This window comes from Perissodus microlepis, chromosome 20, assembly GCF_051167445.1.
Source record: "Perissodus microlepis isolate ML-2025 ecotype Zambia chromosome 20, ASM5116744v1, whole genome shotgun sequence".
Classification (NCBI taxonomy): Eukaryota; Metazoa; Chordata; class Actinopteri; order Cichliformes; family Cichlidae; genus Perissodus; species Perissodus microlepis.
This window is the reverse complement of record NC_140480.1, coordinates 2620185-2764363: the sequence shown is the minus strand read 5'-3', so window position 1 is coordinate 2764363 and position 144179 is coordinate 2620185. Positions and strand designations below refer to the sequence as shown.

The following is a 144179-nucleotide window of genomic DNA, read 5'->3' as shown; positions in this document are numbered from 1 at the left end:
GTTTGTTGTTTCTACTGAGCTAAGAGAAAGAAAACCCCTAAAAACACCAGCGCAGTGACAGAGTAACGCCTTTTCTTTAAAAATCCATGAAAGTCTAAATAAAAATATTTTTCTTACCAATCTTTCTGGGAGAAATTTCTGTTATAGATGTGACCGGTAATGTTTCTGTAGGGCGGGCAGATGCATTTGCAGCGGACATCCTCAAAGCTCTGCAAGAATTAAGGAACTTTTGTGAAAGTGGCCCAAATTCAGCCCATCTTTCCCCTGAGACGTCTCTCTGTTATTAACACAAGCAGTTATACAAACAAACACTCTGACATATAATCCAGTTATTCTAAGTCAAATGGCACAAACACACAGATGAGGAAAAAATTTTGAGATCCTCTATGAAAACTTTATCTTTTGGAGCATTTAAGTGCTGTTTAACAGTGCAAGAAGTTTAAAAACACAGCTTTTCTTTTTGGATGCTTACATAATTTTAATTTGGGCACAGAAACAAAATTATTTCACATTAGCCAAAAACTACCAGAGCCAAAATTATCAGCCTACGATACTATACTTTTGCAGTTTCCAACGAGTCTCACACACACCTCCTGAGTGATCCCAGGACAATTTCTCAAACGCCTCCATATTCGATGGTGTTTTGGAGGCAGCTCTTCACAGGAGTGATGCATGTTTTGGGTGATTATCGTGTTGAAAAATAAAGCATAACCCAGACCCAGTTTTGCTGCTGACTGCTTGATGTTTTCTTTCAAACACTTCACATATCCATCTTTTATGATACCTTCTACCTTAATGAGATTCCCAGTGAGTTGTACACCTTTTCCCTTTTGTCTCACCTGACCAAAGGACTCACTTTCTATGCACACTCATTCTCCAGGTTGACCTTGGCATACTTCAGTCTGCTTTGAAGGCGTCTCTTCTGCAGAACTGGAGTTTGTCTTAGTCTGCAACCTCGCAGTGTATTCCTACTTCTAGTTGATTGTCTTCTTTAAGACCACAATTCCCAACTTGGCTAAGAAATTCACGAGTGTCCTGGCAGTGGTTCAGGGGTATTTAGACACATCTCTCACGAGTTTTCTTTCCAGAGTCTCTGAAATCTTTCAGAGGGCTAATAATATTTACCCTAATAATGTTTTTCTGTGCGCAAATAAAACTGATTTATAGTCTCTAAAGAAAATTCTTATGTTGTTTAGTTAAAAAAAAGCACGTGGGAAAATTCTGACAAAAACTTTAATCAAGATAATCATTATTTAGATAAAATAATGTAAGACTAACATAAACAGGTATTGTTTACGTAGATGTAATTGCATAATTGTGCTGACAATATCGCCCTTGAACTATTATTTTACATGTCGTTATTTAACTATACAATCTTTATATTTCACTGAATAAAACTGAGCACAGTTTACTGAACATCTTCCCATAAACAAAGCGACACTTGATGACATTTAATCCACAAACGCAGATCCTCTGTGTACCAGCGGGTCTTTTACCTTAGCTCGAGCAAAAACGACAACATCCAGCAGAAACACGGTCACCACTGCGGCTGCAGCAAACATCCAGGATCTTCCCCAACCACACGACATTTCCCCAAAGGCAAAACAACTGGCACGACGACTGAAGGATCAGCAGCAAGGCTCTGTCAAAATATAGCAGTTAGCTAGCACTGCAAGGCAGGAGATCCACGACACGAAATGTCGTCAGAACTGAAGAAACAAAGCTCGCAACGCGGTAACTTCCGCTGTGAGAGTGAGGAAAACGTCTGTTTCTGCTTTGCATTCAGGTTGAAAGTGTGCTCTCACTTTGTTTAGAACAAAGATCGCCAAATGAATTTTGTCCTTCCTTATTCCGGACTCGTCACACATGAAGAAAACAATCCGACAGCAAACATGCAGAGACGGCGCCACCTTCTGGACAAAATAAGAAGTACAATAAAAATAAATGCATATTTATCAAACAGGTTACATTATAACCACTTACTGTCCCTCTTTATGCGGGACTGCACAGCATTTTTACCCCCACATACAAACGCACACATATCTTTAGACAGTGTCTCACATTTTGACTGGTTCTGCAGGACATGCGCTTTTCTAAAGTCTGGCATTTGCATATGAAGGGAAGACTTTTTTTATTATAGACAGAAAAAGGAAAAAGGTCAGCCTGTCTGATGTCATACCCATCAAAGAAAGTTACCAAAAAAGTCACAAGCTTTGCACATTTTATTGAATATGATGGAAGCTACCAGAAAGAAAAAGAAGATGCAGCATATTTTGGAGAAACAGAGGGTTTTGTGTGGGTTTTTGGTTTGTTTTGTTTTAGTTTGGTTAGTTCTGCCCCCACACAGCGAGAAGGTCCTGGGTTTGAATCCAGTCTGGAGCCTTTTTGAGTGGCCTGTGCGTGGGGATCTGTCCGGGTACTTAAGCTTCCACCCACAGGCCAAAGACATGCATGGAGTTAGGTTCACTGGTAATTCTAACCTGCCTGTAGGTATTAATGCTTTTCTGTCTCTGTGTGCTGCACACTGGCAACTAAGGTGTACAAGGTGTACTCTGCCACTTGCCCTATGACAGATGGGAAAGGCTCCAGCTCCCCTCCGAGCGGAGGAAAGTATGGTGTGAAGTGACACGGTATATGTGTGGCCAAACTATGCACACTGAAACCCCAAAACCTTTACCAGATAGAAAAGCAGCTTAAGTAAAAGTGAAATGAAAGAGAATATGGGAGTATATAAAGACTATTGCATTAGACCATAACAACAAACTTAGTCCTCCCGCTTTATCATATTTACCTAGCAAGAGAGATGAAATAACAATCCAGTCACTTGCACAATTTACTGTATTATTGAGGTTTTGATCCCAGCATTGTTCTTGCATCCCAAACACAACATTTTCCCCACATTCAGTTTGTTAGGATCTGGTCAGCATACCTGCACTCTTTTATTAATTTAATCAAGCCATTACTTTTCTGTGAATTATTGCACATTTTAGTCCTCAGTGCTAATTGCTTTCCATATTTTACATTTACAGTAGTGAGTGGAATTGTGAAGCTACAACGCTTGGACCAAAGGTTTGCTTTCAACAGTTTCAACAACATTTTTTAAACATTTTTATCAGCATTAAACAAGCACTGTAGACTCCAAAGCCTCTCATCCACCTTTACTGTTGTCTTATCAGACATTAGTGATGTGATTAAAGTGTGTCATAGCTGAAGCTGTACATACACAGAGCTCAGATTTCCAGAACTGCAGATTATAGAATAAGCAATTCAACTATGAAATGTTTACATTTTGACCACCTACAACATTAAAATAATGCTTAAATATTAATGTGTCTAAAAATTAGATATATCAATAATGCATAATTCCAAATAGCAATCATATGAATAATATACACGAAGCAGCCTTTATTAATGTTTTTTTTAATGACCAGAATAATCAAGGATACTTTATATTGTTTCACTCAACACTGCTCTTGAGTCAAATCCGGTTTCCATTTTGGAATTTGAAATATGAGTCTTAGCTTCTTGACCCAATCAATACCCCTATTTCCTGGTAATCCTGCTTTCACATCTCTCTGTATAGTAAGCTACTCATACCTTTAATAAGCCACAGAAATCAATGACTCACAAATTCAGCCTGAACCTCTTGAGCTTTCGGTCATATAGATCAATCGAGACCGTGGTTGTTTCTCTAATAAGCTACGATATCAGCGTGAACAACAGAGCACCGTCTGTGTGTAAACACTGTCGTTCGTGTGACCTGTGATTCAACCACTTAAATCAGCTGCAATGCTGCCAAGAACTTGTTTATTCTATATATAGTATGGAGATTCGGAGTGCTGGGATTTCAGTTTCACAAAGGATGTGAACTCAGTCAGTTTATGTCTGACTACAAGGTTGTTGTTGAGCTATTTGTACGCCTAAAAAATATGAGTGATGGGAGACTTAATCATGTGAAACAAATACACAGACCACAGAAGCAATCCCTGAAATCCATATTTGTACTCATTTTTTAATGCTGTACAAATTACTTATTTTCAAATTCTTCCTTTAGAAAACAACACATTAAAAAAGATTTCCACTCTTTTACTGAAATATGCCAACCATGATGCTGTTTTGTTGGGTGGGAGTTAACAGGTGATATTTCACGGGCATTTATGTTTGTCAGAAATTTAAATTTTGCTGTTTTACTTTTATTTACAGTGAGCAGGTTTAGTTTTATGAAAAGACAAGAACTGGTCGGATTATGTGGAGAAAACCTTTCATCCAGACAATATTAGGCTGGTGATGTCTTTTATGCTGTCAATGACCTTTTGCTGTTGATATACTTGGCAAGTTAGTTCTGAATGCTTTAAGTGTGTTTTGGTTTTTAATTGATTCCTCAATTGATTACTTCATGAACTCATGCATGTACTTCTTCATTCGTGTAATGATCTCCGTCATAATTGGACTCATAAACGCTTTAGATGGTGATTTGTGCAAGCTCTCTGTAATATATTTCATTCTCTCACTTCTGTCATTGTAAGCCACTTAGTTCTCATCTTCTCTGATGCATGGCTGCCCTTTAATCCCCAGGCCAATTACAGCATAAATGACACTGACCAGAGCCTAGTGCCAGGTCTCATTATCAGTTCAGACTTTTTAAGAAAAAGAAAGGAAAAGATTCAGTTCTTCTTTGGGTAGACTTGGTAAAAGAAAATATTCATTTAGGAAAGAAAAATGAATCTAGTTGTTTATGTAAAGTGGTTTATTACCACTCAACTAAAAAAAAAAAAAGCGCTGTAATTGATGCGGGCAGATACAAATATTTTGACAAAGTCTTTAGCCAGTGAACTGCGAACGCAGCCTGACTATAAAACAGCAAAGGGAAATGATCCATAATGGAAAGACTGCAGAGAAATTCAACTCATAAACAACATCAGAGGGTGTCAAGTTCTCTTACTTGTCAAGGTACCTGAAAGTATTGACTGAATCACATTATTCAAAGCATTCATTTTCCAGGGACCTGAAAGCATCAGGCACTTTGCCCACTAGGAGATGCTATAAGGCCCAAGGCAAAGCAAACTCGACCAGCAGACGTTAGTCAAAGCAGACTTGGATCTGGAGCAATGTGGATACGATATAGGGCATATAAAATAAAACAAGAGAAAATATATTGTGAAATTCAAAGATAGAGCTACATAAAACCAATTAATTATTAGCTAAACAGCTGCAGCAGCACTGTAGATAAATACCTACCTTATATGACTCACCTATAGGATCTACAGGTTTTTGTCCTTAATCTAGCATTTTCAATACACCCCTCAACCTTTCAGTATGTTTCTTTTTGACCTTTATCACATCATCTGCAGTGTCTTTTTGCCCTCCTCTGTATCATGCTTTTGGAGAGAACACTGTTTGAATAACAAGACTATCTCTGAAGCGATATCTCTCCTCTCCTCTCCGCTGAGGTGATGCATTGTGGGCAGTAGGACTATTCTAATGGACACACGTGGTAATTACAGTAGTGGGAGGTAGCAGACAGTGGTGATCCAGGGACAGCGCGAAACTATAAATCACAACTCCTGGTTCCGCCCTCCTGAGCGTAGCCGATCACAGTCAACCAAAAAGCAATTCTGCCAACATGTGTTTGCACATTTGTCTTCATCAGCCACTGGCTTGTTTTGGGCCCCTGGAATTGAATTTTTCTTTCCCATGGTAATCAAACAAAGACTACTTCTTAGGTGTTTCACTCAAAGTCCCCTGCATTAGGTCTAAATATTGACCACATGTGAAATATACTTGTCATTTTTTGTGTTTAGTTTGATCCTGTTGAAGTTACAGGAAAAAAATATCAAAGGATTATTAAATTACAAGATGTTTTTTTAAAAAAAAAAAAATAAAATAAAAAAAGCTCTGTGTGATCTTCAGTCAGAGATAGAAGATAAAAATCGCCTGTTATCAGTTTCAGTGATGTTGCTTTTTTGGAGGTAGCGTGAGATGCTTGCTAGAGAAATGTTGTAACCAAAAGAGGTGTCAATAGCAAAGGTGTTACAGCAGTAAGCAGTGATGGTGACTCAGAGTACAGTGTGTGTCCTGCTCTGCTTTATCTGTACAGACAGCTGCCTGTCAGCCAGCTGAGCCCATGCAGGGGGAAAGGTGTCTGCTGAGGAGCTGGTGTCAGCAAGGTGAGAGCCGAGCCCGGCTACGCTGAGCTGAGCTGAAATGGATGCAGTGGAGGGAGTGTCTCCTGCCTCTGAGGGACACCGATTTTCAGCAAGGAAACAGAGACTGCTGGAGCAGGAAACTCAGCCAGACAGAACATGAAAGCCAAGAGCGGCCATGACACATGATGGACACAAATGGAGGAAGGGAAGCCGTCCCCACACTCACCCGCCCACCACTCGCTATTCCTCTCCTTCAGCAGTGCTGCACCCCTGCAGAAGGAGAAAAGAGAAACATGGCGATGATGCTTGAATTGCAGTGGCTCTCGGTTGAACTCTGCCCCTGTGTAATGTGTTGTCTTTGATGTTGCACAAGATGTTAGAGAGACTCAGGGAAACTTCAAAGAAAGCTTCATAGGCCAATTGCAGAATTGGTCAAAAAAGATAAATAAAACAGCAAGCTGCCAGAAATCCACACGCATCTTTCAAGGGAGACCAGGGGTCAGGCAAGAAGACAGCTGAAAACAATAGCAAGAAATGAAAGGTGACATGGATTGAAAGGTAGATAAATAGCTGCGGGGGAGGAAGGAAGTTTGTTGTTGGTATATAAGGATGCGATTTAGGTTGTAGTCTTGGAAAAACAGCCTGCTGGTTTAACAAATACAGGCAGGCCGGTCAATAAACTGTCAGCTATTAACGTCTACTTTAAGTGACAAGGTCCCCCAGACTGATTTATAGAACCAGCGATGCATAGAATCCTTACAGATAAAAAATGTTAGGCACCTGGCGATCAAGTCAGCGAGCAAAACACAACGCACACGTCAGTCAGCAAAAAGCACAGATATAGATATCAATGTGGATCTTCTTTCAGAGTAAGTGCTCTCAAAACAGAAGGAGGAAGGTAAACAGCCAAAAGTCACCAAGAGCCTTTTTTCCCCGACAAAGCGATTCCATGATCAGAAAACTTTGTCAGCTCCTTTGGAAGGAGACTCCATTCCTTCTAAAGGGTAGGGACAGAGGTTTCTGTGTGATAAGTTTTCCCTAATGAGGTGATACAGACATTGCCACACCCTTACTCCATCTCCTTGTGTCAGTCTGTGATCTACCTACCCCAGCTGCAGGCCACATCTGGAGGCATGATAGATTTCATCCACAGGGGCCTCCTTCGCCAAATGTCACTGTGAGTCATCTTCCTTTGTTTCGGCATTTGTTGCAATCTGACCTGGCAGCTCAGTGGTGCGCCACGACGGACTGCCACTGACACTTTCACATACACAAACAAAACTATTCTCGAGACATAAACGATATAAAGTAAAAATGTCTTCACAGGCGGTATGGTTGAGTAACACTTAACTATACTTGTTTGGTGCTTTCTGCCTGGAACAAATCAGACGTAAACCCTGTGATATAGAATCAAACTTGTCATCTCACAGCTTCTGAAATCAATAGAGCCCCACACTCTACCACTAATCTCAACACACATGGAGCAAGCTCAGGATGACTCGTCCAGAGACGGCGGCAGGAGCAGAGAGAGAGGAGTAAAGGAATAAGGTAAGATGGAGGAAGGTGACAGTAAGGAAAAATGAGACATGAGCTAAGTAAGTTACATTTAAAGCTATTTATGTTAAGTGTCTGCACATTGTTGAGCACATAGTTTTCTTTAATTTGCCTCAAATTTTATTAGTATAGACTGATTTGGTTTTAGATTTCTCCGTTCACACCAGGACATTAACAATTACAGAAATGCTTCTCATGTGACCCACAAAACTCACTGTTGAAGAAGAAACATTTCATGATATTGTGAAGCCTTTGACAGTGAGTTCTGCAGCTATAATCTAAAGATAGATTTACATAAACTGTGTTTTAGTTTTACTTTTCAGTGCCTTACTACATACAAAAATAAAATCCATTCATCTTGACTGTTGGAAATTTAGGATGGTGTAGGGTCAGTGTAGGAAATGACAGAAATCAATTAAATATTTCAAAAATAGGAAAGTAATGTAATGTGTTTCTTCATAATGTACAAATCCAATGTTTGATCAGCGTGATCTAGATTTGGAGCTCGATCTAGCTTTTAAAAGCCAAATAGACGCCTGGAGTCCCAACCTGAAATGTCTGCAATTAAGTTACAAACGCTGATCTGAAAATGTGGAGAAGCTCTGAACAATATAAATAAAAACAGAATGCAAGGATTCACAAATCTCACAAACCCATAGAAAACATATCAAATGTTTAAACTGAGAAAACATACCATTTTAAGAATGATATGACAAAGAAGACCCGCACTGTCGAGCAGCTAGAATCCTAATCAGGCAGGAATGGGGCAAAGGTACCCTGTCAAAATCCAGCAGCTGCTCTCATCAGTTCCCAGATGTTTATGGGCTGTTGTTAAAAGAAAAGGGGATGCTACACAGTGGCAAACACGACCCTGTCCCAACTTTTTTGAGATACGTTACTGCCGTCAAATTCAAAATGAGCTAAAAATTTTCATGAAATAGTAAAATAAACTTAATATGCTTAAAAAAATTCTGTTTATCAAGCACTAAAGGATTTCTACCATTTCTTTTCACATGTGCACTAGTACACTTACAAATGAAACCTGAAAAATAGATTCTCATGTGCAGAATTGATTGAGTGCGACTTAATTTGCAGTCAGGGCAGTAAAGGGCTCTACATCCAAAATTTCCTTAATGGGATTCCTTAATATTAAGCATAAAGTGATTGCTTTTAGTGTTTTTCTTTAACTCCTTTAGGTGAAACTGAGTTAGCCCACCCTATTTAACAGCCTCTGCCATATCTCATTCCCTTTCTGGTCTTTATAGACTTCATCGCAGGCCTTCTTTTAATGGAGGAGTAGAGAGGCAGTTTACCAGACGTGAGGAAAACAGAAAACAGGGGTGGTGAAAAGACAAGGGAAACGGGGTAAGCGAGAGGTGGAGGTTTATAGAGTGAGAGCGAAACTGCAAAAGAAAAGGGAAAAGACAGAGAACCAGGAGGAGGTGGGGTTAGAGGGAGACGCTCCACTGCCTGGCTGACAAACACAGGGTCCCTCCAGAGTCAGGCAGATGAGAAGGAGAGGAGGAGAAAGGGAGAGGGGTGAGAGAAAAGGAGGGGAGTTTGATGTGGGCAGTCAAGCCCACCACCCACCAGCAGCCTTCCTCTCATTCTCCACAACTCCACCCCCCCGCCCCCACTCCAGCAGAAAATCTATGCCTGCTCTCTTAGTATTCCTCCCATCTCTTGCGAAGGCTCGGCGGAGGGGAGAGCAGACAAGTGGACTACTAGTGAGGCCCTGGCCAGCCGTGTGTGATGCTATCTGGGAGCTTTTTTCCCTCCTTCCCTTTTAGGATGGGGTGTTTGCTCAGGGCTGACAGGACAGACAGAGCACCCAGCCACTTGAAAACCTCCACCAGGGACCTGAACTGGACACATCCTATCTGTACACCCCATTTTCCTCCCCTCCCCCCCGCAGAAAACCTGTAGATCAATGGGGTCAACTGTGCAGGTTGTCTATTCTCTGACTGAACCAGAGTGCACAGATGAACCAGGGAAGGTGTGGCGGACAAGCAACATAATTAAGATCTCTTCATGAAGAAGGCTGCAATGAAGATGCTTAATATTTATTCGAGATGTTTACTTAGATATAACCTGTGCCTGTTAATATAAGCTCTCATTGATTTCAGGGAATACAGGAGCACTGCTTGCATGTGAGTTTGTGTAATTTGTGGTCATCCCCTTTACTCTTCATCTAACACCAAGTTAGTGCAATACTATTACTGCTACCTGACAGTTCTTTGGTTTATGACCAAGCAGCCAACATAGAAAATGTCATCCTGCTTCAGCTGTTGGCACTTCTGCAGGTAACCAATGTTAGCAGGATAGCATGCTAAGCTAAAATGGTGAACATAATCAGATCTGCTTTGCAGTCATCATGAACTCTGTCATCATCAGCATTTTAGAATGCTAATAATGTATGAACAGCATAGCATGAAATGACATACTGGCTCCTTTGAAAAGATTAGAAACAAATCCAGATGGAACAGATGAAGCTAAAAATGAGTGTTTCCACAATCATAAAAATGTTGATGCAATGTTTGTATTTGTGCAGGAAAAAAGAAAAGGCAGAGAAGTTGCAGACATGTGTTGTATCCTAATTTTGAGTAGGTATTGTACGTATATTAAGTAAACTTTTGCTTTATGTATGTACCACACTGTTATTACATGATGTGGCTTGCAATAAAAGCATAAAATTGCTAAAATCACATAGTGTATAGGTGCTGTTTGCTTCAAAGTGCTGCTAGCATGACTGTAGACTACACAAATGCAAACACAGTGGGGTGAACATTTTTTTAGCTGATTTCTTAGTTTTTTGCACATTTGTCACACTTAAATGTTTCAGATTGTCAAACACATTTTATCATCAGACGTTAGAGTAAGTACAAAAGGAAAAAAATACAAAAAAAAGTTGCAAAGCAGTCCCAGACCACCACACTGCCACCTCCATGTCTGACTGCTGGTATGATCCTCATTTTATGAAATGCTGTGTTAGTTTTACGCCAGATGCAACGCGATGCAAACCTGACAAAAAGTTCAGATTTCTTTAGATGTTGTTCTGGGTTCTTTTGTGACATCCTGGAGAAGTCATCAATGTGTTCTTGGAGTAATTTTTGGTTGGGTGGCGACTCCTGGAAAAGTTCACCACTGTTCCAAGTTTTCTCCATTTGTGGATAATGGCCCTCACCATCATTCTCTGCAGTTCAAAGCCCTAGAAATGGCTTTGTAACCCTTTCCAAAGTGATAGGTCAGATGTTCCTGCTTGATCTCTCACAGAGGCATGATGTGCTGCTTTTTGAGATCTTATAGCCTACTTCACTTTGTCACATGTATTTTTTTATCTGTATTTATACTAGTTATCATTAAAACAACACGCATGGGTGTAGCTAGAGAAGGGGAACTAAGCTTTCCAAAAAAATATGCTTAATTCACGATTTAAGGGTGATTACATCTTCACACAGGGATACATTTGGATAGCTTGAAATCATTCAAAAAAATGCATTTTGTATTCACTCATGTTATCTTTGTCTAATATTAAAATGAGCAAAATCCTAAGAAATCAGAAGGGCGCAAATATAAAAATATAAAAAATACTTTTTCACAGCACTACACATGTCTACAGAATATTTAAAAGAGGGTTGATAAGTGGTCACCCTCTGACAAGTGGACTGGTTTCTTATGTTATGCAAATCTGAACTTTTTCTCTTTACATGCAGTGATATTTTTGGGGTGTCTTGAAAATGTTAATCCAGGTTTACATGAAAAAAAGGCAGACTTAAATGATCCTGAGGGGATTTGAGGGAAACTGAAGGCAGAACCTTCTCTTTTCTTTACCTTTCAGTAATTACCAAGCAAATTAGTGGCAAACAAAGTGTGTATGTTTCAGAGTGTGTATTTTGAGTAATACGAAGGAGCGTATGTGCACTGTCGGACTTTACTTGTATTGTATGTTTATTTTGCCTTTAAGTGCATTTACACACAGTTAGCCATGGTCCTCTGACAAAAATAACATGGCTATCGATCACCTGTGTAGCTATAATCTCCATTGCCACTGCTGGACCATGACTGCTCAACCACAAACACACAAAGCTTTGTTGTTCTTAATATCCCCCTCCAAAGTAGCCAGATCCTCTGTCACCTTGAGCCTGGTGCGTCATGCTTGTGTGATTGCGCTAAAGGTCACAGCTTGTAGCTACTGTCATTAGCTGTCACTCTTCTGCACTCCCTCCTGTTTCCCGCTTCTCTCCTCCTTCGAATCGCTCTCTGTCACGCGTTTCTTTCTTTGGCTCTGGAACACGGATCAAAGTGCCATCCTTAGTTGGACCTTGAAGGTTGAGGAAAGTGAGAAGCGACCCAGATGCACAATGAGTGTGCTTTGTGTGTTTGTGCATGATGTGCAGTGAAGCTGACGAGGGTAGCTCTGCCGGGAGCACAGTATCTTAAGTAAGTAAGTGTTAGACCGTATCAGACGGTTATGCCTATTGCAATTACACTTGTATTTGAGACAGAGTCTATTGCTATTTGAGGATTCACTGCCTGAGGGGGGAGGAGGAGAAAATATGTGTTTTTCAGCACTTCAGTGACTAATCAAGGTCTAATATTTGAGACTGCAGTGAGATGATTGCATTTTTTTTCATGAACACGTAACACACTGCTTTCTTTACAGAAACACAAGAAGAGGCAACTCAGCATATTGTTTGGAAATCTGGAGAAAATTGTGAAGACACAAGTAGTAAAGAATACTGGTGCATTCCAGCTCACAGAGCAGGACCACGTGTGGTTAATTGAAACATGTTTGAGCGAGAGGAGAGAAAGAAAGAGGAGAATTAGTAAAGAGACAGCAAACACAGATGTGGCGTTTTATCTGTTGGGGAGGTGAGGGGTAATCACTGCAAACTTTAATCAGTTCAGATCAATTATTCATGGTCAGGGGCCTATCGAGCTGATTTCTAAAATGCCCCTTCTCTCTCGCTTGCTCTCACTTTTTCTGACAGCCCCGTATGAATAATTCAGACTGCATTTACACAAAGAACTCCATCTCTGATACCTGATCAGTCAGTTAGAAACATTATGCAACTGGGAATGTCAATTAGAAATGGGAAAATGGGTCTCCTGGTATGTTCGCAATAAAAAGAAAAAGAAAACCACTCAAGGAGAAGCACAAATATAGCAAACGCCATGAAAGGTCTTGAAGAACGCCAAACTTTATTATTGAGAGAGAAGTTCTCAGCCTTAATGGGTTCAGCAAAAGTCAAGATTGTCCCTACACTGTGTCCACTCATCATCCATGAGTTTGTCTGTTTAGTAAGTGGACCCCACACACAGCTTGCACTGCGTCACACCAGCTCCATGTTGAAGCTCTGATCGTTTCCTTTGCGCCTCCTCTTGTTCTATCAAAAAGACTTCTTGCAGCTCCCAGTGCTTGTTCAGATTGATTTGGCTGCCTAATCGTTGTTACCCCCATCTTTTGCCATTTTTTTTCTTTTTTAAAGGCTGTCACATTTGTTTTGATTTTTTTGGAGTCTGATTAAATTCCTCACTACTTGGTGAGCTCTAGTGGGCAGGCTATATGCAAAAGTCCCTACCAGCCTTTGAGCTGTCCTTCCCCTGGCCTTATTTTGCCATCGAACTGCATTCTCTGCCTTTGAAGAGAGAATAACTTTCATACCCATCATTGTATATTGAAAACTACATTTAAAAGCTTCTCTAATGCACAGTTTCTTAACTGTGAAATTAAACAATATGGTCTAGAGTATTACTTCAATTGTAATTGTGAAAATCCACAAGAATTTTGATCTTTTTGATCTTATGTGATGATCAGTTGGACGCCACGATGGTGTGGTGGTTAGCACTGTGGCCTCACGTGTGTGCACGTTTTCTCCGAGTTTCTCTGGTTTCCTCCCACAGTTTCAAGACATGCATGTTAGCTTAATCTGTGCTTCTAAACTGTAGGCATAAATTTGACTATCTAACTGTTTCTATGTGTTAACTGTGCAACAGACTGGTGACCTGTCCAGGCTGTACCCCGCCTCTCTAACCGTGACCACTCAGAAAGGCTCCAGCCCCACTGCAAACCTGAGCTGTATGAGTGGAAGCAAAAGGACATATGATCATCAGTTAGATTTCCTAAACTGTAACACACTGGTGTGAATGAATGTATGAATGTGTATTGTAGCCACAGCCGCCCTGGGGCGCACTGACAGAGACCCGTTGCCCACTACCAGTAGGCAACGGGTGAAGTGTCTTGCCCAAGGACACAACGACCGAGACTGTCCAAGCCGGGGCTCGAACTGGCAACCTTCCGATTACAAGGCGAACTCCCAACTCTTGAGTCACAATCATGGCTAAGATAGTTCAGCCTAAACTAGTGCACCAACTAACCCACCATACTAATGGAAATTGCCATCTGCAGCCATGTTGCTATGCGTAAAAAACATGCCCACGCCTGAGAAAACCTTGCAGTTGTCATGCCGCCTTGCTTCAGGACTTTTGAGGACATGCCCTTAAAGTTGGTCTGAAAACTCACTAGTACAAGGACAGACAAGCTAGTAGGATAAGTGTTCAATAGCGGAAGGATGGTCAGGGAGAGAAAGGCAGATAAATAGACACTGCAGAAATGAGAAAGTGTAATTCTTGCTTGGCACAGTTTGTCATACCGTACCTGACAGCCACCAGCCATAAGTCACCAAATAATCACTCTCAATAATTCAGAGGGATCTCTCCTGTCCTCCCTTCCCCTGTGCCTGCCCTTGTAAAGCATTCCCATGACATGAGGTCAAACCACATGGCCACACAGACATTTTAAGCTGCCCGTAAATGCAGAACGTTTAACTTGACTGACTGTATTTCAACAGGGCAAGACAACAGATTTGGGGGTGGCAGTGGGGGTGGGGAGGGGTTTATGAAAAAGCAGGAAATGTTGTTCATGCCTCCCAGCAGTCCTGCATCTCAGCAACTGGACTAATAGGCTATCACAGTTGACATCTCCATGGGAACGTCCCACTGTATCACATTCCACTGCTGCTTCCTTTCACACCAATGATATCTTCCCGTGAAAGCATTAAGAGTTGATGATGTTTTGCTTTCCTTTGTCTTGCATTTCCAAATGTGTACTATTATAAACACAGTGGACCAATGCACAGTTTGTCAGTGGACAACAACAAAGACATGCTTATGGAAGGAAATGTTGCATACAGTCCACACAAAGCTATTAAGTTTTTATGGCTGAAAAGATAATTAAATAAAGGTTGTAAAGGGTATAAATGAAAGAAATAAATGGAGTGGGTAAATATATAATTTCCCTGACAGCAGGTATTTTGGTTGGAGTGACTGGACAGTCCATTCATCCTCGTCACAGGGCTGTCACAGTTCTGCTGCAGTCGAGTGATGACCACCCTTGTCAGACCGAGTGCTGTCTGTCTCCCTCTGAATGATAGAAATGTAGAATGTGTCCGTACAGATGGACGGATCAATTTCTTTCAACATGTCCTCTATTCCTCTGTTCTTTCTTCTGTCATACTTTGAAAATCACTGTAATCTCTCCTCTCCTGAAATAAAAGACTTGTGTGTGTTTTTGTGTGTGCTTTGTTTGACCATCTGAATCTTAATCCACACCTATACACCGGTAAGGTTTTTGCTCTGACATCTGTCCCTGCTGTGTGTCACTTCACGACCTTTTCTCTTTGTGTGTGTCCATCATCTCTTTTGTCTGCGACTGCTGGCTTGGGTGATCATGTGTGTGGCGTGTGTTTATTTCACAGTGTAGCACAGGAGGGGATCGCCTCCGACTTGGGGATGCTCTGAAAATGTCATTGTTTGGTTGCGCTCTGCTTTATGACACAGTTTATACAGCGCCAATGATTTTTCTTCCCCAGTGTGGCCCTTTTGCTTTGTCTGCCTGGAATCATGAACGGTAAATAAGTGGTAATGGGAGTGAATGGGAGGGGAAGTCAGCCAACGTCTTTCTGTCATCACTTTAGAAGGTTGCGACCCTAAAGCACGCTGGCACAGAGCTGTTAAATTATTCAGGCTGTGTCTCAAGCCCCGATCTCTGGAGAAGACGGGGCTGTGATTGCTGGGAGCTGACTGACTGACATTTGCACATGAAAATCACCTCTGTTTCCCCCAAACACCGGTTCTGCTCAAAGAAAACAGTAGAGGGACCTTGGTTCTGGAGGGTGTAGCGCTGAGCAGCGGAGGGCTGGTTTGGTTGCGGTGTAATTAGAAGAACCCATGCTGCACAGCAGTGGAGGCACTGCTTTTTAAATCTGCTGCAGTGAACAATCAGACCGATTTCAGACGTCTGTAACTCTTGGAGATACAAACTAGGAGAAAAGTTCTAATATGTGGTAAAATTGGACTTCAGTGTAAATGAATATCCTAAAAGTGTCAATATAATGAGCGTAACCTTACCCTGAAAATTGGAATGGCAGAGCAAGACCTAGGGGACCGGCTGACTCATAAATCATCTTTCTTTGTGGGGTCAAGGGCCATTTGAATGAGACATGAGCAGAAATGTGATTTTTAGTTATGAGGATATTTTCGCACCTATAATGCAATAATACTTTGTGCATATCTCCAGCATACATATTGATTAAATGCCAGCATTTGTGTAAATAGAAATTTCAGATGGCTGGGATTAATGCTAGAAAGAATCAATGTTTTCCAAAAGGCCATTGCACGCTATCTCACCGAATGGTTGAACGTCCATATAATGATGCATTGCACTGTACACGGTTTGGATGTGTTGCAAGTCCAGCAACATGCATCATAACTGCTCACTAATTGCAAATTGAGGTTTGTTTTATTGCAATTTATTATAATCTTCAGTAAATTGTTACTAAAACAATCCACACAATCCAAGTTGTTAACTGTTATTTGGCCAATTAAAACTGGAGAGCTTTTGATTAATCACACTCAATCCAGAGTGCAGTTAAAGTGAGTGGGAGAGTGTGTGTGAGTGGAGAGAGTGAGAACATCCCTCTGTATGCTGGACCATGTCTCTGAGTTGATGGCGAATGGAGCTGGTGTAGAGGGTGGGAGGAGGCGGAGGTGGAGAGGTGCAAGGGATAACTGGCCCTGTTGGGAGGGAGGCTGGAGGAGAACACAAATAAAGAGAGGGAGGGTATTTGGAAGGGAGAAGGAGAGGGTGGAGCATCGGACAGATGACAAATTGTGATTAATAAATGTGGTTCAGGACGGCAGTGTGGAGGGTTGTTATTAATAGAGAGAATTAGAGTGGCTGTGCAACTCAATCTGCACACTGTCACTCTGCATCAGGCCCCATAATCAGAGCCTAATGAAACAGCAGAGCACCAGGATGTAGGCACATCCACACTCATCCACGCTAAGCTTATAAGCCTACTCTTTCAATACAGTACAACACACACTCCCAGGTAAGAAATAAAGTAAATAACGCTTTCCAGATAGTTAGCCAAAAAATAAACAGACATCATATATTTTCAAATGCATTTTGTTCCATGTTTTTTGCATTACGCTTTTCTTTTACTCCAACATACATCCAACTGGAACCACATTTTCAACAGACAGACTAAATTAAAGCGTCCCTTTTATATTACTGATCTATGTTGCTTTTGATTTAAAGACAAGACTTGTCTCACTATACATTTTTTTTTCATCTATACAATTTAACACTTGTCCCGGACCACCTTTATGCCCCTAATGACCTCTAAAGTGATCCACTAGAGTACAATCTACATAGCAAAGAACAGGACCTTGATAGCTGAATAGCTGTCAGTGTTAACTATGGAAGATGTGCATGGTGGTTCCCCAGGGAGTAATAGTCCTCCTACAGCTATGCACCTCTTGGGGACATTATGGCATCATCCATGAAAGAACTGATGCTCAGTATGAGATGTTTGCACAAAACGTATCACGTGTCGTATGCAACGTATCTATTCCTGGTTGATTCCTAGTCTGCAAGCATTTTTGTAAATGTGAAACTATTTGACGATTGCTATGGATCGCTGCACTGAAGAATTAGTATGTCTTTAATAAACTATGCCGACAAAAGAGCAACAGCAGAAGAGAAACATAACGTGAGTAATGTGGCCATAAATACGTTTCTGCCTCGCTCTTACTTATTTACACAGAGGAGTCGAGAGAAAAACTGGTGCTCGGATTATGCAGGCGTGTGCACAAAAGACAGAGATTTATTCTTGGTGTATCATAATATATGAAATTAATTATTAAACAAACTAATAACTCAAAAAGCCCAGTACTTATTCTCCTATGGCCCTTTTGCTGCTGGTGTCAGTCAATTCTGTGTGAGTCACAGTGAAATCAGAACAGGTAACATGATAAAGCAATTGCACTGAATAAAAAGAAGACACACCTCATCAACATAATGCATAATATTGAAATTTTAGGTGAGCGCGAATAGTCAGAGGAATGAATCAAGAGGAGAATAGGGAGAGAGGGAACAGACAGCTGAAAGACATGCACATATTTCAATATTAATCACCTCAGTAATATTTTAACAGGCTTTAAAAATCCAATCCTAAGCATATTGCCTCTGACTGTTATCTTCCCCATGCTGCTTAGGAGCTCTGAGCACTGTTCTAGTGGGACAGACTGACTGACCTGCAAACTGGGACTGACACAGCATTTAACTCGTCCCGGTGCTGCCCAGCTGCACCAACATCTCCCAACAGAAATATTGCCTGATATCGCTCCCCAAACCTTTCCGACACTTTACCAATTCCCCACTAAGTCCAAACCATCCTTAGAAAGCCACCTTAAAACTTGGTGATTATTTATCTCTCCATGTCCGGTGGGATAAGGTGATGATCCCTACATTACCAGATAGTGGTCATCGTATTTGAGGAGATGGAGGTCGAGGGAGGTGGGGGTTGATGAAAAGGGAATCATCAATACTGAATGCAGACCTATTCCCCTTGCTGCCACTGCTTCGGCCATTAAACTTTAAACTCGCAGATGTGTGATTGTGCCTGTCAGACAGGTGACACAAGACTCCAAGGAACTGATGATATGAACTAAAAATCTGCCCAATGTGTTTCTGAAATGAAATGTGACCACCAGTGAAAGTGATGCCGTGGTAACTAAAACTGTAGGGAATGCTGATACAAGGATGCAAAACTTGTCTTTCCAGAATTAATGGTGTAAAATCTCTTTGTCTGTTTCCGTACATCCACTAGGATGCATGTGTATAAACACTGAAGTGGAGGTATTATATGTGCCTGTGTGTGAGTTTTTAGGTAAAAGAAAAAGAGCAGCACAATGTCTGGGGCAGGGTGTCTCACTAATGAGGCTTTATAGCAGTGGGATGCGAGTCACACACACAGACAATGGTCTGGGGAACATTTAGTGTCTCCTCTCCATTCCTCACACATCATGCCGAGGCAGCTTTTACTTAGTCACCATGCTCTGTCCTCCCTTGCCTGGCACACAGAAGATGAAAACATCTGCCTTCCTTTTGCAACACTCTATCAAACATTTTTCTTGCAAAGAGTTTGCCTCTAACAACAGGTGAATGTCAGGCTAGCGAGATACAGATGGAACAATATGTGTGGTTTAGTCCACATTTGTGTCAGTTTGAAGGTAAATAAATGCAGCATAATGACAATATGAACAACAGCAACATAATACAACAGCAATAATAATGAAATAATAATATTTGCTATTTTGAGTGTGTATAAAAAAGAATTTAGCAAAAAACATCCGTTTTAGCAAAAAAACAAACAAACCAAAAACCAAAAAAGAAAAAACAAAAAACAAAACGGGGATAGCGCAAGGGAGAGAGAGAAAGAGAGAGAGAGAGAGAGAGAGAGAGAAATCTAACAGGTGTAGACTAGGACTGCCCATGGACCAAGCGCTGCGAAAGGCGGTACAGTGGACAGACCCTCTGGATAGGAGCGTCAGACCGGCGTGCGCTTTCATTTGGAATTGCGTAAAAAAAGTGTTCAAGCAAATATTTGCAAGGTTTAAATTCCTCCGAAGTTTATATCGTTCAGACTTTTTTTCTACCTGGAAAGAAAGGAGGGGATTACGCTCTGATCGAGAAACTCACTTTCTTGGCATTTCCTGCGCGCCCGTCGGCTCTCCAGCTCTCCATTTGGCACGGTAGCGGTCCAAAGTCCTTCAGTCATTTGATGGGACGCGTGAAGTACACTGAGGCACACAGATTTTGTCCTTCAGAAATTAAGGGATTATAAAGAGCCGATGGTGAGTTTATAATTTTTCAGTTTTATTTAGCAATTTACTTTTAACCAAAGACTCGCTGCAGATATTTTGCATGAATAAATAATCACCTGTAAAAATATGTATATATGTTTGACATATTTCTACAAAAAATAAGTCCTATATTTATTTTAAACATTTTAATTCCATCACTTTATTTTAATTTCATTGTTTTACTTTTTTTCTTTTAATGCTGTGCTTCATTTAAATTGTGTACATGTGTGTAGTAAGTCAGACCAAATCAGTTATTGAGTGTCTCTGCTCTTTTTACCATCCTTTTTAGATCCAGCTATAGCCAGAAGAGGAACGTTTGAAAAGCACGCCCAAGTCAACAAAATCGCTTTTGGTTTCCTGAAAAACATCTTTTTAATGTGAACAGATAAAAGTGGGAGGTCATAGGATGATTGTGTCAGCCAGAGATCTTTGATGAACTTTTTTTAAACTTTCAGCCATGGCATTAAGTGAGATATGAAGTGAAATCCTCTGCTTTGGAGGGAGGACTTAAAAGAAGATTTTTCTGTGAAAAAAACAAAACAAAAAACACAAACTGTAGATTATTCTTCATCCAACAAAACAAACAAACCTCTACTCCCTCTTCAGTGAGATGAATTTGGCACCAGCTCTCATTTCAGCATACTTCTAATTAAGCTCTGGTTTCACAATCACCATCTCACTGCCAACTACCGTTTCTGCTTGATGCTGAAAATTGAACAGAACTCTAGGACTCCAGGAGAAGTCAGAAAAAGGCAAAGCAGACTTAATCAATTAAATTGTGTTTTTTGTACCATGTCACCACAAATCTGAGACATCGAGATTCTTGTGCTTACTTCTCTAAAAACTGTGGCGTGTGAAGTTTTTATTATTTCAGTCATATAGTCATAATATTTTGAACCCTGGACATTTAAATTTTCTCTTGGATTTTCTCCCTTGGTTGTTTCCTTCGTGGCTCTCTGCCATTTTGTCCTCTCATTCATAGTTGCTCTAGTGATACGCTGTTTCCCCCCCACCCCCAAGTCCTCCTCGTCTCTTTTGCAAATCATACTGGTTCTCTGAGAGGCTTCATCCTGGCCGGCACTATTCCAGCCAAGGGGGAAGAGGACTTCCTGACGCTGGCCGCTTCACGGCTCAGCCGCAGGAAACGCGTCATTGGAGCTGCTGTAGGTGTAGCAATGGTTCTAATACTCTTGGTTGCCATTCCCTTGCTGGTCCACACAACCAAAGGAGGGAATGCTGGAAATGCAGGGAGCCATTATGAAATGCTTGGAAGCTGCAGGATGGTATGTGATCCCTACACCACGTCTCAGCCAGGCCAAGAGCTGACAGCTGCGTCTCCACCCCCCCAGGATTACTCTGGAAAGAAGATAAAGTCTGGGCTTCGAGGGCCTCCAGGGATCCCTGGGCCTCCAGGAGAACGTGGACCCCCTGGAGAGCCAGGCAAACCAGGGCCACAGGGTCCCCAAGGTCCAGGCCCTGGTGGCTATTCTCCCTCACTCTACACTCCCAAAATTGCCTTTTACGCAGGGCTACGAAAGCAACACGAAGGCAATGAAATACTGAAGTTTGATGATGTGGTGACCAATGTTGGTAACTACTATGAGCCGAGCACCGGCAAATTCACCTGCCCACTGCCTGGCATCTATTTCTTCACCTACCATGTTCTAATGAGAGGTGGTGACGGGACGAGCATGTGGGCAGACCTGAAGAAGAACGGACTGGTGAGTACAAGTGTGTGCGTGTGTGTGTGAGGATGCGCATGCATGAAGACGCTGAAATAGAGAATGTATAAGTATGTATTTGTATGTATGCACACACATGACCATGCAGCAGATTTATTTATTTTTTATTTACTGCTGACCATCCTGTCTTACCATTGACTCATATTCACCTCTGTAACATTGAGCTCTTCAGATTCAGAGCACATTCCACTTAGCAGGTGGCAACATGACAGCCAAAGAATGAAACGGCAATCTTTCTCCTCATTAAGGCGAATTCATGCTATACAGTCTAAAACTGCGGCTACAGGTATTTGCATTCCCACATGTACTGTGGCTAAATGACAAGTGGCAGAATGCAGCCGCTGCCGCCGAAAGGAACAGTCTAATTAGTAAGTATCATACACAGAACTTGATTATCGCCTAAACAGAAGTGCAAAAGAGCACAAGAGAAATGTCTGTCAGAATGTGGACCAGCCAGTTTACACCTCAGCTAAATAAATAATGAATGTAAAATTGACAGTCCACTCATCCCCTCTTTCATTCCCCAGACACTAATTAAAGACAGAGGGGCTGACGGGGGGAGGGGAGAGGAGAGGTGTGATAAATCACAGGGATTTTATCAGAGAACTCCAAATTCAAGAAACATTCTTCAAGTTTCTTTTTACGCATTCATTCATTCATCAAGGACTCTGAATGCAAATGCACTCTGCTCTGAACTTACTCTCTAGACATGTAGTGTATCAAGGACTGTCGGTCAACATAGCTTAGTGCTGGTTCATGCGTACAGTTTACTTTATCATTGCAGCTGTGCTAAAGTAGGATGATTTAAACTTGGTTTTGAAGATGCAAAATTAATTGTTTAACATAATTCATCACCCAATGTTTGATATTTGATGCACTGTTATATATGCATGAGACCACAAAGGTGAATATGTGTTTAAGGCTGTCTGCCTAATGCTCCATATTGTCATTCAAGTCATTTTAGACTGCTAAATAATTTATACATCTTAGATGAGATCCCCTGAACACCCGCTATACTTTCCTCTCCTAACCCCTTCCCAGCTTGTTCATTGATTCTCCATTAATTATCTTTTCACTCAACTCAATTATTTAACCTCACCCAGGTCCATTTGACACCCGTGAGCTGGCCTCTTTAAACAGTTCTGTTAAATAGAGCACTACCCAAACAGAGCTGCCTGTAGATGGAAATGGAGTGTAAATGAAATTCTGCAGAATGCCTGATCATGTTTGGAGTTATTGAAGCCCTGAGGCAGGCGGGTATTGTGCCTGAGGCCAGTCAGTGGCTAGGGTTTACTAAAAGGGCACTGTGTTTGACAGGTTGCATTCCTGGCTATAGAATCAAACAGCCTGTTTTACCATTGCCGTAGGTGCTGAAGCTTTATTGGATATTTTTCTCTGCCTGCTGCTTTTTTTTTCTTCTTTTTTTCCTGTTTTTTATTCGATCGAATTGCCATTGCCACAAATTTGCCTTTCAACTTGTGTTGTTACCTATCTAACAGGTAAGGTCATTTTATATGTTGTGTTGCGGCAGCCAGGCCAGGAGAATAATCTCAGAAAGATTCAGCAAGAATGAATGAAACACGAGAGACCGGACATGGCAGGGACATGCTGAGACGTCCATTTAAAGACTCTGAAAAGGGAGAGCAAAACAAGACAAGTGAGTTGATGGCAAGATCAGGGGTGGAGCAGAGGAAGATAGATGACTTAATGGAGGTATGGAGACAGTGGGCTGGTAGACGATGCATCTGGGAGGCTGGTGGTGAAGGCCAGGATGAGATCAGGCATGATGACCAATGGACTCCCACTCAACATGTCTCGACTTGACAAGTGATCAAGGTCGACTAGAGAAAGAGAGAGCGAGCAAGAGAGAGAAAAACAGGTCTTACGAGCTCTGTTTATGCACTAGTTGAGCAAATGTAATGCTTGTTAGAGACACTTTAAGATGAGTGCATTAATTAATTCAGAATGCCGATAAATGCCTTCTGGAAACATTCGAGTTGTATAGCTTCAGTTTTATCTCAACCGATAATGTTTAAAACTAGCATGCTGCATGGAGTCTCCGAGTGTGTCATGTGACATGATCTCAGGAGGATGTGCTGACTGGGGCGAGGCTTCCATGGGATTCCTATAGATCCAATACCTATTACCTTCAATAAATCCCCTCCCTGTAAAGCCTACCTGCACACACCTCAATCTAACTTTCACAAATCATTGCAGCATGACACCGTTTCAGAGCCAAGGGATTTGTGATTGAAGGAGGGAGGTCACACTTCAGCTGCTTCCATGTTTGTAATCGACTTAGAGTTTAATTCTAAAGTACGACGTGGAAGTTTGATTAACACTTTTCTTGCCCAGCTGATTAACTGCCCTTTATATTATTTGCACTGAACACAAGAAATAAAAATGGGTAAATATGCTAGATATCTATTATATCATTAAGATACTTAACGATTCAATGCATCCAGCCTTGCTCTGCAGAAGACTGTCAACAAGCCCTTCTCATTGTTGACAGCGCTCTTATAAATGGCTTGAATCCCTACATCGTCAAATCACTGCCTAGAATATAAGAGTTAAATTCTAGTTAATATTCTAGATTGGTAACAAATGCTATTAGTACAGACCCTGCTAATGTTGGCATGCTTTATGCTGTGAAGGATGATAATACACCACTGAATGTCTCTCCTTTCCCCTCATTAACTGATATGCGAGCTGTTCACCTACACATTTACAATTCTATAACACTCCACTCTGTACATATCTATATATTAAACTTTCTTGGTGCAATATGCAATGTAGACAAATAGACACCGCTTCGACTCTCATTTTATCTCTCCCTTGTATTTTCATCTTACACAGGCTCTTTTAATAGCTCAGTTAAAGGTCAAGTTATTTCACACGGTAATGTTAAAATGTCATCACTTGCTGTAATGACTGGTACCTGAATTAACTCCCACAGAAGGAGGCGAAGAGGGAAAGACATTGATACACAGTAAGATTTGCTGTCTGAATTCTGATTTTTGTTTTTTGGGGTTTCTTTTTAATCTGCTTATATGCTCCTGATTAAACACAATAATTAAAAGAAGTCACAGTGCACACAGGTGCCACAGACCACTGGCTACAATGCAGAATGGCAGGTAACAGCAAGCTAAGGCACGGTTCAGTGCTTAAGTCGCTTGTCGCCATGTAATCCCTGGGCTCCCAGAGGAGAGGGAAAACCTATTCAATAAATAATCTATTTCCACAACATCGTGCCCCCCACCCCAACACCCCTGCCATGTGCAGGAGTCCCTTAGGTAAGTTTAACAGCTACTTTTCTATTGTCTCCGCTCTAAGAGGTCAGTATATCACAGTGAATGAATCCTGTCAGTTTTATTACCAGTGGAGCAAAGCACCACAGATAAAAACAAGACTTCATATACCCCCACATCTCCCTGGTCTCACAAAATAGCCTCGCTTGATCAGTCTGTTACTCTAGGCCCCCCTTCCTCAACTCTCTGGTCCTTGTTTTTCTCCACTCTCCCTTCATTTTGTCTATCCTTGCCTGTCTTTTGTGCTGCGGCTCCACTTGTATAGAAAATGACACTGCAGCTGCTCCTTACACCCCCCCTCCTTCTTTCTCGCCCGTGGCCCTCAGCTCCCAGGCGTGTTTACTGGAGGCCCTATAATGAAAGGGCTAGGCGGAGACAGAGACAGCCACAGGCAAGCCCCGGGGGCCCCTGCCTCACGGCTCACAACCCTTCCAACTCCAGGATCAGCACTGTATGCTGCCTGCTTCACAAGGATCAGTTTGTGTCCTCCAGCCGTATCCATCTCTTCTGCCGGCTTCCTGCCCTAATCCCACCACGTCTCCCTCATGCCTCTCTGTCTGGTATCTGCATCACTGGATGGGTTGTATTATTCCTTCAAGCACAGAAACACAAGCTGAAGTATCTATTCACATAATGTCATATACTATTTAAATTATATTTGCTGAGTGATCAATACTATTCTTATTTATAGATTTAATTTATTTATTTTTTTATTAAAGTCGTTAGAATATGAGATGGCCTGAGGGATGAACAGAGCTCCCCGCATCGCTTTCCATGACACTGTTTGGCCAAAATAATGAGCTGGATGACATATCCCTGGTATCAATAGGAAGTCACAACAACAGCATCACTGTCAGAAGCAGCCAGTGATGCAAATGTTTTATTGGCTGTCACTACACATGTCAAGCAGAACAATATAACCTTTATAGATGACAGTGTATTGGTTTTGTTGTTTGAGAGATGGTCTTCTGAGGGTCTAAGAAAGGGTAAATTACAACTAATGTTTAATTAAACTAATTGGTCAGGCCGGTTAGCACAAGGGTCTCCAAAATTAGAAAAAAAGTACGGGTCAAATCTTAACAAAAATTGTATTTGTTATTTGCTAAATGCCTAATATACATTTTCTAAATGATGTAAATGTTTTTCTTTTTAGGCATTTAAATGTGAATCAACTGGTGATGATGAAAAATACATGTGCGAAAAGTTGCTTTTGTTGATATTGCTTTGAATATAGAGAAGATAGCACTAACATGGACAGATAATGATTTAAAGAATGTAAGACACAGTTAGCTTTACAAGTAGCATGCAGTTGGTTGGTTATTAGGTCTTTTTGAGATAATCTTTCACAGATTTAGGAAAATGTAAACATTATAGGAGCAGGCTAACTGCTTAAATGACACAGACTGCTTTAAATAACACAGACTAAGAAATATGAATAGATCTAAAACAGTGAGAAAAAGCTATTCAGATAAAAGTCTTTTTAGGTCATCTTAATGTAAAAATCCCCCAATAAACTACATACTATATATGAAGCATTCCCTGGTGGACTGGAGAATATACCTGTATTCCATCAGGGCATCTAATGTAATGAAACAAGACTGTTGGAGTAGCCTAACAATAGCTGTGGTTAGTTTTACTGAGTGTCTTTTATGCTGCGAGCCCCCAGAGACTGACTTCTCAGCTCCTTAATCAATCTGGTTTAGAATGGACAGGGCCATGCTTAACAACTGGTCACCAACATGCAGTATCGTCTCATTTAGGACCACCTACAGATATTATTCCCGCAATACAATCCAACTCCAGGCTGGACAGATGGTTAACAGCATGTTCAGTTAAGGGAAAAACAGATTGGTGCAGTGGGAAACAAGCATATTTTTTCAGTTACAGTAATTCGAGCCGTGTTGCTCTGCGATTGACTGTTTTCGAATTGATGCATGCTCATTGGGGAGAAAGAGGCACCGGTGACGGGAATGACATGATGGTAGTTGAGTTGCAGATCATATTCTGTGGCTGTCATGGATATGTGCGTGGCTTGTCTGGCTGCTGACATAGATTGAGTGCTCCCACCGTAGATGGACACTGAGCCAGACATAAGGCCACTGATGGCTGACATGTGTCTGATGATTGGAGCCGCTACATCAGAATTATTGATACATCCTACTTAGAGGGCTTTCTTTCTTTTTTATTTTATTTTTTTTAAGGAGTGCTGATGTTCTGTGCATATTTAAACACTGAAACCACTGTAATATTGTTTAAATGAAACTCTGGAATGCCTGAAGATTATTTCATATTGCAAGGTATATACTTACTATCTGTCCCCCTTACATGTATATGCAAGTTTAAATAACACACTTAATACAAATCCTATTTCTTGTACAGCAGTAACTCAATCTAGGCATGTGTATTTGTCCACACACAGCAAATCCAATTAAATGTGTTAACAAACAAGTAAAGATCCACTGCTGCCTGCTCAATAATACCAAACTCAAGCACAGCATGCAAATGTGAAACTGTCTAGCTTAAGCATAGCCACTCAATATCATGCATATTGAGCTGGTCCAGCATCATAAGCAACAGGTCAATAGATGATGTGGATAGTGATGCTGTTTCTCGGCTGAACCACTTTCCCCATAGACAAAACGTTGTCTCCAGTGAGTCCGCTTGTCTCCACCACCATGCAGCTCTCCATCACCCAGCATTTTGCCCTCAAGTCCCACGAGCAGCTGATCAATAAAAGACATAGTAGCTGTGTTCACCTCTGAGGTTACAGGTCAGTGTTCCATCCATGTCTTTAAGCAGCATCATTGATGGAGGTTATGTCACAGCCATAACTCTGAGGTATAGGCTGTAATAATGAGTTACAACCCATCCTAAAATAAATAAATATTTTTTAAAAAATACAGTTTTAAAAATAAGCATAATGTGATGAATGTGGAGACTGATACGTGACACTTTTTGCTACAAGGAGCTCTCGTTGACTAGGAGGCAGCTGTTTGTGCAGTTTTGTCCGTGTTCTAATTGTCAATGTGTATGTCCTCTGTCGGTGACAGGTAAGAGCAAGCGCCATTGCTCAGGATGCTGATCAGAATTACGACTATGCCTCCAACAGTGTGATCCTGCATTTGGACGTAGGTGATGAGGTGTGTGTGCAGCTGGACGGAGGGAAGGTCCACGGAGGAAACACAAATAAGTACAGCACCTTCTCCGGCTTCCTCATCTACCCAGACTGAATTTAATCCCCGCAGAGTGCGAACAATAAAAAAAATAAAACAAAACACCAACATACATATAGACACACTGACACTTACACAGACATATACATATGCAAATTAATGCACAAACACAGAAATGCAGTGCACACACAAAAATATGCACATAGATGAATACAAGCAAGCACACACACACTCACACATATCTGCATAAAGACATTTTGAAATTGCAGCTTACAACAAAGGAATAAATGAAAATCAGAGATAAATGGAATAAGGTCAATCTGTGCCAATAGTCATTTATTGGTGCCCTTTGAATACAAATATGAATTTCAGAATATGTACAATATAGGTGCAAATTCAAATTCTACATTGTGGCTCTAAAATATCTAAAGAATTGTAATGTATTGTATATTAAATGATATTGTGCAAACTAGAATAAATGAAAGACCATAAGTCTGGCTGTCATGCTGCAATGATGGTGTTAAGGGTGCCATTAATTAACAAAGCTGAGACAAATGTGTTGCAATCTTTACCTGCACAGTATTTATTTACACATTTCTGCTCCGTTTTCCAACAATCTGTTTGAATGGCCTGCATACATTTTGCAACTCATCATTGTAAAATACTTTCCTCTAAGCTTCAAAGTGAATTACACCAATTGAAATGAATTAAATCCCTGTTGTGATTCAGCGAGCATTGGGACGATACTGATTAAAGCGAGGCCATTTGAATAAACAGATGTTTGACTCCTCTCTTCTCTTTGATTATGGCACCGAATGTCACTTGGCAGGACAAAACAAAGCATCTGAACATTGCAAGGAAACATATCGCAATGCATTTCATCGATGGCACTTTTGTGTACTGAAATTTTAATTGCCAAGTGCATTATATTGTGTGTGTTTGAGAGCACGTGCGTGTATGTGAGTAAGTGGGCATGTTAATATGTGTGAGTGGATATATAAATCATGTAAGATACTGGGGAGGTGAAACATTGACAAGTCCAGTGTTTTATTTTCATTAAATGTTGTACATTTCACACCTTACTAGAATTACACTGCCATGTCTGAGATACCTTGTCAAAGAATCACCATATGTAAAAGAGTCATTTTGGGATGGGCTATGAAATACATTGAAACGTTTGAGTTGACAGTTGCTATTAAAAATATCTATACCTACACTTTCTGTGTTCTTGCATGTTGTTTTGGCATGGTGAAGGTCAGTGCTAAATATAGGCACCTACACTCATAAACACGCACACGACCTTTTTATTTTTATTTGAATTGACCAGCTGGACTGACTTGAATTGAGTAGATGACATGACTCCGTGGACATATAGTCAAAATCGAAACAGCAGCCTGCTTCATTGTGGATTTCCAATATATGTTAAGATACTAAGACACAAACAAATATTTGACAATATTGACCTCAGCTTATAAAAGGCTCCACTACATGCAGGTAATGTATACATTTAAATGTAGAATCAGCTGTGCAAACAATCCAAACTGGTCTTGACAATTATCTATTATGCTTTTGACACAAAGCTCACCATTAACGAAAATATACAACTGTTTTCTTTGCAAATATTGGCTGAAATCTGAATTTACTTCTTATAGCTCAGTGATTTTATGGATGTCATACTCGGCTCTTTTGTTCTCTCTTTCCCTTCCTCCCTCCAAATCTCACTCTCTCACACAGACACTCTGTTCCTCACCTAACCCAAACCTTAACCTTTAAGTGTAAAACTTAATTATTTACATTTTGGACACTAGATTTTTGTCCCTGTAAGGAAGATAATAATTTTATTATGCAAACAATATTTGAGCCCATGCAAAATAAGCAATGCCAGTCCCACACACTTATACCCTTTGGTCTCTTTATGTGAGACTATCATGAAATATCAGGACACATTATTTATAATGAAGGTACAATGCTATTGTAAACATGTTTACCAAATTCCCTCACTCATTCACCTCAAATATTTGATAAATCAAACTCACGGTTATTTTCATTACTGTTTATATTCTCAACCCAAGAAAAAAACCATTGAAACCCATCGAAATTTCCTAAAGCCTAAAGACGCATCATTTCATGTCTTATTTTTGTCCAGCAGCAATGCACGCTCAAATTTGAAAAGCTGGAGCTAGTGCATTTTTGCCTCAGAAATTTTTCGAGTGATTAGTTTTGGAATTTTCTGTCTATTGATTGAAAGACTGAAAATCTCAGCCCTGGTGTTTTTTCTTACCTACAAGCACCAAAATCATATTAAAAAGAATATGCGATTTCTTTTTAATCACATAAAGAATTAAAGTAATTGGAATTCCAGGGCTTTTTTTTTTAAAGTTATCTAAGTGGATCAGTAGCTTTTAATTTCACCACAAAAATCTGTGCAAACTACTAACCACCTTTATGTTTATTAATAATCAATAAAGTCTGATATTACACATGAAATGATCAAGATTTAAAAAGGTGGGCAATATTTCAGATGATGCATAATTATTGGTGCATTGCACAAAATGTTTTTAAAGTTCATAAGAAGGCCCAAATGTGATGTAAAAATAAAGTTTGCACACAAATTCCCAAATCTTGCTTTCTGTGAATAATTTCCCCACATTCAGGACCAGTAGTTTTTTTTAGAGTAGGCACTTCATCACTTTTTAAACCAGTAAGAAAGAGACATCATCTCCACGTTGAAGAGAACGCATCTTGATTTTTCCTTAGATCACTGGCTGAAAGTGAAGTATCTAATTACAGTAGAGAGCTGAAGACAGTCTAGACGTAACGGATTCGGTGAATCTGTTGCTCCTGAGCAGAAAAAGGAGGATGTAGCCGCACCGCGCCTGGGCCCAGCCCCCGGCTCTCTCTCCTGGCAGATTCCAGTTGAAAGTTAATTGGATGGGGAGAGGTCTGAGACAGGCTGTGCTGAGGCCCATTAGTGATTCCCCTGTCGAATGCAGAGCCACGAGGATCACAGACTCACAAATAGGAGGATTAAAATAATCAATAGCCTTGACTTCCATCAACCACACACATACACACACACCGAGTAATTAGTGGACAACCTATTCAGCACTGGACTATGACACCCTCCTGAACCTTACCCCACACACACGAGCTCCACACTCCAATAGCTGTAGTGCCTAATGAGGGGAAATAGTTGTGGCTGCTTGTGAGGAAAGTGAAGAAAAGGTCAGGAAGCCACCAAACAGCCTTCTACTGCTCATGTCTGTGCTTTGTCATTTCCTCATTTCTCTGAAAATTTACAGCATAGCCAGAAGAAATATAAAAAACAAAACTTTTAATGTTTCTAAACAGCTGCTGCAAAAAGATGAGATCCTACATTAGAAACTAGTGTCACCGGAAACACAAACTCCTGTACAATAATTCTAATTTGGCTCAAGTCAGCAAAAAGGGCTTTTGAAGGCATGTCTTTGATATAAACCGTAAATTCTGACAGTCAACCAATGCAAGTGTAGTTGTTTACACACTTAAGAAGTGAAAGATCACTGGTTCGATTCTGGGAGGATACAAAAATCCCTTGGGGATTGCACCAGGAAGGGCATCTGGTGTAAAAATCAAAATCGAATGTGTGCAGCTATACGCTGTGGTGACCCCATGTGAATAAGGGAGCAGAATAGAGTAGCTTTCTGCACTGAAGGCTCAAGCAAGACAGATATCAGCAGTAATACTGCCCTCTTGTGTCAGCAGAAACCCCCCCCACAAATAAAGAAAATCAAAATATCTTTCACTGTATCATACTAAATCAAACAAAACAACCACATGGGTTCTCAGAAAACATTTATTTAAATGCAGCAACAAAATCTGTTTGAATTCTAAACACAGAAAACTTTTTTTCTGCCTTAGTATGGCTTTAAATACACTGGTTTACCGTACAGTCAGAAACACTTTTATTCAGCCGTAGCAAGTCTTAGCCAATGACACAGCAGGTTGGTGACAGTATATGTATTTTAAAGGTCTTATCTAAAAAATGTATAATAATCAGAAGTTATTGCATAATGATTTATGTTTTCTTACATGATGAAATGCTGCTGCAGGTAATATAAACCCAAATGAATAAAAGTTGGTCACACAGGTGAAAAGGCCTGGAAGCAAAACCTGGATCTTTTGTGAGGAATGTAAAGGCACTTCTTAAATTAAAGATGGAGTAATAACTCATGGAAAGAAGCTAAATGGAAAAAGGGGGTACATGAAAAAAAAGAAAAAAAAGAAAAAAGTGGGTTGCTCTTCGTCTTCACCCGCTCATAACCATTCTGACCAGTTCTGTAAAGGAGAAATAAAAGAGAAGTGTGAGTTTCATGGTATCAGTTTTTATAGAGACCCCCTCCAACTACAGCATGTGGAGGTAATGCCCCCTCCTCATCCGGCTTTGCTGAGCCTGGGTGGGAGATGCTGCATTTGGAGGCAGATCTCTCCACATTCTGCTCGCCCAGAGCAAAAGAAGGGTTGAAGAGGGGGGGATGAGAGAAAGAGGTGAAATCACCTCAACCTCCTATTGAGCCAAAGCAACTGGCATTCTAAGATCCAAAAAGAGCTGGTTAGAAAAGCCATCCTCGTTGTATGCTTTCCTCTAGCTGAGAAGAAGAGAAAAGCGAAGGAGGTCAAGGGAGCTACAGTCCAGTTGAGAGACGGCCAGCTACAAATTCAGTTTCCAGTAATACAGAGGAAAGAAACAGGAGCGACTCATTGCGATTCTCTTGTTAGTAGAAAAAGGGACTGGTCCACTCTCCCAAAGCTGGTGACTATACCATCTAAAAATGTAAAACATGACTATCTGAAAAGGTACATCTTATATGTGTGTTGCATCTGTGAAAAGACCAGTACCTCTGACACCAGTATAGTAAAGGCCTGTTTAATAGCACCAGTGACATGCAAACGAGATTAGAAGAGCTGCATCATAACCACACCACCACACCAGTCAGTTCGAATGCCTTCGCTTCATGGCCACCGGGCTTTTCCTGAATGAGACCAGTCTCTTCCCTGTGTGTCCACCATATCCCCATAAATATAGGGGGGAGTCATAGACACATGCAGAGGGCCATGCTGCAGGCCAGGGGCCAAGACAGAGGGCTGCAGGAGAGAGAGGGACAGAAGAGCAGGAGGCTACACATGGGTCAGAGCCTCAAGTAGAAGCGAGGAAGACCACCAGGCTTTCCCACATAAATCTATGGGTCAAATCTACTTAGCAACAGTGCATTGTCCCAATTTACCAATACAAACAGCGCAACTAAAGCTGATTAGCGTTAGGATGGCCTAATGCAGCTGGATTATCTGGAAACTAAAAGCAGGAAAGCCTGGAGGTGCTATCCAATGGTATACAATGCCCGTACCGGCCCTCAGCCTGACATGATGTGACGAACAAACGCTGTGGAAGAAGAACATTAACACACTGTCAGACGCTGACATTTAAACAAAGCCTCTTACAGAAGTCCATTAAACAGAAGAGGTAAGAACAGGTATTAGAAGACGCCAACATGAATGATACGGAGCCCCCTGAAGGGTCACAGGAAGGAATTTTGCAGGGTTACGTTTACGCTGAAGCACAGGAACGTTTGCATTCCTTCAGATCCATATGAACACTTGATATGTTTAATAGCACATTTATGTCTATGTGACACTTTACTTTTACCCCTTTCAAAAGGCTCAGTGAAATGGACGCCAAACTCACACATACATAACTTCAAGCTACATTCAATTGACTTTTCAGAAAATGCACAATAACTGAAGTCAGCATAGCCTACACACAATGTCATGCATGAATTTTGAGATGAGCTGAGAAGATGACATCCTGTTGCATTAGCTTAATTGTAGCCAGCATCCCATCTTGACCTTTTATATCATCAGCTCTCACCTTCGTAATTGATGCACCCATTTGCATCTTCGTGTCCTGCCAAGAGCGTCTCTACTTCCTCCTCTGTCATTTTCTCACCTGATAAATGGAACATAACAGAAGTAATTTAAAACTTACAAATTAAAATGTTGGAAAGATAAAAATACATTTGCAATTCCCTGGATATCAATTTGTATACCAATTTCAGGAACAATACGCTTCTGGAACTTGAAATCAATGTAAGTAGTGTGATCCCAACAGAGTCCAACATTTCCATTTGAATAGCTATTAAGAAATGATAACAATATAGCTTGCCTAACGTGGTGAGGACATGACGTAGTTCTGCTCCCATTACTGTGCCGTTGCCCTCCTTGTCAAAGACACGGAGTCCCTCCACGAAATCCTCCATTGTCCCCTGATCTTTATTCTTAGCAATGGCCTGGAACATGGGCAGGAACTGCTCAAAGTCGAGCATTTTGGTGTTCATCTCTGCAAAAAAGGAAAAATAAATAAGGCAGGCCTGTGTCAGAGAAGATTCCCTTTTGTCACTGCTGTATGTAACACCCAGTACGTTCAATCTTGTTCCCTCACCCTCAGCCTTGGGGTTGCCCAGGACTTTGAGCACCTCGGCGTTAACCGGATTTTGCCCCAGGGCCCGCATGACATCCCCACACTGGCTGTAGCTGATCTTCCCATCTCCTGTCCTGTCGAACAGCAGGAATGCCTCCTTAAACTCTGCAGGACACACAGACACGTGATAAATTAAAGTATGAACATGAATTATTCAAGACGAGATGTTCATGAGTATGAGCACAAATGATAAAGAGATAGGAAATGAACTGGAAATGAAAGCGGAAAAGCAACGGATTGGAAAAGAACATGAGAACAAGCAGACTAAAGAAAGATCCTGATTAAGACTAAATTGTAAACTTACAAGTTATCTGGCAAAACAGACAGGATGCAAAGCACCAAACTGACAAACCTGCCCAGCTTTTGCATGACACTCAACGCATGAAAATGTTAGCCAGTCTCGCTAAGATAACTGATCATTTTGCGAAAACTTACACTTTACACAAATGAATCTTTGGTAAAGTGTGGTGCAAAGTTCGAAAAAAAACAAACAAACAAACAACAAAAAACCAAAACACTATCTGCACACCATCTGATGATACTGCAACCATCACTTCCTCAAAAACTCTTTACTACAGTTACAGTCGATTTACTGCAGTTAATGCCTGCATTTTAAGGGTTTGTGCATTTCCCACCTAAACTATTTCATAAGTTGTGTTCATTCTTAAACAAAGGTTAAAAAGACTCAAACCTGTATTAATACAAGGCATCAAAAGCAGGCAAATCTCTCTAACAGGCAGTGACGTGCTTAGTAATTTTACTAGAAAACAAATGCAACAAAAACTCAATTCAGCCAACCGCTGCAAAAATGTTAATCAAATAACAGTTTCAGTTAAGCTTCATGCTGATTTGGTATCACCTCTAACAACCTCTAGTAACTTTTGGACACCCTTTTAGCTTTGATCAGACACAAAAGGCCATCTAGCACAATAGTCTTGGAGGTAGCTTTTGGAACATTTTCTTGCCAATGATCGGAGGAGCTTCATTTAACCCCATCACTGTTTGGCAACTCCACATATTAATATTGTATACTACTAATGAATAGTTAATAAACCTCTGAGGCACCTAAACCTTCTTAAGCCTTTATATTAAAAAGTATTGAGCATCTTTGTTGCTGCTCAAGTGGAGTCAGCTTTATCAACTGTCAATGATCTAAAATCAGCCATTCTACAGTGTCAAACAGTGAAATAAATGCTTGCCTAAGCTCCAGCAATCAGGGAGACACGGAGCATGATTACACAACATCCGGGCAGCAGGCAGTTCCTAATGTAATAGAAAAAAAATAGTCCCCCCCCCAAAAAAAACAAAACAAAAAAAAAAGGCGTAGGCACTGTTGTGGAGTTTTTTTTCCTGTTCTGAGGAATGTCTCTCTTCCTTTCTCGCCTGCGAGCACTTTTCCCAGCACCATATTTGGTTATTAGAGGAGTGGAGAGAAGGAGGAGGAGAGTGAGAGTCGCTCTGGCCTATTATGTCAGCTATGATTAAACAAACCAGCCCTAGGACAAAACCCATCCACCACTTTATCCAGCACCAAAAATGGGCAGAGTGGAGATGAGCTATTTGGAAGATAGCAGGCAAAGTTTATGGTACACTGACAAAAGCGGGAAAGCCTGCGCTCTAACAGAACAAGACTTGTGAGAGCAAATATGGACTCTGGCCATGATTGGCTTTTCAAAACTTCTTTCAAAATAAAATAAACCAAAACAAAACTGCAACACACATCAAGGCCGGTGAGTAGTACAACATTATGTGCAACTATGGCTGACTTTGACGTACCAAACACCAGTGCAAAGCGGCTATCGTACACATTTACGACAGACTTGGCTCCACAACCGACATGCAGATCACACCCTAAAACACTCCGAGATGGCCATCAGTTTAGTGTAAGGCGTCCCCTTTACAATGACTTACCATGAATCTGATCCAGGTTAAATTCAATCTGGAAAAGGACAAGCAGTTGCAAGTGGAAAAAAGTGATGAAACAGTACGAAAATATAAAAAAGGAGAAACAGAAGGAAAACTTAGGTCTAAGGCCACGACTGCTACTGCTGCTGTGGCGGACGGAGGACTTAGAGCAGGATGATAGTGGAGGTACAGGGCAAAGTGTCATCTGGAAAAAGCACGAGTGAAAGAACACCAAACAGGAGAAATACGATGGACATGCCACAACACAAAAGCAAGACTCACCGAGGATTTGATCTTCTGAGAAGTCAGACTGTTTAAAAAGAAATTAGGCTACATGAAAATGGTTCCTTAAAGCTGTGCAAAGCTCGCTCGCGTTTACATCAAAGGATCTGTGAAATACTTTACAGTTATTTAGATTGCCTGAACTTGCAGATAACATTTCCCACCGTTACCACATTCACTAATGCTTAACCTAAACCCAGTCATTACATTAGTCGACAAGTCGTATAATTGTTAACTTTATCCGCCATTCAAGCTAGTGCTAGCTTATCTAAAGTTGTACTTCCGCTTGCGCCCAGCGGTCCAATTCGGATATTCAAGTTCATCTTAACATCTCTGCAAAGTTCGGCCATTTTCTTAAAAGACTGAAAATAATACCTAACTGCATAACAACTGCGGTAATGCTAAGATGTGAATGAGGAGAAAAAACCCACCATGGCTGTGTCGGCTAAGGTGTGTCCGAGACGACGGCAAACCAAAGAATGTGACGGGTCGAGTGGAAGGTGGGGTGAGAAAAACCAAGCAGGCGTACGTCATCACGCACAGGACGCAGGAACTGACGTCTCGGCAGCTGCCGCGCTCCATATATAGAAACAAAGCTGAAGGTATGGTATGTGATTTACAATACATGGATATGGAGCCTTAGAACGTCTTTAAACCATTCGTTTTATGATTAAGGTGACAAGTAAATGGAATAAACGGCTTAGGCCTTAAACCTGATTTTAGGCTAAAAGTGGATTATGATGGTCGGCCTGTCCTTTCCTTTATGGTTATGGTAACGTTATTCACAAATGTCCATTAATTAAAATATAGATTAAAAAAAATGTTTTCACATTGGGAAGAATGATGCTATTGTGATGATGTAATGATGTAATGATGTCTGCTGCTGGGTTTGCAGGCTGGGTTTAAGCCACATTTTCTTCAAGCCATTTTGTGGCAGGCCCTCTGTCCCGCATGCACTGTAAAGTTGGACAAACCTTGTTTCAGCTATCTACTCTGCAAATTTTTACAGGATCAACATTTTGCATGATCATAGAATTGGAAAGATTCTGAATTTTTGACTGAGATTAAACTTAAAGGAGTTAATCATTTAAGTCGATCATTATGAGCCACTAGACCCCCTTTAAAAGAAATTATTTTAAAGATGTTATATAACAAAAAACACTTGCGTGATTGAGCTAAGGGACCTGCATTAGTGTTGTGGGTGTCTGGCCATCCAGGAAAGATGGATTTTTTGAGTATAGTGAGATCATGGACTGATGTCATATCACTTTATAGGCCAAAGACCTTTTTTTATTTCCTAGATGGCGGCCCGGCTTCTTGTCATGTCTGTGAAGTGGGTAACTTAACATGGCCCACATATCCTCACCAGCTAAATGGGACAGTCTCACTCTATAAAACAGTGCATGCAGTGGCAACACTTAAAGCATATGAGGATGGCAGCAAAAGCTGGGGCACAAACCAAGCTAAGCTATATTACTGCACATATAAATACATTTTTTAAATTAAGAATGATTGCGTATTCCTGCTTTTAACCTTTTAACATTACAAGCCCACATGATTTTGACTCGTAAAGTTCAAACGTTTTTAACAAGTGGTCAAGGTTAACTAAATTCCTATATCCACTGAGGTTTTTATATCAGCTCGCCCCTGAAAGGACTAAAATCCCCATAAAGCAATGACATTCAAAAGTATTCAAACATCCTGCTGCAATACTGGTTTATATTTGTTTAACAGATACAAACCCTTTTAACATTAATCTTGTAATGCCAGAAGGACACAACTGGTGGCTGGGTATTTTACAGCTGACAGTTAAAGTGTAGTGTTAAACACACACTGCAGCTGGTATACACTCACTGGCCGCTTTATTTGATACATCTCACAAGTCCTGGGTTAGACCCTCCTTTTTCTTCAGAGCAGCCTTAATTCTTTGTGACATAAATTCAGAAATGTGCTGGAAACATTCCTCATTTTGACACGTCAGCAGGCATTTGCTGGAAATTTATCAGCTTCACATCCATGATGCAAATTTTTCATTTCGCTACTTACCAAAGGTACTCTGTTAGAATGATATCTGGTGACAGTGGAGGCCATTTGATTGCAGTAAACTTACTGCCATGTCATGTCATCACTGTCTGAGATGTTCTGAGCTTTGTGATATAGTGTGTTATTCTGTTGGAATCAGCCATCAGAAGATGGATACCCTAAATAAAGGGATGATCATCTGTAATACTCAGGTAGGCTGTGGGATCCAGATTGCCAAGAAAATATCCCCCACACCATTATACCACCACCAGCAGCCTGAACTGTTGCTACAAAGCAGGACGGATCAGTGCTTTCACGTTATTCTGACCCTTACTGTTCAAATGTTGAGGCAGAAATCAAGACTCATCATACCAGGTAAAGTTTTTCCAATCTTGTGTTATCCAATGTTGGTGAACCTGTGTGAATGGTAACCTCAGTTCCCTGTTCTTCTCTGGTAGGAGTGGCCCTCGGTGCGGTCTTCTGCTGCTGTGGTGATCTACGTCAGGGTTCCATAGCTTTTGCATTCAGAGATGCTGTTCTACGTGCCTCGGTTGTAACAAAGGTTTGGGTAACAACCAGTCTTGCCGTCCTATTGCCTCAAAGCACATTAAAAGTCTATATACTAATACTAATCACCTTTCTTCCCCATTCTGATGCTCGGTTTGAAATTCAGCAGGTTGTGCTGACGATGTCTGTAAGCCTAAATGCCTTTAGTTGCTGCCATGTGCTTGCTGATTACACATTAGCAAATAATAAATCAATAAAGTGCTCAGTGAGTGTATGTCACTGTGCCAGAATAGTGGATGCAGATAATTGTGAACAATGAAATTAATGCAAAGTAAAATAATGTCACTTTCTAAATGATCTCATGATCTTTTGACAGAAGAACTTATTGCCTCATTTAACTTTTGAGGGTAAGCTAAGAAGTAAATGTTTAAAGATCTTTGGATACAATAACTGCAAAACATCAGAGAAGTATGAGAAGGTCTATTCTTTTGTTTTAATCTCATTACTTTATCTAGAAAGAAAATAAGAGTTTGCTCACTTTGAATTTCAGTGGTGTTAACTTTCTTTTTGTAGAAATCACTCTTGTGTGGGTGTTGAGATACAGGCAACGAATTTGAATTATCCTTCTGATGACAGAAATAGCACATGCGACAGGAAACTGTCTCTAAGGGGGCCACTCACTGACTGACAACCAGTGCTGCTTTTACTGTCCCATTTCTTTGATTAGCTTAGATTCTCTCTTGGTCTTTTTAATTAGCTGCACAATTAAAAGAAGCTACTTTGCAAATAATTAGAGATATTATTTGGAATAAATTATAAATTATAAATCATAAGAGACCACTATTATGTATCTTTCACTGAGCTTTAATCTGTTTTCTAAGAGGCATTAATGACATACCGGGTGTAAAACTAGACTGGCTAGATACAACTGCCATTGCTATAGTCATACTTTATGAATGCCCCACATAAGCTCTGTTACAAAAATATGTACTGCAGATGACCCACTCACCTCCAAAGTACTGGGATCAAACGGTGAATCAGAGGGACGGAGCATCCTAGGCTTTTGCTCCGGTTTTGGAGTTGCAGGAGCTGAAGGCATGCAGGGATACGGAGGACCGAGTCTGGGTTGGGTCACTGATGAGGGAGACTTCTTAATGGAGGGTTCTCTTTTTGGAGACATTCCTGATGTCCTGGTAGAGTTACACTCAGTGTCAGATCTCTGCACTAGCAGCCAGTATGGTGCTGAGAGAAAAAATTTCAAGCTATGAAGTAAGTTGGGTGTATCCTGTCGAGGAGAGGGGGGAGGAGATCAGATTTATGATGCTGATGTTGCTCAGGGACTGGCAGGTGGATGAGGCAGAGGTGAATTAGTGAAGCAAAGCGTAGGAGGAGTGGAGATGAAAGTGAGGGTGTAAAATAAAGAAGGGCCAAATATAGAAATCACCATCCTCCTCTGACTTCATTTATTTGGGTCAGAAGAGTGTGTGTGTGAGAGAGGGAGAGAAGAGAGAGAGGATTGGGTGCTAGTTTATGCTATAAATGCCTAGAAACAGATACAAAGCATTAAAAAGCTTACATTTCCTGAACCAAGCGTCTAGAATATGCATAGTTCAGTGAATTCTGACAAGTGCATAAGGTACTATGAATAGTCATTGATTGGGCTGTAGGGGTACTGAAGTATCTCCCAGACAGGCTGTACGCCAGACAGATCACCAGTCTATCACGGGTCCAGCACAGGAAGACACACACATTCACAGCCACAGCATTGTCTTTGGATTCTGGAGTTCCTGCAGGAAATTCACGCAGGTACAGCGAGAAGATGTAAACTTTACAAAGAAAGGCCCAGCTGGCAGGTCACCTTCTGGCTGTATCACTGTACCGCTGTGCTGCCCGAGATTGTAACAGTCATTCTAATTTTATGTTACGGATCACTCGAGGTTGCTAAATTTATTCTATCTTTTTATTTTAATATACATTTGGGGTTAATTCACAATAATATTCACTTAGTTGTATCTATTTTAAAGTGTAAATACCTTGTCTCGTGTCCAAAAACAGTTGTAGATTTTCTAGTGCAGACTCTGCCTATAAAATAACATTAAAGAATATCTAAAAGCACTCCTAAATCAAACATGCAACATACAACTTGCTTCCCCTTGTGACAAAGAATCAGCTAGAAGTAGCTTTATTTTTACATTCTGATGTTGTGGTTGTAACTCCTATAATATTACATGCACTACTGTATGTGTAAGCCTCTATAGTAAAGTGTTATAGCAAGCCATCATCAAACCTCAGACCACCATGGTCCAGTTTGAAATGTGACAATGTTCAGTAGTCAAAACAACCCTTTAATCACAGCTCTGATCATCACACAAGCAGAAATGTTTTAATTTATTTCCTTTGTGTTTTCTGTGTTTTCGTCAATTAATCATCTGCTGATGATTTACTGGTTGAGGCTTATTTTCAGTCAACAGCTTTGTTTTCAGATTAAGTTTTCCCCCCCTAAATAACAAGATATGAGTGTGTTTAGGATCAAAAAGAGATCAGGGGGGAAAAAAGAACAGCAGTATCTGTGGTTTCATTAGTTCAGTTTCTTCTTAAAATGAAACTATTTCATTGTCATTTTAAAAAAATTACGGAAGCTGATTTGAAAAATATTTTAGGATTTGATTTTTGGAACCAACCCCCCAAAATTTTACTTATACAATTAAACCAAATGATTATTATTTGATTCACCACATTTAAGTGCACATTATTCTATAAGTTTTTCCCACAGAATAAAGTTGCATAAAAATGTAAAAGATGTGGCCTTTAATACACTACTATCTATTCAAATTTAAATTTAAATCTTGAGAGAATTAAGAATTTTAGTTGAGAAACAAATAAGTAAACCCGATGTAAACGACCTCCTGCGGCCGCCCTGCAGTACCTTCACGGCCCACCAGTAGAGCGCAATCCATACTTTGGGAATCACTGAACAAACCCATCAGCCGTGAGGCACTCTCAAAATATATCACTAGATGTCACAATTGCACCACAGCACCATACGTACTCGACCCCATTAAACATTTGCCCTTAAATGATGATGAATGAATACAATACATCCGCTCACGCGTTTTAATGGACCTTTATGAGTGAAGTTTTTATAATAAATTATCGAACTTTCAGCTGTCGGTGTCGAAATTTTTTACAACTTCTGGTTTCGCTCATCCAACAGTTTTTGCTCTCCGCTAGTCAGTCACATTTGGGGACAATCCATCGCACGCTCAATGGGCCTTGAAATAATCATTTATGTGTCCAGTGCGTCTAAACAATAGCGACATAAGACCCTTGCTGTGCGCCCAACGGCACTTCTGGTGCTTTATAATAGCCGATCGAACATGCAAAACTAGGGTACGAAGGAACAAAATTATCAGCCTATTATCAAAATAAAACGAAACAAGAGAAAATATATAAATAAGGGAAATATTCAGATTTTTTTAAATTCACATTTTTTTTATATCCTTTAGTTTATTTTTCAGCGTTAATCCTATTAATGCTTTCAGGATGCAGACCATTCACTTGCCAGCTGATTGCTGATGAGTCTGCCGAGCAGATAGCTCAGTGTCAAATAGTTTAAGAAGATTACCAGGGCTTCACGTTTTCCTCATCATTTCCAACAATAATCCACCGCAAGAGGCTAATAACTCTGAGAATACCCTATACGTCTGCTTTGAAATAGATTATCAACCATATATGCTGTAATTAGCAAATTGAAATATTGTCCTTTTGTGTTTTGCAGGTGTCTGTGTATACTTATGAAATTAATTTTCTAAATAAAAAAAACACTACCATCATCGGTTTCTTTATTTTCCACTTTGTGTTGATTGTTGTGAAAGCAGATTCAATTACTTCAACTTAAAGGAAATGTTTCAACAGATCCTCTGAGCTGCCCCAATTGACTAATGAAATTATGGCACTTCTACCTAATGTCATTCAAAGTCCCCCGCCTGCTACAGCAAATCTCCACACCACCTGATTTATTTTTAATGATATTACACCCCTCGGTCGCCTGTGTCATGGTAATAATCGGGGCTGCTCCAGCTGCCTCTAGATCACATTAGCCAGGCTTAATATTGACAGTGCCGGGCCCACTGAACAATGAAGCTATGGGGATAGAGGGAGCTTAGAGGCTGCCTAGCCAGTGGGTATTCTGCAGGAGGTAGTGGAGATGCAGGCCAGGATGCTCCAGTTCCCTATGCCCCGGAGGACTGGCACCATCATTAGGCAGCATCTTCTATAGTCCTGTGGAGATTTAAACCCACCACTACCAAATCCAGACCCCACCCAGGCCCAAGACATCAAAACCATACTGACAGGGAACAATGAAACTAGTGGCAACTTGATTCCCTGCTATTTCTTCACTGGAAGGGGAGACCTGCCAGGACAGCAGCTCAGCAGCTGCACCTTGTAGGTTCCTGCTGTGACTGAGTATTTGGATAAGGTTCAAGGAGAAGCGATCTGCAGGGCTCACCTTATAACATCATAAAATAGGCTGTTAGAAGTTCACCCTAATGGACATACAAACCTTTTTTTATCTAAAAAAGAAGAAGAAGAAGAAGTAGTATAAATAATTACATAATATCATGGCTAATGCATATATATTATTTTGATTTATTAACTGATTTTTCTCTTTTTTTAACCAAATGTATTATAAGAAAAAGAAAAACCTTTTGCATCCAGATCTGATTAGAAAAGTGCTTTTATCCGTTAGACAAATTTATGTTGTAGGCTTGTCTAGTTGCTGTATTTGCATAATGGTCACACTGGGATTTCAGACTAGGCCACTTGTGGGACACTTGCACCTGATCACAGAGACACTATGGCTCTTTGCCAATCACACCTTCGCAGTTGATTCTCCCAATTAAAAAATCACCTGAATTTGTCATCACGTTTATCAGGTTGTTCAATGTCAGTTGAATGTCTGTATACTCAGATTTTATCGTCTATCCTAAATTGTTGTTTGGATCGAAAGGGGATTTTGTATTGGGGGCCCACAGATTACTGCCGTTGATTAGTGGTTGGGTGTAATCCTTTCAGACCCTCTCTCTCTCCAAAACACCCCTGGGATATGCCCATCTCCCAGAGGACCGGCAGCATGGCAGATGGACCCCCCCTCCCCTCCCTTCGGCCCCCTCTAACAGCACAACGAAAAACACTGTTGATGTCCTGGGACGGAGGTTGTAAAGTATCCTGAATATGAAACCACAGGCACCTTTGTTTAATGGCTCTCTCCCCACTTAGTGAGAATTGCCCTCAGGCCCGATTCCCATTCTGTAGGCACATTTCTGCTCGATTGGAATGTTTTCCAAATCCATTAGCCCAAAGGAAGAGGAATAAGCTGCAAACAATCTACTCATATTTTGGAGATGAAATGCTGCCTGATCTTATCTAAATGCCCTTTGTGATCCAGGAGACTCTAATTTATTGGCACCATATGGATATGACAAGGGATTTTCCAGAAAAAAAAAAGGTATCAAGTTGAACATGGAATTATGTTCAGACACAACAGGATAAATAAACCGTACACTTTTCTGTGGAGCATGACTGCACACACACCTTTATTCAGTCTGCCATGCTGAATGTCAGCAGTAGGACGTTCATGTAAATGGGCCGCAGTTGCAAAAGTGTGAAAACTTACAACTGAGCTCTGAGCTCTTTACATTTAGTTTGCACAATTTAATTTGGGAGAAACACTTCATTTAAAGATCTTTCCAGTTTCACCAAAAACAACTGAGCTTAAAAGTCTACAATAAAAAATTCTGAGAAGTCTGCTTTGTAATTGTATTCAGCCACGATGAACAGCAAATGGGAGGAAGACTAAGACGTCTTAACACGCAACATAAAATAACTTGAAATCAGATGCTGCCAGTCGTAGAGAGAAAACTGCATCATACATAGTACAAATGGGCTCAGGACACTAAACTCTGAACAGTGAAGTTGCATCTCTCTCTAGCCTAACCACCCTGTGCCACATCACCCCAACTCCTTAGCATGCCAGCTCCTCTCACAAATCCAAGCTTGCTGCATCTTTTATGCATACAAGGGGGCTCAGCTTTCAGGAGCGAGCCAGGGAGCATGTGTGTGGAGCTTTAATTCCTATTGTATTCGTGCAGTCTTGGTGTGTGTGAGTGTGTCTGTGTTTTAGCAAAAGAGGGAGCGGGAGATAGAGATGAAGAAAAAGACGGAACAAGGACCCATCTGTCAGCACAGTGCACCAATCCCTCCCATTCCACTCGGAGTCCCAGGGGACAAGAGCGCGAGACAACTCACTTGTGGCAGTGGTTTTTTGTAAGGAATGGGGTTGCCCCCATTAATACCAACAACAGCACTTAAAAAGCTAAAGTGGGGCTGGTACTCTTTTAGTCGTGAACATAAACTTGTCTTGGACAGCTCATGCCAAAGCTGACAATGCATTTCTTTTTTTGGCCAATCAATCAAATCAAAGCATACAGTAAAATCTGATTTATGTTCACAAAATCTTCATTATTAAAATGCATCTCGTTGAAAAACAGTACGTCAGTTCAGTAGACTGTGTAACTTTACTTGTCTACTTTAACTTTACTTGTAACTTTACTTGTTGCAAAGATAAATATGTAGAACTATCCCAAGTTCAAATCATGCAAACTCATCAAAAGTTGGTTCAGATCATCTGTGTTCACCATGACCTCTTCCGGAAGGTTGGTTTTCTATGTTATTGCTTAAATGGGAGCAGGGCAATTCCCTTTCCGTTAGTCAGTCAGTCATTTGGGAAACCGATGGGGATTGTCGGAGACTGCTAGGCTCCAATTCCCCACGCAGGCTGCAGGTGTGGCGTGGCCATACTCACACTCCTGGGACAGAAGGAGAGTGTATGTATTTGGGGGTGTAGAAGTGCATCCACCAGGGGAGCTTTGGGCACATCATATTAGCCACATACACAAAGGACAAGGCTTATCTTCCTGTCCACATACCTTTATGGCCAGTGCACTGACCAGGAGTGATTAGAGAGGTAGATAAATACTGTTTCAAGCACAAGACATCTACTCGCGAGTGACGCCTGAGCATCCAAGCAACAGATGCCCCCACTCCCCAGTTGCTCCCATATTCAGCCATCTGTTAGCTTGTGTCTAATAAATCGTTTGATAAGTGCCTGTTTTCAAGTGCTTCTTGTCGATTAATCGCGTGATTATATCTTTTCCCCCGGAAATACTGCTCTCAAAAACAAGGAAACTTCACCGGATAGTCGAAAAGGTTCAGTCACGAGCACAGCTGTGCGCAATCGCGCGCACAATTGGGATCAATGCGGGGGCACGTGCGACTCGCGAGACCCCGTCTGTCAGTGGCCGGTCGTAACAATAGACCCCCACTGAGCTGCGGCTCGCCACGCACGACGACTGGCGGGCGTTTCTCGTGCTTTGGCATTTGTAGTTAAAAGTGTGCTAAATGACCAATATTTACATAAGATTTGTGAAACCTAATAAAAGATCACGTGGACTTTGATTCAAAGGGTCTACTGAAAAGTTAGGTTGTACGTGTTTAAAGTTTAAACAAAAGACAAACAAACAAACAAAAAACGACATAGAAAGCAAAGCGTAAAAGCAATTAGTCATAAGCCAAATGTATCATTGATAATCTAGTAACTAGATGGTGTAGCTGATTACATTTCCAAATGGATTCTCATAAGCATAGCTGATCTAAATGTGTCTCGATCGCAGGACCAATCGACTCAGTAATCAGATTGCCAACTCCTTGGGGCCAAATATGACGCTAAAAATTGAAGGAAACAATTGAATGAGTGGTTGAACAGCGCACACACCTGCTCTCCGCACACCACGCTGTCAAAATCACTTAAATACGCACACAAGGAAGAGCGTCTCTTAACTCATTGAAGATCAAGCCCACACTGCGTTTAATGAAGTGGAAAATGTATAATCCAACCGACTAATGAAGAGATAGACAATCGATTACGATGGTTAACACACTCACGCAGTAGCAAACAGTCCAGTGAATTTTACGATTTCTGTGTTTTCAGATTTGAGGGCAACAACAAGAGATCTTCATTCAAGTCTGATCTGATTGGAAATCTAACAGTAAACTCCTGCGTAATACTGAAATCTGTGATGGGAAATTATTGAGTTTATTATTGAGTTTGAGTTATTTTTTCTTCTTTTATTAAAAAATAGCTTTAACATATATTTCAATTTGCGCGCAATCGTGGTACTTGTAGGCCTATAGGGGCATTAATTTTGCAACACAACTTAAAATTAGAAAAAAAAAGTAGGATAAGGCGGGATTAGCAGAAGATTGGAAAAATGATTAGTTTTGTTTTAGACATAAATATATTTTTAGATAGTGGTATAAGCAAAGTCACATTTGGGGAAAGAGTCTTATGAAATCTGACCACTGGAAGGGTGTGTATAGGCTATAAGATGCTAAATAACATTGCATGTGCTCCTTAAACTGCTACCAAGTGTTTTCAAGTTCCTCTTTGTTGGCCGCTGTGCATTTCTGACGTCCTATACACCCATCCTTTCGTAGTTCACGGACTTCATGATTTAAAAAAATTATGCATGTACCCTGTCGCACTCTCTCGCTCGCTGCACATTTGCCAAAACTTCTGGTCACGAGCACGCCACGCGCGTTTGGATAAGTTGACGGTGGGTGGGGCGGCAGAGGGAGGGACTTGCCCGGTTAAAGGCAAAAAGAATATCAGCCAGATCGTGTCATTTGGAGATGAAAGTTCCAAGCGTACTCATGGCCATCTGAGGGAGCAGAAGATTAAGGGACACTGGCCGGTGCGCGAAGAAAGAAACACAGCAGTTGTGGACTTATCACTCTTTTATTAGTCTGTTTAACATTTAAAAATCTGTTGTGAACGAAGCGAAAACGGATCCCAAACAGGTGAGTTGACATTTTATGTCCAAGTCTTGCGAAAGAAATAGAAAAAAACCCACATTGGTCACATTAGAGCTAATAAATTTAACACATGCAATTTTTGCAGAAAAAAACTCTTAAGCTTATTTACAGCTGTGAAAACCTTTCATATCACCCAAGCATCATCCTATTATTTACAGTTCTATCTTTTTTATGTTCAGTGGGATGTACAGTAAAGACAGAATTACGAGCCCAAAGTTCACTCTACAAGTTACTTTAAATTGTCTCACAAAGTAGGACTGTTTTGCACAACAATAACAAATATTCTTCGTTTCACTTAACATTAAAGTACAAAATAGCATTTAAAATATGATTTTGGGGTGATATAGATTGCTCTGCAAAAAGTATAATAATAATAATAATAATAATAATGAAGGTATTCTAACAGAGAAATGTGTGTATGTGTGTGTGTGTGTGTTGGGGGGTTGCATGTTTGTTGATTTGTATGTTGCCTGTTTAATCTTTGAGCTTTATATACTGAGTAAATCCCGTGGTGTCCCAGATTGACAGCGTCTCTGAAAGACTGGAGAATAACAGCAGGGAACCACTCATCCATCTCACTCTGAAAACAGCCATTTATTCATTAATATCCAAATTTCACAGTGATATTGATTTTAAATAATTACTGGATTTATTTCAGAACTGTTATGCGACAGAGGTGCTTGCACTTCATATAAGTGTCCATACTGCCCTGCTGAAATGAGAGCACTCTCAGTCAGTGTGTGCTTCTTCTGGTACCCATCAGTTATAAATAATAATACAATTTTATCACGTTATGGGGGAATAGCCTCAAGGATTTACATTCACAGACACTGAATCCCAAAGTATTGAATTTGTTGTGTGGGCTCTTTTTCTTTAGATCAAAATGATGACCAAATCATTTGGGAAAAGTGGGGATGTGAGTGAGCTGGTGAGCTCCCTCAGCTGGCTCGATGATGACGGCAGCTCACAGGATGGAGATGAAAGCCCAGAATTGACGGGGGGCAATGGCCTGACTGTAGGGGGCCGCCTCCGCTCCTGCACAGAACTGGGTAGTGAGGATATGGAGGAAGAGGAGGAAGAGGAAGAGGACGAAGAGGATGGACCAAATGGAGAAAATGCTCCCAAAAGGAGAGGCCCTAAAAAGAAGAAGATGACCAAAGCTAGACAGGAGAGGTTTCGTGCACGGCGATTAAAGGCCAATGCCAGAGAACGTTCTCGTATGCATGGGCTAAATGATGCTCTGGATAATCTGCGCAGAGTGATGCCTTGCTACTCTAAGACACAAAAGCTGTCGAAGATTGAGACTCTGCGGCTGGCCCGCAATTACATCTGGGCTCTATCGGAGGTGCTAGAAAGTGGCCAGTCCCCAGAGAGTCATGGATTTGTGGAGATGCTGTGTAAAGGTTTGTCCCAGCCTACCAGCAACCTTGTGGCTGGCTGCCTGCAGCTGGGACCCAGTCCGATGATTCTTAATAAGCTGGAAGACAAGTGTGGAGGTCCAGGAATGGGTAGTATGGTGGCTGGCCATCCCCTCAGCTACCCATCCCCAGGCCTTCCCAGCCCACCCTACGGCTCCCTCGAGGCATCGCACCTCCTCCAAATGAAAGGGTTCAAGGGGCCTGTATATGACAACCCCTCCCCTAACGAGTGCAGCAGCAGCACTCCTCCATATGATGGGCCCCTCACTCCCCCTCTCAGCATCAGTGGCAACTTTGCCCTGAAGCAGGAGCCATCTCCGCATGAGTCAGAGAGGAACTACACACCCCACCATGCTCACTACCTCTCATCCCACCATTACCCCACGTCCACGACAGGCAGCCTACCAGGGGGGCCTCAGGCCCACCCACTCTTACAGGCTTCTCGCTACGAGTTGCCCCTGGATGTGGCCTTTGACTCCTTTGCTCCCCCTCACCTCATCACCTCTCACATGGGTACCATCTGAAATGTGATAGTACCAGTGAATGAGTGACTGTTATGAATAGCCAGAGTAGAAGCACTGCTCCTGTATAAACTGCTGTAAAAAAGGATGACTGTGGTACTGAGTTTATAGAGAAAAATGTTTGCTTTTATGTTGTCTAGTACTCTGGGAGAGCACTGAATGCTCAGAGAGAAGACTCATCACCTCAACTCAATCTACCTGAAACATGCACCCATAACATTTATTATTGTATTTATTTCACTTTTGTTTATATGTTAATCTTCTTTCGAACACATTGCTCCGTCAGTTTTTAAAGAGTTGAAGTAAAAATTAGTTTACCAAATCAGATGTCCTTGCTGAAGCATTATTCAGATGCTTATGTTTGAACAAATACTTTATTATTTACACGTCTACGTATAAAAAGAAATTGATCAAAAAGTCACCCATTGTGCACTGAGGCCTACAGCCAGTTTCCTTCTGAATTTAAGAAAAGCAATGCATTTATTTATACCTGTATTTAATATTTATTTTGATAATGTCTTGTCTGTTTTATATTTTTCTCAGCACAGTTTCTGTTTCACTGTCTTGGGTTGATGCCAGCCACTGGTAGCTGTACTGTATTTAATTTATTTATTTTAAGTCTTTCAGGTACTTGTTCATTTGGTGTCACAATTTTTGTCATACTGTACTGTTAATATTTTGCTGTTTCGCACTTAATTAAATAAATATTCTTATATTATATGCTATTTCCATAGTAACACGTGTGCCATGTCTTTTTGTGATGTTATGCTGTCATCCATTTCTTACATTTTAGTTTAACAGAAAGACAAACGCATGCACTAACTGGCTGTAAACACAAGCTTGGTACAGTGATGTTTTCATTAATTTAGATTCCTTTTTGCATTTTAGTATTACACTTATATTATGAAGCACAGTAGATAATACAGAGATGACTCTTTTTGCTAAGCCCTCACATCAGAAGACAAATTATTTCCATCAGCTCGATTACAATTTCAGTTAAATTACAAGTTCCGGTTTTAAAAAAATAAATAAATGTGAGTCAGCGACAGCTGTTACATCACTCTCACTAGCTTTGTGCATCGTTTTAGATGCATCATTTTCAGAATATCCCTGTAATCTGGTCACGATTACCAGCAGGTGCAGTATTGGACATTTTTCTGTACTCATAAATGCATTTTTACATGTAAAATAAGTATTACACAAACAACACGAATAGCTAATTAGTATATTTAGATTTTTGTGGCTCTAAATCATTTTACGATAGAAGAGTGTGCCAACTAAAAAAAAAAAAGGGAAATCAGCAAGACTGGATGAAGGAGTACTTTGTGGCTGGGAAATAGAGATCTGTTGCATGATATGAGTGTGTGCATGTGTGTGTGAGAGAGAAAGAGTCTGTGCATGATGTCATTCAAAGGCTTGCTCCAGGGTTTCTATCAGGTCAGGCGGGAGGCTGTTGTGGGCCATGGGAAAACTGCTCCGGGGAACAGGTGAACCTGTCACAGCTCTGAGCTTCTATCGTTGGCTTTCTCTCCCATGTGTCCCATTTTCCCATGTAGCTCATGCCAAAACACTGAAGGGCAAGAACTCATTTTCCAATAATTCATCCAGTTTTACTGAATGGTAAACTAGCCTGGGTTTTCTTTGAGACACAGCACATGTGTATGAAGGATGCTATATAGTAGCTAAGAAGATTAGCTTTTATGAATATTAAAATAATGCAGTCTCTACATACTAATGCCATAAATGGGTAAAAGTTCAGCAAAGCAGAAATAAGGATACATCAATCCAGAGATAATGTAAAGCTGGCAAAGTTCCTAAAACATTTATATCACTCAACTAATGACCGGAGTATCAGTTTTGACTTTCATGATTGTGCTGAGGGACATGATGACTCTTGCAATAAACAAAGAACAGGGTGGCAGAGTGCAAAGATGAAGTGCATGAGTGTATTTATCCTTGTGGTCCTTTGGCCAATTGTAAAAAAAAAAAAAAAGGGGGAAAAAAAAGGGGGAAGGTGCTTTTGGATGCTGTTCTCTAAGAGGACTCCCCCTTCGTTTCCTTCAGCTACCCCTCCAAAGATTTGTCATTTCCAGTCCTGGCAACAGTGGAGAAGGGCTGGAAAAGAAAAGGGAATGATTGTTTTAGTGGGCGCCACTGGTCTATTGTGAACGCAGCCTGTTCTTTCTCTTGACCTGTGACCTGTATTGTTGTTGGGCTCCTCGTTTGGGGAGGTCAGACAGCTGGGGGAACGGTGGGGGGCTGATGGACAGCTGGGCCAATTTGGGAAGAAAGAGAGAAAGAGCAGAGAGTGAGAGCATAAAAGAGAGAAATGGGAGAGGCAAAGGGAAGTAAGTGTGTTGTGGAAGAGTGGAGAAGTGGAGAGAGGAGCAGAGGGCAGCAGAGGTGACCGAGGTCCTTGATCCTCAATTGCAAGTTTGTCCCCTCTGCTGCTGTGTGTCAGCCGTGGTGAAGGAATGACACATAGCTCTACACACAGGCAGACAGTGTGAGAAAGTACTCGTAGAGTAGCTGATGCATGCTCTTTGTGTCCTTGCTATTTGGCTACAGCAAAAACGGTGTGTGCGTGTGAGAGAGAGAGAGAATGTAGTGGTTCTTTTTTTTTGGTGGTGGTGGTGGTGGGGTGGGGGGGGTTGTTACGACTTATCCCCCATAGTCCAAATAATACATGAGTGGGTGGATATGGAAATAATCCCTATAAATTGACTTTGGATACAAGATTAGAAAACACAGGACAGTCTTGCGCGAGGAGCATGGCGGAGATTTTCAAGCAGCAATTTCAGAAGATAGAAATATTTATGTGCCATAAGCTTTTAAAATGTAATTTTTTCTTGCTAATTTGTGCAAAAAACCTAAATTATTTTAAAATGGAAAACCCCCCCAATAATTATTGTAATAAAATACTTAAAAAATAGTAGAAAGGTTCATAACTTTACAATACCATATATCACAGGCGTCACACACACATCAAGTGGCTCTTGTCTATAATAAGGGCATGATGATGAGGGTCTAGTAATGGGAAGGGAACATATGCTCTGTGATGCCATCTTGGCTGAGGCGACAGGCAAGGGAACACAACCTGTAGCTCAATCCCCTGGGAGAGTGAGGTCATGTCAGATATCAGCACACAGGGGTTATGGGTCCCATGCTTCAGCTAATGATTTCTCAACTTTAGTACTTTTTATTGATATATGAATATAGCCCAGTAGTTGCTGACAACATGAGCCTATGTATAGCTTTATGTCTATAAAAAGCACAATTATTCCTCTAATTCACTTCTCTGCTTATATTTTTTTTGTTTTCGTGTACAGCATGCCTAATCCGCTAGCTAAACAAGAGTTGCTCACAGTAAAATGAAAAGGTCCTGATCCATAGGAGGTAGATGGAGGGATAAAGCATTGTGATTAAGACTGTATTAATGGGGCCATAGGACGCTGGAAGGCTTTAATCAGTGTCTGTGTGCCGATAATCCCTCTGCCTTTAAGCTGAGGGTGAACACAGTGATTCTCCCTCCTCTTGGGCCTCAGCGCACATGCATAAACACACATGCTTACTTCTGTGGGGTGCATAAGGCAATGGGTGGCTTGGTTGAGATGTGGAGCACCCCCAAAACCAAAACACCCTACACTCAGGATCAGCTGGTAGGAGGACCAAGATGATGGCTGGAAAAAAAGGTGTGGGCAAAGACAGAAAGAGAAAATGGAGCACGGTCTGATTGAGTAAAATAATTAAAAAAAAATGTACTGAGCCAGAGGTTTAACTTCATTTATTAACTAAATTCTAAGTAAGGTGTTGTTAAAATGGCAGCTTTCAGTCATAAATAGTCAATGATGTTTTTTCCCTCTGATAAAACACTAAAACATCAACTGAAAGTTTAAATATTTATATTAATGTCAGGAAAAAACAAAATAGAATTTAAGGGCTCTTTTTAAAATATGAAACATGAACTCAGAAATGGAGGGGGAGGAGGAGAGGAGGAGGAGAAGAAAGAGGGTAGCTCCCAGGTTCATTACCTATGGAAGTGGGTGTAAAGGTGACATTGTGTGCAAGTGGATGAGGGGTGGACCTTCCCCTCCCAGACTTCTCTCAGAGCATTAGGGTGTTAGAGTTAAAGAGCTTCTAATGGGATCTGGATGCTGTCGTGTTTACCCTGGCCCCCCTGCACACGCCCACTACATTGTGGAAGTTTCTGGGCTTAGGGACACCACAATGGGCTGAGTGTAGGGACAGATGGAGGTCCCTTTGGAACAGGGCACAAAACACAGCCAAGGTAGACGGGCTGCGGTGTCTTAGAGGAGAAGCAGCCAGAAATGAGAGAATATTTGATGAAAAATGAAAATGAAGTGAATGTTTATCTCTCCCCCCCTTTGTAATACAATGAACAGTGCAACTCATTGTCCTTAATCTGGCCGTCTATCAGCAAATTCATCATTTAAACACACTCACAGACTGGTCCACAATCACAATGGAGTCTAAGCTTTGTGTCAGCTGGCTTCTTTACATGCCAGTCATTTATCCTTTTTATAATATTCCCATCAGAACTTTTCAGACGGAGACAAGAGCGTGAGACTTTAAAAGTTAGATTAACATCATCCTGCCTTTCTCAGTGTATCCATTGCGCTCATGACATCTTTTAATTTGCCCTTTGTTTATGAGGGGGTAAATGCTGATGTCATTCATTTTGGGCACTATGGAGAATGAGAGGAGAAGATTCAGTGATAGATGCTGATGAGAAGCGTTGGAGGAGGGTAGAGGGAGGCACTGGTTGCAGGAGCAACAGATGGGGCCGGACTGGAAAGCCCAGGTTGTAAAGTTTCTGTTAGTAACATCTGTCAACTTGTCCATCTGCTACACTTGCCGCTTACAGTTTATTAAAGAGAAACCTATTTCATGACCAATCCTTTCTCACAGTCATTAATAAGTTTTGAATTAGATCTGCATGTGTCATAGTGCTCTGTGGACTCCTGTTATTTTAAAGTGTGATTTGTTAGGTTTATTCAGGTCTTAAATAACAGGATGGGAAAAAGTGAAAGGGCATCTTCCCAGCTTAGTTATGATGCAGTAATTTAAAATATTTTACTCATTCCCACAGATAAGCTCATCTGTTACATCTGTGCCACTTGAGGACAGAAGTCATACCAAGCTATTCTCTTTGTTCATTTTCTGGAGCACACATAAATAAGTGGATTGACACAGGATGTGGGTATAAGCCCTGATTAGAGTTACATTAGCAATTACTGCACACATCCCCCTTATGATCCATGTATTCACGCAAAGCCACACCACTTACCCAAACACCTCATCAGTAAAAAGCCTGGATCTTTCCCCATACTCACTCACATACACCTTCATATCCTTTAACTTTTTTTAATGAATGCGTTTAGCTTAAAGAACAAAATATAGTTTGAGGAAATATTTTACAACAGCACTGCAAGAAAGAGACCAGAGGAAAAGATAAAAGCAGAACAGTTTATTAAAAATGTTACATCACCTATGGGCATTTTACTTTATTTTGTCTAAAAATATTCTCTTCAATTTGCTCTGCAGTGAGCGGATAAGAGAGAATTAAGCAGCTGATCTGGGCTCAGTGGCCAGAGTGTTACATTAGACATTAATCCAGAACAGTGGAAGGTTGGGGAAGGGATAGCATCTCTTAATCCTTCACATCATCCAACCAAGCCTTCCATAAAACACAGTGAGAAACAAACAGAGCCCTGCATCATGTTTCTCTTGCATAAAGACAGGAGAAAAAGTAAAATGATTTTAAGAGTTAAACCGTTGTTCTTTAAGTGCAAAACAAACCCAGTCAAGTGCTTATCATGCAACCATCGTTCCCACACCTTCTACTGTCAGCTGCAGCATCTCTTGAATTTCCGTCCCCCTCAGAGTTAGAGAAGTATCCTGGCAAGCCCTCAGTGCACTGTCCCCCTATATGTAACAGATGTTACTGGGGCAACAGTTGGTATTGAAAAGGAGGGGCTTCAGGCCATCTGTCCAGGGTCAAGGTTTGAAAAGGGGTGGTAGGGATGGTGGCACGTTCGGGGAAATGATAAGTAAGTGTTTGAAAAGAGGGAATATAGCCCGCATTGTAATCCAGCTCAATGTGCGCTTTCATTTCAGAGTGAGGTGCATTTGTTAAGGTTTTGATGAGAGATTGGGAATTTCAGAAAGTGTATCGGCGTTATAGCAAAACTGCAGCTTTAATGCAAAAGCACCATCTTGTGGTCAAAGACGGTACTGTAAAGAAAGTGTCGCATTCGCCTAAGGCTGAATTTTATGAACTGCTATCCAATCCGACCAGTGAGTCAGGCTGCGGGTTCTTGTTTAACACTTAAGACTGGTATTGAAATAAAATAAGATGCAATAAATAAATGCATAGAATCAGTCCAGCTGAGATTTAAGCGCCGCAACTGTATGGTCTATGGCATCCCTCAAAAAAGCCATCTTCTTGTGCCAGACCTTTTTCTAAAGGGAGAATGTTGGAAAAGGGGGGAAAAAAAAAAAAAAAAAAAAAAGTAAGAATTGAGGAAGAGTTAGTGTCTTTGCACACAGCCTACTGATGGGCACTTACGTAGTAAATCTTTAGCCTTTTTTTTTCCAGGTGACAGAATTCAGCCATTGTTAGCTTGGTGAAGTCTTTCTTCATGGTTAAGAAGTCACATTTAGAGCGTCTCTCATGTTCTGACCTTGTCAGATGTACATAATAAGCAAAAACACAATTAAAAACAAAAACATAATGCTGATTAGGCAATAATCAGGAGCCATGACTTATCAACTTCATGTAGCAGTCGGTCTTCTGCATATAGGTAACACGTCTGAGTAATGTAGATACAAATTAAATGTTTAACTGCTGCACCCCAGGTAGTATATTTTTTCTTACCAGGGATCATCATCTGGTTCCCAGCCCTCAAGCTCGAGCAGACAGAAGAAGCAGCAGGTAACATCTGGCTCATTCTCACTGGGGCAGTGGACAAACCCAGCTTTGGCCATCTGCAAATGTAAAAAGCAAGAGAGACCATATTGCCTGAACCCTTTTGTTGCCAGGCAGGCCAAGAATTAAGAAGTTTTTTTGCAAAGGAATAAGTTTCATTGAAAATGAAACCTGACGATGGTCTCCTTTTGACTTAAGAGGGTAACATGGCACATAGTGTTGCTCATAAAGCAAGATGTCAGCAGCCTGTTTATCATGACAAGACTAGAAGGTACCGGGACAAACCCGTGCACTGGACACTTGATGAAACTGAATCTGGTACCTCCCTAACCATAAATTGCACGCTGCCAGGCTTTCATAAAAATATGTAGTGGAATACCAATGATCATCATCAGTTACAATTATGATTCATGGAGATGAGTGTAAATACTCCTGTGTACAGTTTGAACCACCTACACTTAGACTTAATTACATGTTACCTTTAAATACTTGGTGTCAATACAAAATGTTAAGTCATATTTAGAAAGCGGTTCAACTATTTAAATAAAAATATTATTTTCCCAAGAAGTCCCAGTTAAACCAACCTGTTAGAAAATAGATTTGACCAAAGGTAACCGCTGTGTAAATCCATAACATACTGTAGATACAACAAATATGATGGAAACAAGCTAGCTAATCATGTTCCAAAGCATCAAGATTTCAGTTACTTGCAATGGGTGTCATACCTTTTCAGGCGTGCAGTTGCAGTCCTCTCTAAATGGCCAGTCTACAAAACTTTGCTCACGTAAATCATGACTGTACATTTTGCCAAATGAGTAAAACCTTTTTGCCAGCACATCAACGCTCGCCATAATGTTACCAAGAATGGACTCAGCCTGACATGTGCTTAAATCACTGCCATGCACACTTCTGCAGCTGTTTTCACTTTTCACTGATTAAATTCTCCCCAGGTTCAAGGCTGCGAGGATCTGTTTAGACTTGCTTTTGTTAATATGTTCTACAGTTTTTTGTTGTGAATATCTTTATTATATTAAGATTGAAAGTTGTTATACAAGTAAAGCTTTACTAACTTACAACTGTGGGCAAAATTAGGCCCTGCTAGTAAAGAAGAAGAAGAACCACTGCAGATATACATTGAGGGGAAAGCAGTGAATGGGAATGAGTCAAAAGTTCAATTAAAAATCATTTAGGTAAAGAAAACAAACAAACAAAACAAAGCCAAAATTTAACTTCTGAAGTGAGGTTTTCCACGCAGACATCTAACTGTTTGTGTTTATTGTTGAAATAAAATTGGCAACCTAACCCGCCTTGCCTTCTCTCCTTCCCTCTGGCTTTGAACCAGCTTACAGTATTAACCACAAATACGATCAAGCATTCTTACTGAGAAATTATTAATACGCTTGAGTTTTTTTCCCCCCACATGTGCATGTGTCAGAAACCTAACAGTAAATAGAGACACTATAGCCATTAATGGTTTTTGGTGCTACTTTTAATGGCATGTTTATTGCTGAGAGAGACGGGGGCAGTTTTTTGTCCGCAGTGAGTCTCTGTTACTCTGTAACGCTACCCCCGAGGCCCCTGGGTGCTAAAAAAAATGCTTACATCTATAAACTGCTGTCCTTTTCCCCTTCTAACCTTATCTTTCTGCAGAATGCATGGGGAGGTGGGGGTTGCAGTGCCTGCTTATTAGGCTGTGAGTGTGTGACTCTGTGTACACACACACACTCGCACACTAATCACTGGAGGCACTCTAGGAAGTGATGCTGTGTAAGGACATATCAAACAGTAGGCTTTGAATGAGTTGGACATTCACTGTACAGCTGATGTCACATTAAAGCTAGCTCCAGTTGGCCTATGTGGTGGATGACTGCTTACTGCAGAATAGAATTTACATTTAAATTTCTTCATGTGTTATGTTGTCACTCTGCTTTTATTTATATCTGAATTTTTGCTTTTTTTCATCAGCTTCTTTAGATTTTATTAAACACTGCTGTCGGTTTGAGGTACAGCAGCTGTGCTGTGATCCAGTGGGACCACAGGGTTTATTTAGAGGTTGAAGAATTTGCAGATGTAGAAAGGCTTGTGTGCTTAAGAGTGTTTTGCAAATGTTGGAGAATTCAATCCACATGCTGTACCAAAAATCCTTTCACGGGTGGGTAATTCTCATCTGTTGGTATTGGATCTGACTTCCTCACGCCTTCACTGACATTTGGCTCACCTTTCTGCCCTCTTTGCTGCTGATGAGTCCCCGCTACAGCATTCGGCAAACGGCTCGCTCCTTCCCCTGACACGACTGCTCTCACCAGGTCTGTCAAGATTAGCTGCTGTACTCTCCTGCTCTCGCTTTGTTTTCACACAGGGCGGACAGTAAGAGGGAGGGAGGAGGTATGATGTAGAGAGGTGGAGGGGAGGTGACAGAGGCAACGTGTATGTATGCGGTCTCTATGTCCACATGTCCTTCATATTACTCAAGTATATGCTGTTTCCTTTCACTGATCGTGGGAATCTTTTCAAAATAATGAGAATTTAATCGTTTTTCTTCTACTTGCAAAAACCCAGATCAGTTTAATTGTACAAGGATTCAACAAAGGAAGTAGTTGTTTCTCATTTTACCTAGCTAGTGTTAGAGACTGGACCCAGTCATTAAGAGCAGGAGTAGCTGAAGTCAATGTGGAGCACAGGTAAGAACTGAACCTAATATCATATCATCGTCTTCTGCAATGTGTCTTCTTCCGTATAATAATAGAGTATGCTTGACTTCTATTTTTCTTCAATTTTAATTCAATATTGCAGCTGTGTGGTGCAGTTTTTGGGTTTATAAATATGCCTTGGTTACCTCAAATTAGATTATATTTGACAAATATGTGAACAGGTGTGCTTGAAGGTCACTGCTTGAAGGTCTTTCCTTTTCTCAAGTATACATCTGTGGAGATGAGCGCTGTCCTGACAGCTCCACCTGTTTCCTGCTGCTCTCACATCCAGACTGAGCTCCACACGAGTTTGCTCAAATTTCACACAAACATTATTCAAGGAATACATATTTGAGTGAAACTTGTCCCTGTTAACGAGTACACCACTTGTGTTTAACTGTTAGAAAAAAGCTAAATAAAGAATAATTTGCACACTTTCTTGATGATGATGATTGATGATGTATGCATGAAGGGGGCTAAATTTTAGATGTTATCTGGTTGACCCATGTTGAGCTTTAATAATAGAGGACTGGCTGGAGAGATGATAATTAGTCTAAATAAAAATACACTACTTATAATGTGTTGGCTTAGAGCAGAATAATGTGAATCATCATAGTAAAATTTTAGTAAAAAAGGAGTTGTGATGCAAGTGTGTGATCTGAATATGGCCGGAAAGAGAGGCGCCCTGTGCTCCTGTGGTGCTGGTGTAAAAGTGTCAGGAAAGTGTGAGAGTGTGACAGTCAACAGCGACATTCTCCACCTCCGCAGGCAAGTGTGGATTCACAGGACAGGCACACCCACCTGTGTACACACATCCACATACAGTGTTCTCACAGACAGTAAGTCTCTCTTTCTCTTTCTGTAGGAGACAGTCATTGAAACTTTATTAACTTTCTTTCTGAAAAGAAATCATAACAATCATCTTGATAGTTTGATCAAAACATGTTGCTGAAAGGTAAAGAAATAAAGCTTTTAAAAACATGGCTACACGGTGAATTATTAAAATTAAAACAAGCTTAAAACATTTTTATATTTATACAAATACTCTAAAACACTTCATAGTTTAATTCAAAATTAAGGGAGAAAATCTGTACACAAGGGCACATTGAGTGCTTCTCTAATAGTGTGTCTCATCAACTGTTGGAGTAACGGGAAAAAAATGGATTTCATGCTGGTAAGTTATTTTTTTCATACTGTATCTGGAATGACAGGAAAACATTTTTCTGTTCGTCTGATCTGTGTTTTCTGAAGGGGGACAAAGACTTCAAGCAACATGTTATATGGCTGGCCACATTTCCTGCACACATCCACACCTGATCAATAGTCTAAATTTAGTGGGATGATTATCCCTCACATTTGGAAAGTGATATGCCTGTCAGACTTGCAGGCTCAGGCCGATTCAAGGGGAATGCAGAGGTCCTTGTGCTCCTGCTCAGCTCCACTTACTCACCAGACAGATTGGGTCCTATGACAAACTCATTATTTGGTTAAAAAGAGAAAGATTGCTGTTTTCCTTTGACATGGTGACTTATTTGTCACATTCTAAGGCAAAGCCAAAGTACGCTGATGGCACCTGCCTGGCCGGCTCACTTTTGACCTTCATAGGCAGTCTCTAAATTCACCACCGCAGTGACGAGAGGCACCCAAAGCCCAATATATGAGCGAGGTTGGGCCTGTACATCAGCATCACCATGCAAAAAAACAGACTTTAGAAGAAGAAAAGAGAAAACTAACATGTCTGGAGAGTCACATACTGTAGTGCCTGCAGGACTCGGAGATGAACTATGACTTGAATTTATGATCAAAAGAAGCTGCATTTTGACTGTGCTTGAGCTCTTGAAGAGAAGTGAGTTACAGTCACCATTGCAAATTTCAGTGAGCGTAGATTTATTGTGTGTTCCCCCAGTAGGATAGCAAGAGGAAGACTTATCTTGGCATTATTTGAAAGGTTGAGTTAGATGTGCACGCTCTTCCTCGGGTTTGATATACAGTATTTCTCACAGGCTGTTGCTGAACATCATTGGATGAGTATTTATAAGCCTTTCATACTCAGCAGTCATTCCTTTTGTATCTGACACTGGCCTCAACAGCTTTGTCTGTTCAACAAATCTGTTGTATATATTTTTCCACTTGAGTAAGGTGTATCTGTCTCAGTCTGACAGGCTTTAAGGCCATAACCAGTTGTGTCAGCTTTCTCTTTGGTTCCCTTATTTACTTCTATGTGTGGTGATGTGGCTCTGAGAACATATTAGCCTTTCAGTTTACATGAGATCATTTTACATTTTGGAAGTTTTCCAAATGCTTGTCTAGTACCAGAGCAGATAATCTGTACCCTGTATTAACAGGCTTACACCAATAGAGGGTAGCATAGATTAAACATTAGCTAGAATCCAGAATTACTTATGCACACTTTGGGACCTTCAGACTCACTTAAAAGTGATGATAAAGTTCAGTATTAGTCTATTCTGTGTTAGCACTTTAAAAAAGACTTACCACTTAAAAAAAATAGAGTTTTATATATAAAAGTCAAAGTTAGCCTACTTTAGATTCAACACAGCGTCCTCAGAGGTAAGTGAAAGCTAGCTGATAGAAACGGATCAAGAAACAGAGTAAAAGCAAAGTATGTTAAATATTTTGTAAACAAGTTGCAGGATTGTTGATATCATCCTTCAAAACATGGTATGTCAAAGTAAATGTTCGGTTAATCATAACAAATCTCAAGAGTAATAAAAATAATCTTAAGAAGAATTTCTATATTATATTAACCATCTTCGAGACTACTTAAATTATTGTACTCTTCTTTAATCCTGCCTTATCTCAGCTATTGCACTGACCTATGGGGTAAATTATACAAAATTCAACATACGACACATAACATATGTGTTATTATTATTTTGCATTACCTTATTATAAATTATTAGTTTGAACAAAAGGCGGGTGTACGACCTTTTAGTTCCCTTTGACCTATGTGTGAAAGTCATTGTGATTTTATAACTTTTGAAATAAAATCAGAAATAATGATAATTATTTTTTTAATCATTGAAGGTACAGATGCAGTTTTTACACTTACATTTTACACTTTCTTGCAATACTCTATGTAGTGTGACCTAAAGGTTTGTAGCAGTAAAGCACAACTTTCAAACTTGGGAAATCTGACAGTCTCAGGGACACATTTGAATGCAAACAAATTCCTTTAAATGCTTGCTAAAATGACTAGGCACTTTAAAGTTGAAAAACAAAAGCAGTATCTAGCAGTTAATACCCTGCCAATTAAATCATTATAATTAATTGCTTGTGTAGCGAACAGATGTTTCAGCTGAATGCAACATTGTGTCTGTTTACATACACAGAGCTAATTTTTAGGAAATTCCCGTCCTCTACGATTAGTTTCTGTAATCGGATCACATCGTTTAGAAAATAGTTTTGTAACTATAGACATGCAAATTAAATATGACCATACTTGTTATTTCCTCCACTGATTGTGAAGCAACATTAGTGAGTGAAACACCTCTAGAAACACAAGTGGATGGGAGGTGAAATGATGTCAGTTCATTATTCATTGTTATCATTCATTATAACAGGTCCCTGGTGGCATAAGTGTCTCTCTCATCGAGAGGTGACAGAGATTAGCTTTAGAAGGCTCTATGAACAAATAGAGGAACCAATTGTAGTAGAGCAGCTTCCTCCCTTCTTGCTCTCTTTACACAGTGTTTCTCTACATCACCTTTCTCCAAACATACCAGTCCAATAATACCACCTGTCCTCTCCCCAGTGGCCTTCACCTTATCCCTGAGCTTCTTACCCCTGTCCCCCTCTCCTGCCGTCTGCTTTGCCCTCCCTTCTTCTTCTTCTTCTTGTCTTTGGACGATACAGGATCTCCATGCTCCAATTTCACCCTCTCATCATGACATCCATTAAAGTGGTGCTGGGCCCTGGGCCCCTGTTGGCCCGACAGCACATTAGCTCTCGGCCCATTGAACAACAACAAGGACCGGCTCTGAATTATTGATACCAACACAACTAATGAGGAAACACTATCTCAGCTCTTTTGCTGACACACAAACACACACACACAAATGTTGACGGAACAACTTGCAAGCACAACTATATTAATAACAACTATTGTTCCAGCTGCTAGTGTCACATTTTCAAAAACTAATATTTTCTGTACTCAGTCCATTTCCTGCAGACGTAATGTATGTCTGCGTGGTTTGTCCAAGGAGCCAGAGGCTAAAATTCTTCTTCTAACCTGCCGGTTCTTTTGCACTTAAAAAAAAATGCTTGTTCCACATCAGTAAAGTCCATTATTTTCTCTGCTGGATGTGTCAGATCTTGCTTGCAGTTGTGAAATTTTCTGTGCGTCTTTAAGAGCTACCATATGTTCCATAATACCAGCAGTTTTTAGTCATTGGATTTTATCCAAACTTAAGAATTTGAGTGGGTGTTTGTGGCACCTAAGACTGCCAGTGTTTACATACAGTAGCCTAAACGTATGCAGTGGAGCTGCTGTAAAGAGAGGTATTGGAGGTGTCAGCCAGCCTCCTTAGTATTCACTCCAACACCCTGTGACTCACAGCCTCAGCCTGAGAGCGTGAGAAGGGTAGTGGTGGGGCTAGAGATAGAAGAGAAAGAGGGAAAGAGAGAGCAGGACAAGAGGAGGCACAATGAACATCAGGCAGCATTTTCTGTAGCCCCAGGCTCACGTGTTTATATCTGTATGTGTTTGCAAGCATGCCCGCCCAAGGGGATTAATTTTTTGACAGCTTTGTTAAGCCTTCTCTTAAGCGCTGAGCTTCTCAATAACATCGTGGCTGTGTGATTTTCCGAATGTCTCTCTGTGATTTCTCTTCACAAGGGAAGCTGGAGAGAGAGACAGAAAGAGAGAGGCAAAGACTAGTGCTCAACATGACAGCAGGCATTCTTTGAGTGGCTCCTCGGTGTGGAGGAAGTGGACCATAAGAAGCTGGCTGTGAAGCTCCTCTTCATTCACTGACTGCATTGCATTGGTCGATAGTTAAATTTTTCCGCAGCCCATTTTCTGTGTCCGACTCTGTCTGTCTTTGTCTCAATATTCAATCCTTCTGGTTGTCTCTTCTTGTCACTCAATGTCTCTTCATTCCTCTGTCAGTTTGTATTTAGTTTAATCTCTGCCCCTCCTTCTTCTGCTTCCTCCGCTCTGTCGCTTTCTATTTCATCTCTCCTTTTTGCTTGCTCCCCCCCAGTCCCACTCCCAGTCTCAAGTCTATCCCCTTTGATGAAACCACAGATGTTGATAAGAATGTGTAACTTTGTCTGGGTAGGTTGAAAAGATGGAGGGAGGAAAGGGAGAGAAACACAAACGAGCACAGCGTTAAGGTTAATCCCCTTACAAGTCCACACACACATGGAGTCAAAGGGTAGCGAGGCGGAGGTAATAAACAGCGAATGCAATAGACAGAAAACCAGGCTCACTGTGAGGGGGAGATGGGTGAGGAGAGTGTGGCAAAGAAAAGTGAGAAATTGGTTTTGGGAGACAGCATTTTCAGTCAAGCTCTGTCTCCCCTTCATGACTTCCACTCTGCATGATGACAAGTGCCTGCTGCTGTTCCCATTGGTCGAACCTGCCACCAATCAGAGCAGAGGCATGTAAGGTGCCTTTAGGTTATATCCAATCCCTAAAAAACAAGGAGCAGAGAGAGGGAGAGAAAGCCAGAATGGGAAAGGGAGTTGTGTGCTTCATAGAGAGAGACCATAGCAGATGTTGACTTTAAAGTAGATCGAACTGCTTTCCTTTTGAAGTGATACAGTAGAGAGGAAACTGGTTGTCAGCTGTTTGTTGGAGACCACACCACAATTCCTCCTGGCTGCTGTGGAGAAGAAGATCTTGGCTCTGTAGTCTCCCCCCCTGCCAGCGTGATTGGCTGTCACACTTTAGGCTCCCCCTTCTCTCTTTTTCTTCTTCACTCTCTCTCTCTCTCTCTCTCTCTCTGTCTCCTCTGTACTGTCCTGAGGCTTACCTGAGCCACCACTGCAGAAACAGAGGACCCCCCTCCTCACACACACACACACACACACACACTCGTGCTGTTTCTCTCTCACACTCAGTTTTTCACCTGGATAGGGCAGGCGCAAGGGACGGCATGTGCAGCAGCAGCAGCAGTCTCCAATCTCTCCTCACATCTAGCGCTACCTCTCTGAGTTGCCTCTTTCTGGAGAGTGGAGAGCAACTCTGAAAAGACATTTTGGAGCCATTGTACACTTGGAGAAAACAGGAGAGACGGGGGGCAGTGAGGGAACACTTGTCAACCCAGGGACACCAAAGGCAACGCACAGCAATGATTTTGGGTGAGTTGTTGCTTTTTGGTGCATCGGATTTTAGAAGACATCAGTCAGGCTGTTGTATCACTAATCCCTACTTAAACTTGGCCACCAGCAGCTCTGTTTTATTTATTTTTTTAGTAGTCTGCTGGGTTTTGATTGCACAGAGACATCTGTCAATACCAAGCGCCTGGGTCAACCTTTAAATTACAGATAGTGTTTGTAATTACGCTAATAGTGTGCCATTTATGTGGCAGGTGTGAGTGATGACATAGAAGGTCAAAGCATTTGCGCTGGACTGTATCATTATGGTCTGTTTGGTCACATGACCAGACTCCACCACTCTCATGTTCTGTCAGAAGGGGCTAAGTGACAAAGATGGTTTCAGCTGAACTTGGTGATAACTGATGTCATGCAGTTTTATACAAACAGTCAGTGCAGAATTCGTGACTTTCTTCTGATGATTTGTTGCTGTGGCACTCAATTTCTTTGCATTGCTGCCATCCTGATTAATGATAAGCATCCAAGTCATCAAACACATTTTAAAAAGAAGATTCATTCCTTAGCATGCAGGAGAGTATAGATTCCAGTTACTAGACATTGTTGTGTTGTGAGTCAGCCAGCACTTTCTTCTTTAGTATGCTGGTCTCATAGTGGCCATGTCTAGGCGAGGGGATTCTGTGTGGTCTGTGTGCGCTTTGCATTCGGCTTGTAGATTCATACAGAGGTTTTAAAAGGAAATTCAGCTTGTGAAAATGTTCTAGAGTCTTCTTATTTGTATATGGCCATGACTGTGAAGCCGTGTGTGCTTATTGCCCATGTATTACTTCGAAATGTGTGTGCGCGTTGCCGCACGCTCTCCCGGAGAGGCCACTTTGTTTTAACGCATGCCTGGGCTGATTCAGGCGCAGTTCTGCTTCTCTGCTCTCCCGGCAGGCATGTTTTTCAAGCAGATAACTTTAATGATTATGGGGAGTCATGCAGTCTGAGGTGTGGGAGCTCAAAGTGTGTGTGTAGCTGTGAGCTAAAGGTTTTCAACCAGTCACTAAAGTTTTTTAGAACAGCCATCAAAGAGATAACTTTTTCACTTTGGGAAGGTTTTTAATTTTGTTAAATAACATTAAAATTTATCTCTATTTTAAGGGTTATATTTTGCGCTTCTGAAGCTAGTTAAAAATGAACAATTCCTCGACTTGAGCCTCATGTAACAGACAAGTACTGTCTTGATCAGGTTGCAGGTGGTAGCAGCTCCCGTAAATGATATTTGGGTAGGATATCTTAACACCAACATTCCCCCCCTCAACTACAACTCTGCTGGTAGAGGTTAAACTTTAGCGTAGTTATTGGAGTGTGTGTATTTGAATTTTGATGAAAGCAATATCACACGGAACGTAACTTCTGTTGTGCAGTAACATAAATTTGGCCTTTGCATAAAGACTGATGTCAGTGTTAACTGGTTACACCACAGATCTTTTTTCTATTTTACAGAAACGGTAATAATGAACTGTAGCTCTAACGTTCAAAATCTGTGTGTTTCTCATTGCATCTAATGATTTGTCAAACCTTTCCACTTCACACCTGCTGAAAAAGCTGACCCAAGGCTTCTGCTTATTAAGTTGTCACTCAGATAGGCATCTTTCATTATTTCTGTCTGAACACTGAGATTTTCTCGTGCCTAACATTCTGCTCCATTTGCATGATGATGTGGCTACTGAGTGATTTGACATTTCTAGCTTTCTTCTTCTGAAAAGGGTAATGTCATTGTAATGACCTTTACAATTCTGGCACTGGTTGATGTCGACCTCCAATCAGCAAATTTCCTGATTAAGCTCCCTGATATAAATCTGCAACGTTGTGATAACATATCTCAATTGGAAATGTGTGTCGTTATAAAAATGCAGTTAAAGAAAGAAATGTGTTTTTGAGTATGCCTGCGAGAACCGCATGCTCCAGCAATTGTGTCTGCATGGCTACTGGTGTTTTTCTCTTTCCACTGTTTTCTGTGACCTTGAGCAAACAACCTTTACCAGTGCGGCTCTGTCCCTGATGCTGTACACAATTCTATTGTCATTAGCTTTGTCGGCATTCTGGAGGCCTGACAGAGGCTTTTGGCTGCTGTAATAGTAATGACAATTCTGAAGTTGATCATTGCAATGGCAGTGTGCTTATATACAAAGCTGCAGGCAGCCAGCGTAGCTGTCTGTCTGCTGTCTGTCTGTCTGGCATGGGCTCTGCACCGAGGTATTGGTATGAGACTGCTGCTGGTCAGTACATGCGTGTGCGCGCATGTGTGTGTGCGTGCGTGTGTGCATGTCTGTGCACGTGTGCATGTGTGTGTTTGTGGATAAAAAAGAGAGAGAAACAGCAAGAGAACAATGGCGACCTAATAACGAACGTGATCACTGGGCTCCTGTTAGTGTAGAGCTTCTCAGTTGACTGTGGAGTCATGGTGATCAGCCGCCATGATGTCTAGCACAAAGCATCTACGCCTGGAGTGAGTTTCTGGTGTGGAGTCCACATTTAGACAGGAACTGTCTGTATTGCCCTCTTACTGTCACCAGATATTGCATGGTGACTGTCTGACAAGCATTCCTGGTAAAATCTACTTTGTTAGCATCATTGCAAAGTTTTTGGGGGAGGACCTGTCATGTCATGAGCAGTTCATGTTTAAACGTTGCTTCATGTCTCATCTGTCTTGTCTGTTTGAGTCAGATCTGACCTCCCAAGCTCAGGGCCATGCAGCCGATCTGTCTCTTTGTTTTTGTGTTTGAGCGTCCACTCCTACCTCATCTGTCTCCATAAAGTTTATCTTTCTGTTCCTGCTTATTCCATTCACCGAGCTCTGCAACCCCCTTCTTTTAATTGACTGCACACACCTGGTTCCAGAGGTCAAGTCAAAGACATCATAAAAAAATGTGTTTGAGCAGATCAGCAATGCCCCCCCATCCCCATTTTCTCCATGACTGTGCTGCTCTCTTTGTTTATGTCAAAGTGACATAGTAATTATAACTCATTAATGAGCCAGACATTTGGTATTCATGCCCCAGTATTTTTCCTCTATGCTTCTTTGCATATCCAAGATATAAGGGGAATACTTGAGAGCCGCTGGAACTGCAGGAATTCTGCAACCCCATTTTCTACCTTTCTGCAAAGTGGACCTCTGGTTTCACCAGTTTGTTTTGTAGAATATCATGATGCCTTTCAGCAGGAAGAGGTAAGACTATGGCATTGTGCTGTGTGATCTGTGTGATGAGTAGCTCAGTGTGCTTGACCCACTTCACCTTTATAGCTGCTCTGCATACCAAGGCACAGAATAAAAAAGACTTATTCCCATGACAGTAATTACAATATGCCACAAAGGTCAGGGCTGACCTAGCATGTAAGATAAATGTGGCACTCATTTGTAGGGGGACTGTATAATGTGTGTGCAAGGGATATTAGGTGGATGTATGTGTGAGCAGGAGCAAGTGGCAGGCTTGCCACTTCTTTCTTTAAGTCTAGCTCACCCCTGGTTTGTGGAGATCCCTCTTCCATCAAAAAGCTGCTAGGTCTCTTCCCCTCCCTGCCTGGCTTTTCTCTGTTGCTCCATTTGTTTATGCTGGAGTGACTGTGTGTCAGCAGGTTGTCAATACTGTCTGTAAGAGACTCTAATGAATAGGCCTGTTATTGGACTGGTGGGATGGAAACCCATTGTGTTTGTTTGTGTGTGCGTGTGTGTGTGCACATGTGTGTGGCACACTGCGGAGCAGCAAAAGGTAAAGGTGTGTGATTTCCTGACTCCCATGTTTCCACTGGTCTCCCCACAGTGCCCTGTATTAAAGTTTTTTTTAGTAAAAATTAGAATGATCCCGGAGTAAACATAGTATTTTTTTGTGAGTTATAGTCATAAAGTAAAAAAAGCAAACAGTGAAAATAAAACCGATTTGTGCCGTTTATGAAGCACCCACTAGGGCCCACGGCACCTGCCACCACCACCAAAAAAACCTGGCGCTTTGCTGCTGCGCTGTGAAGCACAGAAATGCACCTGTGCGTGATTATGGTGTCACATTAGTGCATTCACCAAGGCAAGCTGGCTGACTACTTACTGGGAATCCTGGGGCTACAAGACACCTGGGAGTTGAAGCCTGGAAAATGTTCTGTATGCTTCAACAGTCTGTCTGATCACAAAGTGGAAAGAGGCACAGATGATTCTTCACGCTGCAGCTCTCTAGTGTTTTCAAAGAGACAGTGTTGCCTTTATCATGTAGAGGTGTAATATTTTTTGTCATCTATTTTCCTGATGTCTTTGCTTAATTGTGCTCTTTTTTTTCATGACAAAGCTTACTAATAACTTGATTGCCTTTTATTTTATTTATGTTCGTGAACTGTGACCTTCTTTTCTTTAGGATTTCCTGTGTGCAACAAAAAATTGTTAATATGTTTATCCACATTCCCTATGCAAGGTGGCTTAACATTGCACAGGCGTTCTCTTTTGCCCATACTGGTATTGAATCACCTTGTGTCATACAGCTGCTTTGATGAAAGACTGGAGATCAAAAGCTTTGCTTCCTGTTTAACACTGCACTGCCACTGGTTAAATATTTAAGTAATCAGTGTTTTTACATTACATGAAAATATAAAAAATCACATCTTCAGCTCTCTCTTTTAAGATATATAGATATATATTTATATATAAGGGTTAGTGAATCATAACTGAGTTATAAGTTCAGAACAACTCCTGTGAAAATGCTGAGCACTTACATGGCACTCTGTTATGCAATGGTTTATTTTATTCTTCTCTAACATAATTTGAAATACTTGGACTATTAGGACAGTGCAGTGACATAAATCTATAATAAGACCATTTTTATATTCACTGCTTGTTGAATTTTTGATTTAATTGCATACGAATTCTGCAAATTAAATTGAAGAGATTTGAGTATGGACATTCAGTGTATACTGATATTATCTGATTTAGCAGTTTGTATGTCATATATGGAATTGTGAAATAATTCCTATACTCAAATGTTTATTTGATCTCTTATTCCTTTTGTTTTCTCTTTACTGATCACGCTCATGTATAGACAGAATCAAGCATTTATGATGATGTAATGATCTGATAATTCACTTGCAGTTTTGTAAGGTTCAAACGGCAGCCAAGTGTAAAAAGGTTGAGCAAAGCTAACGTTTGGCTGCGAAAGATGTTGCATTAATCATGCCTGTTCTATTTCTGTGTGCTCAAACGAGAAGAGAGTAGAAGTGGAGGGGGAAGAGAACGAGGAAAGCAGATAGATAAAATGGAGTGAAAAGTGTCCTCATGAAAGAGAATTAGCTCTTTCCAGCTCTGGGGGGGAAGAGGAAATTCCTCTGAGTGCTGTTGAGATAGGGTTTCACACAAAGACAGAAGAGAAATCAATTGAGTTGCAGCAAGGTCATTTCATAGGAGCATGGCTAGCAAGGAGGAAGCTAAAGGGTAGAAGGAGGATCTCCATGAAGCAAGCACAGAATGAGAAGCGGGATTGAGTGAGTAGTGTAGGAGGACTGGGACCTAAGCGATAAAGAAGGAAATGAGCAAACAGTGAGATGAGGAACGCTGGATGTGGGGTGGAGTGACAATTCTTTGGTTACAGCTTGGCTAAAGGGTGAAATCCATGCTTCCTTGTGACAGCAAACATGGAGCACTTCTGTCTCTGTATCATCTGACTCATACCAAGAGGAAATATGAGCAGTATATCTAACATACTGCTGTCCTAAAGCTCTGCCTGAACTTCACTTATAACCACAAGGACATGTCCTCACTATGGTACCTCAGTCATCTAAACAAATCTCACTTTGCTCGACTACATACTGCTGGGCACACAGACTGAATGAATGCTACCAGCGTTTGGTTCCAAGAAGCCTTAAGCTAGCTTTTAATCCTTAATGTTACATGAACAGCTCAAAATAGCTTAAATCTCCACCCCTAACGCCTTCCTTCTGCCAACTAAATCTCTTCCAGCATGTTTAAATGTATGTATGATGCTTGATGATGAGTAGCAGAAAGGCTGGGTGACAAAAAGGCGTCAGTAGGTTGAGCTCTCTGCCCAACCCCTCTGCCCTCTGCCCTCTGTGGAGTCCTGCCCATTGACAGCTAGTGTAGCTAGAGCTATCAGAAGGGTTTAGCGCAGTCTTGGATGAGTGCCGGGGAAGCCTCACTAGCAGGTAGTTATGGAAACCGCATGGCATAGGTCTTAACACAGGCGTCTGGTATGCACACCTGTCTTTGAACAAGTTCTCCCCTGAACATGCGGCCCTACCCCTAAGTAGGAAAGCGGGAGGGATGATAAGGGACTCTGCCGGGACCTGCACCACAGCTCCCTGCCCCTGCCTTGGGGGTGCACAGGGAAGGTAAAGAGAGGTGTGGATTAGAAGGCTGTAAGGGACGCAGGGGTGAAGAGGTACCTGAGGTCATTCATGTGAGTCGTGTATCTCATAGAAAAAAACACCTTTTTGCATTTATGCATGTAAAGATTTTCCACTGGGCAGCTTTGCCTAATGCAGCAGCAGCAGACACTGTTGTGGGATGCACAGATGGTGAAATGGTTGCTTATATATTTAACATAACTTTCAGCTAACATGCAGTGGCAGTAAATGTAGTTCAAAAGAGAACTGATAAAATGTAACAAATGGAACCGAAGAGGAAGGATGGAAACAAACATTTCCATAAAATTAGCATAGTCAGGATTGGTGCACTTGTCCCAGTGAGACAGGAATTACCGCATGAACATAAGCGACTTCACATTACATTTTTCAAATCTGAATAATGGTGGTTAATGTTTGGGCTTGTAGTGGTTTTGCTTATTAACTGTAGCATGAGACGTTTGACAGTACAGCAAAGCAAAACATTTGCCAGCCCATATGCTATAAAAGTAACATTTCTGCCTCCAGCCTAAATTTTCTCATTTTCACCTGCAACGGTTTGTGTAAATGCGAGGTTTTATTTACAGTAGCGAAAAGATGGCTTTTGTGTTCGTTCTAGGCCAATAATCACCAAGCAGCCACTGCCACAAATCTTCATTAGAAGATTAGCCTGCAGAGAGACAGCTTGTGTGTATTGTTTATTTATTTTGGGGGTTTTGCTGTTATTAGTGGTGCTGCATACACCAACATCAGCCTTGGTTTCAGACTGCTGCCAGTTAAAATTTGTGAATATGAGCAAAATTCACCTGAGACTCGCAGTCTTCAAAACACATGCACACCAACAGTCTGTCCTTGTGGTGTTTTATTTTTCAAATCCTTATCCTCCTCTGTCTGTCTGCATCTTTCCAATGCATATGCTCAAAACAATATATATATATAATGCTGTCAGCTTGCTCTCTTAAGGTGCATCAGCTGCCCAGTAGGTACTCATACTCAAGACAGAACAAATTAAGGTCACAGCAGGGAGAGGACAATGCCATGTGTGTCTGTGTGTGGGTATATATGTATATTTTTATATATATATATATATAAATTTTTTTTTTTTTCCTTTTCTGACCTCCAAACAGTGGCATGACTCCAGAGAGTGGTGTTGTCAAATGGCTCCTGTCCCACTCAGAGGACACTGACCCTCACTGCACCATTTTGCAGGATAAAAGGTGCCATCCCCCACATTTGACTTTAAACTAGGAAACAGAGTGACGACTGAAGACCGTGGTATTAAATTTCCCTTTTGTGCCTGCGATTGTTGTTTCTCATCCTCAGCTTTTAGTTTCATTGTACCTCTACTAAGAAAACCTATTGTGTTTAATGTTTAAATTTAATAACACTTTCAAAGCGGTGCCAGTTTCAGCAGCACCTGCTAAAAACAGAAAAATAAAATCTTTTCTTGAAATTGCCTTTTTTTTTTTTCTTAATTCACACACCATACCAGATAAATAAAAAGAAAAAAGTAACAGGAGGACAAGCTGGAAACTGAAGCATCTTCTATCATCTGTAATCAGCAGTGTTGGGAAGGTTACTTTTAAAATGTATTCCACTACAGATTACAGAATACATGCCCCAAAATGTATTTTGTAACGTATTCTGTTACGTTACTCAATGAGAGTAACGTATTCTGAATACTTTGGATTACTTAATATATTATCATGCTTTTTACAACTACATGAATGTACTATTGCTGTGTGAATTATTACTTTTACTGAAGGTTACTCGCCATACAAATACCGACTAGATTTTTAAATCTTAATATAAAATGAGTAACAGTAGGTGGACATTAGGTAAGGCTGCACTTTTTGCAGCGATCTCATATAGAAAACAGTTTCAGGCGTATATAAAACAGGTCCGCGGCTCCAAACTGTAGTAAAGGGACCTCTGACTAATACGTCGGGTTCATGTCGGGCTCGTAGCTGAAAACTAGCTTTACTTTGTTGTCTGTGTCAACTTTGCTAGCGAGAGACAGAAAGAGGCGTTGAAAGGCTGCTCCAACGGAGCTTATTGTTTTGGAGGAAAACACAAAAAAAGTGTACAGTCGAGTCTTAATAGCTTACTTACAACTGGGCTCGTCAGGCACTCTTTTTGGCTGCAGTGGTTATTATTATATTTACATGTTTCCAGCTCCCGTTTCTGCTCGGTGACAACTCGTACATTTCGACTCTCCTTTTCCCCCCTCCCTTGCTCACAGACACATAACGAGTATGGCGGTCTATTCTCCCTGCAGCACGGACTACACTGCCCATGAGGCTACGTGCTTTAGGCCTATGCCTGTATCACTCTGCCTATTGCCTTCATATTAAATCATTTTTGTGAATATTTTTTTAAAATATTTCTTCACGTCATTATGCGAGCCGCAAGTAGGGGTGACATGGGCGGCGAGATTGAGACACAGGTATTAGATCCTCTTAATGCGTGTTTTGTTTGGAGCGTGGAAACCAAAAATAGAGAGGGCATAGCTAAACATATGAAACAGGAAAATACCGCCGTGTAATCCCTTTATTTCAGCAAAGTAACTGTATTCTGAATACCACCTTTTTAAACAGTAACTGTAACAGAATACAGTTACTCATATTTTGTATTTTAAATACGTAACGGCGGTACATGTATTCCATTACTCCCCAACACTGGCAATCAGTTTTATTCTCCTTCACTAAAAAAATGAGTCATATTGTCCATATATGTGTGGGTCCTAACTACCACATTGTGGACCTCGACCCGTAGCTGCTAACTGGTTAGTTTAAGTGTTTTCACATCACACAGCTGAACGCTAAAATTTTGACACTTTAACAACTAAGTTCCTCTCTAAAAATATTTTAAAAGACCCTTTTGATTCCACTGTTTTATCCTTTATCCACTGGCAGTTTTTCACCCGGCCCTAAGCATGAAATACTTGACCCATTTCACTAGAAACCAAAGATGACTATTGATTTTAATCATTTTAGACCAGCCTTGTATTCTTCAGTGCGCTGAAACAGGGCTGGTCAAAGTAACTAATGACCTTAACAACAGCCAACTGTTCGCTGCTAATTTTCCTCAATTTTCGTCCAGTCTTCAGTCAGTTGGAATCATGCAGATTTATTGGACAGTCTTTTTTTTATTATCATTTATCATTTGTTAATGATAAATGTTTTTTTCTTCACCTATGCCGCCCACGTGATATGTTCCAAAAGCCTCTATCCATAGCCATTTCCCCCCCTCTGTCTATATGCTTCCACTGGAGCATATTATTAGAAAGCACAGTATTGATTTTTCTTTTCTATTTGTATTTGCTGCATCTTCTACTGTAGCTTCCATTTAAAATGACTATACAAAGCAACCAAAAACACCAAATCTGTCATCTTGTCTCTCTGATTACTGCCGTTCTGCACACTAGCTGGACTATTCAGCTTTATTGCTCCATTGTTCTGTTGATCTTCATGCTGATCTTCAAAAGGTCTTAGTTGCTTTTTTAAATTGTCACATCTAGAATATTGCAACTCATTATATTGGATTGTAAGATTTTGATTTTGTTGATCATTTTAAAGCACTTGGCTGCAGCTTTACAACCATGTGTGAATCCTAAACTCCTCAGCTAGGGGTTTTATTTCTATCCATACCTGTTTGCTTCTTTTCTTATTAATATTTTAAGTAGCTTCTATTCCTTTATGTAATGGTGAGTTTAATGCAAAATCATTATTATTCCTACAGTATTTGTATATATAGTTGTATATTTATTTAATTCTTTCCCACCACTGATTGGACTGATGGATGAATGTATGAAGTGATAGATTTCTTGTGGTTTTATTCTTGCTCCTTTCCATCCACCTACCAACTCTTGACATGAGGTTGCTTGGTTATCACACTGGCTGGTCCTGGTGGGTCCATAAGTTCCAGAGGGCTTGTCCCTGCCAACCAAAGCCTCAGACCTCCCCTCAAGGGCAGTATCGTATTCTGCCTGACTGTGCGTGCCTGTGTAATCCATAGCTGCAGGGAGAGTGACCTTCACAGCAGGCAGCCTCGCAGCAGGTTGCGTCGCATGGGCTCAGGAAAGAGGACAGGCTGGACAAAAAGGGTGCTGAGGGCAGGACACAGCAGTTTTTAGATAATTAGCCTTTCTTGTTACATTTTTCTACATGTTGGTTCTTCTTTTCCTAAAGGAGCAGATATATATTTTAGAACATTACATTTCAGGGGGACATGTTTTGGTGTTTCCTTTAAATACATTCCCTTTAATTGCTCTAAATTACAGTGAGTGCCACTTGCTTTCGGCCCTTTAAAAAGACTTTTGTATCATTCACTTTGTGCCACAGATATTAGGTCCCATGGCTTTAAATAGTGGAATGCCCAATCTTGAACATTATGAGGAAATGGATTCATCACCACCTAGTCTGTCTTAAAACAACTTTCTGCAGTTTGCTGTCTCTAGGACAAAATGCTATTTATGATGTAAAATTTGCTGTCTGCGTCCAGTGCACACTCCTGAAGTAAAGGTGAAGCCACAGCCGGGAAAAAGTTATTGACAGTTATGGGAGGAGATGACGCAGCCAAATAAGTCTCTGCTCATGAATGATGCATGTCCTCACTGGCCCTGACGGAGAAAGAGAGTGAAGCTGGATGACAGCTGGGGTGCTGTGTGTGCATGGTGCAGAACAAGGTGAGACTCTTTACTGTACAGCCCAGCGCCCTCCCTTCCTGTCTGTTCCCTCTTTCCTTCCTTTAGTTTCTCTTATCCAACTACACACAAATATACACAAAATTGGGAGGCGGAGCTGTTACTCTCCACAGTCTTCAGTGTTCCTGTATAACCAAACACTGACCTTTACAATGCTCTGATTTCCTGCGTTCTCCTACCCTTTGCTCTGTCACTCTTAGAGACCCGCTCTCTTTTCTCTCCCTCTCACGGAGCCCCTCTTGTTCATCAGAAACAATCATTGTGTTTTTCATCTCACTGCCCTGCTCTGCCGCAGTCTGAGCCTCCAATAGCAGGATGGAGAGAGATGAGAGTAAAGGGGGTGGGTGTGGGAGGTATGCAGCATGCAGGGCACAAACGGGAAAGTCTACATAATGGTTTGTTGTCGTCATCACTGTAGCGTCACAGCTGTCTATCCTTTTAGCAGCAGCTAGAACACAAACGCGCAGTCTGCATCATCGGCGTGCCTCTGATTTAAGAACTGTGGTCAAACCTTTAGAAACTACAATAGCAGCCTTCGATAGACACATGATTTTTGGTCATAGCACGTTTGCATAAAATGGGGAATCAAATAGAACTGAAGAGAGTTGTGTTATTTGGTTGTTGTCTTGTAAACCATTGTGTCATCTGGTTCTCTTGGTCTTCTTCTTTAGATAAATGCACCTGCATACATATGTCAGCATTGACCTTAGGGGAATCTGAAAATCTCACGTGTCCTGTTTGCTATGTTTGAGATAGTTGAGAAAGGGTATAACTTGGAGGATAATTGCTGGTGACAAACTACGTCTTCAGACATGGCTACATTGACTTGGATAGAGCATTTGTCCAAGGGAACCTAACAGTGATAGATCTAAATACTTTACGAACGAACCCAGCGAGCATCTGAATAAAACATTGTGCACGGGAACCACATCACTGGGGAAAGCCATTAATTCTTAGATTAGTAGCAAGTGGCTAACGTAGTCCATCACTGTGTAAAGCCGCGTAGCCCTGCACCACCCAAACAAACACATCAATCTGACTAACAGTGTGTGTCAACATGCTCCTTGATTACCATGCTAATCCCAGAGCAACCCGCAGGAGCCCAAAGGAGATCATTAAAATCTAACATGCACACTTGAATATAGCTTCAAGTCAAAATTCATTTTTTACACACACACACACTTTCTCTAATATTCGAAGTTTACAGGCCATAGGTAAAGTGGTGTTCATGACAATGAGTTCAATTTAAATGAGTGCTCCTGTTGTGCGTTGCTATTGCACAGATTCCTCCGTACACAAAAACAAATGATGCATCTCAACAGTTGATATTCAGGCACAGATTTTATAGCACTTCAGCGGTAATGTCATGTAAATGTGTTGTGAGTGTCAGAGATTTCGTGTTGTGTTAGTGGAGCAGAGTATGGCTGGAGGGTGCAGCAGGATGAGGGTGTGCGAATGTGTGCGCACGATTGAGTGTCTCTGTAGAGTGCTTAGTCTTTAGGTGTTCTGTGTTTTAGGCTCGAGTTAAGATCATTTAGAAAATGTAAAATTTTAGGATAATAAATAGCCGAAATGTTGGTTTCATGTATAACAAGAAAAAGGGAGGCACGTATAGGTATTTGACCTGGTTCAAAATACTATTTAATATCAAACCACAGTGTTCCTGTGAAATAATGTTGCAACTTTCCTACCTGATAAAAAAAACACGTTCTGTCAAGAGCAATGTGTTTTTATTGGAGGAATGCAGACCCTGTCTGTACTCTGTATTCCCTGTCTCCTAAAAAGTTTTCATGTAACTAAAGAAACTAAAGTTCTCAATTAACTTGGAAGAAACACTATTTTTATCTAGACCTACATTTGTAATCAACACATCTTTTCCATTTATGGTCTTGTTTTCCTGCTGCTGCTGCTGCTCCTTTTTTATATGAGTAAACATACGTCAAATGGAGCTGCATTCTTGTCTCACATAACTCAGAAAATGGAGGACAAGCTTTAAATGTGACTAGCTTTATAAATAGCTCCATTTTATTTTGAGCCATGATCTTTTACTAAGCTAACCCAACTAGTTTCCGTGCCTAAGTCTAACCGAAGAGTGTGTGAAAATAAAACTTGAAAGTATTTATGAGAACCCAAAAGGATTGGTGAAATAGATACTGATATTATCTATAGTAAATATACTAGAATCGCAATGGGATGTGATGAGGAAAGCAATGTTGCAATGTTGCAATCTTTCATTGTCACCTCGCTTCCTTAGGATTGGAAATATGCTGCCACTGCACATGGTAATCTCACACATACACACACATGCACACTCACCATGGTACCATTGGGCTGTCTTCCAACGTTAATACACAGGGCTGACGATGCTGTGGGACTGCGTGCACGTCACACTGTCACAGCATAGCAAAGGAATAGAGAGCGAGGGAGAAATGGAAGGAGGAGGATTAATTTTGGATGCATGGCATGTGGAGTTAAGATAACCATCTTTTTCTGCGGCTCTTCTCCACCACATGGTTTGTTCAATTACCATTTACTGCAGAGACAGAGAAGGGCAGATAGAAAGAGAGGGAGAGAGGGGAACAGTGAAAGGGAATAGCGGGAGCCATGGAGGAGGTGGAGGGGAGGCGCTCAGTGATGCAGGGGATGAGGAAGTAGACGTGAAAGAGTTGGAGAGAAGGTGGTGAGTGCAAAAATAGAGGAAGACAATAAAACCATTCTGTAAAGGGGTAAGGAGAGAGCATAGGACACGGAGAGGGACGTGTGGTGCGCACAAACGCGTCAGAGTGTCACGTCCTTACCTGACACGACTCTACCAGCGACAAACATAACATTTCTGGTTTGATTGTGTAACAGCTTCGTAAAAGCAGGGCTTCTGTTATGAAACGCTGCCACTGTTTTTGCTTTGATAAGTGTCAAAAGCTGCGAGTGTAGCTTAAAAAAAATTACTTATTCAAACAGACTATTCCCACTGCTCTGCATGGGGCACCAACTGTACCAAATTGAGATATTCTGAGATGGAGCTCGATCCACCAGCCCCTCTCATCTCCCCCTTCTTTCCAGCATCCCCACTTTTAAATCCTAATCCCTCCCTCCTTATCTTTCTTCAACCCCCCCCCCCCCCCACAACTATTTTCTCCCTCTCTGTCTCTCTGTGTCTCTGGCTTTCTCTGGGTCCAGTATATGGAGCAATTACAGAGATGATATCCACTGTCAGTCAGCGGCTCACAGATGAAGCTGGGCCTCTTTAACATGCTAATGGAACGCCAGATTCAATCAGGGCTTTGTGTGGCAGAGGGGAGGGCAGTGCCGCTCATTAAAAAATAAATCATAATAACAAAGAGGCCCGGGCAGCACAGGCAAGCAGCACCTACACTGCAGCATCGGACTTGGTTTTCCTCTCTGCTTTCTCAGAGCCCTCTCCTTGACTACTGTCCCTCTCTTTATGAGATTATGTCAAATCAGCACTTTGTCCTTTCAGGCTTTGTTAATCTTTCTCCCGCTCTTGTCACTGTCGGATATGTAAATTTTGGAAAATTTTACAGAGAGAAGCTGACATCTCTTCCTCCCATTTCCAGTCTTTGTGATAAGATGAGCAAAACTGGAGCTTCTCCATATGGAAAAGAAACGGAAAGAAGAAGAAAGTAGTTTATTATTTATATGTATTTTATCTCTGAATATCTCTTTGGCTATATACCACAGTTAGCTCAGGAACATGGCTCCTTTTGTCATTTTGCACATACAACATTAACTTTGGTTTCTTTTGTAGTTAAACCTTTTGGATGAGTTGGACTCCCATTTGCCTTCAGAACTGCCTAAATTCTTTGTGGCTTAGATTCAACAAAGTGCTGGAAACATTTCCCAGAGATTTTGGTCCATATCGACATGAAAGCATCACACAGTTACTGCAGAGTTGTAGACTGCACATCCATGATTTAAATTATCCACACACATTTTAAAGGCGCTCGAAATCCAATGACTGTGGAGGCCATTTGTGTGCAGCCAACTCATTGTCATGTCCGCAAAATCAGTTTGAGATGATTTAAGCTTTGTGACATGATGTGTTATCCTGCTGGAAGCAGCTGTCAGAAGACGGGTACACTGTGATCATAAAGGAACAGACACGGTCAGCAACAATACTTAGGTAAGCTGTGGCATTTAAATGATGCTCAGTTGGCTGACGGGCTCAAAATGTGCCAAGAAAATATCACCAACATCATTACACCACTGCTAGCAGCCTGAACCACTGATACAAGGCAGGATGAATCCATGGTTTATGTTGTTTATACCAACATTTGTTATCACAGTAGACAAGTTAACATTTCATCTAATGTTCTGTTTCAATTTTAGTGAGCCTGTGCAGACTGTGCCTAAATGGACAGTTAGTGTCATGTGATTTCCTGATTAGAGTAAATATATGCATCAATGAGCAGTTGAACAGGTGTACCTAATGATGTGGTTAGCGAATGTATTGATAAGCATGAGCTTAAAATAACTAAAAAGAAAGAGGGGCCACATGTATAAGTCATAGCGGACATGAAGCCTTACATGAAACATAAGCATTTACTATTAGACAGCATGATAAATGCTCTTTATTTCTATTTCTTTTGCATATCGATAAAGACCTTTATCGATTTATTTATTGACCTTTTTGGATAGATCTCTCCTAAAAAGCAGAAAGGTGAACTTTTCTGCTTGATAAATTGATGTGTATGTTGACAAAAATATAATTCTACCAAACTGAAGGTAAAACCTCTTAAGCGCCTTACAAAGTCAAAGAGGATATTGTACAACTGATGAGCAAATTGATTCAGATACATAAGCCTTGCCAGGTTACCCTTTAGCATCTTATGGCTCTCCAATTGGAAGCCAGTGTTGCTCATCTCCAGGTGTCCCTGCTGCCCCGTTGTAGATTATGATTGAACACACACTGAAAAAAAAAGTTCTTTCAATTTACTTGATTTTATTGTGTACATCAGTCCCACATAATATGAATAAGAATGACTGACTTAATTTTCCACTTTCCCTCAAGTAATTAATGTTTGTCAAATCAAAGTGTTTTATTTACATCAGATTACTTTAAAAAAAATCATGTTTGATGTACTAATATTAATCTGTTATCATAATATCAATGTATTGCATAATGTCAATATATTTTAATGTTTAACACCAACTTATTTTTATTTGCCAGTGGTACGCAATGATATTGTGTAATGTAAACACATTGCAATTATGTTCCTGCAACACAAATTATGGCTTTAAATCCTACTTAATTTTTTCAATTGAACAATTAACTGATCGTTATTGACAAAAAAGGCAAAGACTGTGAGTGCTACTGAACAATTCACCTTTATTAAACTGTAACAGCAGTGAAAGCAGCAATTCTGCCATGAACAAGTCCAAAATCACATCCATATAAACTTGTTAACACATTTTTTAAAGATAGCCTGCAGAAATAACTAAAAGAAAAAGTTAGTTTGAGAATATATTTGCAAATATTTCCCAAAAAACTGACCTTAGCAGCAAATAAAAGAAAATGCTTATAGATGATCCTGTCATCTCTTACATATAACATTTGCATTAATTACACAATTGAAAATTTAAACTAAATTAAGACTACCTGAAAAAAAGCAACACGCTTTTATGAATAAACAGATTTACACAAATATAACTTGTGTATTATTTGACAACAGTTTCAGCTTCTGTACAAGTATTTACCTGTACAAGATTTCAACTAAGTTGAGCCTTAAATGACATTGTCACTTAACTAATACCAAACACCTACATGAATCTTAATCTTCCTTTCAAACATGTAAGCAGGACATTAAGGTTGACTCAGAACATATTGCTAAAAATCGTCAGTAAAAATTTCTTACAACATGATATCAAAAGGAAAAATCATCCTGCATTGCAGTCACATGGGGGGAAAGCAATAAAAACACAAGCAGTATAACATTACTGAACACAAAATGAAAAACTGCAAAGAATTGCAGAAGTGCAGTCTTTGACTTCTCAATGAAACAGATGGTTTTTGAAAGCAAGAACTTTAGAGAGTTTAGCTCCATCCAGTTCCATGAAAACCTTCTGGAAAACGTCAAAGTTGTAGCGGAGATCAGCAGGGTAGGCAAGGTTTAATGCATACATGAGTCCAAATAGCATTATCACAGCAAATGCTACATTATCCAAATTCTTCGCCACCCTGATGCCTGCAAGGACAACTCTTGTTCATCTGCTGAAGCTTGCTCTTTAAGAAGATAAATTCAAACAGTGGTGTCTTCAACAGTCTCACTGATGGCACGTTCTTCCATGCCCTGTAAAAGAGAAGCCATGTTAGTCATTTCATGCCAAGTAAGTAATATGACACACTGTGGAAAGTCTGAAAAAAAAAGAAAAAGAAAGACAAGTACATACCACATACTCCCAGATAAGCATGCCAGGGTCTTCACCCAAGTAGATACACACTCCCTTGACACACTCACGTCCAGCATCAACATCTTTACACTGAAATGAAATGTATGTAATTAGCATCTTCATTCAGCCCTTGTCCTTCATTTAAGTTTTAATAGTGTACTTTACATGAATGTTTTTAAAGTAAAGGCACACAAATTAATAATAGGTTTACTGGCAATTAATAATAAGTTGACAAAGTGAAGGTTAAAAAAACAAGCAGATGTAAAAATACAAAATGAGAGAATTTATCATGGGAAAACATTTGAAATCTTCCACAATTATAAAGTTTCATCCAAAGAGGATCATGTTAAGTGAATGTTGAGGCTTTATCACTTACATTATCCATTTATGCCACAATTCTTTTCAGTATTAGTCCAAGCTCTCCTCTTCTGTTGACCAACTTCACCAGGTTGTCCAAGTGGAGAGCCAGCTGAGACAGGAACTTTGTTTGAGGGGGGATGGTGGCAATTCTCTTAAACTCAGTGTTGATCTGAAAACATGAGCACAGAGGAATGAGCTTCAAAGGTTTAATACCTGGAAGAAGGCTGCAATCACTCATGCTGAAGAAATGGGCTGTCAAATAACAACTGTGCCTTAACCATTTTAGGCTAATACCACAAGAACACCGTGTATGAGGCAAACCTTACCTCATGGAAATCAAATAGATCAGGCCATCTTGCCATGAAAGCCTCCACCATTGGTGCATCATGAACAACTTCATGTCTTCTGTATGAAAAAGTCTTTTCCATCTTGAGTTTCACCAACTCTGTTACTCTTTTTTATGTCCATGTGGTGGGCTTTGAAATGTCAATAGCTTTAAGAGTCCCTTTGTCTGCTACTTCTGAAACTGAGGTAAGGTTAAGAAACTCATTCCCAAACAATGAATCCATAAACCGAAGTCTGAAACTGCCCTGAAGACAACACTGTCTCTTGACTTCAACGATGAGATCCTCAGTTGATTTAGGCGCTCCATTAGAGAGTGAGCCTTCGACAGGTTCCGTCAGCCAAAACAGTCTTTAGGACCATAGGACTCCCCATAGGACTCTGTAAGCAAAAAAGAATTACATATCAGACATTCAGAAAGAATCATTTCAGTTTAGTTTTCATAAAGCTATCCATACCCAATAGTCAAAGTTATAAAGATCAGACATAAAAAAAGAATTTATCTAATGAAATACATGCGATTGAACCTATTACACTTATATGAACACCTTTTATTTCTATATGCCTTTTTAAAGTCACAATGTGGACTGATCCAATCTCATAGTCAACCAATGGATAAGTATCAAGGAGTTCACAGAGTGAAGCGAGTGTGAATATTCTTGTGGATACTGGGCTGAGCTCAAAAGCTCTGTCGTGCTCTCTGTACCAGCCACCAAGCTCTCTGACAATGTAGAATATGCTGTGGTACAATGCAGATATGGTTTTTCAGTATTCTGGCAATCCACCTGCTGCCCTTTGGGCCAGTACCATTCCCTTTCTATAAGTTATGCCCTTTAATGTCACACACTGTGCAAGGTTGACCTCTAGAATGTCAGGGAATATATACCTAATGACTTAAGCTATCTCCTCTTTAAGCAAATCCACTAGAAAGGCCGATACAGCTGAGACCTCTAATTCAGACTTGCCAAGAGATGGGGAGTTTAGATGGTAAGCTATCATCATCTGATGTTTTGACTTCTGTAATCATAAAGGTAAAAATTCCACCATCACAAAAAACATTAATTTTAATTGAAAAAAGGTATTCCAGTCCAGAAGAGCATCAATGGTTTCTTTAAAGTACCAATCTTTCTCTCATTTATACATAATGTTTTGAGAAGCAGCTCACATATGTTCTACACAAAGTAGAAAAAAAAGGGGGGGGGTCCTAATTTTTGTTAGGAAAATTCACAATACATCACTTAATAAGAGTACTCTGTTGAACAAACGTATCTCCTTGTAGATATCTGCTGTATTATTTGGGCTTGACCAATAGAATATTCAAATATTCAAGTGACACTTCACCTAAAACAATGACTAAATGGAAAAATGATTTGGCATTTATGGGCACAGGTTCTTAAATCCACGTCTAAGGTGGCAGGATCCTTATTATAACTTGAGTGCGTGTCAGCAGCAAGAATTAAGGTATGGCACTGTGGGGCTCCCAGCTTCTTAAACTCTGGCAGTTACAGCCAGACTAATTAGCCGCTGTAGCCATAACTAGCAAGAGTAACACAAACACTATTGGGCTCTCTCAGTGACGTTTTAACTTGCTAAGCCATCAAAAATGTCAGTGCTCTCTGTCCCATGCATAAATTCCATATCTGACCGACAACAGCTGTTTTCTCAGGACTATGTGCAATTTGTTACTATTTTTCAGCTTTAGCCACAAAGCTAATACCAACTTTAGCTAGCACTGTAAAAACAACATGTAGATGCATTACAGATTACGTTTCATATAGCATGCACTACAACTATTCTGTGAAAACGTACCCAACTAAAACAAATGTATTTAAATTACTTACCTTCTCAGTATGCCTGACTCAGTGCCAAAGGTTGCATGTGGCTAAACAGTCTTCCAGAATCTGGCGGTCAATTGCGCTCTCCTTAAATTATGTTGTTGTCTTATTGGATAAGACTCTAGGTCTTATTATCCAATCATATTTAGTTGTTGTCTTTGAATATATTGCATCATTTCCGGTTGTGGTCAAACATGATTACAATGGTTTTAGTATTCTAATTTAGTCACTTTAAATCAATGCAAGAAAAATGAGTAGTCTCAGTATTGTTTATAATCAAGTAAATGGTACTTTATTTAATCATGTAAATAAGAGAAACATGAAAGGCTTGTGTAGCATTAACCAAATTCATTTGTGCAAATTCAAAAGCCTGCCAATTCCCATTTTTTCAGTGCAGCTACAGTAAGGTGTCGTCACATGTCAGCGTGAATGTTTGCTTCACAAGTCTTTTGCGTCACAGGGACGAAGCTCTGATGTAATTCAGCTGTCACATTTAACAAGCATATTGCACCACATTCAGTGTCTGATATCCTCATTACTCTCATTACCATACTGCTTTGGATTGCTTCTCAAAAGCCAAGCTCTCCTTTTATCCATAATGCGCTTTGTTTAAGATCTCTCCATGGAGGTGTGATTCATGGATGCTCAGTTCCTCTTTATTCATCATGCATCAACACTAAAAGAAGAGAGGCAAGTTTGTGTGTGTGCCTTTTGTGCTTCACATTTCTATAGACCAAAGATTTATTATAGCTAAGATCAACCTGAGCTCACTGAATAATGCATCACCTGCTATCATGGAAAAATATGCTGAATATGTCTCAGCTGAGCTTAAAGGTGTGGAAGTGGGTATGAAAAGTGTAAAGCTCGCCCTCGACTTAGCTTGTAAGTACGAGACAACCAAAGGAAAGCATTCCTCTCAGCTTTGACAAACGAGCTTGGGTCTGGTTCACAGAGGTTTCCCTTTTTCATAAAGTGAGCACTGCCATGGGAATTAGCATCCATGCGGGGTGTTTTTGTGTGGCTAAATTTATATTAAAAATCTCTTCAAGAACTTTTTCAGCTCAGCTTTTTGAATTTCAGAATTTCAATTTTATGCCTAAAATTGCTTTGTGGCTTGCCTTCCATATCTGACTGTAGTTGTAGGGTGATGAGTTCTGATTTAAACAAAATTGTCATTTCTCGACCTCAATGACAAATGACATTACAGCAGAGCACTTAAAGAGATTGAGCCGTGGTAGGATTGCTCAGAACTGGACAGAGAGGCGCGTGTTAGAGGACATGCTCGTTAGTTATCATATTCATAGAAATGGCACTGCAGGCCTGAAATGAAAGCAGCGCTTGTCAACCTCATAAAGTATCCTCCCCCACTCTATTAGGCTGATAGCATATTGCCCTCCATCCTCCTTGGGGAATGGAAGTCGGTGAAATAGAGTGGCAAACACAAGCAGGGGCACATTATGGTTGCTGCTCCTCAAACACTGCAGCTATATAGTGTTTAACTCCCAGCCTCCTCCTTCCTCCAAGCCATCATGCCTCCTTCCTTTCTCTTCGTTTGGGGTGGGGGTCTAATCTCAGAGAGAATCTCATGCTTTTGTCGATCTCCTCCGAAGTGTATTTGGGTTGATCCACCTGTTTATTGTTGAGTGATAGAATTCCATACCTGAGGGCACTAGTCTCTGAGCGGTGCATGGGAATGAAGTCACAGGCTATTGTTCCACCTGGGTGTGTGACTTGAGCCCTGAACAAGGGAAGAAAGGGAGGAGATGGGGTGGGGCGGGGGGGGGGGGGGTTTGGGTGGGGGCTGGGTGGCATGGAATAAATGGGAAAATGGGAGCAAGGAGGAAAACAACAAACAGCCAAAGACAGGTGGAGAGAAGGGAGATAGAGGAGGTTCATGCTCCAGTGTGCTTCCTTCCCAGAAGAACGCCATCTTGTCATCCTGCCTCCTGTCCCTCCTCTCCCCTTTCCGCATAGGTGTAAGCGGCTGTTAAAACAGTAAATCAGTCTTTTTCAAGAGACACAACAAAGCAATGCCCCCCTCTCCCCCTAACCATCCAGCATTCCAACAGTCCATCCATCACTGACTCAGACTTTGCCTGCAGCTAGTGATACTCAGATGCATCTCCTCTGGACAGCAACTGTGATCATGTTACTAGCCTGACTTTTGGCAAGGGGAGGAGCATTCATTACAAAAGAAAACTATATGAAAAAGATAGAAACCTGAGAAAGAAAGAATGAGAACAGACAGCAGACAACTTGAAGGGAAGCATGGAGGAATATAGAATTTTCTCAGAATGTTCTCTTAGCTTTTATAAAAGTGTTAAAACTGTTAAGGTTTGATCCCTCTAATAGCTCACATTCATGTCACAGTTGTCAGTTACAACTGACCAAATGCAAAATGCAACTGTACAGTATTTTTCTTTGTCTCTTTTAGCTCCACAACAAATATCTTTTGATGATCAAACGTGACTCTGAAAAGATTGTCACCAGCTTCAAATGATGGCAGCTTATAACATCAGTATAAATTCACAACTGCTGCAGTGTATTATAATGGAGGGTTACATCTCAAATAGTGAAAACCCCTTAGGAGCTTCATATAGTGCATATAAAACAGCATCTTTGTAAAGCTAATGTTCATGTGTACAGGCAGAAATGATTTAAGACCGACATTTGGTGGCTTTTTATGAGAGATCCAGCAACATAAAATATTTTTGGCTCATTTGTAGAAACCTAAGTTCTACAAAAAAGACTGAAATTAGTGGAAGCAAATTGCTGTGCTTTGCATTTGCCATTAAAGGTGCTTAAGCATTTAGAGTTTAGTTTAACTGCCCTTATTTGCATCAACACAGGTGATTTTATACTTTTATACAAACTTCCCAATCATTACTCACAATTAAGTGATGATACTTTCATTTTAACTGAGGCTGCAAAATATTGCACCAAGCATGCATTGTATGTTTTTGTACCCATGTTGAACTGGGCCTATGGCTTAAAGTTAGAAAATAAATTCAAACTGATTCCCTGACGAGGGCAGCCACACAGAGAGTGTGTGTTTGCACATAGAGTGTTTGTGTGTTTGCTTTATGCTCCCATTTTGACCCTGTGTGCCTTGTCTCTAGCTTCTGCCTGTGTTGAATTGCACAGCAGTGTTCGCTCTGTGTTCTCATCATCCCTGGCTGTCCCCTCCCATTAACCCTGACAGCTATTCGTCTGTCATTATTGACCTCAAAACAGCACAAACCCTCACTGTCATCGCAGACACTCGCATACACACACACATAGACAGACATGCACAGACTACACACTTGCTATGCCTTGCCCTGAAAAATCATTTTACGCTTGTGCTATAGTTCAAGTTAAATTACATAGCACTTTTTATGACTGTTGAGATAAATATCACACTGGAATGCAATGAGTCTCAGGCCAATTCAGACTTATTTTCATTAAGTCAGTTCCTCCTCCTGCCCTGAATGGCTTGGTGCAGGTTGTAACATGAGAACCAGCAAGTGGCTACCCCACCAAAGTGTTTCATTTTAAGTGCCATCATTGATTTAAGGTGGAACCACACAAAAACTGTATATTAATCACGTCAAGTAACAGAGAAACGTCATTTTATTGGACCACCTTTACTGGGAAATTTTTTGGGAGATTTGACTTTGTAAAGCTGATAAAAGCCCTAAAATATATACACTTAAAGTCCGTGTAGATAGATAGACCATCCCACTTGATCTTTGTTCACGCATGTCTATATCAGTGTGTGAGTGCCTCTATCTACACATACCCTGCAAATAAACAAAACCCAGTAGCCTCCAAAAGTTCAGTTTCCAGCAGGAGATTTATCTGAAGGATTAAAAGGGTGTGCATCTGCTTCTGTGGATCAAGCACGTGCACTGGCCCTCGTATGTATTCTGGCCAATTCTGGACACTGGGTAGCACTGAATTGTAGATTGGTAGCTGGAGGTAGGTAGGCAGGGATCTCAGATGCAGGCTGTCTTCACCTCATTCCATGCCATTATTTTTGCATTATACCTCCTCCCCTAGTGCCCATCTTTCTTCTCTCCATGACTCTTGGAATCCCCAGTCAGCTCCTCTGCGTCTAACGAAGAGACAGACTGGCAATTAAATCCTCCCAGCCTTGATTCAGCTACTTAGAAGAGATCAACGTGGGATCTTTTGGGGGGCTTTTTAAGGCCTGCCACTGTCATATTATCTCAATAGGGTGTCATTACCGTCCCATCCAGGCTATCATTAAGCACAATATTCCCCTCTGGGAGAGCCGGAAGGTTTACCTAGCTGTATATCAAGTATGTCTAGTGCATGTGGGATTTTTTTTTTCTGAGGAGAAAATATGTGCCCGATTTTATTTGTAATATTTTAAAGGAAAGCTTGGCTTTCAATAGATCTTGAGTTCCCTCATCAGATTGGAAAAGACAAGGCTTTCTGGTGTGCATTTGTGTGCTCAGGATGTGGATGATGAATTCATGTTTGTTTGTACAGTGACCTAAAACTGCATGTAAAGCATGGATCACTCAGTGGAAGCTAGTTTAACTTTGTTTGACCTTCAAGTTGCTGGCATTTTTTTTATTTGAGCCACTCAAAATAAAACCATGCATGCTGCAGCATGTACTTTTCTTGTACTTTGCAGTGCAATTACAGTAAAAATGTGAAACAGCTCTTCTCCAAATTGGTAGGTTTGGTTAAAAAAATCTAACAGACCTACAATTAGCAGAGAAAATTTAAGCTTCTGCCACCAATGCAGAAAAATGTACACAAATATGCTTGAGTGACTGTATGTGTGTGTGTGTGTGCGTGTGTGTGTGTGTGTGCGTGTGTGTGCTCATAACTCTCTTTCCAGTGTATTTTGTATTCAAGACTGAGGCATGTCCTAACTGATACCTAACATTAAAGACTTGGAGAGCAACCACTGTATCCCTTTTGCAGAAACTAATGACTCAAATTGTTTTTTTACGACCTAACAGAGAAGCACACATCTTTCTTGTCAAAGACAAACACACACAAACATATCTTACATGCAAAGCGAACACAAACAGAGAAGCCTACTCTTATTTGTGGCAGTGAAACAAGTTTCAGCTTCCCCCGCTTTCCCCCTGCATAATCCTCCTATTAAAGCGTAGCATAACACCAGCAGTTCCAGGCAGCAAATCAAACAGATCTTAATCTCCGTCCACCTATCTTGTGTGAATGTATTAACCTTCACAGGAAGCAAGAAATTAGCAGAGGCTTGATGTGACTTTGAAATATTCCGATGCACTCAGCAGCACACTCTGGTGGTTGCTTGCTATCAAAACTGCTTGTGTTTTCCAAGATTTTGCATTGTGACATGCGGACCCCTATACGAGCCTTGCTGCATTCGGTGCAGTGTCCAATGAACCACATCGCTACCTGTCATTCACACTGTGCGAATCCATAATTCATTCCTAGCGCCAGCTGTGGCAGCTATCTGAAGGACGGATTCTGCTGGCACAGCTGTCTGTGAAGAGAGCATCGACAGGTAGACAGAACAGGATACAGTCTGTAGCAAGTCTCTTGGGGCTAATGACCTGTACAGTGCTGCAAAGATTTTGAGGTGACAGTTGACATATCAGGACAAACCTTTGTTACAGGTTGCAGAAACATTGCCTCTTTGTGTGTGTATGTGGACATAAAGGTTCCTTTCTCTATGAAGGACACAGCTTTAAACTCATGGACACAGGTGACTCAAGGGGAATTATGCCCTTCATGAACCAAACAGGACATTCTTCTACTTGTGTAAAAGTGGGTGTTAGACAAAAACTGCATTCAGTCTTTTAGAAAACTGTATGTGCGCATGTACTTATTTCTTTGGTGTGCATTGGTTTGTCTCCTGTGTGTGTATGAATCAGCCATCTGTAGAGTGTGAGTGACTTTTTTTTTCTTTGCATTTGTTCAGGGCTTTTGGCCAAGCCTGTGATCCTGTTGATTGCGCTTATGGTCAAGTGAAAGCCAGCCACAGTGTCCTGTTGGGGCTGAGACTGGAACAGGAATGGATAAGGGTCAAAATTTCATTCTTTCTCCCCTTCTTATACCCTGTGCCCACTCTCTATCATGCTGCCTCCATGGCCTGTAATGAATTGGCTATTCTTCCAGACCTGGGCTCAGCTGTGTACAGCACAAAATTCACACTGAGCTGATCATAAGGCAAACAAGGAAGGAATAAGAGTAAGAAATTTAGAAAACAAATGGAGACAGATGACCAGCTGCTGGTTGCACGCTTTAGCCCGTATGGAATATGGAATTGTAAACTAGCCTTGATCCCACATTAGCTTCACAAATAGTTAAATAATAATAAGATTGTTATTAAGGTCACTACTCTCTCCTCTTTACTGGTTGTGAAGACAGTTGTCCATCTGCAGTAATTAAATCTGCTGTGAATTTGTCCATTTTCAGGCAGAAATCATCTTCTGATTCAGTCAGACTGGACTGACGAGCATTTATGGTCTGTGGTAAACTCAGAATCAGAATATTTTATTAATCCCTGATGAAATTTTGTGGCCACAGTTGCTCCACGACAATAAGAAAAGTTACTGACCAAACATAATCAAATAATACAGTATATTACAAGGTTACAAAATATAATAAAATAGCTCAATTATAAATATCCCAGTATATAGCACAAATTAAATATATATGGTTGAAGCCGAGTTGCCCCTCTTATCAAACTTTTGGAGCTCTGGTCTCTTGTATTCATGTCGCTGAATCAGAGTTCTTTAATCTGAGAGCTCAATGCACTACATGCATACAATAGGTAAACAAAATCACAGTTCATTACTGAATTTACTTCTTCACATAAAATGTTGAAATCCCAAATTATTTTTCGTAGTTGTCATGGCATGTCATTGATTTCAGGCAGGTGCTATGCATCCAGACTTACCAACACATCTGTTGGTTATATTCCTGCATCAAACATATCTGCGGCACTGATTATAAGTTCTTATGTCTCTGTTCCCTCTGGGCAATGAGGAGGACAGGTGCCAGCTTCAGAGCCCAGCAGAAGGGCAAGTTGGCATCCTCACTGTTTCCACCTCCTTCTCCCTGCCCCCACTGCCAACAACCCTGGCACATCTGTGGCCGTCCAGCATGGCTGGTGCCAACTACCCTGCGCCCATTGTTCTCCCCTGAATGCATCCAACGCCCATGGGAAAGAAGGCTGAACACAGCGTGGCGCAATCTACACGGCCTGTTAGATAATCTCAAGACATGAAAAGATTCTCTTAGCCTAGATTCTAGAAACAGCTCTTTGTCTAGCAGAACGGGGGAAGGAAAACACACGATGGTGTTTTCTCCAAAGATTCTTACCAAATCAGCTCTATTTCTTTTCTCTTTTTTTCACATGCGTTGGAGTAAACAAAGCCTTGTATGAGCTTAGTATCACATTTTACGTTCGCATTTTACTTTTATTATATGGAAAACACTGGTTAGCGTATGAAAATCATCACCCTTAAGCATGTTTTCCTTTTTGATTCACCGATTGCTCGAACTGATTTTGAAATAGCTTCTGTTCTTTTCACTGTCTTCACATTAGTGTACGGTATCATCATTTTGGGTGGGGGAGGCAGGATCAGGAAATACAAAAGAAAGGCAGTAACCACATTAATTTGCTCTGATCAACCATCAGTTATGTGTACTTGTATTTTCAGTTTTGCCTCCACTTGTTCAACCCCAAACAGAAACAGCTTTAGGGATTAAATGTGTCACATGGTGAAGCAGGACTGAGGGTCATTTATTAGTGCGTATGCATAAATGGAATGGTAAATAGACTGGTATTTACATAGCACCTTTCTGCTCTAACTGAGCACTCAAAGCATTTTTTTTTTGCTACAAGCCACATTGACCCATTCATACAAACATTCATATAATGCTTTTTTCTATGCATTTAAGCATTTCTCTAACTAGCATGCATAAACTCACATCTGATGTATGAATGGGGGGCAGTTCAATATCTTGCCCAAGAACACTGACATTCAGCTACAGGAGGAGTCGGCGTTACCTGCTGTTGTATTTATACAGTGTAAGCATGAGTGTGTGGCCATTTTCTAAGTATTGGCACATATAACTACTTGGAGTGGTGCTTATTTTCATGCTGTCTCTTGCCCTCAGTACTGTTCATAACCTAGACCTAACTCGATATTCTAATTAAGGTACAAAACGTGTGGTCCTCACAACAAGTGAATAATAAAGGCTCATATGAAGACAAACTCTTCAAAAAAGCCTGCAAATCCAAGCCTTCTGGCAGCGTCCCACAGGCTGTTTATGAGCTCTGATTATGGCCCCTGTTAGCCTGGTAGGATTCCTGGCATGTCAGAGGGTTTAACAACATCCAAATCACTGTCTGAGTTCTCTCAGCTCTTCCAGGCCGCCCTGTCTGTCAATTTCTACCACACATACACTCACACAGAACAGGCTCCAACAGCCACAAGGGAGTACTGAGGAAGGGAATATCAGACTACAGTGAGCAAAGATCCTGTTTTGTCATCACTTACTTTTGCACGCTGTAATTAGTTTTACTAATAACAGTACACATAACAGTTCTTTGATGAACTGTGAAGGCCTTTTGCGATTTAAAGTAAATTGATTTGTTTTTCTTTTAGTCATTTAAAGGGTAGAAAATGCTGTAAAATGGCAGTCACAGACAGCCAAGTTGCTTACTCTGTTTGTCCTCCTGTCTGCAACAAAAATTTTTTATATATGTGTAGTATTTGCACAGAAGCCATTAGAGGAGACTTCTTGTTATTACTCATTTACAATTTATTGTTTTATCAGCTCTGACTTCATTGACGTCTGGTCCGTAAAAGCCAAGTGGGAGCACTTAAACACATGCACTTGTTTACACACTGCACATAAAATGCCCATATGTTTGCGAAAATGCATTTGTGCACTTGTCATACTCCTGCACCATATAACAATTTGTTCAGTTAACATTGTAAGGAGATCCCCAGAGAGAGATTAAATTACTAGGATAAATATATGGTGCAGCCACACTCTGATTTATGCACGCTGACAAACACACATATGTCTTGGGCTCAAGGGCCAACTGCTCTTCTTGCTCATGTCTGGTCCACAGCTCCATTCACTTCCTCGGATTTCAGCTCCTTGTGTTGCTGCAGAGACGCGTTTTGCCCTCCACTCAGCCAATCTCTCTGTAAGCCTGCCAGACACTGCCTGACCCGCTGCCAGTAACGGTCTCAGTGTTCAAGGACAGACTCGCTGGGGAGCTGCAAACATTACTGCTGTGCAATTTCAGCTAACAGAGTCTCACTCCATACAAGCAAAACACACATTCACACATGAACTTGTACAAAGATGCTAAAGGAGACGATGTATCGAGACATGGCACGACGCCATGATAAATGCAGTGAAGAATCATTGTATTAGTGATGCAGCCCTGATAGAGGACAAACTGGCTTCATCAGTTACTTCTAATCCTCTTTCATCAGAAGCTACATTTACGAGGAGTTTAGATTAAAGGGTGAACTCTGCATGTTTACAAGTGTACATATTTAATTAGGAAAACTAAAAAACCTGTCACTTTTTTTTTTTAAACCTAATGTAAAATGAAAGAGTTTAAGATTGCTGAGTCAGACTGCACCAGCTGGAAAACCAGCAGGCAAGAAGTCTCAAACTTGTTTCACATGTTGTAAGAATAATTGTGTGGTTTTGTGCTTTCATACACGTGTTTGCATGTGTATATGTTTGGTTTGTTTAGACTAGAAAATTTAAATGCTTAACTAGAGGTAATGATGCAGTCCTCTGCACCTCGAGGCCTACAGATGCGTAGCAGAAGGCAGCTGAGACAGCACTTTCACTCCAGCCCGACAAAGTCAATCCCCCCCCCCCGCTCTCTCTTTCTTATCCCTTTCTCTCCCACTCACTCTAATCCAAACTTCGGCGACTCCATCTGGTAACATAGTCTTCAAAGCAGCAGTCATAATATTTTCTCTGTTTACATTCAGTTGACATAAAGCTTGATGAAATCGCAGAGGTGTCAAATAATGCCCAAATTAGCATGTGAAAGTGTGGAGGAAGGTAGAAAAGCACTGCTGTGGAAACCACGGTGAGGGATGGCAAGTAACAGAGCAAAAAAAGTAGCTTAGAGCAATCCCGAAAAGGAGAGCGGCAGAGCTTTAAGTCTCGGAGGAATTTGAAAGCCATAGAAATCCAGTTGCGGATATTAAGAGGCTTAATCTAAGAGCTTGCTGAGGCTGAGTTTTGCTGTTTGGGCCCCATCACTATCATCCTTGACAGAGGTTAGAGAGGAGACGAGAGGGAATAAGGAGGAAAAGGAAGAGAAGCCAGATGGGAGCAATGGGGAGAATAGGAAACTGAGTATCATTAAGGCAGCCTCACATGTTTCTTATAGGCGAATTAAATATTGCGTGTGTGTGTGTGCGCGTGTGCATGTGTATCTCTCTGTGTGCAAGGGTACCCTTGCAGTAGTTTTCTTAAGTGACTGCGTTTTTCAATTTCTTTAGAAATCCAGCCAAATGAAGTATGTGGTACTTCTTCTTTCATTCATACTATAATTAGACTCAACTAAGTGATCCAGCTGTAGTGCACAACACAGGATGACATAAAGCAGCGCTGCCTGAGATGGAACTCATTATCATCAAGCTGCAGATGTCTCCCAGGAGAGGAGAGAAGAAGAGAGCACACTGGCAGACAGGTGGATAAGAGGAATCCCCTCTGCCTCTGTGGCATCCTTTTCTTCCTTATGGCATTCCTGTTTCGGGGATGTGAATCATTCAGTCCACAAAACCCTCAACATCATTCTATATTTATTAAAGCAATGTCACACTTTGTAGATTCAGTCTTGCCAACACGTCTGGAAAACCAGAAGATCTGTGCAGCAATCAATGAAAAGCCCTTAACTGACCAAATGCATCCTTTTTCCTCACTGTGTAGAAACTGTATGCTTCTATGGGGCGTCACATAGCTTTGTTCTGTCCACAGAGAGATAATTGCTTTTGCGGTGAAATTAAACATTATTGTGCATTTTGGAATTCAGCTGCACCTTCCAGGAAACAACTGTACACAGCCTGTTAGATAATCTCAAGACATGAAAAGATTCTCTTAGCCTAAAAGCACATGTTTTTGTTGTTTTTTCCCTTCCTCTCTCTGTCTCTTGCTTTAATTTGTATTCTTTATATCACCTAAAGACACTGTTTAAATTCTCTGTCACACATTTGAGTAAACACAGCCCGGAGCCTGGGCTCATGAATGCTGGAAAATACCGTGCATACTTATGTATCTCTGTCTCTTTCTGTGTTTAGGAGGCATCAATCGAGCTGGGGCAGCAGTGCCGACATTCTTACGGACCCCCACAGTGATCCAACCCCACTTGGACATGAAGCCCTTCCTGCAGTTCCCAGTGGAGACCCCCCCTCCTCCACACAGCATGAGCCTCTTCCACAACTTCAATACGGTAAGAGTTGCTGCAGACAACAAGCACAAACACTGCAGCCTTTTAAGTCATCGACTGCAGCGAGAAAAACGCACGACGCAAAATTGTAAATGTTGTACTGGGTGCTGGAGGTTACCGCCGTTATGCTTTAACTTGCACTCTTCTCTGCGTACAGTTTTGAATGCAATAGTCAGCTTTAAGGTATGTCTAAAATTTTTAGGTTGTGCTGCCACATCTAGATTAACAATGTATGTTGAGACACACTGGACTGTATATTAAGGAACCAGGACTATTTTCAAAGCCGTAAAATCGTAGCCATATAATTAAAGAACAGTTTTAAGGCCATCCCTATAACTAACAACATCAAACGCCGCAGTTTGTTTGATGTAATATTTTTTTTCTTTTAAAGGAGAGGAGGCTTCCTGTTCCTTCTACCTCAGGCATTTAGATTAGACCATAGAGACATTTACCATTTCACCAACTCAGCATAATGTGGCACCTGCTCCTCCAGACTCCGCTGAACAATGTCAACACATTTCTCATCAGCAATATGTAAATTCACTGAACTGTATATGTACTCTACTGGGGCAATGCTATTTGCGGACCATGGCTTCAACAGGGTTATGTGTCACCCTGGTATATTTAGCTGCAGTCTGCAACAAGACAACATAATAACCTTTCACTAATTGGAAATATCTGGCATGAGCTTTGACTGTGCATGGCCCTACAGGGATTGTAACAGGAGTCCAGACACTCTTAAACACATTTTAACAATATAGTCATTTTAATAGGCCTCAATGGACCATGACATAAGTGGAAGCATTTTCACTACCAAACTGCACTACACCCAGCAGACATGCATTAATAGAGATACTGAGATTATGCAGGCACTCGGTTTCCATTCTGGCCTCTGTTAGCGTAGCCCTAAAATCATTCTTGCTTGATTTTATTTCCTGTCTTGCTGCCTCTGCAACACTCCCTCTGGACTTCCTCTCACCTATTCTGTAACGTCCATCCGCTCACCATCCTCCTTTTCAACGAGTCAACTAGGTAGGAAGGCCCACAGGGACGCTGTGAATGTTAATAGGTGTTGCTGCTGATGACTGCGAGGTAACCGTTAGTGCTGTTTTACAGCTCTGTGGCCAGGAGATGGGGCCATAAGAGAAGCTGTAAGGGCATTCTGACCTTACAGCGTACTCATAGTATACGCAGCACATTCAAAAGCATGAAGAAATGACTTACTAATATATCACTGTTGGTGTTTGCAAGGAGAGCTTCTGTTGCCTGAAGTGTATGACATAATCTCACATTTTATTAGATATGTGGCATGTATGTGGTGTAAATATGCTGCAGATATGGAAACCGCTTTGTTTGCCCCTAAATGAGGCTCTGTTTTGACGTTTTGCTGGGATATCCTAGCTTTCAGCGTTCCCAGAGTTTATTATGTTCAATGTAGTGCTGTGAAGATGAGTAAATTTATACAGGAAGATCTAGAATAAGAGAGTAAGTGTCCACAGCTCCATTTACATCTTATACTGTTTTGTTTTGGAGGTTTTTATATGGATTGTTAGGCTGAACTGGGGCTATTTCACATAACATTTCAAGTGCTTTTGATGTTTCCTGGCACTTTTCTGCACCATTGCACAGTAACACATTATGATCCACAAAATATCTCAATGAAGGTACAGCACTGCAATGAGCTGACAGCTAGTTGTTCCATCATTCTGCCTTAATAAGTGATCTGCGCTGAGTTTGTACAGCCTTAATGAGGCTCTACTTCACATTGAGGGTTATTAGCCCCATAGCGGAGGAATGGCCTCTCCTAAAGCCATATACAGCTTTTAATAGTCCTTTAATGTGATTTGTCCTCCACCTGCCTGTCTCGTGCAATGTGCCTGTAGACAATGATGAGGCTGAATTATTTATCTGCATCAGCTGGTACTGATACCGACATAAAACTGCTCATAAAACTCTGAGTAAAACTCAGAGTTGTGTTGCCTGCACTGTTTGCTGAAGCTACACAATCACATGACTTCTTGGTCCAGTATAATCATGTGCAGTTGTTGAATCTTAACTACTGTGTATATCTTTTCTCACTCTCCCCCTAACAAAAATAATTGTAGTACAGCAAGACATGACTAATAGCTCATTATCTAAACAGTACACATTTATGTTTTGTCCAGCACCACATGTGGCCCTGTCATCACTTTGGTGTGAATATGTCACATCCAATAAATATTTGTCTAGCTAGAGTTTCATGCAAGTGTGAGTTCTGGGTTTGTAGGGGAGGTGCAGGCTACAGTGGTGGATGACGACATTCGATGGATGGTGTGAATTAAAGATGGGAATTGCTCTGCCTCCTCCAGTTCATCAGGACTGTAGGCCTTCCACTTTATCATTTCCTTTTATCAGTGCTCGCATGTTTTTCTAGCAGCTTGAAAGGACACGGCTGTGGGGCTCTTGTACACCTGAGTCACATGTGAACCTCAGCTCTGGCTCATAGGTAGTAAAAACAAAGCTGAAGTTGCACTGAAAACCTAAAGAAAGCCTAAACAGCAAAGTCAGGAATCAAGAAGTTGATTAGCTAAGAACCTGACCTATGAGCATAATTGATAAAAACACTGTTATCAGTAAATTCTTATCAATATCCATACCAAGGCTATTCAGCACTCCTAGAAGAGTGAGAGTTTGGCAGGAGGAGAGTAGGATACATAATCCTGGGTGCACATGGGCAGACTGACAGACCATGGGGAAGAGTGAGAGAGGGAGAGGGAGGAGAAAACTGGAAAGCAGAGAAGGAAGTGCATTATAGTGGAGTGTGAGGCAGAGAGGGAATGTAGTTGAGAATAGAGGAGGAGGAGACTGAAAAAAGGGACAGGCACTTGTTAGGTCATGTGTTGAAAAAAGAAGTAAGGGAGAGATTTCTCTTAAAGCATCTCAAAAGAGAAGCAGACGGTGTGCTGAAAGGAAAAAAAGATATCGCAGCTACCAATGCTTCACTAGGCATAAGCTCAGTTTTTGTGAGCTAGTCTGTATTCAGCATTGACCACCTACCAAGCAGGCTGAATGAGTAAAGATAGTGCACCACAAGCTCTGAGCCTTGCACATGCTGAGACCCAAACACATACCTTGGCCAGCAGTACACACACAGGAGGACCAATGCAGCTCCAAGCTTCTACAGACAAAGAGGAGATGAAGGTAAGTACCTAAAATTCAAAGAGCTTGTCACATTTTTGTCGGTCCAACTGTGTCTTAAACTGGGCCAGCTTAATTTGTGCTTCAAAGGCTGTTTTCGTCTGGCACAGTGTGGACCTTACTGTGACTGTCACAATGGCTCTACTGAGAGTCATGCTGTAGTGCACTCTCCCCTGGTGGGTTTTAGCTGATCAAACGAACTAAAGAAAGACTAACTAAGACAGAATGAAAACACAGTAAAGAATGGGAAGAAAATAAGAAGAATAAGCTTGGGTGATATTTGAGTGTTTGGAGTTTTAAGGCTGCATGGAGCTGTTGACATGACTGCCGAGTGATGCTAAAGTCAGCGGTCTGCGGTCTGTGTGCTCTGCTTACCTCACCACATTCACACAGCTCCACAATAACATGAAGTTTCCATTATTTTCCCAGATAAATGTAAACTTTGTAATATGTTTGATTTCTAATTTTTTTATGAGAATGTACAGTTACAGTTATGGATGTTCACAAAATTATATGAGCGAGTTTTGGAAAATCCCACTGCAGTTACATCATAGTGCTCTCCTCCTATTTCATGAGAACATGTTTTGGAGAGAGTTTGGAGAAGAGGCCATGCGAGCAACATTCCAAAGACATTTGCTGGCAGCTGGACTGTGTTTTCAACAGCTGAATTAACTGGATGGGTCATAACTGACCCACACCCAGACTGGTGGAATGACTGCGGAGAAGCCCATGATTCATGCGGTTACGCCACCAGGCAGGTTCAAATTCTTGCTAAACTCTATCTAGTCTGGGTCACATTATGGACACTGAGAGAAAGAAATTTTTCTACACTTTGGAAAGATTTGATAAAACACAGTGTCACTTTTTAAAAATGAATAGGAAGCTTAATGCAGTCCTGGTGTAGAAGTTTGTGCTGGCTAAAGCTTAGTTCTTGTTGTTTAGATGTTCACGCAGTAAACATTTGTAATTGTTCAATATATCTTCCACCCCAGCCCTCCCCATTAATCTGTCCTCACAGCCAGAGCAGCAGAGCTTTCTTTATACAGTTTCTTGGGAGAGAAACAGAGACAGTCTTGGAACGTGGAAAAGAGATAAGCATGCTTGATGTGAGAATGTCCAGCTTGGGCCTCTTTCTCTTTCCCTCCAACTCTCTGCTCTTCTTTTTCTCATTCGCTCACTCATTCTCTCCTCCAGATGGTATGTTTCTGTGCCTTCCGGCCACAGCTGGGTGGCTGAAATGTCTTGTGGCTCCTCCCCTTAATCTTTAATTTTTCTTTATTTTTGCTTCTTTTTGTTGGGAGTTGCCAAGCAACGAGCACTGTGCAAAAAAAAAAAAAAAGTTATTTGAGTCTAAGTAACAACAATATTTGTTTAAGCCCCTTCTATCCTGTCCTTCACTCCTCGGGATGTTGAGCTGCTTCTATATTGGATGAGACTGTGCCTCTCAGTGTAACAAGGCTTAAAGAAAAGCTTAGTAAATAGTCCAAAATACAGTAATGAATCAAAAGTGAGTTATTTTGCATCTGCCTGGCACTGCATTATGCTTTCATTACTCTTGGTGGACACACTTGAACGTTTCCTCGCTGTCTTTTGAATTCAAAATACAAAGTTTTGTATCCTTTTGTTCTTCAGGCCACGGATTTTTTTGCTTCATTCTTCTTGCGTACCCGCGCACTGCTACATCAGTCTTTGTTTATGATTGTTGCTTACTTTAGCTGTAGACAGTTGTCTGAGGTCGAAATATAAGCCAGCCACTGAATCCAGAGTAATGCTAAGGTCAACCAAACAGTGATTGCTTGATAAATTCGGCTTCAAACACAAACAGTCCAGTACGGGCCGGGTCTTTTGTGTCTGGGACAGAATTTATACGGGCAGCTTAACTGCTGAGGGCTGCTAAGCAAGTTAGTTAAATTTATACAAGGTGCTTAACACCACAGAGATGATGGATGTCCCAGCTGAAGCAATTAGCACAGAGACAGTATTATGCTACAATGTAGTGAGGATCCAGAACCATCAGATTCCTAATCGTGGGGATGCAACAGGTGTCTCGGTTGTAGCAACAAACTGTCAACACTGCTGACCACTGTTTGCTGAAGTGAATTACAGATATCATCGAACAGACTCTGTAACTGCTCTTTAACTGTGAACCTTATGCATTCTGCATGTGGTCATTTTGGTTTAGTCTATTGCACGTTATGACAGCTTGGCCCATTGAGCTGTGGCACCAGTGTGAATTATAGCTGCTCTCTGTCTTTCACTCTGGCAGATGGACCCGGTGCAAAAGGCTGTGATCAACCACACATTTGGAGTTCCTCTGATCAAGACCAAGCGACCAGTCATCTCCTGCAACGTCTGCCAGATCCGCTTCAACTCAGAGGTAAATAAATAAATGACGACACACTCACACAACATCACTGCCTCTCATCTTGTTTTCATTTTCTTTATGGCACTGAAAATATTTTAATTTTCTCCAAGTAAGAATCAACCTTTTATTTGTTTCGGAGGACTGTTTGTCCTGGTCTGCTCCCGCTGGAAGCTGGAACTAACAAAGCGGATGTGGTGCATTTGTTTGGGTTATGTGTTGGCCATTGCGACCTGACTGGAATTTAATTTGTTTCAAGGCAGCGTAGACTAAAGTAGTGCACTGCAGCACAGAGGCTTAAGCGGTCCTGATGAATGTGTGAACGAGGAATAAAATTCTGGATTTTGGATTTTCTGTTGTTCATCAGTACTGATAAGTTTGATCTTAAAGTTGTAGATTTCCATTTCTCTCTATAGAAAATATTAAACTTTAAAAAGCTTAATTAATTGGGAACTCCTAATTGGAATTTATTTGCACGTTATACTCTCGGGCAATTCGCAGACACAACTGATGACAAATTAATGAAAGCAAAAAATCATGGAAGTATTTTATGAGTTGTGATGCCAAATATTTTTTCCTTTTTTGTGTCAACAAATAGGATAGACCCATGACAAAATCAGTACCAAATGTCATATGTGTAGTGTATAATTTGGCTGCAATACTCCCTATTCAGTGTTGCAGACTTCAGGGCCAGGGGGTTCAACCATCCACAATACACAACATTAAGGAGTGGGTCAGGGCTATATATACACATCAGATCTACAATCATGGTTTCCGTGTGGTCAGGGAGCTGCAAGGCTGTAATCATGAAGCTTCTCTTAGCCGGGATCTGTCCTGTATATCTTCACAAGAAACAGGAAACAGTTAACTCGAGATGTTTATATAATGGAATACTTTAAGACCCAAGGATTGGGAGCCAATACTGACTTTTAGTTAAGACGTGTTCTTTTGTATGAAGTTACAATCAATAAAGGATCTGAAGACTTTGAATATTAGATTTTATGGTTAAAATATTGCCTAAAGAACAATAAGATACTTGCTGTGAAGAACCTAACCTGCTGTCCCCTGAAATCGTATGAAGGTTAAAATTTAACAAAAGCAAGCGCAATTATTTAGAAGTATGCAGGGAGCATTTCTGCTTGGAAGCCATGTTCATGTGTGAATGATCTTTACACCAGCACCCTGCAGAGATTAATTTCTTCTCTTTGTCATTCACTGACGTCAGCTTGAGAGTGGTATCTGGCCATGATCTTCTCTGCTCAGGGAAAGGTGACTCTTTTTCCCTTAGTACTATATCAGTGTTTAGTGCAGTGGTGTGCGTTGCAAAGTTTGGGAGATATCAGGCTGTAACTGTCACAGCGAGTGAGAAGAGCCGTGTGGAAGAAATGAAGGAGGATCCAAGCGCAGGCAGTCGTGAAGGTGGTTTATTGAATAAACGGCAAAGGGAAAACGGCAAATGAAGACAAACTAAACTATACTGGAAAACAACTAAACTACGGCGCAGAAACCAGAACACAAACATGAAGGAGGGCGAGCAGAGGCAGACGATGGTAGACAGCAGGGAACACACGGATGAAACATGGTGAATACACAGACGGACCAGCAACTACAATGACAGAGGACACGACTTAAATACACACAGAGAAACACAGGGGAATTACACACAGGTGGTGGACACAGCTGGGAATAATCAACAAGATGAGACAGAGGTAAAACTGAACACACTCACATGAGACGCAGACCTTCACAATAAAACAGGAAACGAGAACACTACACCAAGACGCAGACCTGACACTGAGAGACAGACAGACAGAGAATGACACATGGAACCTGAACTAAACTAAACGTGAGATACAACCGAGAACAAATCCTTAAACATGAATAAACAGAAACATAGAATTCTAATAATAATCATCATTATAATAACAATACTCATAGCGCCCAAAACCACAACAATCATTCAAAAATAAACTAATCAATCAAAACTCAAAATACTGGGTCGACACTGACCCAGAACCGTGACAGTAGAGATGTCTGCTTTCTCTTGAATCGAATAAAACAGATGAGCATTTGGTGGTCAGAGAATCAAAGAAATACTTTTCTTTTCAAATCCAGCATCAATATGTTTCTCATTCTGGGTAGGTGGATGCAGTCCTGTGTGGTGGCTGTAGTTTGGAAAAACACAACAAAGTTTTTTTGATGGCTACTAGAAAAAGATGTTGTTACTGTCAAAAATATGCAAAGCAAATGTCAAATATATTTTTTTAACTAACATTGCCAAAACTCAGCCGCTCACCACAAAATAACGTAAATGGATAAACAACACTACAAGCCAAGTAAAATATGTGTTATGACCCGATTCAAAAGCCACAACATAAAGTAAAAACTGACAGAGTTTGTAGAAACATTGCCTTTTTAAAAATGACATAAAAATCTCAGCTAAAGCTTACAGCCCACAATGAGATCTGGCAAAAAGTCTAGTCCAAGTGGACCTTGGGGATGCCTATGTCCACACCTCATCAAATATACAATAAGCAATAAGCAATTAAGCCCTCTTGCAGTATTACTGCAAGGAGAGTAGATAGCAGAGGGATATATCATGTAAATTTAATTCGGCTATATACTGTCCCTTTAATCGAGTAAAAGTCTTGTTAATAAGTTAGTGTTTTTCCAGATCAGCTTTAACTCCCATTACCTGGACAGGTAAAAACATACTGCAGTGCATCATCAATGTCAGACTTGCAGTCTTGCCCTAGTTGTGACTCCCCATCCACACTTTTTGCGTCTCAGGCGTACAAGGCTGATGGGGTGGGTGGGTGAGTGGGCAGCGTGGACAAGTTTGTGAATGCGATCACTTGAGAATGAGGCAATGTAGGAGCTTTAAATTGAAAGCATAGGTGTATCTACTAAAATCTCAGACGAGTTTGAATCACAGCGATCTCGTCCCCAAGGTCAAAGTTTTCTTAAATTCTTGTGAATGGGATAAGTCCAGAATGTGGCTATTTAGAACTTTTAAATTGATACCATTTATGTATCTACTGGGAGAATGAGAGGAATACAGGCAGATGCCAGTATTTTTGTTTTTATTTGGAGATTATGTATCGGAATTTCATGAGCAGGACCACGCCTCCAAACACGCTCCTTCCGGTTGTCATCTATATAGGTTCCTCCAGTTCTGCAAGCTGTTCATTCTCGTTTACGAGCCCCACCCTTCCTCCCTCCTTGTTCTCAATTCTTTAACTTCTTCATTTCTATTTAGTGCGTGGGGATCTGCCGGGCCCGGGAGCCATTGCCAGTCCCCTTCGAGGCCTTTCCCAAACCGCAGCTCGATTCATGTCAAAGCCTTCACTTTTACCTACTAAAACACTGTCAAACCTAAAATGAGGACATGGGCCTCTGAGCTAGTGAAATCAAATTCAAATGAATATATGATGGATGAAGATAATACAGTGAGAAATACTAAAGGAGAATCTGATGTTGCATTCTCAGCTTCATTTTCAAGCTCGGGCACTGTCCTTGATGTAGACATTCTTTTCCTTTATCTGCCATATGTGAGCTGAAAACATTTTTGGGTGAAAGAAGAAAGCGAGTGGGCTTTTTATGGAATGTCATGGCTACTGTATTTGTCTTGCTTTACCTCCTGTCTCCCACCCACGTTCTCTTCATTTCCCACATCATTTTGCCATTATTTTTTTCATCCCATATGATCATTCTCTACTGTCTCTCTCTCTTCTTTTGCCTGTCTCTCTCTCTCTAAGGAACCTTTTCCCCTTCTTGCTGGCTGTCTCCCTCTCTCATGGTGCATTATTTACTGTGTGGAAATGCCCAAAATTGCCTGCCACTACTTATTATAAGATGCATTCGTCAAGGGCATGGATTAGTGTCTGGCTCTGACAGCCCCAGTGCATCTTGGGAAAGTGGTAGAGAGGAGACTTGAAGGGGAGGGGCAGGAGGAAAGGATAAGGGGGGAGACAGTTTGTGCCCCATTGTCTCTGCATTGTGTGTGTCCGTGTAAAGAACTTAATGGTGGTTTATGCAGAATAACCTTGATGCCACGCTGCATTAGTGACATCACAGGCTCTGTGGAGCTGCATTGACCAGCGTCACAACTGCTGCAGTATGCTGATATGCATCTCTTATTTTCATCCGCTTCCTCCCTGCTTATCTTTTCTCCTCCAACCATATTCACTTCGCTTCTTGCTTGCTTTTTGTCTCTCTTTTCTTTTTCTCCCTCTCTTCCTATTTCTTCCTTTAGAAATGCAGCTCTGCAGTAGCTCTGCTTTAATAACACAACTCCCCCCTCAGAGTGATGATCATGTAGGAAAGCAGTTGTTCACTTCAAACTCTCTGCATAATGAAACACATGCATCACAAACTGGCGTGGTGCAGTTTTTATTCTCTCTGAGATTTGTGTCTCTTTATATCCTTTCCATTCTGAGAGCAGCTTTTTTTGCGTTTACCTTCTCTGACTTTCAGTTCCCTGTGCTTCCTTTTCCCTTCATTCTCCCTCCCTCCTCTCCGCCCAGGACCTCACAGTGACACTCAGCTGCTTGGTAGTTGATCCCTTTGACTTGCTGGGAGAAGTCAAGAAAACCTCTGTGCCCGCTTTGCCACGCACTGCCATATACCTTTTAATCTTCCCACATTCCCCTCTTCATCATGAGAGATTACTTCTCTTTCAGCAGTCTACACCTCCACCCCTTTCTGCCTGCATGCAGCTCTCTCCACCTTGATCTGTAGGCTTTGCAAGTGCAGGTCCTTAAGACCCCTTTGACAGGGTACAGTTACAGCCTGATGTGTCATCCTGGTTTAAAAGAAACATGTGATCTTCTTACTTGCTTCAGCCAGTGCTCAGTGTTTGCCATGCCAGCTCGTTTGATAGATGCTGCCAGGCACAGGCACACACTCACACAGACACACACAAAGCAAATATAGACAACAGGGTTCAGTAACATTAATCATCACCCCCTGCCTGTTTTGCCGAGCCAGTCTATCGCCACACTTGAGCCTCTGGTCAGCACGATGTCCTAAGTGTCAGTCAAATTCCTGAGGCAGCTGTCAACGACTCATCCCTGGTAACCAACTGTAATCCTGCTACTTAATAAATATCTTCATCATTGGTCCCTTGATGCAATCACATGCCATGGCACATCAGTTCACTTGACTTACAAGTGCAGTACTGACTGAATATGTCTATATCAGCAAGTAGCTACTTATGTTTTCATAGTTGGACACATACTGTGAGAGAGGGGTGATGAAAAAAAGGGGCCATAATCCTATATTTGTGTGAGTGTGAGTGTGCGTGTGTGAGAGGGAGTCAGTGAGCCAGTGAAATGACGTGTGTTTCTGTTTTATAGTCACCATATTGTGAAGCCAGACAGCTATGTATAGCAACCCCGCATCACATACGTCGCATTTTACCCGACTTCCAAACATCTGTGCAGTAACACAGAGGCTAGAAACAGACAGTCCCATATTCTCTTCACAAATAACTCACTTGTTTACTCAGTGAGCAAACACATTAGGCAGTAGAGAGCATGTCATCAGGAGATTGGACACAGTGACTTCCATAATAAATCTCTGCAGCATTTTTTGTCTTTGCTGGAATGCCGGCTGAGCGTGCGGATCCTTATTTTATATTTCCTGCCAGATATTAAAGACAACAACATTGATGCCATGTAGTAGGTAGATGATGTGTATTCTCCAAGACTGTGCATATTCTATAAGAAAGGGAAGGCTTAGAAATGGACTAATGAGCCCTCTGGGCTTATATGGCAGTTTCCTGATCCTTAGGTTAGCAGGCATGGCAACTTCAGCCAAGTGCCAATCCTCCACATAACCTATACTGTTAATGTTTCAACACACACCTTCATAATTTGTTCTTAATTCAAATAAGGGGACAAGGAGGGCAGGCAGTCACTTCATCATTGCATCTCTCTTAATATCTTGCATGTAATCTATCTCTCTGTTCACTGCCTGCTGCTCATCATGACTTTAGTCCCCAGAGTATATTAAATATCGTGCTGTCATAATGGCATGCATGCATGCCAGGTGCCACACCGAGTTTAATTCCACCCTGTTATATACCTGGGCATCTTGGCATCGGTGTTCACTAATGAAATAACTTCTTTCCTTTCCATGCTCTTCTTTAGAGCCAGGCAGAAGCCCACTACAAAGGGAACCGCCATGCCAGGAGAGTCAAAGGCATCGAGACCTCTAAGAGTCGTCCTCAAGAAGGAGACAAACCTCACACCCTGCCCCCCACCTCCTCCCCATCTCCGCCTGGAGCTCCTGGCACAGCCCCAGACAGTGAGCCCAGCAAAGCAGGTGAGAGAACAGAAAACTACTGCCACAAGCAAAAACTGGAAAAAGGCTCGGGAGAACCTTGTTGAAATAATCATTTCAGTCCACGCAGGATGTTCGGCAGCTTATGGTCTTTGTCAGAAAATGAATGGGAAAATATGCAAGAATAACAAAGGCGTCTAATCACAGTGGCTCCGCAGCGTATTGCTGTTTTTATGAGCATCTCGTCTATATTTGTCGTCGGATTTAGCCGCAGCACATCTTATAGTAGACAGTGCGGTTCCACAGACTGCTGAGACTGATAATGACTGTCCCACCTAAAATCTAAAAAATAAACATTTAATTTGGAAGATTAATAGCTGAACACATTTTTTAGTTGCCAGTACCATGGGAGTCTTTTAAGTATAATTGTAATGAGAGTTCAAATGAAAATGTTGAAATTCAGAATATCGGGAAAGTTGCTTTGACCTATAGGAGTTGGAAATAGCTGAAGCAATAAGTTCAAATTGCCTTTACTGCCTAGTCACAAAAACATATATTATTAAACCTAATTGAGCCTTCAAGCTCAAGTAGGCAGAATTATACAAAAGGAAAACAACAACAACAAAATTTGAAAATAGGTCTGAATTTGATCGGCCAGAGTCTTTCATAATGGATTAGTTTTTTCAGACAAGAGGATATTCAGGAGTCTATTTCCCATTCAAAACAATTACAATATGCCACAAAGTTTGTATGAATTTTCTTTTTTCCACTGACATCCAGACTATTTTGGCTTTTCTCAACTATGCTTCAAAACTTTTGGTCATTTAAAAAAATCATTTTCTGTCACAGTAGGGTGTAGTAGAAGTAGACCTCTTACACTGGAATCAAACATGACATGAAAGGCTGATCGAATCATCATTACTGTGCCAGAGTTAATCTTCTGTATTAGTCAAGATAAACAGCAAGACTTTATTTAGTTGTTCAATCTAAATCTGGTTTGTGTCAATCCATTTAGTCTATGAGCAGGAGAACATGGTATGGCAACATGGCAGTTTCTCTGCATCAACCCCTCTGTGGTGTGTGGTGTGTCTTTGTACAGTAGTAAGCTACTGGGAGGTACCACACCATGTATACCACATTCAACATAGACTACGTTGCCTGACCATCCACTTGTCAGTAAGACTGATTAAGACAAATGAATAAACGAAAATCTCATCCAGCCTTTAAAAGGACAGAAACAGCAGCTGATCTGACTTTAATGAAAAGTAATTAACTGTAAGCAGATTAATTTATTAGTTAATATGATGCAAGGCGTGATCAAAGCAGTGCAAGATCTTTCTTTAGCAAAGGATCTTTAACTTTGTTCCTGTTGTCTTAGTTTTTCCTTTATCCCTCTGGTTCATCTTTGCATTTCACAGTATAATTTAGAGGCTGGGTTCTGTGCGCGTCTGCCATTCTTCTCTGTGCACCAAACATTTCCATTCCCTTAGTGCCACCACTCTGGTCTCAGATCAAAAGCCAGCCAATGAACAGGCCAGTCGTGTTTTGGTGACATTTACAAAGGTTTCTGTAGCCTACTGTTTACCAGACATTTCCACCTTATTGATGGGAGGGCACAGAGCAAACACGATAAATTAAAAGATGAAACTCAGGTCCAGAAAAAGCCTCAATGCAGCATGCCAGAGCGAAGAAGCAAAGGTTTTCACATTTCAGTGTCTCTTTCTGTCCATGAACATAACACTTAAGGTTTTCTTATAGTTAGTCTCAGGCAAGTACGAAGGCCAGTCCTCTGTGCTGTCTTCCCTCATGGGGGATCTAAGGTCAGCTTCAGATAAGTCCTCATTAGTGACGCTTCCTGCAGTGAACTCCTAGATCATGAGAAGCCAAACAAGCCTGCAATGATCGAGCTCTGAAAGTAGCAACATGTGAAAAATGCCTTTTTCCAACCAAGGGTCTTTCTTGTGACCTTGGAACCTTGCCTCTTCCTGATTTTTTGCATGCTTGTTTGTGTGTATATATGTGCGTGTATGCATGCCCTGAGTGTGATCTCGGGGGGGGAGCCAGATGTCCATTTCAAAAACTGGGAAACTACTGTCTGGGGAACAGACATTTTTTTGGGCTGTGGAGTTTTGGTGGAATTCACCTCATAACATAGAGCAGTATTTGTCTTTGATGCTGAGCAACATTTCTTAGCAACAGCCTCTTTGTTGCTCTCAGATTTCATGCAATATCAATGTCATTTTAGACATTTAGATAGTCTGGGCTACTATCAGATATATCGTTTGTGAAAAAGAATTCACCATAATTTGTGATCAACATATCAAAAACAGAGTACATATACAAACTTGCTGAGGGCCGAAACAGTGATAGGTTATCCAATATTGTTTAAAGAGTGCTTCTTGAACCTTACAGATTTTCAGAGCAGGTTGTGAGTTTTACACCAGTCAAAGGATATGTGGTTAGCGTTGTCCCCAAAAAAGGAGGCACTTGGCTCTGAGAAATTTGGACTGGTGAGCTGAGGTTTGGCTGAGCCTGCAAGTGATGGAGAGCCAGCTGTTGTACTGGAGAGAAACTCTGGTCTTCCCTCCTCCCTTCCTTTCCTCTTTTTCCCTCTGCCGTCTGACACTCCCATCCTAATGAGGGGCTCTGTTAAAACCACCCTGATATTATAGCACTCTTTGGTCCACACAAACATTCACAGGCGCACACACCCAAGGTCAATTAAACAGATGACTTTCATGTGAGGGTTCAAATTGCATGGCTATGAGGTGACTGTAGTATTGAGTTACACTGAGCTAATGTTTGCTCCATCCTCTGTCTGTTTATTGTTAGCATTTGAGTCTAATTGAGGAAATCTGGGAATTCACAAGCTTTTTACCTCCTTTGTGAATTATTTGATGAAACTGCCTGAAATAACAGTACCTGATATGGGATGACTGTGTGGGTGTGTTTATGTGTGTGTGTGTCTGTGTGTGTATGACTCAGGGTTCGGATGCAGGCCAGACAGGGAAAAGGCACCCAAATGCATTATGAATGTGGCCCAACTCTTGTAAGGCCAGCATTGAGTTTCGTAGCTCGTTAATCATTGAGAATGGGCATGATGGGGGCAGTGGTGACACTCAGAGTCATCCTACCTAATCATGGCACACATATAACACACACACAAAGAGACAAACCGCTCACACTTAAAGTCAGTACACTAGTCCTGCGGTAAACCTCCTGGCAGTTTTGCTTGACAAGTAAGATGATGACTTATAACTCTAAATACTGCAAGCATCTTTTTATGGGGGTGGGGGAACATTGGATCCATGAGGGTGGAGGGTGGGGATTATATTACATTAGTTTCTTTTGGCATTTAAAGTAAACAAAGAAAAAGTACCCCTGTGTAATTTTCCACCTACACACAACAGAATCATACCAACAATAACTCTCTTGTTTCAGTAAATAGACTGGTTTTTATATAGCGCTTTTCTACTCTAAGCAAGAAGTCAAACACTTTTTTAGAGCCATTCACACCCATTTAAACACACACTTTTTCCTCTGCTTTTCCTATGCAAGTACTATCTATCATTAACACATATTCATATGGGTTAGTTTCTTGCCCAAAGATACAGTCTGGAGACTGTGCCAGGGATCGAACCACAGACCACCAACCTTCCGATTAGTAGGTGACCTGCACTACCTCCCAAGCCACAGCCACATACATGCAGTTTATGTGCTTTATATATCATGTGTAAACATCATGCTGTATCAAATAATATTATATCAGACAAAATAAATGTTCACACTTCAGGAATAGGGATTAAGGATATGGATTGAAGAAAACACTGTATTAAACCCTGCAGCTTAAACAACAAAACCTTTCCACATGGACAGCATACCATACTAGCTTTAATTTCCTGAAGTGGTTCAAGGCAATACAGGCATAGCAGGCCATAGTGTGAAGCATCTGGATTGAGTTATCCTTCTGTTGACCTCTCTCCATGAATAATACTGTCTTCTGTTGTAATTTGAGGTCAGCTAGCAGAGAGAATGGTCAGTTAGCCAATAGAGAGCCAAGTCTCATTAGAGAGTATCCTGTACTCTTAAACAATGAAGTAACTGACAGTGGGAATCTTGGGGTAAGAAAAAATAGTGCTTTGTATTGCTACCCTGAGAGGATGTTTCATGATTTAAATTTTAGTCAGTAAAAATGACATAAAAATATTTAATATAATGAAATATGATTTTCAGTGGATTGTGAATTGTTTTGGCCTGGAAGCCTAAAAGGGTTAGCCTTGAGCTGAACTTGTTCTAAAGGGGAAAAGTGCATGACACATTTACTGTAGTGCTGTATAAGGTGCAATAGTGACTGGATGTTGGTTTGGTGTGGCAGAACTCCAGGCCATCATGGATCATGAAGACCCTCATTACTATTTGGCCAGCCAACACCATTCCCACTTGATTTTAACCAAAACCAAATGTTATAGATGTGGATTTGGGGTTTGTTTCTTAACATTTCTTTGCACCGTGAAAAAGGCACAGACACGTGCCTAAGTGTGCATAAAGCTCATAACAGTGCGGATAACTACTTTGGTTTTTCTGTTATGCTGCCTTTTTGCACTTACAGGTACAAGCTCTTTACTCAGCTTAACATGTTCAGTCAGTGCTGTGAAAAAGTGGGCATATTATGAGTCATAAACCTCAAACAGCACTTTGATCCAGGACTGCTTTATGGGATCCTCAATGCTACATAGAGCTAGAGATAGTCCTTTTTTTCTTCTTTTTAACGGAACATCTGTTTGAGAAATGCTCTGTGCAGCCAGCAGCTCTGCAGCTGGAAACTTCCAATCTGGAAAGAGAGGGAATTCTAATCTTGGAAAGTAGTGGAATGGAAAGCACTTACAATGGCATCTTCATGAGAGATGATGCAATGGGGTAGCCAGGCCAGAATATACCAAACAATATAAAGTCATAAGACTAAAAGTGGAACAATAGATAAACATATCATGGTCTCTGTCATGTGAAAAAATCACATGCTCTGTGAACGCATGATAGAATCTATAAAAGGAAGTTAAACAATTAGAGTGAATTTTTGTTTTCTTCCCAGAAAATATCATATATCATCCCTTTAATACCCTAATCCATAGAGACCTGGTTTTGACGCTGTATCCTGTGGAGTGGAGTTCGGAGAAAGACCTTATAGTCCCTGCTAATGAGGGTAGCTCTGAATACTCCATCCAAATTTAGATGTCTTTCTTCAGCTAACACTGAGTGCTTAGTGAATGCCGAAAGCTCAAAGGTATGTGGGTGGCTAGTCCGAAACGTATACTGTATATAAACATGTTGTGTGATAAATACAGAAAATGTAACCATGAACATATGCAGTGAGGAAGCTTTAGAAAGAAAATCAGAGGGCATGGAAAAGAAAACGTGAGAGGAGCGCTCACTTAAAGATATTTTCTTTGGATTGCATGTATTGCTCGTTGACAAAGCAAATGCCATTATTACTTCTATCCCAGCCAAAAATAACGGGGGTGGGACAGAGGGGAAAAGTCAAAACATGCTCAGGTTCAATTATCTGCTTCCTTGGAAACATTTCAATAAGATGAGCCCACAGCACTGACAAATTGACTTGAAAACTTCAAAAAGCTTGGAAACATTAAACGCTTGCCCATCCGTTCTTATATTTGGGTCATATGGTTTCCTCCTCTGATCTACTTTATGTGTAACTCAAATTAAAAGGAACTCTTTTGACCAATTATGGGTTGCAGTATAGGAAATAAAAAGCACTTCTAAATGTGCTTTATGTGCTTTATGTTGGTTGCTCTGATCTATGGAGCAGACTTTGGCTTCCATATTCAATTGGGAGTGGTAGGGATGTGGTTACACATGTTTTTTTTATTGCTGTTTGACTTGTGAACTTTTTGTTCTTCATAATCATCTTTATTTAGTTATTTAGTTTTACATTTAATATGTTACTTTCAAGCTGGGGCAGGCTCCAGCTATGGTAAGGATTAGCAGAAGACAATGGATGGATGGATGTGACTTTCATTATAATTTCCTTTCTTTGTCTGTTTTGTTTTTGTTTGGTTTTTTTTTAGATGAAACACGGCCTATGTCACGGATAAATGGACCCTTACTGGCACCGGGGCCCCTTCCACCTCTTCAAACCCCACCTACCCCACCCATGGACTCCCCTGTGCCATCAGTGTGCCCTCTCATTCCCACCCCTACTCCTCCACTGGTCCCCCCGACCTCTTCTTCCCCAGGCTGCGGGAGCAGCCTCACCAATTCAGAGCAGGTTGGATCAGGAACCCCGGTTTCAGGAGCCGTTGGCATTTCGGCTTCAAACAGCCCATCCAATCCAGAGACTGAGGAGGACAAGGCCAAGAAGCTGTTGTACTGCGCACTGTGCAAGGTGGCTGTGAATTCCTTGTCACAACTGGAGGCGCACAACAAAGGTCAGTAATCTCTGAGCAATGATATGCTGAAATAGTTGAGCTTTCCTGAATTTAGCGGGAAATACAGTCAGCTGGAATTAACTGTGGCGCCTTTCTTGTTCTGATGAAGTTTGGCTTGGATTCCTCTCTGTTTGCACAAGCCACAGTGTTTTTGATGGAAACAAAATGTATCACATCCTGCCTGGACTTTAGCCAAGAAATACACATGCAAACACTTGCAGAGATGTTGTTTTGAATTCCTAAGGAAGAAATTAAAAATCACAAAAAGCAAGTAGCAAGTCTAAACAATGTTTTTTTATTTTTATTTTTTTTGCATTTCCAGATAATCAACTGAAAGAATTGCTCAGTTTATTGAAACCACAGTTTGAATTTCACTGAGGCTGTTGTGCACTTGAATTGGCAGCTATAGTTTTGTATATTTTACAGTGTGTAAGAGTTTTCTTTTAAACAACTCCCAAAGTATCTACTGAGTTCCTGGAATTATCGCAGTAGCCCTAACGCAAATTCAATAATAATGAGAATGATGATTAATAACACATTACTGAGTTGTTATAGCATCTCATAGGTACTAAAACAGAAGGTGTTATGTGAAAAAAATGTAATTTTTGAAGACTTTATGTTATAAATTTACACTCGGCTTTATCAAACCTTAACATATTTAGTGTATTTAGTAACTGAAAAAATGGCACTGGTAAGTTTCTTTGCTTTTGTTAATTTAGTAGAGAGCATTGAAAGTATACTAATTAGCAGATGAATCACTTTAATATTGACATGCTTGGTCGCTGTAACCAAGGATTTCTTGTTTTCAAGGGTCATCTGTACCTCACCTCTGTCAGTCCAGTCTTTAATACTGGAATCCCAGCCATTGTCAAGCCTACGTTCTTATTTTACTCTTGGCACAATTAGTGTAAATATACCCTCCCCGCTGAAAGATTCGATTTTAGCAGTGGAGAGCATGACAAATGTTCCTGGGAGTCGTCCAGAAGAAATGTGATGTTTAAGGTGTTAAAACCACAGCATGAATGGGAAAATAAAAGGAAATGTTGGTTATTGTGTGGGTGAGCTCACCATAATATGGGTTTAAATATTCTGTCAGACAGCTTTCACACGACAACACTTTCATGGTTACATATACCTCGAGGAACTGGCTGCATCCTATAATCCTTTCTGCACTGCATACTTGGATAGCTGCTGCATGTCTCACAGGACAATATGTATGTGCTGGGCTTTCTATCTGTCTTTTGGGAGTATAGTATATGCACATGCACATGCATGAAGTACACTTAAACTTCACCACAGACAGAGGCCCCAAATAAACCTTATAAAGGACTGACTCCCACAACAGTGTGATTGTGTCCTCTCTGCTTAGAGTACTCTCAGCCTGAGCCAGCTGAGTCAGACATGAAAGCAGGTGATAAATGCTGCACTTATAATATTGCCAAAGCATTCACTAATATGTATATATAGATATAGATTTTGGAAATTCATATTTTTTTGACCCTCTGATCACTAGTTTATCAATTTCCCAAAAACACATCAGTATTTTTGTGTTGTATCTGTCTCCAAGAAAACATTTGCACATTTACTGTGTTTATAGTATTAAAAAAGATCATAGACAGCTTAAACATGATCCTGGGTCAAAGCCTGCTGGCACCCAGTGGGCTCCAGAGTTCAAACCCTGAATGACTAAAGGTTGAAATAGCTAAAACTGCATGAGGAAAGCCATCTGGAAACAATCAAGTTCACTCATTCTAAAAATCAGAGCTGTGTGTATTAGCAGGGTTCAAAAATGGAAGCATATGTCACACAGACACCCAGACATGAACAGTGTGCGTGGCACACCATGAACTGCCCAAGACCATGAAAACAGGAATAAAGATTTGTAAGTCATGTTACTTTATGTAACATTCATGCAACAATGTTGTCCCCTTTTGTTTGGTTTACACCCTGAGTCAACTTTGCAAAGACAAAAAAAATCCACTGGGCCAGCCATTGCCAGACCAAAATAGAACAAAAGCAAAAACAGGCACCCAAGAGCACATTTTTGGCCACAAGCAAACCTTTCTCCACACTGAAGCCCACAGCCTCCATGCTCCCCACTTCCACCCCACCCAGATGACTTGTCCAACTTCTGTAACCTTAACACTGTTCAAAGGGAATTTAGGGAGTGGGGCAAATTAGTATTTCAAAGTCAGAGCCAAAGACAGTGGAATGCTGTTTTTCAGTGTAGGGGAGCATTGCAGTAAAATGGAGTGGGAGGTTTCATCCAAGTACAAAATGTGTGATTATTTAATGAGAGACTATTTTAGCACACACAATAATATGCAGTATGCAAAAGCATATTTCTCTATGATGTCCTTTTTGCAGCTGCAGCTAGTCAAGGACTTGTCCAAATGAAGAACATATTGTTAATAGGAAATTAGCTTTTTATTTATTTATTTTCATTTTCTGACTCATGACTGAGTAGATAACGTCATGCCAAATGGGCTCTGTCGAACAAACATCTAAAGGGGCTAATCTGTTTTTATGTCAAATGGCTTCATTTCCGAGAAACGGCTCTAGGAGTTTCAGTAATATATGTCTAGTGCTACAATCTGCTATGTAACCTGCCCTGTTTCTTTGCTCAGCAGTGTTAATGTTTGTAATAATACTGATCTCTTCAAACGGTACAAAGCAGGGTGCCATGCTCTTACAGCATAGCAAATGCCTGATTGAAGAGCCATTTAAAGAGCAGACCAAGCCTGCATCTCATAAAAATGTGCTCCTAAATTTCCAAACACTGACATTAATTGTCAGTATTTTTTAATGTTCTATTAAAGGCTCAGTGATTCACATTTTCATTGATAATGCCAGATGTGGATCATGGATAATAGATGTAATATTGTACAGTACACACTATTTGGCCTTATCCTACGCACTCCACTGAGTCAAACATCATGAATCACTTATATTATTAGGTTATTATTAGAAAGGCTTTGAGTTGACCTTCCAGATCACTAACTGCACAGATGGGTGACTGCTGCCCTCCTGTGGTGAAAGCTTCGCTCTACAACTTCAGGCAGAATTCATTCTTTCTGTTGTGCTGTGCTATGTGGTTATTCAAGCCAGTGGATTGTAGTTGTGGTTGTTTCTTTTTTTCTGCTATGATGTGACATTTTTCACTGTCTTTGTTCTGCAATGTTAACTACAGAGAAATTCTGTCCAGTCTCATTTTACTTCAGACATGCGGAAGCAGTATGACTCATATGTTACAATTAATGTTTCGCTGGCACCTTATTATTTCATTTTATTATATTAGCTTTTAAATGCTTTCTTTCTGTGCAGGTACGAAACACAAAACTATCCTGGAGGCACGGAGTGGGCTGGGCCCTATAAAGGCATATCCTCGCCTGGGCCCCAAGCCCAGTGGAGAGCAGGGAGGAGGGCCGGTGGACCCCAACACTCAGGAACGAACCTTCCACTGTGAGATCTGCAATGTGCGGGTCAACTCTGAACTGCAACTAAAACAGGTAAGGTAGCAGTGGATATATTTCTGTACCTAAAATCTAAAGATTAGACTGGCATTTAGATTTGATTTTTTTTTTGTTAAGCACAAGATCAATTCAGTGTTCAATATTCTAAATTTTGAATTATGTTGTTTTATTCATGTTTATTCAAGTTAAACAATTGTGTAATTACATAGCTGTATTTTTTCATTATGTTTTCTCCAGTTAGTGTCCATGGTGTAAGGCAATAGGAAAAGTAATGCAGTTTGCTGTGATCTTTATTTTTAGCACATATCAAGTCGAAGGCACCGGGATGGTATGGCGGGCAAGCCTAACCCTCTCCTCAGCCGACACAAGAAGCACAGGGGAGCTGATCTAACGGTAACATTTTACTGCTGATTTTTAGCTCCTATGACAAAGCACACCTGAACTCCAGAGATCAGATAGCCAGTGATACTTAAGGACATTAAGGTTGTGAAGCTTTGGAGTTGGTTTGATCTCCACAAAAGCCCATCAGGTGTTCTGTCTTCATCCTCCTACCTCAACCTAACTGAACTTTCTGAATTACAACAGTTCCAAAGAATATAAAGTGCATGGTGTACAGTTGTTTCACTTGCATGTGTTGACCTTCTGAAACTAATCAATGTTACCCCCCCTCCTTTCTCTCTTGTCTTGTACTGTTATTGATTCTGTTTTTAGTCTTCTTTGACCTTCTCCAAGGATCTCACCAAAGCTTTGGGTGCCGGGCTGTTGCCCAACCCTTTGGCGGTTGCGGCAGCAATGGCCGCCGCAGCGTCCTCAAACCCACTGGCTCTCCGCGCGGCTGCTCCCGCACACCATCCACCTCATCACATTTTGCAAGGCCCGCCTCTCAGCCACGCAATCCTGAGACCTGCCCCGGGGCCCATCCGCACCACCCACGGGCCAATCCTCTTCTCTCCTTACTGACACATAACCATCTGACTTCAGCCAGTCAGGAACATCCACTCCAAAAGCACACTGTGAAGCTACAAACATGATCAACTAACAGCAATTGATAAGGGGGGGAAAAATCTGATAATATAAATATCTGACTGAGAGAATAGCAAGGGAACAGTGGAAAGGAGTACAAGTCTCTATTTTTCCCTTTACCTGAAACTCTCCATTCACTCTCCCTCCATTTCAAAAGACTTTTTGAGTGATCTGCAGATGGAATTATCAGAGAGGGATAGTCATTATGCATCAAACTCCCTTGTACATTTCTCACCTCCTGGTCCCTCCCTTGCACTGTGGCCCTCTCGTGGCCACCTCAATAGCTACAGAAGAAACACATGCAGACCTTTCTAGAAATGTTCAACCACATGTAGTGTTACATAATTATTCCGGGACAGGTTGTTTTTTCCACCTGTCACCATGGCTAAATGTGTTCTTCTCATCCTATGCACCTCAAAAACAAAGACAATAATGTTATGTCAGTAGGGTAGCTGCTTCCATCAGTCTTTGCTGTGTGCGCCACATGTAGCTGTACAGGCTTCAACGGCACTGTACATGTCCTGCTCCGTGCCGGAGGTCAGCAGCTCTCCAATTTGTGACATTAGGTCTCCGCTAGATACAACATGACTTTGGCTGACAGGCAGGTGGTAGCCACATCCGAACATGTCTGATGGTTGGGGGGATGAGTGGAGCAGAAAAGTGACTGTGGGGGGTTGTTCTTTGCTGTCATTTCCTGAGAGGGTGAGGTGAGAGGAAGGCTGGCACGGGTCACTGGATGGATTCACCACAGGCAACTTGCAGACATACACAGGCCTGGACAAATATGTGTTTTAAAATAGATTGTACCAACAAAAATTGCTACAAGGCAAATCTGCCAACCTCCATAACAGTCAGAGAATAGGCTCACCAAAGGGGAGAGGAGATGAAAGAAGCAGCAGAAATCACACATTAATACACATTGTACTGCCGGGTTTAAATACTCGATCACCATCTTTAGCTTTGATTGCATTTTATGGAAAGAATTCTGCAGTTTTACGAACAGCAGTTTGAAATAAAGTACTTGAGAAAGAGAAAGAGAGAATAGGTGTTATGCTTCAGCTTGGATTATTTCAAAGCCAATCATCATCCTCACATCTCCCTGGTCTTCATTCGCAGGCTGACTGTGTAGGTGGGCAAGTATGACTTGTGTACCACCCTTTGTCCTAATTTTTTCTCCATGCCACCTCACAACAGGATGCTACACAGCGTTCTGCATCACTGGGTTGACCTCTCCCAATTCCTGCACTATCCTTCTCCTCAGCTCCCTATTATCCAAAGGTTCATATGAGTCTATTGTGGGAGACACATCAACACTGGCAACCATGATGCTGAAAGGCAACAAATTAAATAGAGGAAGTTGAAAGCCAAATACATTCTTTGACAAATGATCTTGAGCTGAAGCGACAACCAAGCCAGAAGCCCAGAGAAGCCGCCCGGAGCAGGAGCCGAGACGTCCAGCCCAAGGCATCTATTGATACTTCCTGTCTTACAACTGAAAGCCATGAAACACACCATGATTTGTTTTCTTTTACAAAGACTGGTGAGCACTTTGTTTTTCTTGTTTGGTTTGGACTGTTGGTTTACATTTATATCACACATTTAAAAAAAAAGAGCAAAATAGAAAACATGATAAAAAAATATTTTTGTAGGTAGGAAATGTTATTAACGTCATCAAGGGAAACAAGGAAAAGGGTGAAATTATCAGAGAGTGAATTATATAAGGGACTCAGCCAGAATGATATAAACAGGCAGATCGACTGACTCAGTGGGGAGCCACAAACACTAGCTAAGCAGCAGCAGACTTATCTTGCCTGACAGCTTGAAACTAACACCCTTTTCTGAACGAGATGTACACTGTGCCCTTTCATTGAGAAGCAATGAGCTCTAATGTCTTACCTTTGTCTGAATATTGCAATGCAATGAGCAATTTTTATCAGAGTGACTTGTTATCATTGTGACATGTTGTGACATATTGTCTGGAGTCATGTGTAAAGTGGGAGCACGCCAGCTGACTGACTTTTCTGTTCTTCCATGGGGAGTGCAACTTCTTGAGGGGATTGAGGTGGGGACGGAGAGACAGAGGTGTAGCTAGAGATAGGGACTGACCCTTCATATTAAAGGGCCTTTTTACTATGGTAATCTCTGCTTGGGGAACAGGGTACGACACCAGGTATCAAGGGATTAAAGCTAGATCTGTTCAACGGGTTTTTTGTTTTATTTGGACTTAACGAATTGCATTTTGTTGTTGTTTTTGTTTTTTGTTTTCTGTGTGTGAGAAATATGTCTAAGTGAAAACCTAGAGGAACATTATCAATGCCATTACTTAAAAAGAGAAGCTGGCTCTGTGTCAGCTTCCACCATTGTGCTCTTTTTGTTGCTGAACGTAATCTTCAAGTTCATTTTGTGAGTGAAATGCTATTCCAGCATCCTTGCTTTTCTTCCTGTTGGTGTGTGTACTATAAGTATTCTAGTGTGTGTTGGGACCTGCTCTCTCCCCACTCCCCACCAATCAGAGACAGAGGCAGCCTGGATCTATATAGTGGCCTAACACAACTATGGGGACAAAAACCTGCGTGTGTTTGGTACGGTGAGATTCATCAGTCGTTCTGGATTCAAGTCACAGAGTTGACCAATAACCGAGCCTTATCAAAGTACTGCAAAGATGTCCCTGGTAGGTCAGTCAAGTAGCACCACTTGTCCTTGATATGTTCATAAAGTGGTAAACACCAGAGAGTCATTTTCATCATTCACATGTGGGAAATAAATGGTATTCCTATTTTCTGGGCAGGTATTTCATGTTAGCTGTGTTTAGGCTACTAGCCTTAGCCTTATTCTGCCCTCGGTCTTTCTCAGAGCAGAGAGAGAGAGATGGAGAGGCTATGGTGTAATTTTGTCTTGCCAATAAATTTATTTTTGAATTTCATTATTAGAGGGACAAAGACTTTGTATGGCGAATTGTAGCAATACCTGACTCATTCTGGCTACTCTTGTTTATTGCAATAAGAAAATTAAACAATAAATGTGTATGTGAGTAAAACATTATAAATGTAATTTAAATGAAAAAGAAACTTTATGGTAAGTACTACTGGTATCAAGAGAAACCATGGTGGAAAAAAGTAAATGTCAATAAATCATTAAATGATACTGTCTGTGGAGTTTTTATGAATCAAACAGTGTGGTGCTTTCTAATGCCAGCCATCCAACTGCATGACCCTAGCTGGGAGTGTCCAGTCACAGAGCTGGAATTAAAATGAGTGAACTGCTTTAAATCATGGGTGGGGACTCCAGGCCTTAACGGCCAGTGTCCTGCAGGTTTTAGATATCACCCTGTCAACAAACCTGAATCAAATGATTAGCTCATTACCAGGACTCTTACTCTGGAGAACTTTAAGACATCAGCCCTTGAGGCCTGGAGTTCCCCGTCCTCTAATCAGCCAATCACACTTAATGTATTTAGGCATGTACACATGGTCAAGCCAACCTTCTGAAGTTCAAACCAGGCATCAGAATGTGGAAGAAAAGCAATTTAAGAGACTTGAAACGTGGCATGGTTGTTGGTGCCAGCTGGGCTGGTCTAAGAAACTGCTGAACTACTGGGATTTTTCCACACAACCACGTCTAGGGTTGAAATAGAACTATCCAAATTAAAGAATACATCCAGTTTGCAGCAGTTCTCTGGGTGAAAATGTGCTGTTTTCAGAGGTCAAAGGAAAATACCCAATTGCTTCAGGCTGAAAGGAAAGCATCAGTAAACTGAACAGCCACTTGATACAACCAAAGTATGCAGAAGAGTACTTCTGCAGGTACAACAGCAGAGGGGCTATAGCAGCAGAAGACCACACGAGGTACCACTCCAGTAAGCTAAGAGGAAAGCTGAGGCTACAATTTGTACCCACTCACCTAAACTGGACAACAGAAAATAGCATAGCAACATAGAAAATAACTGTTCCAACAGTCACAAGAACACAAAGAGAACAGTAAAGACAATAAATGGCTCTGTGACACAAATTCTGTTTGTCTTTCTTTTCTATCTAGTTTGTTAGGAAAGGTGATTATTATGAAACATATTATGAATCTATTAAAACAAAGGTCATGTCTCACTGATATGTCGAACCTGTCAGAAAAATCATAAAGTGACTTATTTTAAATAGGTTACAAGTAAAAATGGCTGCAAATCCCTGCATGAAGGTGTAATTTAGCTAGACAAATAAAACAGTTTTTAAAAAATAGCCCACCAACTCTATGAGCTCAGTGGTCAAATATATATTAAAAGATAGCTGAGGTCATGAAATTAACATTTTAGTCATAGGAAAACTAGACAGTGGGAGGACAGTTGGTGACACTGGTGTTTGTTAAAACTTTGGGACCTTAATAAAAAAATATAATGGTTGAAAACTGCTGAAGATGTGTTCCACAAGAGCATATAGAAGAACAATATCTTTTGTGACAGCAGATGCAACTATGAGAAGAAGTAGCTGACTGGTCCTGCATTGCATCTTCAAATGAAAAGCAGCATTGTACTGCCTGGAGACTATTGCTGATTTCTTGTGATACACAGCCCTCAAGCTGTTCCCATGAGACTTCTTTTGAGTATTGCCAAACAGATCGACTGCTTGGCAGTAGCTGTGTGATTCTTATATCAATACACAGTTTGGCCACTAGATGGTCCTGCTGTGATTACCGAGAAGCAAGTCTCACAATGCAAGCACGTCAGACTTGTGTAACACTGCAGTTCTTCAGTTAAAATTATGAAGACTGATAATCACGTACATTCAGTATCGAATGTACACCACGTATAAATATCTATTGTTTGACTGCCTGTCGGCAACGTACAGATGCAATGCATTGCCATATGGCAGAGACAGGCTATAGGGAAATTGTACAGATGGCTCCTATGCTACTGTCTTTAGTTTCAAAAGAGAATTTTACAAGTTTGGGTCCTTCCATGTTGTTATTTTATGTGCTGAAGCCTCGTAAGAAGTACAAGTGTGGGAATAAAAAACACTAATAAAAATAAAATATATTGCTTTTTAAGATATTTATTTGATTATTGCATTTTAAGGAAAATATCTTTGTAAAATTATAGTGGCACGACTTCTTCTTTTTGTTTTTTTTTTTGCCTGTAAGAGGCAGGCATGACAAGTTCTTTCTCGAGAGGTCCATGCATTGAGACGTGGAAATAAAACAGTGAGGTGGTTAGAAAGAGGTTTTCAAATGGAATCTGAAGAGGCAGAGATGCACTTTTCTCTTAATGGAAGTCTGCTTTTGAGTGGAGAGGGTGTGTTTCAGGTCTTCTTTTCTTTCTTCCTGACCCTCTTCTTATTTCTAAGAGGGTTTTTTTCTTTTAATAGTTTTGTATCACACATGTTGCAGGAAAAAGAAAGGTATGTAGGGAGCCCTCCTGGTGGCATAGTTGGAAAAAGTATAAGATATTGTTTCATCCCATGAGATGGGATGATGGGACGATGTATACCCATCAGTAACTCATAGTTTCAAGTTATCAATATGCTATTAGTTAAAAATACAGACTGTGACAATGTGATAAATGCATTACAGTCATATTGGCACACTAAGTGGGGGTATTATCACTCATAAAGCTGATTTATATTGATTCTAACATTTTACCTTATCATACCATCCCAAATAAGATATGTTGATATAACTCACATCCTGTCTGTGTAAATAAGGAGGCATACAACATACAGAGTTTGCTGTTTCAGTTTATGTGTTCATGAAGTCACGCAATGCAATAAAGTGCAGAGTACCTGGAGCACTTTGGGCAATAGGTGCAGCTGTTCAAGCAACAACAACCAAAATCTACCATCAAAAACAAAAGCGTTCAAATAAATATTCACAAAAGTCACTCAACAAAAATGTTGCATATGAAGAGCTCCTTCTATGTAATTGTAGATGGAGCTGTTTTACATTTGTGCTAATGGGGGGAAAAATCAGAGAAAGGTGATTTCTACACCTGTTTTTAGTCCTAAACATACACGCATGAGACACACATCTTCTCTTTAGCAGGTTTCGCTGCATAATTTGCCATACAGGTGTCTACTTCAGCACTTCAGCAGGTTTAAACTCATAGTCATCTGGGCCAGTTTAGTGCATGACAAATAAATAATCATTGCATGCTGTGCAATCTTCTTCCAACTTAAACATCTTTTTAAGTTGGAATTTAAAAAAGAAAAAATAGAAGAAAGACATTTTGTGGAAGAACCTTTTCAAAATCTGTAGAAATACAAAGAAATTTTTACACAGTGACTCTAAAAGTGTTATACAGTAGAGAAAATATGAAGACTAAATATATCACCAATGGAAAATTCTTGGAGGAAAAACGAATTGTAACATGCACAAAAAAAGTCGTCAATTTGACATATTCTGAGTATTAATCCACTTTCTGTATGCAAGAAATGAAAGCAGATATTAGTATAAACTGTAAAGGTTTCTGAATTATTGAAAATATATTATTGAAATATATTGAAATATAATAGTTGCCAGTGCAGCGACTCAGTGTGTTACAAAGCCTGTGTTGCATTTCAACTACAGAATGACCAAGCTGAGTCGCAAATCAAATCGTAATTACAATTCAAACCCCACGGATAATTAATATCATATCAGACACAGACCTAATGGATCACCAGCATGAAAAGACATCCCTCTCTCACTCTTACGGCTAAGGTTAATTTAACCGCATGCTGCCTCCACCAACATGACATGGCAGGGTCAGGTACATCAGAACAGATAATTAGACCAGAGTCTGCAGATAGCCTGGAAGGAGACAGAGAAGACGCAATGGAGCAAATGATTCCATAATGCAATTTCTTTAACTAGTTGCAATATTGTGTTGACGCCAAATGTAGCTCTTTCTTTTTTCAGTTCAACTTGTCATCTTTTTTTTTCAAATGTTGAATATCTTTCTGTTCTGTGCAGTGTTTGTGCAACTTCGTTTACCAGAATTACAGTGTAGCATAGGCTCCTCGTTTCAGATTTAAAAAAACACAACTGTTTGTCATTACTTTTAATTTTGGACTTCCTTCCTTCATTTGAAACATGTCTCTCATTTGTTTCATTCATGTTCTTTCTATTTTTCTTAACTGCAAACAACAATCTTAATAAAAATTAAGAAACCTTTAGACACCCAACAGGCATCCGAGGAAGACGTGAAATTAAGCGATCAATCCTCTGACTAATATGTTGTTCTCCTTTGGGAAATTAAGTCAGTCCTCAACAATAACCAAACTGCAGCTCGGGGTCACTCATAAGAAAACGGTCCCAGAGGAAATGTGTGGATACAAAGAGCCCATGTAATATAACAATAATGTAAGTGCATTGCAGCAGACCTTGAGTCTACTATGCTGGTCATTATGAACTCTTGAGAGACAGTTGCCAAATATGCTTTCATGTAGCATCTCTGCAGTTTCAAGGCTGCGCTGTTGGTGTCGGGATCTCATAACACAAATGTGAAAGAATGATCTTCAGTCCTTTGTGCAGGAGTAGGCGGGCCAGTCAAATTGGCCTTCTGCTCTATCACAGCATGGGTCACGGAAGGAGTGAATTGAATTAACTATTACGAAGAATTGATTTGAAACCCATGAATAAAATCCACTGCCTGCACTGATTTTTGTCCTTGCGACAAATGTGATAGAAAAAAAATGCACTGTGCATTTAAATAAAATATATTAAATATCTTTTAAATGCTTGAGAATTTGAGGCCTCTGCCTATTTATTTTCCCACAATGCACTGAGCATTTCTTCTTCACTCACCTCTTTTTGCCCTCTACGGTGCATCTGGAAAGTATTCACAGCACTTCACTTGTTTCAGATTATGTCATGTTACAGCTTGTTAGCAAAATACATTTTCACCTGTAAATTCTACACACAATACCCCAAAATGACAAAGTGAAAAAGTTTGTTCACAGCCTTTGCTCAATACTTTGCTGAAAAATCTTTGGATGGGAAGCATTGATGCACGGGTATTTTAAGATCTCTCCAGAGTTGTTCAATCAGGTTCAAGTCTGGGCTCTGGCTGGCCCACTCAAGTACATTCACAGAGTGGGCTGCCAAAAAAAATCCCCACAGCATGATGTTTCCACCACCGTGCTTCACTGTTGGCAAAGGTATGGTATGGGCCAGGTGATGTGTGGTCCCTGGTTTCTTGCAGACATGATGCTTGGCATTCAGGCCAAAGACTTGAATCTTCCATCAAGTCTCATGATCTGTAGTTTCATCTTTTTCAAAACTACAGCAGGGGTGTCATGTGCCTTTTATTGAGGAGAGACGTCTGTCTAGCCACTCTACCATAAAGGCCTGAATGGTTGACTGCTGCAGAGGTCCTTCTGGACGGTTCTCTGCTCTCAGAGTGACCATCGGGTCCTTGGTCACCTCTTTGACTAAGGCCCTTCTTCCTCAATCACATAGAATTTGCCAGTCGCCCAGCTCCAGAAAGAGTCCTGGTGGTAACAAACCATCCATTTAGAGATGATGGAGGTGCTCATTGGGACCCTCAATGCTGCAGATGTTTTTCTGAACCTTTTCCCAGATCTGTGGCTCGATATTTAGTCTTCCGGCAATGACAGAAGTTCATGCACCATATAGCAGTATATGGACATCTACACTTAAATAAAAAATTTAAAAAGCAGAATTTGTAACAGAACCTTATTTTTCTTAAGTGCATCCATTACAGCACTGTGTCGAAAACATAACAGAGAAGCAGCTGCAACTCCAAAAGTAACTTTACTAGTATTCATTTTTAAAATATTTGTGATTACTTCTTCAAGGTTAAAAAGACAATATGACCGTAATAGTATCATTTTAACATACTGCCCCTGGAGTATTTAGCAGCAAATATACTACTGTCAGTACTGTACACCTCCTTGCTGTTGTGATTAGCCAAAAGCCACAGAGAGACACAGATGTTTTTCCAAGAATTTTCTATTTAAAGCTTCCATAATGCATGAGCGTACACCCTGAAGCGTTTCAGGAAATGATGGTGATGAAAACTATGGTGGGGAGAGCAGCGGATGAGAGAAATGGTGACACTGAAGCTTGATGGTCAGACACTGGATGCAATGTGAAAGATAGGGTGCCACTTTTAATTAGAAGATGAGTTACTGACGAGAGGAAACAAATAATGTTGTCATTCAGCTGTATCCTGTTGTGACAGCCACTCACTAATTATCTTTCTGTCCTGTCATGCATCTGTTTTCCTTTTCTTAGCTGTTAAAGCCAAATATCATTAATGTGTCTTGGTGTCTAGTGTAGCATCTAAATAAAGAACCGGATGATTAATAAATCCTGCTAAAAACTGTCAGAGGAAAAATGTATAGCTTTTTGATATAAAGCCACAACAGCTGCAACCTAAACATCTAGAAGTTAGTTTCCTGATTGTTCACATGAATTGCTACATCCTGTATAATCCACTGTATATTACAGACTGACATGACTCTGAAAAGTGCCATAAATGTGGATTCTTTCAATCTGACAACTGCCAGCAAGGGGCAACTCCTACAGTGAAGTTTCTGGAAATGCCCACCTCTGACGAATGACCATTGAGCAGTTAGGCTACAATGACTGCAGGCAGATGTGAGATATGGTGCAAACCTACTTTTGTTATTTTTTATTCATCAACCATTTATTTAAAATGGCACCTCTGGTGAGCACTTGTGGCCTCTACAAGCAGCAACCCCTAATTGCGCAGGCAGCTACTGATGAGCTACACTTAGCTCTGAGGTGTCAGCAGGGTTCCCATGCTTCCCAAAAGGCAAATGAGCCATGTAACAATTTTTGTATATTATAGCCTTTAATGAAAACTATCACCAACAGCACCCACAAATGCTTTATTATTACATTACATTAAAAAGGACCTAAAACCCCCAATCAGCTTCCCCAGTTTAATCTCAGTCTTGATTTCTTTGTGAATCTTTAAATTATGCTCAAACTCGTGGGGAAGCTTTGCCTGAACAACATGGAGAGAACAAACAGTTGACTGAAATCAGCACTGGTAGCACTGTTTACAATAATTACACAAATACATGTGCTCAGATAGTAATCAGTTATATTTGTGGCTAATATTATCTTTTTATCTTGCAGCATCTTACCATACGCAAAGTAGCTGTTCAAGAGCCTTGAAGCCAGAATCACAAAAATCATCAAAACTATTTAAGAGTTCTCATTTGCAGGTTGTAAATGTTTTTCCTAAATTGCAGATTACTAGACGATTTTCCACTATTACCTGAAACAGCCTTGAGACAACAGTGGTTGTGATTTGGCACTATTTTAGTAAAACTGAATTGAATGAAAACAAGTTGCTCTGAACCAGTAACTTGACTAATAACATCAATAAAAGCTCAGTTTCAAGTTTAATTTAGGATAACATAATGATTTTCTAAATTATATCCATATTTATATAAAATTAAGGATAAATCGTGGCTGTCTCATGATTCAAAAGTCAACACCATGAGTGCACAGAGTTTCTCAGTCAGAACCTGGCTCTTCCCCATCCTGTCCATTTTCAGAAAGTTGGTGGGGATCCACAACCTAATTGATGACATCAGTCCTTTATATACAGCCTGTGAGCTAAAACCAAAACCTAACATCAAAGAATTGAAGCTGACTTCACTAAATCAACACGTCAGTTAAATAAATCACAAATTCCACATTAAAGGCAGATGTCGTCCTTCTTTCCATTTTGTTCCAGCATCCTTCCCACACAGGTGTTTAAAGTTATTCTGGATGACTGGGCCACTTTTCAGACTGGTTGGCCAATGTTTTCATTGAAAATACTTTTTCACAGCATTTTGATATTTGATGGAAAATGATGTTTAACACATTAAAATATACATCTGTGTCATGACTTCGTATTTATCTCTCGCACTTATGTATGTGATAGGCGGGGGGGGGGTTCTAGCCTCAGGACTGGATACAGACGCCCCAGGCGGGAATTGATCTGGCAACCCTCCTCTCCACTACGCTACCCAGCTGCTAGAAACTTGGCAAATACCAAGGGCTCAGAGAAGAGCAGGTGAAGGTAACAGTGGTCCCAGGGGTAATTGGAGCACTCGGTGTGGTGACTGCCAAGCTAGGTGAGTCCCAGGAACAACATCGGAGATCTCTGTCCAGAATAGCGCCGTCCTAGGAACAGCTAAGAAACTGTGCAGGACCCTCAAGTTCCCAGGCCTCTGGTAGAGGACCTGAGCTTGAAGGATAGACCGCCCTCAGGGGCAAGAGAATCAGAATCAGAAAGATTCTGATTCTATTTATCCCCAAGGGGCAATTAAGATATATATAGAGAGAGATATAGATATATAGATATATTCCATTAACTGTCCCACATACTGACAATGGGTGTACCAGGATTTAGGATTTATTTGTATACTTCATAACTTTTATCTAGTGCTGCATAACAGTGAAATCAAACAAACAAATAAAAAAGATTTAAGAACAAAAAAAGATGGAATATTGACGTGACAACAGCAAAGAAACTTTATATTCGGGTTCTTATAAGTCAACAACCAATAAATAAATATATATCTACAAATTACAATTTAAAATACATGTTTACATGTTTCCTTTGTCTAATTTCCCAATGAATATTAATATGCAATTTAAAATATAACCTTATCAGCTGTTGTTTTGGTTTTTTGTGCTTGTGGTTTGAGCATTTAGTATTTGAATGAAAACAATCAGCTATCAGATTCTTTAATGTCTTTTTATTTCAGGAAATAAAGATTTGGAAAAACATTTTTGTCATTTGCTTTATCATGTTGGCTCTTTTAGATCGCTTATGGATCTGTTTCACTTGTGAAGTGTTATATTACACCAATAATATTTATTTCCCTTTTTTATATGTTGCAAAATTGCTAACCAGCATTTAAGTGTTGCTTTGTTCACTTGCCTTTGACCATGTATTTATGGACAGTATATTATCATAAGCAAACCACACTACAATCATTCTAATCAGAAGATGAAACTGACAGATAAAAATCACATTATATAGTGCTGCCATATTTCTAATGAATTATAATGCATGTGAGTATCAGATAGTGATGCCTAATGAGTTTTTAATGTGCACTCCATGCTCACGATAGACTCGAAGTCCCCTCCTCCTAGCATATTATCAGGTTTTATCATACTTGGCTGTCTCTGACATCCTCTCGTTTAAACAGTCAGCTTCTCCAGTAAGTGAGGTGGAATAAAGGTGTAGTCCATCTGCCATGTCAATGACAACCCTCTCTTAAGACGAACCTAAAACACAATCAGTAATTCTACATGGACTGAGCGATTTGCTCTCATGTCTAGCCTGACAGACGTGGTGCCAGCTGTGTTTACCAGGACATTGTGTGTTATGAACATAATCACTTTACCAACCCCTGCCTACCCGTTATGGATGGCACTTGTCATTTACAGAGGAGAGCCCTGGGCCATCAGTCATCTCTATGTGTGAGTGTGTTCCTGCACAAGTATTTCATTGTGTTTCGTGAGGGTGGGGCTGGTTGGGCTTTTTTGTACATTCTGTCCGTCTGTGGAAAGCAACAAAACAAGATTTACTCAAATACAGTCACTGAACAGAAACATTTAAATGCAGTACTGTGAGCATTCAACAATTACACTTGCAAGCTCACATAGCTAATCAGCCATTACATTCAGAGCAGACACTGGGCATTTATAACTCAGTCCTGCTGCCAAAATATTAGTCACCATGTAACAGCCATGCCATTTTGTAAACTGTGGTATGACTTTATTTAGAACTCCACTTGCCCAGCAGCTGTTTTGATTCTCTTCATTGCAACGACATTAAAAGTCTATTCACTTGTATTCACTTTTCTTTTTAAAGATATTAAAAATAACATTAGAACACACACATTGTACATATGTTTTAGACACGTTTGAAGGAGGAAAGCAACATAATACTGTGAATAATTCAGTTATTCAAAGTATAAACAAAATTTAGAAATGAGTGGACTAAAAGCAAAAGGCGCCCTTTCGATGTACACAGAGGTCAAACGTGCTGTGTGCTCTAAACTGGCAGTTTCGGTTCTAATCTTTATACAAAGTGCCAGCCTAATTATATTACAATTATTTTCCAGTACCAGTACAGCATAAGCTAAAACTTCATACTGCAGCAATTTGATTGTAGAGATGCTGATTTGACGATCAAAAACACAGACTGTTTTTTGGGGGTTGCCAAAAGGATTACATTTATACTACTGATACTGGGTGATAAGCTCACATGTCAGTCGAGCCACAATAGCATCTACCCAGCAATCTTAAAACTTACTTTACTGAGTTTTAATCTGCAGGTTTCTATCCAGCATCCTGAAATTGGTCCATTTAGAGTAAATTTAGAGTAAAATCGACATTAATATTGTTTTTACTAATCAGATGATAAGAGCACATTTTTATTATTGAGCTTATGTAAGGAAATATATAAGGAAGAAGAGATGATTCACTGAGAGTGTCAGGTCAGCATTTGCAATATGGCATCCAGAAAAATAGGAAAAGTTTTATGTAAAACTTTTTCTATATCCAGAATTTGGTCCCACAGTGCTATTATTATTATTATTAGTAGTAGTAATAATAATAATAATAATAATAATAATAATAATAATAATAATAATAATGATGATGATACATTATATTACATATTATTTATAGGTGCCTTTCAAGGTACTCAAGAGCACCTTAAATACCAAAATCACAGTATGTATATGCAAAGAATTTAATAGTTCAACCAATACAGAATCAAACAGAACAAAGAAGCTTGAACAGATGTGTTTTAAGAATGGCATTAAAATAGAGAGGGACTCAATACTGCAAGTGCGGTGCAGGAAAGAGTTGGAAAGAAGAAGGACAACTTAGATGAAAGCCCTAATATCCATGGTGGTCAGTCGATCAGGTGGTATAATGAAAGTAACAGCGCAGGATGATCTCAGAGTATGGGAAGGAGTGGCAATGTGCAGAATATCAAAGAAATGTGGAGCTTTATAGGGATACTTGAAAGTAAGATGCCGAAACTTAAAATTAATGTGATATTTTACAGTTAGCCAATAAGGCTATTGGAGGACAGGAGTAATATCTTCTACAGATGGGGTTCTCGTAATGACAAGAACAGCCCCATTATGAACCATGGAAAATTATGAACCATGGAAAATTTTGTTTGATAAGTCAGAGAGGATCGTATTACAATAATCAATACTAGATGGAACCAGAGCATGTGCAAGTATAGCAGTACTGTTAGCTGTAAAGGCTTCACTGACTAATATTGTGTAAGTCGAAATATGCAAATATGCAAACCGAGGGATATTATTGCTAAATCGTTTTTCAGTATTTGAGGAGCTATTGAAAACGACATCTAAACTCTTAACCTCGGAGCAACCAGAGAATTGTAAATACATAGAGAGAATTTATCACAATTATCCAAAACAGTTTTACTTCCATTTAGGACTTCTGTTTTGTCTAATTTGAGAAAATTAGCAAACCACCACAATTTAATCTCACATAAGCAGTCACTGGGAAAAGAAAGTAGGAGAGTGAAATTAGGCTTAATGGACAGAAAGAGTTGGGCGTCATCAGTGTAAGAATGGAAATGGATGTCACTTTTTTTTTAAATGTGACCTTAAGGCTAAAGATAAATAATAAATAGAAGAGGGCCTAAGACAGAGCCCTGGAGAACACCAGTGACAACTAGGCAAACTTGTTATCTGAAATTTTAAAATTGTACATACTGATTACAATCTGAGAGATATAATTTAAACCAGGCACATGAAGTGCCAACAATATTGATATATTCTAATCTCTTTAAAAAATATATATAGGAGAATATGAGAGACTGCATCAAAGGCAGCAAGCAGAAATGTGAAACTAAATCTGTATAGCAACAGATTTTTTTTTCAAGAGTTTTTGACAGTAAAGGTGAATTAGCAATTGGATTACAATTATTTAGGTTTAAACAGTCTGCACCAGGTTTCTTAAGAGGTAAAGGAATAAAACCAGATATTAATGAAGAACGTATAATGTTGATTAAGTTGGGATTTCACCACAAGTAGGACATGGGTCAATGTGACAAGTACTCAAAATTCATGAGTTTGACACTAGAAGGGGAAGAAAAGTGGGAATCATACAGTGTACTATATGTGGAATTACATAGAGACAGCTGCTGATGAATATTACTAACCTTAGTATTGAAAAAGGCCAGAAAAGTATTACACTGCTCATTGCAGTAAAACTGTGGTGGAAAATTGGTGGCTGAAGGGTGTTGTACAATAAAACAAGGAAAACAGCGATAGTATTCCTTTCACCAGACCTAATTAGTGCCTAATAGTGCATAATATTCCATATTCTTTGATTGCAGTTTTAAGTTGGTGTGATTCCAGGGTGAAACAGGGAGCAGAGTGAATGAGAAAGTCTGAGTTCTCAAAGCAACAAAAGTATTCAGAAAACTGTGTAGTGCATAATTGTATAAAAAAAACACTTGTTCCTCAGGAGAAGATAAGATGTTCTACAGTTCGGCGGAACAACACCAACAGATAATATCAAGAATATAGCCCTCAGAGTGAGTTGGAAAATCAATAAATTAGTAGTTACAAAACTACAAAGACCAAATGAGAAGGCACTTATAAGAGGATTAGTGACGGTGTTCATATGTATATTATAATCACCGGATAAAATAGCATTAGAGGATATGGAACAAACTAAATTTGCAAAGTAATTTACAAAGACCTCATTTAGCTTGGGCGTTCAGTACACTGTAGTAAGTGTACACTGGGAGTAGGCCCACTGATTTGTAAGACAATAGCCTCAAATGAGGGATAATGAGGAATAGTTTTAGAGGATACTTTCCACTTCTTGTTGTAGAATGAGATCCCAGGAGAAATACCTCGATTTAGCTGTCCAAAATTATTGTCAAGTAAAACTCACAGCACTCAGCAAATAATAAAAAAAAAAGGAGTTGGTGAGTGACTGAATGTTAAATAGCCAGAACAACAGTTTGTTCATCTCAACTGTGGCATTAGTCAACCTTGACAGGTTAGCCAGCAAACTGTGGTCAACAGTCTATCCAGATCGCTGTGGAGGTAGAGTGTAGACTAGAATGATAACACTGGATTTTGATCATGACAGTTGAAGTTCTGTTAAGAGCCACAATTGTTTTTGTATTTTTGATGAAAATGACAGAAAATATCCAGGTGATGATACAGTGGTGGCTCAGAAGAATGAAGTCAAAGCTGAAGAAGCTTGGCTTTAATGAAATGCATCACAGCGGTGTTTTTAGTTTGCAGGTCATCAATCAGTCATCTGACCTGCAGATGACCATAGATGGTACAAAATAACATTATCAAAGTCAGAGTCCTTCCTGACCTAGTTTGTCACTACAACATTCACATTAATTGATCAATTGTTAATATTAAATTAAATTAAATTAAATTAAATTAAATTTTGATTAGTGCATCTTAAATCATCGTAAATGTATCTAATCTATATTTTATTGTTAGTTATTATTACTTTATAAAATAAAGAGCAATTACTACCACCTTATATCAATCCAACAGAGCCAGGAGAATTCTCTTTGGGTTCACAACATGAGCTAATACAAAAAATTGCCAATAGCTGCTACAGGTTTCCTTTCAAGTGAAACACAGATATCCTGGTGTGTCAGTTTGATCAATAGCTGACCCTCACACCATAAAAGCAATAACAGCTGTTTCTTGCAGATAAAACAGGAGCAACATATTAAGAGTGTTCCATGAATAATGTGTTTCATTGACTTGGTCTCCTGTGAAGAGACCACATGAAACAAACAATTGCCAGAGGTTTGTTCATAGGCAAGTAATTTTATTGTCTGAAGTTACTGCTATGCAGGATTTGTGTTTGGTCTAGACTTGTCATTGACTCTTGAATTTCAGGTGAATTTCAGATTTTGAATTTTGGCAAGCATGGTCAAAGCAGCCATCGGTCTGCAGAGGATCACACACCTCAAAGCTTTTTATGCATCTTATTTGGAAGCAGCTGACCCCATAAGCAAATTAAGAACAAAGGACTAATTCAGGAAATGACTGTGGTGATTGCTGTGGTGATTGCTACAGAAAAGAGCTGAGATCAATGAGTCCAGATTATTTCCGACACTCTCCTGGGAAATTTCCCAGTGTCTCATGGGTTTCTGTCAAATCCCAAGTGAAAAAAAGGGCCGTTTATTTGCTAATTGTGCATTCATACATTTAAACATTTATGCTGCCATTACTCCAAATATGGACATAAAACTTTGCTCAAATAGATAAACAAACATCCACCATCAATAAAACACTTAATAACAAAATTTCTGAATCAGAGGGTGAATAATGCATGAACTGCTTCATGATTTCCAATTTCTGCCTCAGTCAGTATGTTGCTCGCTTGATCTTGTATTTCCGTAATTGCTCTTGACACAATTTTATGAGCAGGCCACGGACAAAATAAAATAAGCTCCAGAGAGAGGCCACATCAAAACACACTCACTCACTTTTATGCGCAGGTGTGATGGAAGCTCTGTTGCATTGTGGGTGCTCAGAGACATCATGGTAATGACCTGTGAACTATATTTTACATCACCATCATCTACCCACATGCCCAAAAAGACACACCTCCCAGTCCAAAATAGTGGTTTAAGAGCCTGTTCTCTTAACCTCTTCATTGGTTGGTTTGGCAACTCGACTATTTTCTAGCCAGTCTGGACACTGAATAGAGGCTGCATGGAGTGAGATACAGATGAAAACAGAAAAAACAGAATGGTATAACAGAGGTGGACATTAAAAATTGTGTTTCAATCAAATTGTTCGGTTCAGCTTAAAGATTTTAATAAAAAAGATGATCTTTAGCACATGACATTACTTCAAGTTATTGCTTCTTCAACCTGGTTTCAAGCTTATATAATAGGTATAAAGTCGGTTTTAAAGTTAAGGTTAACAGAATGAATGGCGATTTCAGTCACCACTGGGTGGGTGTTGTATGCGTAAAGTGCTCAGATCTTCAGAGACAGTTCTGTCTTTGTGTCAAAGAATACACATGTAGTTGAGGTCTAAGTGAATATTCAGTCAGCTAGGTTCCTTACTTGTTGCAGCTCTTTGTTGTTATTACAGTAAATATAGCCTTGCTCTTTTGCACTTTCTTTACCCAATAACACAAAAGCCAAATGTAAAAAAAAAAAAAGGGGGGGGGGGAGAGAGAAAAGAAAATTTGTGAGTGGTAACAGGAGCAGTTAAAAGGTTTGGGGAGTTGGCAGCGGTACAATTCATAAAGCAAAAACATCTAACCCTAACAGAGGAAGAGAGGCATTCATCACGGCACTGAAAATGAAAAATCATCCTAGGTTTGATAAGACTGTGCTTGATAATACACAGTACGTTTAAAAAGTAAACCCCCTTTGGCAAAAAACAAACTGCATCATCAATAACAAACTTTCTATGTTCCCGGTGTGTTTGATTTAAAACACATTTCTAAAACTAGAGCGTCTGATGTCACACATTTTATTAACTAAAAAAAAGGTGGTAGGCATGAGACGTGAGAGACGGCGATTGTGTCTGTGATGAACAGGATGTGAATGTGTCTTTGAGACTATTCTCACTCCATGATCAATACAAAATACTGTTTTGAGTCAGAAGGAAAAGTTCACCAATCTAAAAAAGAGTGATTCAAGAGGCTCAACAGCACCAGAGCATCTTATTTTCTCCCGAAGGCTAGTGCCAACCACTGTCACTGAAAGAAGATTAAAGAGGACAAAGAGAAAAAACCTGTTGACAAGTAGACAGCAGAAAAACACTTTTGGAAAACACTGAGAAAAACAAAAAGGATTTTGGTTTCGAGACACCGCAGCTCACAATCTCACATACCCGGTATGGTCTTATGCTAATAGTATTTCAAGACATATCAACATCCATGTCAGTTTTAAAGAAGCAGCCTTCAAATTAACATTTAGATGGAAGTGACACTTCAGGACCTCGCGAGTCAGAGATCAGGAAAGAGTGGGTGCAAAAAAAACGGGTCCATCAAAATCATTTTACACGCCTCAAGGAGATGTATAAAGTGGAGTCTGAGTTAAAATCACCCACTGGATTAAAAGCCTATTAACTCAATTACTGACAGGTGTGTCTTATGATCTACCGTGGAGAAGAGACTAGATCTGCTTATTTTCATCTATACGTCGCCACAAGCAACAGTGATCAGCAGGAACTGCCGCTGAGTGTGTGAAGGCGTTCACACTTGTAGAATACCCTTTGGAGTCAATGGACAGAGACTCTCATCTGTAAGCATACACGCAGTCATTTGTAGCTAAATGTACACCCTGCAATTTCTCACACTTACAGTCTCACTCCTTCTTCTCAGCCTCACACAATAAGCTCCTCTGTACCCATCTGATCCTGTATTTTTTCATACCATCACTCCCATATAAGGGCTGTGGCGTCACTGTGAACCTGTTCCCTCCTTCCCACAAACAGATGATTGGCAACTCCATTAAAGAGAAAGGCGAGCAAAAGGATTATGACTGTACTCCACGCTCTATGTCCTCTGCCAAGTACGCAGCTACACAGATGTATGAATCTCTATCCTCATGTCCTTACGTGGACCTCCAAATAAACTGAGCTGCCAAACATGTTGGAAATTTGAACCAAAGAAATCCACACAAAGTAACACACACATGGAAATTATTATCCTTTCTCTGTCTGCGCATGTTTTAAACATTTTTCCTTCTCTCATTCTCTTTTTCTATGGGTTCCACAGCAAGGTTACCTCTATCTATTCAGCCTGTTAATTCAATAAGCATTGCAGAAAAAGCAGGATCAATTGGCTTTTTTTTTTTTTTTTTAATTATCAAACAGGTTGAAACCCGAGGATATTTTAGGTGGACAAGGATGCCCCACTCTTTATACTCAGATAAATATCTGTGAGATATAGAAGAACATGATTACATGAGAGGTTTAAACTTTAACAACACTTAACTGCTGCAAACAAAGATTGAAATGAATTTAGTTGGCCAAAGGATTAGTCACTATAATAAAAACAGAAATTTGGCATGCATGGAAACACTGTTTCAAATTCATTCGCATAGAATGATCTCATCATGGTGTTGGTCTGTGTTTTTGTTTTTCTTTTATATACTGCTTCACCTATAGCCACCATGGTCTACCTGCTGTTACTGAGCCAGCTGTGAAGGTCCAGCTGACCTGTCAGATTATCCAGCTGTCTGCAGCTCTGAGGGAAGCGCATACATAATGACAGTTCAACAGGTTTGGTACTGAGTAGGATGGCAGGATTGGATGACTTCCAAATGTTGTAAAGCAGAAAGATACAAGACATTATTGTTCAGCACTATGCAAGATATGTGCCTGTAATGTCATCTGTAGCAGGATGTCAATGTTGGCTAACATAATCGATACAATATATCTACTCACCTTGTCATTAAATGAGAAGCTTTCCCTGCAATTGCATGCTGTGGAAAAACAGCCAATGGCACTCTTTCCTTGTGTTACTGGGTTGCTTTGATTACCAGGGGAGATAAGAAAGAAACACTTATCAATAATGCAAAAACGCAATTAATGACTTCCCCACTTCTGACGGATCTCCCATCCCGGACCCCTGCACTGCTGCAATCCCCACCCTGACCCATCCCCGCACGATTACAGACAGGAACAAGACAAATATGGAAATGGGAAGCCATTTCTTAACATGTGAAAGGCACAATTTGGATTCCGGCTTAATGCTTTGTTGTCAGTGTCACACCCTCTCACATCGGTCCTAAATCTCCAGACCACAGTAATTGATGTGCTACTTCCCTTTGCCTGCACTACAGTTTGAATCTCAAACTTTACTTTACTGAAGAATTATGCTTGTTTGCATTCTGAATGCGTAAACAAACACCAACACAAGTCTAATTGCTTGTGTAATTGCAAGAAAAATTATAGGTTTGGTACTTGCACTAAATTTGAGTCATTTTCCGAGGCTGGTGAAAACATGTTTAAACATGTTTAAACATGTTTCAGGATTTCTGTGAATACTGACAGTATATACTAAATTTCCAGGCTATGCTGAATTAATTTGAAAAAGTAGCAGATCTTGAGCATTTTACCCATGCAGTTTTTCACTCGCAAAAAATGTATAAAAAGTCCCTCAGTGGTTGTCAGGTGATGACATTTCATCTCACCACCTGTCGAACACCATTTAACAGAGATTTTAGCAAGCATGAAAACAATTTCAAATGATGTCTGAATAACATGTTACTCATTGTGTCAGGACTGGTATGAAGATGTGTCTATCCAAGCTCAGCTCACCGCGTATAGGCTCTAAAAATGGTTGTGCTGATAATATTTCTACCCAGTGATATTAAACACATTTAAGTCTTCCTTTCAAACCAGCAGAGATCAATTATATATGGTATATTTTATATTCTGTCTCCTAAAAAAATTCCATGTTGATGTAAAATGAAAAGCCATTAAAATGGTAAGATTAATTGACTTCTATATCCATTCTTCCCCAAACCAACTGCAGATATAGCCTTATCTTTTTCCAAATATGTTCAGTGGTGTGCTTCAGTCCACGAAAACAAACATGTATCCTCGTCACGAATCCTGAACTTTTCTCTATTTTTTTTTTCTTTTTAAAAGGGTGTGTGCGTGTTTTGTGTGCAGTGAGGAGTTGCGGGGGGAGGGGAGGGGGGGCAGACGCTCTCATCATCATCATCATCATCATGACCATCAATGAGTAGGCTCTGTAGCCTTCAGTGCAACGTGATAAAAGACTACTCCACCTACGCTGCTGATTGGCGTTACGCAGGTACCCAGCTATTATTTATTACCCCAAAGCCCAGACGCTTCATTTATCCTGACTGGCTCTCACAGCGGGATCTAGCCGATTCCACTCTACTTTGCACTTGGGCGCACTCAGCTGACTTGCCAACCGCATTATCTGCTCGACAGAAAACAGGTAAAAGCTAAAAAAAAAAAAAAAAGTCTTAATGCTTAAAAATGATCTTTAAAATAACATTTAAACTGTTATCTTGTTGTGAAAGAAGACAGTTTAAGGTTTACTTTAACTCTTTGGTAAAGGAACAGAAAGAAACACTGCGTAAAACTAGTCTTTGATCAATATGAATCTGTTATTTACTAATTTTGAAAATTTCTCTTCAATCTAACTTTGCAAACAGTAAATTGTGCGTTTTTACGCACCGATTGCATCGTGCCTTGTGCGCGGTGGGTTTCTTAATGAAAATGCAATGAATTTCCCCATTACGAAAACACCTTATAAAACGAATTGTTTTTGCACAGGCGACACCAACAAGATGAGAAGAGGTTTGCTACTGGTGACTTTTTTCCTCGTCATGGAATTTCGCTACAGCCGGTGCAGATGCGACGAGCCCGGATCGCGCAGATCAACTTCAGATGTAGGTTCCCGGGCGCGTAATAATAATAATAATAATAATAATAATAATGGATTGCATTTATATAGCACTTTTCGGGGCCCTCAAAGCGCTGTACAATTCCACTATTCATTCACTCTCACATTCACACATTGGTGGAGGCAGCTACAGTTGTAGCCACAGCTGCCCTGGGGCAGACTGACAGAAGCGAGGCTGCCATATCGCGCCAGAGTCTGAGAACATCTTTTAGAATAATCAGATTTTGTTTTATTCTTCTCATTATTGCAGCAGACCATAGGCTTAGAGAACTTTAAGCGGAACATCCTGAAGAGATATAATGACTTGGATTATGACAGCTTTGTGGGTCTGATGGGCAGAAGAAGTGCAGGTTAGTGTTTTCGACGGGCGAACATGACCAGTTTAAAATATATATATATATGTATATGATGACAGTAATGCTGAAGCGATAAACTAAAGAATAAAATATTTGCTGCAATGTTTCTGAAAATCTCACCGGTCTTCTGTTTTTGTTTTATTTTCTTCATCAGAGGCTGACGCTGAACAACCATCCCAAAAAAGTAAGATTTTGTAATTTATTTATGGCGTAAAACGACTGTTTAAAATTGTCATAAAATATTGCATTTTGCTTTTCATATATAAGGGGAGATGGATGACATTTTTATTGGACTTATGGGACGGAGAAACGCAGAGACTGGTGAGTGTATGACAAGTGTCTAATATCCATGTCCTTTTAGCTTTGTCGCCTTTCATATTCATGTTTTCTATGTATATGTTACAGATAATGGTCCCTGGAGGAGAGAGTATCCAGAGAGGAGAGGCATTTTTCTCAACAAGTGCAGGCTGAGGCGAGTGCTTCTTCAAATGTCAGCTGTTTAGAAAAAATAAGTTAATGATCATCCTGCATAATTAAGGATAAAACCGATTTCAGACATAGAACTTCGGAAGATTTGTGGTGTTTTAAAAGGGACTGGTTTATGCACACCATCTGCATGCTTTTCATTTCTTAAAGTAAATCTCTACTTGTAGTTCTCACAGTGGATTTTTAGGGTACTTATGTCCATGTATGTGTTTTGTTTTTTTCCTGCAGGTTACTTCAGGGACTGTAGACACTGAGAGTTACTTTCATTTGGCTACAATGACAGAATGTCACCGAGAACATCAACAGCAAACCAAATGTCTGATGGAAACAAAAAAAACCCACATGATTCCCACTGTACCCGGCTTATGAAAGTGACAATGTACCAAGCATAATGTACGGTTTTATTTGGAGACAAAGCATAATTAGAAGTAATAAATTCTATTTCTTTATCATGTCATTCTTTTTATTAAAGTTCAAAATAAATGTAATTTTTATACATA

The 144179-nt window shown here is 40.5% G+C and overlaps 7 protein-coding genes, 2 long non-coding RNA genes and 1 pseudogene across 14 annotated transcripts in view; 6 read left to right on the top strand and 4 right to left on the bottom strand.

The window, feature by feature from the left end:
• The window catches only part of tmem9 (transmembrane protein 9), a 3934-nt gene extending 2032 nt beyond the window's left edge, over nucleotides 1-1902 (bottom strand). Inside the window, exons 1-2 of the mRNA XM_084918038.1 lie at nucleotides 1497-1902; nucleotides 118-209 (exon numbers count right to left, since the gene is read on the bottom strand). Of these exons, the coding sequence (XP_084774164.1) occupies nucleotides 118-209; nucleotides 1497-1589 (185 nt within the window). The 5' untranslated portion in view covers nucleotides 1590-1902. The remainder of the gene's footprint in view (nucleotides 1-117; nucleotides 210-1496) is intronic.
• A 17655-nt stretch (nucleotides 1903-19557) lies between these two features.
• On the top strand, nucleotides 19558-20463 carry LOC146363787 (uncharacterized). Its single transcript, XR_014798987.1, has 2 exons — nucleotides 19558-19901; nucleotides 20200-20463. It is a non-coding gene; the product is annotated as an uncharacterized LOC146363787 (long non-coding RNA).
• Nucleotides 20464-20978: 515 nt separating this feature from the next.
• On the top strand, nucleotides 20979-29349 carry c1ql4a (complement component 1, q subcomponent-like 4). The gene is made up of 2 exons (XM_084917883.1): nucleotides 20979-21631; nucleotides 28011-29349. Exons 1-2 carry the CDS (start codon nucleotides 21086-21088, stop codon nucleotides 28188-28190), a joined length of 726 nt encoding a protein of 241 aa, XP_084774009.1. The 5' UTR covers nucleotides 20979-21085; the 3' UTR covers nucleotides 28191-29349.
• Nucleotides 29350-31950: 2601 nt separating this feature from the next.
• On the bottom strand, nucleotides 31951-40739 carry LOC146363784 (myosin light polypeptide 6). 3 transcript variants are annotated; one of them, XM_084917060.1, is made up of 7 exons: nucleotides 40373-40739; nucleotides 36559-36586; nucleotides 34609-34752; nucleotides 34333-34506; nucleotides 34039-34116; nucleotides 33518-33552; nucleotides 31951-32450 (listed from the first exon to the last, which is right to left on the bottom strand). In XM_084917060.1, the coding sequence occupies exons 1-6, from the start codon at nucleotides 40541-40543 to the stop codon at nucleotides 33524-33526; spliced, it is 624 nt and encodes a 207-aa protein (XP_084773186.1). In that variant the 5' UTR covers nucleotides 40544-40739; the 3' UTR covers nucleotides 31951-32450; nucleotides 33518-33523. The 3 variants fall into 3 exon arrangements, with proteins under 3 accessions (XP_084773186.1, XP_084773185.1, XP_084773187.1); XM_084917059.1 differs by lacking the exon at nucleotides 33518-33552 and having other exon boundaries at nucleotides 40373-40735; XM_084917061.1 differs by lacking the exons at nucleotides 33518-33552; nucleotides 36559-36586 and adding an exon at nucleotides 36835-36862 and having other exon boundaries at nucleotides 40373-40734.
• Nucleotides 37271-40373, top strand: LOC146363785 (uncharacterized). The gene is made up of 3 exons (XR_014798893.1): nucleotides 37271-37436; nucleotides 39069-39231; nucleotides 39315-40373. It is a non-coding gene; the product is annotated as an uncharacterized LOC146363785 (long non-coding RNA).
• A 7373-nt stretch (nucleotides 40740-48112) lies between the features above and the next one.
• neurod4 (neuronal differentiation 4) lies at nucleotides 48113-50932 on the top strand. Its single transcript, XM_084918295.1, has 2 exons — nucleotides 48113-48282; nucleotides 49175-50932. Exon 2 carries the CDS (start codon nucleotides 49181-49183, stop codon nucleotides 50237-50239), a length of 1059 nt encoding a protein of 352 aa, XP_084774421.1. The 5' UTR covers nucleotides 48113-48282; nucleotides 49175-49180; the 3' UTR covers nucleotides 50240-50932.
• Nucleotides 50933-55709: 4777 nt separating this feature from the next.
• On the bottom strand, nucleotides 55710-58061 carry birc5b (baculoviral IAP repeat containing 5b). The gene is made up of 4 exons (XM_084917524.1): nucleotides 57911-58061; nucleotides 57135-57244; nucleotides 56826-56940; nucleotides 55710-56719 (listed from the first exon to the last, which is right to left on the bottom strand). Exons 1-4 carry the CDS (start codon nucleotides 58034-58036, stop codon nucleotides 56636-56638), a joined length of 435 nt encoding a protein of 144 aa, XP_084773650.1. The 5' UTR covers nucleotides 58037-58061; the 3' UTR covers nucleotides 55710-56635.
• A 7471-nt stretch (nucleotides 58062-65532) lies between these two features.
• Nucleotides 65533-123562, top strand: znf385a (zinc finger protein 385A). Of its 2 annotated transcripts, XM_084916891.1 has the most exons (8): nucleotides 65533-66199; nucleotides 97507-97658; nucleotides 103099-103209; nucleotides 109347-109521; nucleotides 115563-115922; nucleotides 119247-119431; nucleotides 119696-119788; nucleotides 120107-123562. In XM_084916891.1, exons 1-8 carry the CDS (start codon nucleotides 66190-66192, stop codon nucleotides 120353-120355), a joined length of 1335 nt encoding a protein of 444 aa, XP_084773017.1. In that variant the 5' UTR covers nucleotides 65533-66189; the 3' UTR covers nucleotides 120356-123562. The 2 variants fall into 2 exon arrangements, with proteins under 2 accessions (XP_084773017.1, XP_084773018.1); XM_084916892.1 differs by lacking the exons at nucleotides 65533-66199; nucleotides 97507-97658 and adding an exon at nucleotides 97699-100835.
• LOC146363781 (uncharacterized) lies at nucleotides 82564-84491 on the bottom strand (annotated as a pseudogene). Its single transcript, XR_014799087.1, has 4 exons — nucleotides 84350-84491; nucleotides 84040-84192; nucleotides 83664-83753; nucleotides 82564-83563 (listed from the first exon to the last, which is right to left on the bottom strand). The product of XR_014799087.1 is annotated as an uncharacterized LOC146363781 (transcript).
• Nucleotides 123563-142158: 18596 nt separating the features above from the next.
• On the top strand, nucleotides 142159-144167 carry tac3a (tachykinin precursor 3a). Of its 2 annotated transcripts, none has more exons than XM_084917654.1 (7): nucleotides 142159-142366; nucleotides 142708-142823; nucleotides 143091-143187; nucleotides 143348-143377; nucleotides 143461-143514; nucleotides 143599-143665; nucleotides 143908-144167. In XM_084917654.1, the coding sequence occupies exons 2-7, from the start codon at nucleotides 142722-142724 to the stop codon at nucleotides 143924-143926; spliced, it is 369 nt and encodes a 122-aa protein (XP_084773780.1). In that variant the 5' UTR covers nucleotides 142159-142366; nucleotides 142708-142721; the 3' UTR covers nucleotides 143927-144167. The 2 variants fall into 2 exon arrangements, with proteins under 2 accessions (XP_084773780.1, XP_084773779.1); XM_084917653.1 differs by having other exon boundaries at nucleotides 142168-142366; nucleotides 143088-143187.
• Nucleotides 144168-144179: the final 12 nt, after the last annotated feature.

What these genes read in the sequence shown, in the direction of transcription:
- neurod4 (XM_084918295.1), top strand. Translation starts at nt 49,181, where the DNA reads ATGATGACCAAATCATTTGGGAAAAGTGGGGATGTGAGTGAGCTGGTG.
- birc5b (XM_084917524.1), bottom strand. Translation starts at nt 58,036, where the DNA reads ATGGCGAGCGTTGATGTGCTGGCAAAAAGGTTTTACTCATTTGGCAAA. An exon ending in GCAACTGCACGCCTGAAAAG is followed by an intron (nt 57,245 to 57,910) that starts GTATGACACCCA and finishes TTACATTTGCAG; the next exon opens with ATGGCCAAAGCTGGGTTTGT. An exon ending in AAAGGCTAAAGATTTACTAC is followed by an intron (nt 56,720 to 56,825) that starts GTAAGTGCCCAT and finishes TTCTCCCTTTAG; the next exon opens with AAAAAGGTCTGGCACAAGAA.
- znf385a (XM_084916891.1), top strand. An exon ending in TCTTCCACAACTTCAATACG is followed by an intron (nt 97,659 to 103,098) that starts GTAAGAGTTGCT and finishes TCACTCTGGCAG; the next exon opens with ATGGACCCGGTGCAAAAGGC. An exon ending in CAGTGAGCCCAGCAAAGCAG is followed by an intron (nt 109,522 to 115,562) that starts GTGAGAGAACAG and finishes GTTTTTTTTTAG; the next exon opens with ATGAAACACGGCCTATGTCA.
- LOC146363784 (XM_084917060.1), bottom strand. Translation starts at nt 40,543, where the DNA reads ATGTCTCCAAAAAGAGAACCCTCCATTAAGAAGTCTCCCTCATCAGTG. An exon ending in TAACCTGGATCAGATTCATG is followed by an intron (nt 34,753 to 36,558) that starts GTAAGTCATTGT and finishes TGTGTCCTGCAG; the next exon opens with AGTTTAAGGAGGCATTCCTG. An exon ending in TGGGTGCATCAATTACGAAG is followed by an intron (nt 33,553 to 34,038) that starts GTGAGAGCTGAT and finishes CTTCTTCCACAG; the next exon opens with CGTTTGTTCGTCACATCATG.
- tac3a (XM_084917653.1), top strand. Translation starts at nt 142,722, where the DNA reads ATGAGAAGAGGTTTGCTACTGGTGACTTTTTTCCTCGTCATGGAATTT. An exon ending in CGCGCAGATCAACTTCAGAT is followed by an intron (nt 142,824 to 143,087) that starts GTAGGTTCCCGG and finishes TCATTATTGCAG; the next exon opens with CAGACCATAGGCTTAGAGAA. An exon ending in GATGGGCAGAAGAAGTGCAG is followed by an intron (nt 143,188 to 143,347) that starts GTTAGTGTTTTC and finishes TTTCTTCATCAG; the next exon opens with AGGCTGACGCTGAACAACCA.
- c1ql4a (XM_084917883.1), top strand. Translation starts at nt 21,086, where the DNA reads ATGGTTCTAATACTCTTGGTTGCCATTCCCTTGCTGGTCCACACAACC. An exon ending in ACCTGAAGAAGAACGGACTG is followed by an intron (nt 21,632 to 28,010) that starts GTGAGTACAAGT and finishes TGTCGGTGACAG; the next exon opens with GTAAGAGCAAGCGCCATTGC.